Source organism: Pristiophorus japonicus, chromosome 11 (assembly GCF_044704955.1).
Source record: "Pristiophorus japonicus isolate sPriJap1 chromosome 11, sPriJap1.hap1, whole genome shotgun sequence".
In the NCBI taxonomy this organism is placed as follows: Eukaryota; Metazoa; Chordata; class Chondrichthyes; family Pristiophoridae; genus Pristiophorus; species Pristiophorus japonicus.
Genome location: NC_091987.1, coordinates 106,513,675 through 106,657,853, shown reverse-complemented (window position 1 = coordinate 106,657,853; position 144,179 = coordinate 106,513,675). Strand labels below are relative to the sequence as shown.

Below are 144,179 nucleotides of genomic sequence, written 5' to 3'. Positions count from 1 at the left end.
ATCACAGCTTGCATGTCATCGTGGAGCAGACGGAGGATGGTGAGAAACTTTTGGGTGCAGCCAAAACGGAGGAGGACGCTCCATAATCCCTCACGGTTGACAGTGTCAAAGGCCTGTGTGAGGTCAAAGAAGGCCATGTACAATGGTTGGTGCTGATCCCTGCATTTCTCTTGTAGTTGTCGCATGGTGAAGATCATGTCCTTAGTGGACGGGATCCACATTGTGACTCTGGGAGGAGCTCTTCAGCCACAGGGAGAAGACGATTGGAGAGGGTTCTTGCAATGATTTTCCCAGTGGGTGACAGCAGGGAGATTTCTCTGTAGTTACCGCAGTTGGACTTTTCCCCTTTTTTGAAGATGGTCTCAATTATGACATCCCTGAGATCTCCTGGCATGCTCTCCTCCTTCCAGATAAGATAAATTAGGTTATGTATTCACACCAAAAGTGCTTCTCCACCATGCTTTAATGCTTCAGCGGGAATTCCATCTGCTCCTGTTGTCTTGTTATTCTTCATCTGATGGATGGCCTTTGCTACCTCGTGCCAGGCTGGGGTTGTGCTGAGATGATGGCGGATAGCATGCTGTGGGATGGAGTCAAGGACACTCACATCGAAGACAGAGTCTCGATTAAGGAAATCTTCAAAATGCTCCTTCCAATGGGCACTGTCTGCCTCTCTGTCCTTGATGAGTACCTCACCATCTTGGCCAGCAGTGGGGTAGGGCCTTGGGTGCTTGGGCCGTAGGTGGTCTTGACTGCGCTGAAGAATCCTTGCACGTCGTGGTTGTCAGCTAACTGAGTGCAGGGTTGCCAACTCTCCAGGATTGCCCTGGAGTCTCCAGGAATTGAAGTAACCCGGGACAACAGTCACAGAGGCCTTAAAAAAAGTTTCATTTTAATTTTCTTTGAACACTTTTGTTTATTAATTATAAAAATATTGGAGGCAAGGGATGAAGGTTGCTTGACTGGCTGGGGCTTTTTGGAGGCAAGAGGTCATGCTTAAACCTCCAGGAATACATCCAACGAAAGTTGGCAACCCCAGAGGAGTGGCAGCATTGCAACTTTAAATTGTGGGGCATCTCAATTTATTTGTCAGTGCTTTTGCCTTATTGCAGTCACTTTTAAGAATATATTAGCAATAATTTTCCAAGGTCTTGGCTAGTAAAGGCAGTGTGCAACTCAACCATACAGATTGGAACGTCCCCAGTTTACGCTGTTAGTTAATCTCCGTTATGATAACAGTATAGACATCACATTTCACCTTAGCATACGTAGGCTAGGAAGCAGGAAAGCAGACAGGGTTACTACTCCTTAATGCTATCCATTGTGGATAGCGTGGACATGTAACTGTCAAGTGAGAATATGATTAAATTCAGCTGTGATGCTCCCCATGATTGAATATCCCATTAAGGTTCAGTATCAAGGGGTACACATGACCACCTGCACAAGGTACTGGAGGGTGACCAGCATTTGTGGAACTGTATCCCAGCAGCAGCCACTGCTTTCAGGGTAGAAGGAAGGGGTAAAATTTGGGAATCGGAAATACTTGTCCTGCTATCCTATTTCTTTTTAGAGTAAACCCACATATTTGAGCATATACGTGAGAAGTTTTCGCAACAATGTGCAAAAGACCTCTGCTACCTTCCATCTAGAAATGTTGGTGCATGGAGTTATTTTGAAACTGCAATTGTATTTCCTGTGTATAGGACATGTGTACGGACTAGGGAGCCTTGCATCTGATTTACACTGCACATCAATTTGAGATGCCTCCAATGTTCTGGTTCCTCTGTGAAGATAGCTTCACAGTTACATAGAATTACATAGGATATACAGCACAGAAACATTTGGCCCAAGCAGTCCATGCCAACGTTTAAGCTCCACTACTGCCTCCTCCTGTCTTTCCTCATCTAACTCTATCAGCATAACCCTCGGTTCCCTTCTCCCTTATATGTATGTCTAGCCTTCCCTTAAATGCATCGATGCTATTTGCCTCAAGTAGCGATTGCGAGTTTCACATTCTCACCACTCTCTGGGTGAAGAAGTTTCCTCTGAATTCCCGATTTGATTTCTTAGTTTTTATTTTGATGGCCTCTAGTTATAAGAACATAAGAATATAAGAAATAGGAACAAGAGTAGGCTATACGGCCCCTCGAGCCTGCTCTGCCATTCAATAAGATCATGGCTGATCTGATCATGGACTCTGCTCCACTTCCCCGTGTTGTGTATCTGTAAAGCATGCACTCCCATGTTCTGGCACCATGGAGCGCATCCGCTGACGTCCCAAGGGATCCCAGCATCCCTTGGGGGCACTGTATATAAGCCGGCCCCTAAGGCCTGCTCCTCACTCTGGAGTGTCTTAATAAAGACTGAGGTCACTGTTACTTTAAACTCCCTGTGTGCAGTCTCATCTGTGTTAGGAACACAATAACTAGCGACGACTATACGAATCCAACGCAAAGATGCAGCAAACTGTGGGCATCCTGGAGAAGTTCTCGGAGAGTGAGGACTGGGAAGCCTATGTCGAACGGCTAGACCAGTACTTTGTAGCCAACGAGCTGGACGGAGAAGGAAGCGCTGCAAAAAGGAGAGTGGTACGCCTCACGGTCTGCGGGGCACCGACCTGCAGCCACATGAAGAATCTTCTGGCTCCGGTGAAACCCACAGATAAGTCGTATGAGGAGCGGTGTACACTGGTTCGGAAGCATCTTAACCCGAGGGAGAGCGTGCTGATGGCGAGGTATCGGTTCTACACGTGCAAGCGATCTGAAGGTCAGGAAGTGGCGAGCTACGTCGCCGAGCTAAGGCTACTTGCAGGACAATGTGAGTTTGATGGCTACCTGGAGCAGATGCTCAGTAACTTTTTTGTACTGGGCATTGGCCACGAGACCATCCTACGAAAACTTTTGACTGTAGAGACACCGACCCTTAGTAAGGCCATTGCGATAGCACAGGCATTTATGTCCACCAGTTATAACACCAAACAAATCTCTCAGCACACAAGTGCTAGCAATGTTCATAAATTAACTGGAACTGTGTTTGTGAGCAGAAATGTACAGGGCAGAAACCACGAGTCTGCAACTGCCAGCAGTCCTCAGGTGACCCAGATGACTCAGAGTCCCCAACAAAGAATGAATGCAAGGCAACTCACACCTTGTTGGCGTTGTGGAGGCTTCCATTCAGCCTATTCATGCCGCTTCAAAGGGTATGCAAGAGCTGTCGAACAATGGGGCACCTCCAACGAGCTTGCAGATGAGCTGCAAGCTCTGCAAAACCTGCTAACCACCACGTGGCAGAGGAAGATTGGTCCATGGTGGATCAAAGCAATTTCGAGCCTCAGCGAGAGGAGGTAGATGCTGAAGTACACGGTGTGCACACATTTTCGACGAAATGTCCACCTATAATGCTAAATGTAAAATTGAATGGCTTACCCATAGCCATGGAACTGGACACTGGTGCTAGCCAATCATGAGTAAAAAGATGTTTGAGAGACTGTGGTGCAACAAGGCACTCAGACCAGCCCTGGGCCCCATCCACACGAAACTGAGAATGGACACCAAAGAGCTCATTACTGTCCTGGGCAGTGCCATGGTCAAGGTCACCTATGAAGGCATAGTGCATGAACTGCCACTCTGGATTGTCCCGGGCGATGGCCCCACACTGCTTGGAAGGAGCTGGCTGGGCAAAATCCGCTGGAACTGGGATGACATCCGAGCGCTATCACATGTCGATGAGGCCTCATGTACCCAGGTTCTTAACATTTGCTGGAACTGGGATGACATCCAAGTGCTATCACATGTCGATGAGGCCTCATGTACCCAGGTTCTTAACAAATTTCCTTCCCTTTTTGAGCCCGGCATTGGAAACTTTTCCGGGCCAAAGGTGCGGATCCACTTGGTCCCAGAGGCACGCCCCACTCACCACAAGGCGCGAGCGGTACCTCACATGATGAGGGAGAGAGTGGAAATCGAGCTGGTCAGGCTGCAACGCGAGGGCATCATCTCCCCAGTGGAATTCAGCGAGTTGGCCAACCCGATTGTTCCAGTACTCAAAAGTGATGGCACAGTCAGGATTTGCGGCAATTATAAAGTAACTATGAATCGTTTCTCTCGACAGGACCAATACCCGCTACCTAAGGCAGATGACCTATTTGCGACGCTGGCAGGAGGCAAGACGTTCACCAAGCTCGACCTGACTTCGGCCTACATGACACAGGAGCTGGAGTAGTCTTCGAAGGGCCTCACCTGCATCAACATGCATAAGGGACTGTTCATCTACAACAGATGCCCGTTTGGAATTCGGTCAGCTGCAGCGATCTTCCAGAGAAACATGGAGAGCCTACTCAAGTCGTTACCACGCACAGTGGTTTTTCAGGACGACATATTGGTCATGGGTCGGGACACCGTCGAGCACCTAGAGAACCTGGAGGAGGTCCTCCAGCGACTGGATCACGTAGGGCTGCGGCTGAAGAGGTCGAAATGTATCTTCATGGCAACAGAAGTGGAGTTTTTAGGGAGAAAGATTGCAGCGGACAGAATTCGGCCCACAGACGCCAAGACAGAGGCTATCAGGAACGTGCCCAGGCCACAGAACGCCACGGAGCTGCGGTCGTTCCTGGGACTCCTCAACTATTTTGGTAACTTCCTACCGGGGTTAAGCACCCTCTTAGAGTCCCTACATGTGTTATTGCATAAAGGTGAGAACTAGGTATGGGAAAAAATAACAAGTAATTGCTTTTGAGAAAGCCAGGAACATTTTATGCTCCAACAAGCTGTTTGTATTGTATAACCCGTGTAAAAGACTTGTGCTAGCATGTGATGTGTTGTCGTACGGAGTCGGGTGTGTATTACAACAAGCTAACATTGCGGGGAAGTTGCAACCTGTCGCTTATGCCTCCAGGAGCTTGTCGAATGCCGAGAGGGCCTACAGCATGATTGAGAAAGAGGCATTAGCGTGTGTGTTCGGGGTAAAGAAAATGCATCAGTACCTGTTTGGCCTCAAATTTGAGCTGGAAACCAATCACAAGCCCCTCATATCCCTGTTCGCTGAAAACAAGGGGATAAATACTAATGCCTCAGCCCGCAAACAAAGGTGGGCACTCATGCTATCAGCATATAACTATACCATCCGCCACAGGCCAGGCACCGAGAAATGTGCAGATGCTCTCAGTTGGCTACCATTGCCCACCATGGGGGTGGAAATGGCGCAGCCTGCAAACTTGTTGATGGTGGCGCAGCCCGCAGATGTGTTGATGGTCATGGAAGCGTTTGAAACTGATAAATCACCTGTCACAGCCCGCCAGATTTGGACTTGGACCAGCCAAGATCCTCTGCTGTCCCTAGTAAAAAACTGTGCACTGCATGGGAGCTGGGCCAGCATCCCCCTTGAATTGCAAGAGCTAATCAAGCCGTTCCAGCGGCGAAAGGACGAGCTGTCCATTCAGGCAGACTGCCTGTTGTCGGGTAACCGCGTAGTGCTACCCAAAAAGGGCAGGGAGACGTTCATCTTGGATCTTCACAGCACACACCCGGGTATAGTAATGATGAAAGCGATAGCCAGATCCCACGTGTGGTGGGCCGTTATCGAATCTGACTTCGAGTCCTGTGTACGGCAATGCAGCATGTGTGCTCAGCTGAGTAACGCGCCCAGAGAGGTACCACTAAGTTTGTGGTCCTGGCCCTCCAGACCATGGTCGAGGATCCATGTCGACTATGCGGGCCCGTTTCTCGGTAAAATGTTCCTGGTGGTGGTGGATGCCTTTTCAAAATGGATTGAATGTGAAATAATGTCGGGAAGCACCGCCACCGCCACATTGAAAGCCTGAGTGCCATGTTTGCCTCCCACGGCCTGCCTGACATATTGGTCAGTGACAACGGGCCATGTTTCACCAGTGCCGAATTTAAAGAATTCATGATCCGCAATGGGATCAAACATGTCACCTCGGCCCCTTTTAAAGCAGCCTCCAATGGGCAGGCAGAGCGGGCAGTACAATCGATCAAACAGGGCCTCAAACGAGTCACAAAAAACTCACTCCAAACCCGCCTGTCCCGAGTACTGCTCAGCTACCGCACGAGACCCCACTCGCTCACAGGGGTGCCCCCGGCTGAGCTATCCATGAAAAGGACACTTAAAACCAGACTCTCGCTGGTTCATCCCAACTTGCATGATCAGGTCGAGAGCAGGCGGCAGCAACAAAATGTAAACGATGGTCGAGCCACTGTGTCACGGGAAATTGATCTGAATGACCCTATGTATGTGCTAAACTATGGACATGGTCCCAAGTGGATCGCGGGCACGGTGATAGCTAAAGAAGGGAGTAGGGTATTTGTTGTAAAGCTAGACAATGGAGAAATTTGCAGAAAGCACCTGGACCAAACGAGGCTGCGGTTCACAGAGTGCCCTGAACAACCCACAGCAGACACCACCTTTTTCAAGCCCACAACACACACCCAAAGGATCAACGACACCACCCCGGACCAGGAAATCGAACCCATCATGCCCAACAGCCCAGCAAGGCCAGGCTCAGCTAGCAGCCCTGCAGGGCCAACAACAAGCCAGCCCAGCAAGGGCAGAATCAACACACCAGAACAGACATTTGTACCGAGGCAGTCCACCAGGGAAAGAAAGACTTCCGACTGCCTCACCTTGTAAATAGTTTTCACTTTGACTTTCCGGGGGAGTGATGTTGTGTATCTGTAAAGCATGCACTCCCATGTTCCATAACCAGGGAGCACATCCGCTGAAGTCCCAAGGGATCCCAGCATCCCTTGGGAGCACTGTATATAAGCCGGCCCCGAAGGCCTGTTCCTCACTCTGGAGTGTCTTAATAAAGACTGAGGTCACTGTTACTCCCTGTCTGCAGTCTCATCTGTGTTAGGAATTGTTTAAGAAAGGGGATAGCCATTACAGAGATGTGGTTACAAGGTGACCAGGTCTGGGAATTAAATATTATGGGGTACTTGATAATCTGGAAGGACAGACAGAAAGGAAAAGGAGGTGGGGTAGCTCTATTGATAAAGGATGGAATCACTGCAATAGTAAGAAACGATATTGGCTCAAATGATAAGGGTGTTGAAACAGTTTGGGTGGAGATAAGGAACAATAAGGGGAAAAAGTCACTGGTGGGCGTAATCTATAGGCCCCCTAACAGTAGCAACTCTGTTGGTTTGGAGCATAAACCAGGAAATAGTGGGGGCTTATAAAAAAGGAACAGCAATAATCATGGGTGATTTTAACCTCCATATTGATTGGACAAATCAAATTGGTCAGGGTAGCCTTGAGGAGGAGTTCATAGAATGCATAAGGGATGGGTTCCTTATGTAACGGAACCAACCACGGGGCAGGCTATCTTAGATTTGGTCCTGTGTAATGAGACAGGATTAATAAACAATCTCCTCGTAAAGGATCCCCTCAGAATGAATGATCATAGCGTAATTGAATTTCAAATTCAGATGGAGGCTGAGAAAGTTGGATCTCTAACCAGCGTATCAAGCTTAAATAAAGGAGACTATGAAGGTATGAGGGCAGAGTTGGGTAAAGTGTGCTGGGAAAATAGATTAAAGAGTAGGACGGTTGATGAACAGTGATGTACATTTAAGGAGATATTTCACAACTCTCAAGAAAAATATATTCCAGTGAGGAGAAAGGGGTGTAAGAGAAAAGGGAGCCATCAGGGGATAACTAAAGAAATAAAGGACGGTATTCAATTAGAAACAAGGGCATACAAAGTGGCCAAAACTAGTGGGAGGACAGAAGTCTGGGAAGCTTTTAAAAGCCAGCAAAGAATGACTAAAAAAATGATTAAGAAAGGGAAGATAGACTTTGAAAGTAAACTAGCACAAAATATAACAACAGATTGCAAGAGTTTCTATAAAGGAAAAGAGTGGCTAAAGTAAATGTTGGTCCCTTAGAGGACGAGACCGGGGAATTAGTAATGGGGAACATGGAGATGGCAGAAACTCTGAACAAATATTTTGTATCAGTCTTTACAGTAGAGACACTAACAATATTCCGACAGTGGTTAATCTAGAGGTTATAGTGGGGGAGGAACTTAACACAATCACAATCGCTAAGAAGATAGTACGCAATAAGATAATTGGACTAAAGGCAAATAAATCCCCTGGACCTGATGGCTTGCATCCTAGGGTCTTCAGAGAAGTAGCGGCAGGGATAGTGGATGCATTGGTTGTAATTTACCAAAATTCCCTGGATTCTGGGGAGGTCCCAGCAGATTGGAAAACTGCAAATAGAATGCCCCTATTTAAAAAAGGAGCCAGACAAAAAGCAGGAAACTATAGACCAGTTCGCCTAACATCTGTGGTTGGGAAAATGTTGGAGTCCATTATTAAAGAACCAGTAGCAGGACATTTGGAAAAGCAAAATTCAGTCAGATAGAGTCAGCATGGATTTATGAAGAGGAAGTCATGTTTGACAAATTTGCTGGAATTCTTTGAGGATGTAACGAATAGGGTGGATAAAGGGGAACCAGAGGATGTGGTGTATTTGGACTTCCAGAAGGCATTTGATAAGGTGCCACATAAAAAGTTACTGCACAAGATAAAAGTTCACGGGGTTAAGGGTAATATATTAGCATAGGTAGAGGATTCGCTAACTAACAGAGAACAGAGAGTCGGGATAAATGGTTCATTCTCTGGTTGGCAACCAGTAACTAGTGGGATGCGGCAGGGATCAGTGCTGGGACCCCAACTATTTGAAATCTATATTAATGACTTGGAAGAAGGGACTGAGTGTAACATAGCCAATTTGCTGATGATACAAAGATGGGAGGAAAAGCAATGTGTGAGGAGGACACAAAAATCTGCAAAAGTACACAGACAGGCTAAGTGAGTGGGCAAAAATTTGGCAAATGGAGTATAATGTTGGAAAGTGTGAGGTCATGCACTTTGGCAGAAAAAAATCAAAGAGCAAGTTATTATTTAAATGGAGAAAGATTGCAAAGTGCTGCAGTACAGCGGGATCTGGGAGTACTTGTGCAGCCCGTTATTCTAAGATCATGCCCTCTAGTTCTAGTCTCCCCCATCAGTGGAAATATTCTCTCTGCATCCGCCTTGTCAAGCCCCTCATAATCTTATCTGTTTCGATAAGATCACCTCTCATTCTTCTGAATTCCAATGAGTAGAGGCCCAACCTACTCAACCTCTCCACATAAGTCAACCACCACATCCCCGGAATCAACTTACTGAACCTTCTCTGAACTGTCTCCAAAGCAACTATATCCTTTTGCAAATATGGAAACAGTATTATTCCAGGTGTGACTCACCAATACCTTATATAGCTGTAGCAAGACTTCCCTGCTTTTATACTCCATCCGCTTTGCAATAAAGGCCAAGATACCATTGGCCTTCCTGATCACTTGCTGTACCTGCATGCTATCCTTTCGTGTTTCATGCACAAATACCACCAAGTATGCTCTTCCCCACAAGTGGAAACCTGCTCTCTGTGTCTACTCTAGACTCTAGCAAAACCTATCATGATTTTAAAGACATGTATTAGGTCACCCCTCAGCCTTCTCTTTTGAAGAGAAAAGAGACCCAGTCTGCTCATCCTTTCTTGACAGGTATAACCTCGCAGTTCTGATATCATCCTTGTAAATCTTTTTTGCACCCTCTCCAGTCTATATCTTTTTGATAATATGGTGACCAGAACTGTACACAGTGTAGTCTCACCAAGGTTCGATCCAAGTTTCGTATAACTTCTCTATTTTTCAATTCTATCTCTCTAGAAATTAACCCAAGTGCTTGGTTTGCTTTTGTTTTGGCCTTATTGACCTGCGTCACTACTTTTAGTGATTTGTGTATTTGTACTCCCAGATTCCTTTGCTCCTCTCCCCCATTTAGATTCCATAGAAAATAGGTACAAGAGTAGGCCATTCGGCCCTTCGAGCCTGCACCGCCATTCAATAAGATCATGGTTGATCATTCCCTCAGTACCCCTTTCCTGCTTTCTCTCCATACTCCTTGATCCTCATAGCTGTAAGGACCATATCTAACTCCCTCTTGAATATATCCAATGAACTGGCATCAACAACTCTCTGCGGCAGGGAATTCCACAGGTTAACAACTCTCTGAGTGAAGAAGTTGCTCCTCATCTCAGTCCTAAATGGCCTAGCCCTTATCCTCAGACTGTGTCCCCTGGTTCTGGACTTCCCCAACATCGGGAACATTCTACCCGCATCAAACCTGTCCCGTCCCATCAGAATCTTATATGTTTCTATGAGATCCCCTCTCATCCTTCTAAACTCCAATGTATAAAGGCCCTATTGATCCAATCTCTCCTCATATGTCAGTCCTGCCATCCCGGGAATCAGTCTGGTGAACCTTCGCTGCACTCCCTCAATCGCAAGAACATCCTTCCTCAGATTAGGAGACCAAAACTGAACACAATATTCCAGATGAGGCCTCACCAAGGCCCTGTATAACTGCAGAAGACCTCCCTGCTCCTATACTCAAATCCCCTAGTTATGAAGGCCAACATACCATTTGCCTTCTTCACCACTTGCTGGACCTGTATTCCAACTTTCAATGACTGATGAACCATGACACCCAGGTCTCGTTGCACCTCCACTTTTCCTAATCTGCCGCCATTCAGATAATATTCTGTCTTGCGTTTTTGCCCGCAAAGTGGATAACCTCACATATATCCACATTATACTGCATCTGTCATGCATTTGCCCACTCACCTAATGTGTCCAAGTCGCCCTGCAGCCTCCTAGCGTCCCCCTCACAGCTCACACCACCACCCAGTTTAGTGTCATCTGCAAACTTGGAGATATTACACTCAATTCCTTCATCCAAATAATTGATGTATATTGTAAAGAGCTGGGGTCCCAGCACTGAGCCCTGCGGCACTCCACTAGTCACTGCGTGCCATTCTGAAAAGGACCAGTTTATCCTGACTCTCTACTTCCTGTCTGTCAACCAGTTCTCTATCCACATCAATATATTACCCCCAATACCATGTGCTTTAATTTTTCACAACAATCTCTTGTGTGGGACCTTGTCAAAAGCCTTTTGAAAGTCCAAATACACCACATCCACTGGTTCTCCCTTGTCCACTCTACTTGTTACATCCTCAAAAAATTCCAGAAGATTTGTCAAGCATGATTTCCCTTTCACAAATCCATGCTGACTTGAACTGATCCTGTCACTGCTTTCCAAATGCGCTGCTATTTCATCCTTAATAATTGATTCCAACATTTTCCCCACTACTGATGTCAGGCTAACCGGTCTATAATTCCCTGTTTTCTCTCTCCCTCCCTTTTTAAATAGTGGTGTTACATTAGCTACCCTCCAGTCCATAGGAACTGATCCAGAGTCGATAGACTATTGGAAAATGATCACCAATGCATCCACTATTTCTAGAGCCACTTCCTTAAGTACTCCGGGATGCAGACTATCAGGCCCTGGGGATTTATCAGCCTTCAATCCCATCAATTTCCCGAACACAATTTCCCACCTAATAAGGATATCCTTCAGTTCCTCCTTCTCACTAGACCCTCGGTCCCCTAGTACTTTCGGAAGGTTATTTGTGTCTTCCTTCGTGAAGACAGAACCAAAGTATTTGTTCAATTGGTTTGCCATTTCTTTGTTCCCCATTATAAATTCACCTGAATCCAACTGCAAGGGACCTAAGTTTGTCTTCACTAATCTTTTGCTCTTCACATATCTATAGAAGCTTTTGCAGTCAGTTTTTATGTTCCCGGCAAGCTTCTTCTCGTACTCTATTTTCCCCCTCTTAATTAAACCCTTTGTCCTCCTCTGCTGAATTCTAATTTCTCCCAGCCCTCCGGTTTGTTGCTTTTTCTGGCCAATTTATATGCCTCTTCCTTGGATTCAACACTGTCCTTAATTTCCCTTGTTAGCCACGGTTGAGTCACCTTCTCCGTTTTATTTTTACTCCAGACTCCAATTCCTATTTTCCAAATAATATGAGACATCCTTATTTTTTTCACCAAAATGTAATACCTTACACTTATCCATGTTGTCATTCATTTGCCAATTATATGCCCATTCTGCAAGTTTATTAATGTCCTCCTGTCATTTGTTGCAGTCCCCCTCAGTAACTGACTAACACTCCCAATTTGGTGTCGTCCGCAACGTTAGAAATTGCGTTTTAGATTCCAAATTCTAAATCGTTAATATAAAATTGTGAACAACAGTGGTTCTAGCACTGATCCTTATGGGATCTCCACTTCCCATCTTCTGCCTCTCTGAATAGCTACCCTTTACCCCTATTCTCTGCTTTCTGTCTTGCAGCCAGCCAGCTATCCATTCTGCTACTTTGTCCCCTGACTCCGCATATTAGTTTATATATGCAGTGAACATTCAGCCTCTTAAAGAAGAATTATTCCTTAAATGTTAATTTTGGTGGAACACATTAAAAATTCGCTGGTTAAAAGTGTACAGCTGCTACAATTGGTCTCAGCGCCCCTGGGCTAGGGAGCAGGGGGAGGGGAAATCAGCCACACTTCAACTTCTGACTGTAGTTCGGTAACACCTGTTCGAAAGTGCGCATATGGATGTTGGGTGAGGACAGAAATGCCCTCAAGCTGAAACAGCTGCCAAGGTTGAATAGTCTGCTGATACTCACTGTCCAGCCTACTATATGAAGAATGACCACTCGGGTGAGGTACTGGAGGGCTGTCATTGTACTCAGCAGCACCGTCAGAAGAGATGGGGAGAAGATTGGCAAAAAAAAAGTATAGAACCATGTTATTTCGCAGTACTCAATTCTAGACTAAATTTCCAGTAATTCTACAGTGATTATTATGACATATTTCATCTATTAGTGAGGATGTCATCACATATCACTCAATGTACTACTGTCACTATTGATGCTGATCATGACCACCTACCACAGAGAGCAGCAGACAACAGCATCATCTCATATATATTGTTTTTGATTAGGTATTACCATTACAACTTGTGTGACAAAAACAAAATAACTGCGAGTGATTACAATGAAAATAATAAATCCTTGAGTTTAGATATGATAAGCCATTTGAGCAGTGTTCTTTGGGATTGTGATGTCATCTGAACTCCCTTGTGACAAATTCAACAGTATTGGCACTGTGTATAGACAGAGGCAGATCTAACTGTGTGTGGAAATATAAATCAATGCTTTATGCTCCATACAAGTGTAAAGTGAATGCTCAGGAAGCTTTAAGATGGTCGCCCAGCCTTGACATGTCCAGTTTTCAGAAAGTAGCTTTTGTCTTCAATTTCCATGCAGCATTAATGTGTTAATTTAACCAGAGGAATTAATCAGGCTGGTGTGAAAATATTCTTCTGGATCATTCAACCTGGAGACGGGACTAATGGAGGAAACATTGATATCCATTTTTCTTGTGACTACCTGGAATTTGAAATGCGGTTCAAAGGTGAATGGGGCATTTCGATCTCTGGCGTGAAGACAAAGAAAGAGAGCGTGAAGGAATGAACCACAAAAGAATGGGAACCAGGGTGGTCCTGGACGAAAGCAAGTGCTGACGCAAGTTATCAACTGTTGATAAAGCAAACCTCTACATTGATTGTTAGCGAAGCAGATGGTAGATTTGGTCATTTCTGCTGTCATTGTTCATTAGTTTGTCCTGTTATGTATGTGTTTCACTTGTCTAATTTCTGCACATAAATCGAGTTCGTTAAATTGGAGTCTGAGCTCCGCTCAAGTCTTGTATGTTGATAATATTATATTTCTCAGTGAGTTGGAGAAAAATAAATGTGCAACGGGCACTAACAATCCAGGATTGTATGAGCTCCAAAGATGTGAGATCTCTGCAGCTGCAGAAAACCACAAGGCTACTGCTTCCAGCAATGCAAGGTCCACTTATAAGAAGTGTGGATGGACCATTGCAAGAGGGAACAGCTCATTGAAATGCCTTTAATTTACACCACACTGTTGGTAGTGAGATGCAAAAGGTACCATCACATTTGGTAAAAGCCGTGGAATTTTTGTATATTTATTTTTGAGGCCTGAGCGATGCTAGCCGGGCTACATTTATTGCCCATCCCTAGTTGCCCTCAGAAGGTAATGGTGGCTGTGATGAGGTTTGAAGTCAAGTGGTTCTGGCCGAACCTGAAGGTGCTGTTGCATGACACTATTAATGACTCTTCCCATCACTTCACTGATGACTGGGAGGAGGCTTGTCGGACAGTAATTGGCCAGGTTGGATGTATCCTGTTTTTTTCTGGAGAGGTGATACCTGGGCAATTTCCGACATTGTTATGTAAATCTCAGGGTCATTGTTGCACTGGAACAGTTTGACTGGGGATGGGTGGGATAAGGTGGGGGGAGGTCTTTGGTACCACAGCCAGGAAGTATCCAAAGTACTCAGCTATTTCTTAATGTCAGATGGAATTAATTGAATTGGTTCGAACCACAGACCAACTTGAATGGAATGTTTAAAACTGTAATTCGGAGTAATTCATAGCTAAAGGCAATACGAGAAGCTCGGTGGCCAGGAAGAAAGATATGTTTGTCAGAAAGAGAGGAAAAAGCAATCCAACGGGATCTAGAAAAAGAGGGAACTCAAGATGTGGTTTGAGTTAGGCAAGTTAGAGTTAACACCTGATCTAACTGATGCTGATAAACAAGAGAAATAGCAGTAATACAAGATGACAGAAAAAGAAATGCAGCAATAATTTGTAATAGTTGAACAGGCAAGGCATGATTGGAATCTTCATGGAATCATAGAATCATAGAAATTTAGAGCGTAGAAGGAGGCCATTCGGCCTATATTGTCCTTGCCGGCTGACAAAGGACCATCAGCAGGTCGGGGCCTTCAAAGGAGCATACCACTTCAAGGTGCAGCGCGCGCTGGAGAGCGACGACTGGATTGGACGTCATCAAGGTCCAGGTCGCATATTGGAGCGTGGGCAAGTACAGCAGGAGTGACGAGGTTGGGGCGCAGGAGCGGCAAATGATCATGGAGTGACGTAATCGGGGCCCAGGAGAGGAGTGAGTTCGGGGCCCAGAAGAGGCGAGGGCCCAGGAACAGCATGGGCCAACTCACACTGCAAAATGTGTGCGCATTAGCTCCATGCAACGGAGCTGGTCTCCAGTCGTCTTGGTTAATCTTTGCCACTGGTCCACGACCTAGCTCTATTAAGCCCATGTAGTGGCTGGTGTGCAATGGTCACCACCTGTTAAAAAATCCACGCACATGCATCTTCCACCCTTCAGGATATATTTCGGAACCTGGAATATTCGGTTCTTCATTGAAACACCTGTGAACTCATCCCTTTTTGGCATGGAAGCAAGTCATCCTCGATACGAGGGACTGACTATGATGATCCAGCCTAATCCCATTTTTCAGCTCTTGGTTCACAGCCTTGTAGATTACGACACTTCAAATGCATATTGAAGAATTTGAGGGATTGCCTATGATGATGATGATATCCAAGTACTTTTTAAATGTGGCAAAGGTTTCTGCCTCTACCACCCTGTCAGGCAGTGAGTTCCAGACCTCCACCTGGCTGAAAAAATATCCCCCCAAATCCCTTCTAAACCTCCAACCAATTGCTTTAAATCTATGCCCCCTAGTTGATCCCTCTGTTAAGAGAAATAGGTCCTTCCTATCAACTGTATTTCGGCTCCTCATAATTTTATATACCTCAATACCGTCTCCACTCAGCTTCTGTTCAAAATAAAACACCCCCAGCCTATCCAATCTTTCCTCATAGCTAAAATTCTTCAGTCCAGGCAACATCATTATTTTCCTCTGTACCCTCATTAGTGCAATCACATCTTTCCTGTCATGTGACCAGATTTGCATGCAGTAATCTAGCTGTGACCGAACTAGCTAAAATTCTCCAGTCCAGACAAAATCCTCGTAAATCTCCTCTGTACCCTTTCTAGTGCAATCACATCTTTTCTATAATGTGGCGATCAGAACTGCCATAGTACTCGAGTTGTGACCTAACTAATGTTTTATATAGTTCAAGCATAAACTCCCTGCTCTTGTATTCTATGCCTCAACTAATAAAGGCAAGTATTCCGTATGCCTTCTTAACCACCTTATCTATCTGTCCTGCTTCCTTCAGGAATCTGTGGACATGCACTCCAAGGTCCCTCTGTTCCTCTATATTTCTCAGTGTCCTTCCATTTATTGTATATTCCCTTGCCTTGTTAGCCCTCCCCAAAAATGCATTACCTCACACCTCTCCAAATTGAATTCCATTTGCCACTGTTCTGCCCAGCTTTCTTCTTCATTATCAACCGCACAGCTATTTTTTGTATCAGCTGCAAACTTCTTAATTGTACCCACTACATTCTAGTCTAAATAATTGATACATGCCACAAAAAGCAAGGGACCTAGTACTGAGCCTTGCAGAACCCAACTGGAAACAGCCTTCCAGTCACAAAAACACCCATCAACCATTACCCTTTGCTTCTTGCCGCTCAGCTAATTTTGGATCCAACTTGGCACTTTGCCTTGGATCCCATGGGCTTTTACTTTCGTGACCACTCTGCCATGTGAGACCTTATCAAAAGCCTTGCTAAAATCCATATACACTACATCAAACGCACTACCCTCATCGATCCTCCTTGTTACCTCCTCAAAAAATTCAATCAAGTTAGTCAGACAGATACGACCTTCTCTTAACAATTCCATGCTGACTGTCCTTGATTAATCCATGTCTTTCTAAATGAAGATTTATCCTGTCCCTCAAAATCTTTTCCAATCATTAGCAGTCGTTAGCAGACATCCAGTCCTCTGGCACCATACCTGTAGCCAGAAAGGATTAGAAAATTATGCTCAGAGTTCTGCTATTTCCTCTATTGCTTCTCTTAACAGCCTAGGATACATTTCATCCAGGCCTGGGGTTTTATCCACTTTCAAAAATGCTAAACCCCTTAATACTTCCTATCTCACTATGTTTATTTCATCTAATATTTCACACTCCTCCTCCCTGTTTGCAATGTCTGCATCGCCCCTCTCTTTTGTGAAAACAGAAGCAAAGTATTCATTAAGCACCATACCCACGTCTTCCACCTCCACACACAGATTATCTTTATGGTCGCTAATAGGTTCTACTCTTTCTTTAGTTATCCTCTTGCTCTTAATGTATTTTTAAAACATCTTTGGGCTTTCCTTGATTTTACTTGCCAAAATGTTTTCATACCCTGTCTTTGCTTTCCTAATTTCCTTTTTAATTTCACCCCTGCACTTTCTACACTCCTCTAAGATTTCTACAACATTGAGCCCTTGGTACCTGTCACAAGCTTCCCTTTTCTTCTTTATCCGACCCTGTATGCCCCTTGACATCCAGGGGGCTCTAGATTTGTTAGTCCCACCCTTTTTCTTTAAGGGACCATACTTGCTCTGAGCCCTTAGGATTTCCTCCTTGAATGCCTCCCACTGCTCTGACACTAATTTACCTTTAAGTGGCTGTTTCCAGTCCACTTTGGCTAAAACACATCTCAGCTGAGTAAAATTGGCTTTTCCCCAATTGAGAACTGAATTGAGTCTTGAATTAGTGGCACTGGGTGTGCCAAGGTCAAAACTGGTGAATGGGAATACATGATTTCTCGAGCATAACACGGAGGTCATTAATCTAATTTGATCCCAAATTATAAGGATGGGAACGGCATGGAGAGTTTTATGCAGATGTTTGAATTATTAGTGGGTCAAAACAGGTGAGGCCAAGCGATATGAGCAGAAAAACTGTCACCCTTACTCAATGAAAAAGCATTAACAGCCTTTTCTCATGTAAAAGCATCTGCATGGGGTGACTATGATGTTCTAAAGCATGTAATTTGAGATTATTTTTATGCTGGGGAAGCAGAAAGGATGGCAAAAGAGATACGGATGGTAGAAAAGAAAAGATGAAACAGAAAGATGGATCAGGGGAAGATGTACTAAAATGAATATGACTGCCAAACAGATGGGGAGGTTTAAGTTGTATGTACGTCAATGCACAAATTATTGTGAACAAAATCAATGATCTCGTGGCACAAATTTCTCTGGAGAGTTTGATGAAATGGCATCAACAGAGCTATCTCTTGGGCTAGGGAAGGAATGGGCTCTGCACATCCTGGTCACAAAGTATTCAAGAGGGACAGAGTAGGGGGAAAGGGAGGAGGATTGCAGTGTTCATCAACAAGTCTATTGCTGCACTAGAATGTAGGGATGATCTTGGAGATAGTGAAAAAGCTGAATCTATAGGGTTGGAGGTAAGGAATAATAAATAAACTGGTAGTCTATTGGAAGTGTATTCTGGGCCACTGAACAGTAGATCGTGGAAGATGGTGGAAGACAAATTAGAGAAATATGCATGAACAATGGGGCTACACTAATGGATGACATGAATTATTCAAAGATAGTCTTAGGTAAGAGTACTGTAAGTGACAAAGAAGGGGAGCGTTTTTACAATGTATCTAGGACTGCTTTCTAGATTAAAATGTTTTTAGTCCAACAAAGAAAGAAGCAGTACTGGATCTAATTCCAGAAAATAAAGTAGGGCCAGTAGGCAATGTCAGGGTTGGGGAACATCTAGGAAATAGCAACCATAATAAAATTAGGCTCAATATAAAAATCAAAAAGGAGAGGGGACAGTCAAAAATAAAGGTTCATGGCTGGGAAAAAAAACAAAGGGGCTGATTTAACTTTCAGTGGTAGCAAGGGACAGGAAATGAGGGCAGGGTGTATAATGGACAGCTGATCCACTACTGTCCATGTTACACCACCACCAAAAGTTAGAATCAGCCCGACCATTTCAAAGAGATAAAAAGGGAACTAGCCCCGATGAACTGGGAAGATAAATTGACAAATAAAACCATGCACAAATAAAGGGAAACGTTCAAAGTGAGGTGATTATGAATATTAATAGATATATTCCAGTAAGAAATAAAGATGGCACAGGCTGGATTTCTTTTGAATGAGCAGAGAAATTAAAATTAAAATGAGATTTAAAAAGAGGCATAAGATAAACCTTGGGTGAATAACAGCAAAAAAACAAGCCAAATATAGGAAGTATAGAGGAGAAGGAAAAAAAATTAGAAAGACTAAGAAAGGGTCTGGAGAAAGATTAACAGGTAGTGTAAAAGGAATGGGATAATGAGTACTTTGCCTCAGTTTTCACAGAAGAGTGTGGTACTGGAAGGGTACAAAAAGAGGAGGTTGAGAAAATAGATAGGATAACCGTAGATAAGAATGTAGCACTGGAAAAAATGGTGGATCTCAAAGTGGAAAAGACATGAGGCCCTGATGACATCCATCCAAGAATACTGAAGGAAGTCATAGAGGAAATAGCAGAGGCTCAGACCATAATTTTTCAAATTACCTTAGATGTGGATTTTGTGCTAGAGGATTGGAGGATTGCTAATGTAACACTTCTGTTCAAAAGGGGAGGAATGCATAAACTAGGTAACCGTAGACCAGTCAGTCTAACATTGATAATGGATACGGTTCTAAAAGCACAATATGTGATAAAATTAATAAGTATGTATTGTAATATAGCTCCATCTAGTGGACAGCTGCTCCATTTAGTGGACCACTGTGGTAATGCAATGCTGATGTGAACACAATAAAAACATCAGGTAACAAGGTCACCTGACAAGTTTTCTGTAGAGCCATCGTAGTCTGTGTGTTTGTGATGTCGTAAGGAAAATATCACATTGGCGACGAGGATGGGATAATTGGATTCACTTGCTGAAATTTTTGTTGATAGATGTTCCAGGCAATGAACAGAGCAACTTTGAGAGGTTCTTTGTTTTACAGCACAGCTAAAAATCAAAGGTAAATTTCAAGCATACTGTTGACATTGCCAGAGTCCAGATGGCTGCGCCTATGGGAATAATAGGGCATATGGGTGAATTCCATCATGACCGAGAGACATTTGGAGCCTATGTGCAGTGGCTAGAAATGTTTTTCATTACAAATAGTATCGTCGAAGTCCCCGATGATGAAAACCATAACCGGGTGGCTTCAGAAAGAAAACAAGCTATTTTCCTGACTGAAGCAGGTCCCCAGGTGTATGAAACCCTGAAAATTTTACTTGTTCCCATGATGCCACTGACAGAGATTCTAACCAAGTTAGAACAGCCCCTGGAAATTGCTGAAAGTTATCATTTTGGAATACGAGATCAATTCATTGCGGAGGGTATCAGTGAGTACATTGTAGCTTTAAAACTGCTATCCATTCACTGTCATTTTGGAAACTTTCAGAACTGAGCATTGCATGACTGCTTTGTTTGTGGGAGGAAAAATGAAGCAATCAGAAGAAAGTTGTTGATAACCCCTAACTTGACTTTTGATTTAGCTTGTCAGACAGCTATATTAATGGATATGGCAGACCAATACTCCTGAGAATTTCGTGGCATTTCCAGTGGTCAGCCAACCAAGGTGACTCACCTGCAGGTTAGAAGAAAAAGGCAGTTGGGCCACAAGACCTCAGCAACTGGCCAAGGTAACAATACATTGAAGTTGTGCTATCGGTGCCTGGGACAACACATTGCTCAAAGCTGTCCATATGTGAAGGCAGAGTGTTTCTTCTGCAAGAAAACAGGGCATCTTGCAAAGGCATGCTAACTTGAAAGTAAGCCAATGTTCAATGCTAGAAGTAGAAATCACAAGAGACTACATAGCATTGAAGGGAAGCAACAGAATGAGGAGGTTCTGGAGATATACGTCATCAGGAGCACAAAGGTACCTAACTATGATTCGCGAAGTATCGTCATCCAAGTAGATGTTGCAAGAACCAGGATATCCATGGAAATTGACACTGGTACATCCATGAGCGCAGTACTGGAATTAGTATATCTTGACAAGTCGAGTGATTTTCCACGGGTAAAGTTGAAGATAGAGCTACGAGGCTACTCAGGAGAGCAAATCCCTGTGGGAGGACGTATCACTGTACCGGTGAAATACAAAGATCAGTTTCAGAGCTTGCCTCTCTTAGTAGTTTCAGGAGACAAGCTTGCCTTGATAGGTAGAAATTGGTTGGGATCACTGAAGCTGGATTGGAATGAGATTTTTTGTGTTGAAACAAAGTTTTCATCAAAGGATGATGTCATCAAACAGTATCCGAAGGTGTTCTGTAAAACAGACAGTCGAATCCAAGGCTTCAAGGCGAGTGTCAGAGTACAGAAGGATGCTAGACCAGTTTACTACAAGCACAAGTCCCGTACCACACGCACTCAAGGAGAAAGTTGAGCAAGAACTCAAAAGACTAGAAACTGAGAACATTATCTCTAAGATAGATCTAAGTAATTGGGCTACACCCATTATTGTTGTACCTAAGTCAGATGGTAAGGTAAGGTTGTGTGGTGATTATAAAGTAACCGTAAACCAGGTTCTAGAGGGTAATCTACCCAATATATTGCCAAATATAGAAGATTTGTTCACAATGCTGACAGGTGGCCAGATCTTCTCAAAGTTAGATCTTACAAATGCCTACTTACAACTTGAGCTAGATGAGGAGCCCAAGTCATACTTGACTATAAATACTCATCTAGGCCTATATCAACTTAATAGGCTACCATTTGGAATGTCTTCCGCCCCCGTCATATTCCAAGGGATGATGAACCAGATTTTGCAAGACATTGAAGGGGTAGTATGTTATTTAGATAGCATACTCATTTCAGCACCAAACAGGCAAATCCATAATAATTTGTTGAATTAAGTGCTCAAATGGCTAACGAAGCACAGAGTACAAGTGACGGTGAGTGTGAGTGGCTTCAAAACTCAGTGGAGTACTTAGGGCACAGAATAGACAAAGATGGTTTACATCCAACCAAGGGAAATGTGGATGTAATCAGAAATGCACCCCTTCCCAAGAATGCCACTGAACTTTGATTATTTTTGGTCTTTTGAACTATTATGGGAAATTCCTACCAAATTTGGCAACAGTGTTACATCCACTGAATGAGCTGTTGAAAAAACAGATCCATTGGAAGTGGTGAGAAGAATGTGATGCAGCATTCAAGGAGTGTAAAAGCCAGTTGGTAGAGAGTACCATGTTAGTTCACTATGACGTATCTAAGGAGATCAAGGAAGCAAGTGATGCCTCTCCGTAGGGAGTTGGGACCGTGATCTCTCATGTACTAGTTAGTGGGAAGGAGAGACCAATTGCTTTTGCTTCACGCACTCTCAGTGCTAGTGAGCGTAGTTATGCGTAGATCGAAAGAGAAGCTTTGGCATTGATTTTTGGGGTCAAGAAGTTCCACAAATACTCTCGTTGCTGACCATAAGCCCCTGATAGCAATCCTCCATCCAAATTCTCCAGTTCCAACCTTAACTGCATCCCGAATGCAAAGATGGGCTTTGATTTTGTCAGCATATACATATGACATTGAATACAGATGATCAGCTGATCACACTAATGCTAATGCCGATATCCAGGTTACCAACCCCATCACAAGTTACATCCAATAGGGAAGAAGTGTTCTATTTTTCATACATTGATGAATTGCAAGTCACAGCTGAAGAGATTGATAGAGCAACTAAACATGACCCAGTTATGTTAAAGGTGCATGAAAAAGTGCAACATCCCCACCGACACCTGGGAATCCCTGGCCCAAGGCCGCTCAAAGTGGAGGAGAAGCATCCAGGAAGGCGCCGAACACTTCGAGTTTCTTCGCTGGGAGCACGCGGAAGCCAAGCGCAAACTGCGGGAGGAGCACACGGCAGCCTAAGCACCCCACCCACCCGTCTCTTCAACCACCATCTGCTCTATCTGTGACAGAGACTGTAGATCCCGCATTGGTCTCATCAGTCACCTGAGAACTCATATTAGTCCAGAACTCATAGAAGTAAGTCATCCTCAACTCTGAGGGACTGCCTAAGAGAAGATGATTACATAGAAAATGGCTAGCTAAACCAGGTATCAGAGAAAGATACTCATCCATACTTTGTTCGTAGGAATGAATTATCAGTAGATAAAGATTGTATCATATGGGTTGCAAAAGCAGTTATCCCAAATAAGTTCAGGTCCAAATTATTGGGAGATTTTCATGACCAACATCTGGAAATTTACTTGACCAAGAGTTTTGCATGCAGTTACTTATGGTGGCCAGGTTTAGATAAAGATATAGAGTACATCGTTAGTCAGTGTACAACATGTCAATTGTTAAGCAAGAAACCACCTTCAGTACCATTACAACCATAGAGATGGCCTCCGAGGGTGTGGCAAAGGTTACATGTAGATTTTGCCGACAACAATTGTTCATTGTGATGATAGGCATTCGAAGTGAGTAGAGGTGTTTCCGATGCGGAAAATAACAACGAGTAAAACACGAGACAATTTGCGAAGATTGTTTTCTTCATATGGTCTCCCAGAAGAAATTGGGGGGGAAATTGTGGTTTTCTTTGTACGAACGCCTCTGACCCGAAAAAAATCTACGTAAGTACCTGGTGATCCCGGTCGAAGGCCGAGATTTGCTGCACAGAGCACGGGGGGGTGGCGGTGTCATTCATGTATGTACGTACAAGCTGCGGTCACGTGGGCCTGGACCACCAATCACTAGGCAGTATTCTCATTGATAAAAATGGGAGTTCTGTTTGTACGGACTCCCATTACTATCAATGAGAAATCCCCCTAAAATACCAAAACACAGCATAATAAATAAATAAAACACCTCACATATTTAAAATTAATTGAAATTAAATGTAATTAAATGTTTTAGAAAAAAAATTGGATTTTTTAAAATGTGTTTTAATAGTGTTAAAAATAAACTTGCCTTCATGGACAAGGTTTTTAATTTAAAAATGAGTGTTTAAATTTAATTTTTATATGTTTTAAAACTCTTAAGAGGGTAAAAGTAAGTTATGTACCTGCTTTTACCAGGTGTAAAAGTTTGAAGGACATTCACTGGGTATGAGTTGGGCAAATAGCCCAATCTCTCCCGCGTGAATGTCCTTCTCCCGGGGATGCGGAGGATCTGTCAAGACAAATCTTGACAGATGGGAAAAGCTGGTTTTCAGCACATGCACATTGTGCCCTGATAGTTGGCTTTTGAAAGGCCTTGCGCACTTTGTACGGGTCCGGCGAGGCCGGAAGTTTTGGCTCATTGTGTCTGATAATGGACCGCAATTTTGTTCAGAAGAATTTGCACAGCTCAAGCGTAGAAATGGTGTGAAACATATCAAGGTTCCACCGTAGCATCCTGCTTCAAATGGTGCAGCAGAGCGTAGAGTACAAATTGTAAAACATGCCCTCTTCAAGCAAATATTGGACCCAAATGCAAAGAAACAGCAGTTATCATTGGATCACAAATTGGCAAATTTTCTAATTACTTATCGTAATACTCCTCATACAACTACTAGTAGAACACCAGCAGAGTTGTTTCTCAAACGACAGCCATGAACCAGATTCTCGTTGTTAAAGCCAAACTTGGCACAGTCAGTAGAAGAGAAACGATTAAGACAGAAAGAGAATCATAATAGAGGTAGAATAAGAGAGAGAAGTGTGAAATTGAATCAGAAGGTTAGAGTGGAGAACCATCACCTTAAATGGTTAAAATGGTTACCAGGAAGAATAGTGAAGATATGTGGCACTCGCATATATTTGGTCAAGATTTTTGATCATGGAAAGGTTCAGTTTGTTCACAATGTTCATATTTTACCGACAGATGTGCAAGGAAACAAAGAAACATAGAAACATAGAAAATAGGTGCAGGAGAAGGCCGTTCGGCCTTTTGAGCCTGCACCACCATTCAATAAGATCATGGCTGATCATTCCCTCAGTACCCCTTTCCTGCTTTCTCTCCATACCCATTAATCCCCATAGCCGTAAGGGCCATATCTAACTCCCTCTTGAATATATCCAATGAACTGGCATCAACAACTCTCTGCGGCAGGGAATTCCACAGGTTAACAACTCTCTGAGTGAAGAAGTTTCTCCTCATCTCAGTCCTAAATGGCCTAGCCCTTATCCTAAGACTGTGTCCCCTGGTTCTGGACTTCCCCAACATCGGGAACATTTTACCCGCATCTAACCTGTCCCGTTCCGTCAGAATCTTATATGTTTCTATGAAATCCCCTCTCATCCTTCTAAACTGCAATGTATAGAGGCCCAGTTGATCCAGTCTCTCTTCATATGTCAGTCCTGCCATCCCGGGAATCAGTCCAGTGAACCTTCGCTGCACTCCCTCAATAGCAAGAACATCCTTCCTCAAATTAGGAGACCAAAACTGAACACAATATTCCAGGTGAGGCCTCACCAAGGTCCTGTACAACTGCAGTAAGAGCTCCCTGCTCCTATACTCAAATCCCCTAGTTATGAAGACCAACATATCATTTGCCTTCTTCACCGCCTGCTGTACCTGTATGCCAAATTTCAACGACTGATGAACCATGACACCAGGTCTCGTTGCACCTCCCCTTTTCCTAATCTGCCACCATTCAGATAATATTCTGTCTTCGCGTTTTTGCCCCCATTTATCGACATTATACTGCATCTGCCATGCATTTGCCCACTCACCTAACCTGTCCAAGTCACCCTGCAGCCTCCTAGCATCCCCCTCACAGCTCACACCACCACCCAGTTTAGTGTCATCTGCAAACTTGGAGATATTGCACTCAATTCTTTCATCCAAATCATTGATGTATATTGTAAAGAGCTGGGGTCCCAGCACTGAGCCCTGTGGCACTCCACTAGTTACTGCCTGCCATTCTGAAAAGGACCTATTTATCCTGACTCTCTGCTTCCTGTCTGCCAACGAGTTCTCTATCCACATCAGTATATTACCCCCAATACCATGTGCTTTGATTTTGCACACCAATCTCTTGCATGGGACTTTGTCAAAAGCCTTTTGAAAGTCCAAATACACCACATCCACTGGTTCTCCCTTGTCCACTCTACTAGTTACATCCTCAAAAAATTCCAGAAGATTTGTCAAGCATGGTTTCCCCTTTATAAATCCATGCTGACTTGGACCGATCCTATCACTGCTTTCCAAATGCGCTGCTATTTCATCCTTAATAATTGATTCCAACATTTTCCCCACTACTGATGTCAGGCTAACTGGTCTATAATTTCCCGCTTTCTCTCTCCCTCCCTTTTTAAAAAGTGGTGTTACATTAGCTACCCTCCAGTCCATAGGAACTGATCCAGAGTCGATAGACTGTTGGAAAATGATCACCAATGCATCCACTATTTCTAGGGCCACTTCCTTAAGTACTCTGGGATGCAGACTATCAGGCCCCGGGGATTTATCGGCCTTCAACCTCATCAATTTCCTTAACACAATTTCCCGCCTAATAAGGATATCCTTCAGTTCCTCCTTCTCACTAGACCCTCGGTCCCCTAGTACTTTCGGAAAGTTATTTGTGTCTTCCTTCGTGAGGACAGAACCAAAGTATTTGTTCAATTGGTCTGCCATTTCTTTGTTCCCCGTTATGACTTCCCTGATTCTGACTGCAGAGGACCTATGTTTGTCTTTACTAACCTTTTTCTCTTTACATATCTATAGAATCTTTTGCAGTCTGTCTTTATGTTCCCTGCAAGCTTTTTCTCGTACTTTATTTTCCCCTTCTTAATTAAACCCTTGGTCCTCCTCTACTGAATTCTAAATTTCTCCCAGTCCTTCGGTTTGTTGCTTTTTCTGGCCAATTTAAATGCCTCTTCCTTGGATTTAACACCATCCTTAATTTCCCTTGTTAGCCACGGTTGAGCCACCTTCCCCATTTTATTTTTACTCCAGACAATTGCTGAAGTTCATCCATGTGATCTTTAAATGTTTGCCATTGCCGATCCACCGTCAACCCTTTAAGTATCATTTGCCAGTCTATTCAAGCTAATTCATGCCTCAAACCAACAAAGTATCCTTTCCTTAAGTTCAGGACCCTAGTTTCTGAATTAACTGTATCACTCTCCATCTTAATAAAGAATTCTACAATGTTATGGTCACGCTTCCCCAAGGGGCCTCGCACAACAAGATGGCTAATTAGTCCTTTCACATTACACATCGCCCAGTCTAGGATGGTCAGCTCCCTAGTTGGTTCCTCAACATATTGGTCGAGAAAACCATCCCCAATACACTCCAGGAAATCCTCCTCCACTGCATTGCTACCATTTTGGTTAGCCCAATCAATGTGTAGATTAAAGTCACTCATGATAACTGCTGTACTTTTGTTGCATGTGTTGTGTATTTGTAAAGCATGCACTCCCATGTTCCGCCATCAAGGAGCGCATCCCCTGAAGTCCCAAGGGATCCCAGCATCCCTTGGGAGCACTGTATATAAGCCGGCCCCTAAGGCCTGTACCTCACTCTGGAGTGTCTTAATAAAGACTGAGGTCACTGTTACTATAACCTCCCTGTGTGCAGTCTCATCTGTGTTAGGAACACAATAACTGGCGATGAGTATGCAAATCCAACGCAAAGATGCAGCAAACTGTGGGCATCCTGGAGAAGTTCTCAGAGGGTGAGGACTGGGAAGCCTATGTCAAATGGCGAGACCAGTACTTTGTAGCCAATGAGCTGGACGGAGAAGGAAGCGCTGCAAAAAGGAGAGCGGTTTTCCTCACAGTCTGCGGGGCACCGACCTACAGGCTCATGAAGAATCTTTTGGCTCCAGTGAAACACATAGATAAGTCGTATGAGGAGCTGTGTACAGTGGTTCAGGATCATCTTCACCCGAGAGAGAGTGTGCTGATGGCGAGGTATTGGTTCTACACGTGCCAGCGATCTGAAGGTCAGGAAGTGGTGAGCTACGTCGCCGAGCTAAGGCTACTTGCAGGACAACGTGAGTTTGATGGCTACCTGGAGCAGATGCTCAGAGACTTTTTTGTACTTGGCATTGGCCACGAGACCATCCTACGAAAACATTTGACTGTAGAGACAGCGACCCTCAGTAAGGCCATTGCGATAGCACAGGCGTTTATGTCCACCAGTTATAACACCAAACAAATCTCTCAGCACACAAGTGCTAGCAATTTTCATAAATTAACTGGAACTGTGTTTGTGAGCAGAAATGTACAGGGCAGAAACCACGAGTCTGCAACTGCCAGCAGGCATCAGGTGACCCAGATGACTCAGAGTCCGCACCAAAGGATGAATGCAAGGCAATTCATACCTTGTTGGCATTGCGGAGGCTTCCATTCAGCCTATTCATGCCGCTTCAAAGGATATGTTTGCTAGCGTTGTGGAACAATGGGGCACCTCCAACGAGCTTGCAGATGAGCGGCAAGCTCTGCAAAACCTGCTAACCACCACGTGGCAGAGGAAGATCGGTCCATGGTGGATCAAAGCAATTTCGAACCTCAGCGAGAGGAGGCAGATGCTGAAGTACACGGGGTGCACACATTTTCGACGAAATGCCCACCTATAATGCTAAATGTAAATTTGAATGGCTAGCCAATCATGAGTAAAAAGATGTTTGAGAGACTGTGGTGCAACAAGGCACTCAGACCAGTCCTCAGCCCCATCCACACGAAACTGAGAATGTACACCAAAGAGCTCATCACTGTCCTGGGCAGTGCCATGGTCAAGGTCACCTACGAGGGCACGGTGCACGAACTGCCACTCTGGATTGTCCCGGGCGATGGCCCCACACTGCTTGGAAGGAGCTGGCTGGGCAAAATCCGCTGGAACTGCGATGACATCCGAGCGCTGTCACATGTCGATGAGGCCTCGAGTACCCAGGTTCTTAACAAATTTCCTTCCCTTTTTGAGCCAGGCATTGGAAACTTTTCCGGGGCGAAGGTGCGGATCCACTTGGTCCCAGAGGCAAGACCCATTCACCACAAGGCGCGAGCGGTATCTCACATGATGAGAGAGAGAGTGGAAATTGAGCTGGTCAGACTGCAACGCGAGGGCATTATCTCCCCAGTGGAATTCAGCGAGTGGGCCAGCCCGATTGTTCCAGTACTCAAAAATGATGGCACGGTCAGGGTTTGCGGCGATTATAAAGTAACTATTAATCGTTTCTCGCTACAGGATCAATACCTGCTACCGAAGGCAGATGACCTATTTGCGACGCTGGCAGGAGGCAAGACGTTCACCAAACTCCACCTGACTTCAGCCTACATGACACAGGAGCTGGAGTAGTCTTCGAAGGACCTTCCCTGCATCAACACGCACAAGGGCCTGTTCATCTACAACAGCTGCCCATTTGGAATTCGGTCGGCTGCAGCGATCTTCCAGAGAAACATAGAGAGCCTAATCAAGTCGGTACCACGCACGGTGGTTTTTCAGGACGACATATTGGTCACGGGTCTGGACACCTTCGAACACCTACAAAACCTGGAGGAGGTCCTCCAGCAATTGGATCGCGTAGGGCTGCGGCTGAAGAGGTCGAAATGCGTCTTCATGGCAACAGAATTGGAGTTTTTGGGGAGAAAGATCGCGGCGGACTGCATTCAGCCCACAGACGCCAAGACAGAGGCTATCAGAATGCGCCCAGTCCACAGAACATCACGGAGCTGTGGTCGTTCCTGGGACTCCTCAACTATTTTGGTAACTTCCTACCGGGGTTAAGCATCCTCTTAGAGCCCCTACATGTGTTATTGCGTAAAGGTGAGAACTGGGTATGGGGAAAAAAACAAGTAATTGCTTTTGAGAAAGCCAGAAACATTTTATGCTCCAACAAGCTGCTTGTATTGTATAACCCATGTAAAAGACTTGTGCTAGCATGTGATGCGTCGTTGTACAGAGTCGGGTGTGCATTACAACAAGCTAACGTTGTGGGGAAGTTTCAAACTGTCGCCTCTGCCTCCAGGAGCTTGTCTAAGACTCAGAGGGCCAACAGCATGATTGAGAAAGAGGCATTAGCGTGTGTGTTCGGGGTAAAGAAAATGCATCACGACATGTTTGGCCTCAAATCTGAGCTGGAAACCGATCACAAGCCCCTCATATCCCTGTCCACTGAAAACAAGGGGATAAATACTAATGCCTCAGCCTGCATACAAAGGTGGGCACTCGCGCTATCAACATATAACTAACTACACCATCTGCCACAGGCCAGGCACCGAGAACTGTGCGGATGCTCTCAGTCGGCTACCATTGCCCACCACGGGGGTAGAAATGGCGCAGCCTGCAAACTTGTTGATGGTGGCGCAGCCCGCAAACTTGTTGATGGTCATGGAAGCATTTGAAAATGATAAATCACCTATCACGGCCCGCCAGATTAGGACTTGGACCAGCCAAGATCCTCTGCTGTCCTTCGTAAAAAACTGTGTACTGCATGGGAGCTGGGCCAGCGACCTCGTTGAAATGCAAGAGCTAATCAAGCCGTTCCAGCAACGAAATGATGAGCTGTCCATTCAGGCAGACTGCCTGTTGTGGGGTAACCGCGCAGTGCTACCCAAAAAGGGCAGGGAGACGTTCATCTCGAATCTCCACAGCACACACCCGGGTATAGTAATGATGAAAGCGATAGACAGATTCCACATGTGCTGGCCCGGTATCGACTCTGAGTCCTGTGTACGGCAATGCAGCATGTGTGCTCAGTTGAGCAACGTGCCCAGAGAGGCACCACTATGTTTGTGGTCCTGGCCCTCCAGACTATGGTCGAGGATCCATGTCGACTATGCGGGCCCGTTTCTCGGTAAAATGTTCCTGGTGGTGGTGGATGCTTTTTCAAAATGGATTGAATGTGAAATAATGTCGGGAAGCACCGCCACCGCCACCATTGAAAGCCTGAGGGCCATGTTTGCCACCCACAGACTGCCTGACATACTGGTCAGTGACAACGGGCCATGTTGCACCAGTGCCGAATTTAAAGAATTCATGATCCGCAATGGGATCTAATATGTCACCTCGGCCCCGTTTAAACCAGCCTCTAATGGGCAGGCGTGCGGGCAGTACAAACAATCAAACAGAGCCTTAAACGAGTCACAGAAGACTCACTACAAACCCGCCTGTTCTGAGTACTGCTCAGCTACCGCACGAGACCCCACTCGCTCACAGGGGTGCCCCCGGCTGAGCTACTCATGAAAAGGATACTTAAAACCAGACTCTCGCTGGTTCACCCCAACCTGCATGATCAGGTAGAGAGCAGACGGCAGCCAAAAAATGTAAACGATGGTTGCGCCACCGTGTCACGGGAAATTGATCTGAATGACCCTGTGTATGTGCTAAACTATGGACATGGTCCCAAGTGGATCGCGGGCACGGTGATAGCTAAAGAAGGGAGTAGGGTGTTTGCAGTCAAACTAGACAAAGGACAAATTTGCAGAAAGCACCTGGACCAAACGAGGCTGCGGTTCACAGACTGCCCTGAACAACCCACAGCAGACACCACCTTTTTTGAGCCCACAACACACACCCAAAGGATCAACGACACCACCCCGGACCAGGAAATTGAACCCATCACGCTCAACAGCCCAGCAAGGCCAGGCTCACCCAGCAGCCCTGCAGGGCCAATAACATGCCAGCCCAGCGAGGGTACAGCCAACATACCCGAACAGACATTTGTACCGAGGCGGTCCAACAGGGAAAGAATGGTTCCCGACCGCCTCACCTTGTAAATAGTTTTCACTTTGACTTTGGGGGGTAGTGATGTTGTCTATCTATAAAGCATGCACTCCCATATTCCGCCACCAGGGAGCGCATCCCCTGAAGTCCCAAGGGATCCCAGCATCCCTTGGGAGCACTATATAAGCCGGCCCCTAAGGCCTGTTCCTCACTCTGGAGTGAAAACTAAAGACTGAGGTCATGTTACTTTAACCTCCCTGTGTGCAGTCTCATCTGTGTTAGGAACACAATAGCATGCATCCCTAATTTCTTGTTTGATGCTGTCCCCAACTTTACTACTACTGTTTGGTGGTCTGTACACAACTCCCACTTGCGTTTTCTGCCCCTTGGTATTCCGTAGCTCCACCCATACCGATTCCACATCATTCAAGCGAATGTCCTTTCTTACTATTGCATTAATTTCCTCTTTAACCAGCAATGCCACTCTGCCTTCTTTTCCTTTCTGTCTATCCTTCCTAAATGTTGAATACCCCTGGATGTTGAGTTCCCAACCTTGGTCACCCTGGTGTTGAAAGTTGGAATGATTCAATTATTTCTGATGAGTCATAAAGTCTTGTTACAAGTGGGGTGTTAGTAGCAAATCTTACATCAGATATAAGAACATAAGAACGTAAGAAATAGGAACAGAAGTAGGCCATATGGCCCCTCGAGCCTGCTCTGCCATTCAATAAGATCATGGCTGATCTGATCATGGACCCAGCTCGACTTCCCCGCCCACTCCCCATAACCTCTTTTCCCCTTATCGTTTAAGAAACTGTCTATTTCTGTCTTAAATTTATTCAATCTCCCAGCTCTCTAAGGTAGCGAATTCCACAGATTTACAACCCTCTGAGAGAAGAAATTTCTCCTCATCGCTGTTTTAAATGGGCAGCCCCTTATTCTAAGATCATGCCCTCTAGTTCTAGTCTCCCCCATCAGTGGAAACATCCTCTCTGCATCCACCTTGTCAAGCCTCCTCATAATCTTATATGTTTCGATAAGATCACCTCTCATTCTTCTGAATTCCAATGAGTAGAGGCCCAACCTACTCATCCTTTCCTCATAAGTCTGCCCTCTCATCCTCGGAATCAACCTAGTGAACCTTCTCTGAACTGCCTCCAAGGCAAGTATATCCTTTCGTAAATATGGAAACCAAAACTGCACGCAGTATTCCAGGTGTGGCCTCACCAATACCTTGTATAGCTGTAGCAAATATAGGCCAAGATCCTAATGGCCTTCCTGATCATTTGCTGTACCTGCATACTATACTTTTGTGTTTCATGCACAAGTACCCCTAGGTTCTGCTGTACTGCGGCACTTTGCAATCTTTCTCCATTTAAATAATAACTTGTTCTTTGATTTTTTTCTTCCGAAGTGCATGTCCTCACGCTTTCCAACATTATACTCCATCTACCAAATTTTTGCCCACTCACTTAGCCTGAATATGTCCTTTTGCAGATTTTTGTGTCCTCCTCACACATTGCTTTTCCTCCCACTTTTGTATCATCAGCAAACTTAGCTACGTCACACTCAGTCCCTTCTTTCAAGTCATTAATACAGATTGTAAATAGTTGGGGTCCCAGCACTGATCCCTGTGGCACCCCACTAATTACCGGTTGCCAACCAGAGAATGAATTATTTATCCCGACTCTCTGTTCTCTGTTAGTTAGCCAATCCTCTATCCATCCTAATATATTACCCCCAACCCCATGAACCTTTATCTTTTGCAGTAACCTTTTATGTGGCACCTTATCAAATGGCTTCTGAAATAAATCCAAGAGAAAGTCAGAATTAAAGTCTGAGTATGAGCCAGGCAGACAAACAGTCTGAAGTTGTAAAGAGTTCAAATGTAGATCAAGGGCATCCCTTGGAGAAAAACTCTCCTCAGGCTCAGCCTAGAATGAGTCTAAGTTTGACATGTTTGGAATGTTCTGTTGAAGAGCGAAGGTATCCTTTTCAAAACAGAAAACCAGTGGTTAAGTTTGATTTGTAAAGATGGCAAAATAAGTCCATGGACTAGAACCTCCACTATTTTGCATGCTCAACGTCCATTTAATGCCCATTTTACCACTGAAATGACGTATAACGCCCATATATCGCCCATTTAGCCACAAAATGGAAACTGATGGGCATTTTTTGGAAACTTATCGGCGAGTGTTACTTTCCCCATGTTGTTAACGTCGGGGAAAAATAATACCACCCGCCCACTTTTTTTGGACGGAATGATCAGAATGGGTGAAATCAATGCCCATAATATCGCCCAGCGTTAATTTCCGCTGAGATTCAATAATACCGCCCGCCCACTTTTTTTTTGTCGTAAAGAGCATACTTACCGTAACTAGTGGCCATGAGATCACCCAGTGTCACTTTCACCATCTCACACACATATTGCCCACAATATTGCTCACCCAAAAACTGCCCAGAAAAAGTGGATCTAACCGGAACTAATCACAGCATTATGGACGCCATGTTCGATATCACATGTCGCATCCTTTAAAAAGCTGCTGTGCTTCAACCTCGGGGAGCTCAGATGTACTCTGGAGGTCGTTGGAGTTGATGTGAACATCTGTACAAACATCTTGACCAGACTGTGACCGATTGGAATTGAATAGGTGTCTTCGTCGGGACATTCATTGTTTGTGACCAATCGGTGGAAAACAGAGAGCTACTGCAATGGGCCTGTCCTTTCTTACCCTCTCTTGATGACCAATTATATACAGCAGACTCGAGATCGCCGAAGGTACGTTCCACAGCGTTATGTGCCCAATGTAAGACATGCCAGACTGATGAGGTAGACCAGACGTTACACTCCCCGCAAGTACAGGGAGAAGCAGTCTTACCTCGGCTTGCCCGACACCACCTGCCTTCGGAGACTGCGCTTCCACAAAGAGGTTATCACTGAGGTATGCCAGCTGATAAGGAGAGATCTGCAGCCTGCCAGCACCATCAGTACTGCACTGTCTGTCAAGGTCAAAGTCACCGTAGCACCGTATGCCTCGGGTTCTTTTCAGGCCACAGCCGGCGACATTTGCGGACTTTCTCAGCATGCCACACATTGCTACATTAGACAGGTCACTGAAGCCCTGTACGCACGCAGGAGGGACTTGATCAGCTTCCCTATGACCAGGGAGGCACAGAGTGAATGGGCTCTAGGATTCTCCAGAATTGCAAACTTCCCTAAGGTGCAGGGAGCAATAGACTGTATGCACATCGCGATGCAGGCACCTTTTCAGGATGCAGAAGATTTCAGGAACCAAGGATGCAAAGGATTCCATTCCCTCAATTTCTGGGCAGCATCCATGATGCTCACATCCTGCGTGAGAGCACTGTATCTGACTTGTTTAACAATCAGCCACAAGGTCAATGCTGGATGCTTGGTGACAAAGGATATGGCCTCGCCACCTGGCTGATGAAACCCCTGCGTGACACCCACACCGAAGCCGAGAGGCGATACAACGAGAGCCACAGAGACACTTGCAATATCGTGGAGAAACCCATTGGAGTGCTTAAACAGTGCTTTAGATTTTTTTTTTTTTTTTTTTTTAAATTCGTGTCCAATCGTTCCAATCGTTACAATTCTTTGTCAAACGCCAGAGGTCACCCTGCACCAGTCAAGGATCACTCTGCGCCAATGCTCTTAGCCAAAAGGCCTAGAGCCACTGCACCGTTCCTGGAAGTACTGCAATACCAGGTTCGTGCCATGGAGGTGGATGGGTCAGGTCCCCCACACACCTCCGTGGAGGTGGATGGGTCAAGCCATCCCACCCACCTCCTGTTTACAAAAATGTAAGCATATACCTTCCTGACCAGGGAGAAACCACCCGGAGGTCATGGTGGCTGGTCAGGTTAGTTATGCAGATCTTAGCCAAAAGGCCGCTTTAGATGCCTGGACCACTCAGGAGGTGACCTCCAATACCACCCTGAGCAGGGAGCTCAATTCATGGTGGTGTGCTCCATGCTGCACAACTTGGCTATCAGGAGGGGACAAGAATTGCCTGATGAGTCTGACAGTCCACCTCACCAGAGAGAGGAAGAGGAGGACGAGGAGGCAGACACTGACATCGGCCCAGACAATCAGGCTGACATTGAAGCCATGCCTCCGCCCCCCTGTAGACCACATGAAAGGACCTGTGGTGGCATGATAGCTGCAAGAGCTAGGAGCTCATCAATGATCGCTTTGCCTGAAAGAATGTTGGTGTTATTTACAAGGCTGACACACTGCATCATCTTGGTGACAGTTAAAGTTTAAGTTGATTGAAGTTAAGTGTCATTATACCCTTTGATGTTAAGGAATCACCAACGTGTAACGGTGCAGCTATCTGAGCCAATGCGCAACAAGGTTTTGTTAAATAAAAAACAGTTAAACCGTACATTTGCCTGAAATCATCAAAATTTCTGTAAAAAACCAACCCTTGCCTGCCTCCACCTCCCACTTCTCCTCCCCACCTCTACCTCTTTCCCTCCTGACTCCAAGCCGCCTGGCCGAGCAGCTCCTCAGGCAATGCTTCATGGAGGGGGGGGGGGATGATGGCCGAAACATTGCTTGGACGGATACGGGAGAGGACGGTCCTGAGGTGGGAACGTACTCCGAGCCAGAAGCAAGATGTTGCTGCTGGCTCTCATGTGTGGTTGGCAATGCAGGTGCGACACCTTGGGGTGCAGTGTTGTGATCTGGGACCACTGTGAGCCCTCTGCCACCAGTGTTCCTGGCTACCAGCTCCAGAGCCTCCAATCATACCTTCCATGTTATATCTTATTTGTTGGACAAAAACTCGGTGTCAACTATGTTCTTGGTGCTTAGTAGGCTTTTTGCTGCTGGTGAATCTCCCTCGTGCCTCCCACAACAGCCAAACAAGCACACACCACAGCCACACACGCCTTCAGTCCCTCTCAGCTCCCTCTCGCTCTGTCTCCTCTTCTGCGCATGTCATGATGACCCTTGACCTACTGAATCGTGGGAATCGAACGTTGCCATGCCGTTGCCAAGGACGCCGACATTTTACGGCAGAAGGTCAGCGAGATTTAACGCTACTGCCCAATTCATATCGCTCGCGGTAACGCCCATTTTGAAAAATGGAGACTAGGTGCTTTGAGAATGGGCAAGAAGCCGGCGATCTGAAAACCCTTTTTTACTGCTCGCGCCAGAAACAATGCCCATTTTTGGGCGATAAGCACAAAAGTGGAAAATCTAGCCCCATATCTTTTGTTGTGTATAAACATGCAAGTTATGTATAATTATTATTTTGTTATAATTACTTCTTCACTAAGGAGGTAGAAGCATAATATAGCTCCAACTAGTGGATTACTGCTCCACCTAGTGGACTACTGTGGTAATGCAAGTGCTGATGCAAATACAATAAAAGCATCAGGTGACAAGTTTTCTGTAGAGCCATCTTGTAGTCTGTGTGTTTATGATGTCGTAAAGAAGATATCACATGTATAAAGACATAGGCTAATTAAGGACAGACACATTGGATGCTTAAAAGGCCAGTCATGTCTGACAAATTTAATAAAGTCCTTTGAGGAAATAATGTAGTGTATTGATAAAGAAAAAGAGGCTTGCATATATATAGTGCCTTTCACAATCTCAGGGTGTCCCAAAGTGTTTTACAGCCAATGAAATACTTTTGACGTGTAGTCACTGTTGTAATGCGGCAACCAATTTGCACACAGCAAGTTCCCACAAACAGCAATGTGATAGTGACCAGATAATCTGTATTTTTTGTGATATTGATTGAGGGCTAAATATTGGCAAGGACACTGGGGATAACTCCCCTGCTCCTCTTCAAAATAGTGCCATGGGATCTTTTATGTCCACCCGAGAGAGCAGACAGGGCCTCGGTTTAATGTCTTATCCAAAAGACGGCACCTCCGACAGTGCAACACTCCCTCAGTACTGCACTGGAGTATCAGCCTAGAGTTTTGTGCTGAAGTCTCTGAAGTGAACCCACAACCTCTGATGCAGAGGTGAGAGTGCTACCAACTGGGCCACAGCTGTCACAAAGGAAATGCAATGGGTGATGTGTATATTAATTTTCAAAGGCATTTCATAAGGTGCCACACCAGAGGCTTGTGGATAAAATTCTGGCACATTGTATGAAAAGAAATGTATCAGCATGGATAAGAAATTGGTTAAAGGACAGAAAACAGTGAGTTGTGATTAATAGATGTTTTTCAAAGTGGAAGGATGTAAACAATGGTGTATCCCAGGGGACAGTGTTGGGACCATTACTCTTCTCATTATAGTTCTGGACTCGGGTATAGCGGGTACAATATCAACATTTGCAGATGACACAAAAATAGGGGGCATGATTCTGTGAAGAAGATGGTAAGCGACTTTGAGAGAACATAGGTTAGCAATTTGGGTCGACAAATGTGAAGTGATACATTTTGAGAAGAAGAATAAGGATGTATATGCAATGGTAAAACATTAAAAAGAATAGAGGAGCAGAAAGGCAGAAGCACAATATTTTTAATGTGGGAGGACATGTCGATAAAACTGTTGAAAAAGCACATAGGATTCTAGGTTTTAGAATAGGTGTAAAAGCAAAAAGGTAACGCTAAACCTATACAAGTCCTTGATTAGACCACAGTTAGCATACTGTGTCCAGTTGTAATCCTTACGCAGAATCAATGAACCATTTAAAAGTTGGGGAAGATATCATAGATCTCAAACCGATTATGCGTAACACATGCAACAGGAATAAGAATGGACTATGAATCCAGGTATCTAAGTGCCTTTGGGCTCAAGACCATCGAGGCAGACTTTGCAGCTAGTGCACTGTTGAAAATGTTTTCACTGGTTGGGATTCCAGAGTAATGCCATTCTCAAGTAGCTTTGGACCACTCCGTATCAGCCATAGAAAATGGATTGATGGAAAGGTCTAGTGGCATGCTGGGCAGAACCTGGTGACTGAGATAAAAAGCCGTCGGAACTGCTGTTTGCATACATGGAGGTGCGATAAGAATAGTTAAAGCTCGATCTTTTTGAGTTGATGTGCAGGCACCAAGTTTGTGGCCCATTGACACAAATCAAAGAAATGTGGTATAGGAGGAAAGCCCCTGGCAGGGAACGTGCAGCACATGTGCTCGTACTCAGATAGGACTTGTCCCCTCAGGAGAATCTGGAGCCTACACAAAGATGCCAGTAACTCTGGTATGACCACAAGTCAGGATCTGAGAATATTGGGTCAGCGAGAGAGTGGCAGTGACGCAAAAGAAGCTCTAAGCTCACTGGGAAGGTCTGTACCATGCTGGAAAATGTCAGCATTCCCATAGTCAAGATACTATCCCAGTGGTGTTAACATTGATCGCATTATGTAAATATATTAAAACCATAGCCAAACCACAAGCAAGAGGCCTGCGTGGCTTTATATGTCCTGTCCACCCTAGAGGAGTACAAGGACAATGGCTTAATTCATTTGGTAGCCAGGAGCAAAGTCGGGTGTTCATTGGGAAAAGCCGAATGTAGCTTCTCGCTTATCACCTGAATGGCGAACTTGTTAAGAGTTTGCAGCCTCTGTTCTTGGGAAATCTGGTTATGGAACTGAGGTTGTACACAGAGTGAAAAAGCTAACAGGATGCCAATCCATGCACATCAGTTCCACATAGCACGCAGGAACACACACGAGACGAAAGTGCAGGAAATATTAGAAGTAAGGGCTATTGATTTTTCCACAATGCCACTGGGCTTTGTCAATGCTGCTCACTTCAAAGAAGGGTAAAATGACATGGTTTTGTGCAGATTATAGGAGATTAAGCAGCTGATACATATTTTATTTCATGCATGGAGGGTATCCTTGTGAAGCTAGGACCTGTACCTGACCAAGTTTTATTGGCAGGTCCTGCTAAGTGAGGAAGCCAAAGTGTGTTTTGCTTTTGCAACACCAACAGGATTGTATCAGTTTGTGGTTGTGCTTTCTGAGATGAAGAATATATCTACCATGTTCTAACAGCTGATAGATTCCATCCTTATATGAGCAGGTGTACAATGATAATATAGTGCTATAACATTAGAATTGTGATGAACACCTTCTCTACATTGAATATGAACTGCTTCAACTTGGGCACCTAGTGAAAGAAATAACCACTTGCATTTATATCGCGCCTTTCACAACTGCTGGATGACCCAACACACTTTTACAGCCAATTAAATACTCTTGAAGTGTAGGAGCTGTTGTAATGTAGGAAATGCAGCAGCCAATGTGCGCACAGCAAGCTCCCACAAACAGCAATGAGGCAAATGATCAGGTCATCTGTTTCAGTGATGTTGGTTGAAGGATAAACATTGGCCAGAACATCAGGATGAACTCTTATAGTGTCATGGGATCTCATACGTTCACCTGAGAGGGCAAACTGGGAGAGTTTCAGACTTCAGACAAGGTCCCGCACAAGAGATTGGTGTGCAAAATCAAAGCACATAGTACTGGGGTTAATGTACTGACATGGATAGAGAACTGGCAGACAGGAAGCAGAGAGTCGGGATAAATGGGTCCTTTTCAGAATGGCAGGCAGTGAGTGACTAATGGAGTGCCGCAGGGCTCAGTGCTTGGACCCCAGCTCTTTACAATATACATTAACGATTTAGATGAAGGAATTGAGTGTAATATCTCCAAGTTTGCAGATGACACTAAACTGGGTGGCTGTGTGAGATGTGAGAAGGACGCTAAGAGGCTGCAGGGTGACTTGGACAGGTTAGGTGAGTGGGCAAATGCATGGCAGATGCAGTATAATGTGGATAAATGTGAGGTTATCCATTTTGGGGACAAAAACACCAAGGCAGAATATTATCTGAATGGCGGCAGATTAGGAAAAGGGATTGTGCAACGAGACCTGGGTGTCATGGTTCATCAGTCATTGAAAGTTGGCATGCAGGTACAGCAGGCGGTGAGGAAGGCAAATGGTATGTTGGTCTTCATAGCTAGGGGATTTGAGTATAGAAGCAGGGAGGTCTTACTGCAGTTGTACAGGGCCTTGGTGAGGCCTCACCTGGAATATTGTGTTCAGTTTTGGTCTCCTAATCTTGCTATTGAGGGAGTACAGTGAAGGTTCACCAGACTGATTCCAGGAATGGCTGGACTGACGTATGAGGAGAGACTGGATCAACTGGGCCTTTATTCACTGGAGTTTAGAAGGATGAGAGGGGATCTCATAGAAACGTATAAGATTCTGACGGGACTGGACAGGTTAGATGTGGGAAGAATGTTCCCGATGTTGGGGAAGTCCAGAACCAGGGGACAGTCTTAGGATAAGGGATAAGCCATTTAGGACTGAGGTGAGGAGAAACTTCTTCACTCAGAGAGTTGTTAACCTGTGGAATTCCCTGCCGCAGAGTTGTTGATGCCAATTCATTGGATATATTCAAGAGGGAGTTAGATATGGCCCTTACGGCTAAAGAGATCAAGGGGTATGGAGAGAAAGCAGGAAAGGGGTACTGAGGGAATGATCAGCCATGATTTTATTGAATGGCGGTGCAGGCTCGAAGGGCCGAATGGCTTACTCCTGCACCTATTTTCTATGTTTCTATGTTAACAGGGCTAAAGTAGATGGCATGGCTTTTTGGCATCATCCAAGAACAAAATGTCAAAGCATTTCTGAGAACAGTAGATTGTAATAACACAGCTGCATCGTTAAGAGAGCTAAGCTGGGAACTACATTTAAGCCAGATGAGCTGGTCAGCAAGACGTGGGGTAACCTTTAACAAGCTGAAAGAAACGCTTTACAGAGACCCTGCCCTCGTCAATCCAAGATCCACCTGGTAGTTTGCAACTCTTTTCGTTAAAACTTAATTGATGTCAAATGCCATCACCAATTAGGAGGAAGCAACAACTAAGAAAACTGTAACTGCAACCAAAATTAACGGAAACTTTAACAAATTAAATCAAAATTTGATTTTGGAGGACGATAAAGAACTCCAATCCCTCCGGTGCCTCTGGGAGTTTGCAATCCACATGTTCAGGTCTGATAGGGATGTCGGAGCGGAGCTGAGCTAGATGGCTGGTCAAGGGAAGGGACATGTTGTTTTAAAAAAAACCCTGAGCTGCAAGTTGTTCCTCTGCGTATTGGCATAGTCAGTCAGTAAAAGAATGTATTAGCATAGTGTGGGCATTGCAGATAATGCAGTACATCTCTATGCATGCGTTTCACGGTGTGTTCCGATCACAATCCAGTGGTTTGCTGGAATTCAACCCGTGACAAAAACGCGGGTTTGCTGCGATGAGAGCAGTGTGCTGCAGGCGTCTGACATGCGCGCTGTTCATTGCAAGGTCAGCAGATGACAATGCATATGGCTTGCCTCACCAGGCGTACCCCCTGGGATCCTCTTCAAAAAGGGGGGCATTAATGTGACAACTTCCATGGTATTGTGACTGTATGTCGGTGGATAGAGGCGGAGCTCGTTTTGTACATAAATATAATATTGTGCTCTGTACAGACATTAAACTAAGGCGCAGGAAGGTCTAAGATACCTGCATATCTGTGACGTGTCTAGTTTCTGGAAGGTAGCATTCGTCTTCAGTTTCCCTTGTTGAAGTAGCCTCATGTGTAAGCATGGATAGCGAATGACAGTAACCTATCGAGCTAGAAGTATTCGGGCTGAGTCTGCCCCTGTCCCACCCTCAGGTATGGGTACTGAGAATCATTGCAATGACTTCTCTTGCTGTCCCCACTTAGACTGGCCAGCAATAGAATCTAGACATTGAACCTGGGACTGTGGTTGAACCTGTGATAGGTGGTGGCTAATGTGCAACGACCACCCCACGTTAAAAAAATTCCACGCACAGGCATCTTCTACCCTTCAACATGTAGTTCAGGATCTGGAATATTAGGTCCTTTATTGAAACACCTGGGAACTCATCCCTTTTTGGCGTGGAAGCAAGTCATTCGCTTCGAGGGACCGCCTATGAGTACAGGTATGCGTCATTCAGCACCGCACTCTCTGTGATTCGATTACCATTGGATGATTTACTTTACTCGCTATTAAAAAAATACTAATTTAAGGGAGTCATATGCCTTAATCAGAACTGCAGGTGATAAATAAATGTTAGCACGAACACATTAACTGTTGATACCTTGCCGGCTTCACTATGCAAAATGCAAGCAGGCTGTGTGCAGTCTGAAGCGTTGAATTCCTGCTCACCTCCAGCTCAAGCCCGCCCCACGCAGTGTGTGTGCGCCAGACACAATAACTCATTGGAACTGTGAATGTCAGGCCAGCTGATGCGAATGGAGCAAAGATTCCATCGCTTGCCTGTTACAGAACGACAATTTCATTGTATTGTACAATTAAAAATATTGTCGAGGAATTAAACTAGGCTCCACTACCTTTCCCAGCTAAAACATATACATAGGAAAGGCGGGAGGATAGCTTTTAAAACCAAGTACATGTGTATAGTGTAAGTATTCACTGCAGTTTGGGGTTGCTGTAAGCTGAGCTGCAGAAGTGGCATTTGAGTGTTTTAGCTTCAATCATGAAAAGACTCTCGGCCGTTTAAACAACCCTGGGGGGACAGTTCACCCTGCAGCACGACAACCGGACTCAATGGGAGGGAAGCCCATTCTGTCACGCCGTTTATATATTTCAGTGGGTTTGTAGGTCATCTTCCTTTGCATATTTTTTTCTGGAGATGTGCAAATAAAACAGATGCCTACCATTCCTTTTATTATTATTGATATCAATTTGTAGCGGTGAAGTTTTAAGATTTCAGTCCACACACACACAAAAAATGTACCTATCGCGGATGAAATGGAGGAATTCTGTTGCATTTTTATTGGGTGGGGGGAGAGCGTTGATTGCGAAAAGTTTTTGCATCGATCTATCTATGCATTGCAAAGCTGACTAATAAAATTGTTTCAAGGGGCAAAAAAATATAGATCCAGCTAGTGCAACCTTTGCAGAGACCAGCCGTGCAAAAAAAAAAAGAAAACCGCCCGGCAGTTTCGTCCCAGTGCCGACCACTCCCTTGCAAGCAGAGTTGTGTGAAAAGCCATATTTGATTGACAGTCTCCATGGCGACAGGTCCCACCCTGTCAATCAGTGCGTCATCCGGGGCATTGAGGGCCCGACTGACAACATCCTCGAGGCCCCTCCTCCCCACTCTCGTTGGCGTCAGCGCCTCATCCGGGGCCTGGCGCTTTGATTGACAGTCTCTATAGCAACACGCTCAGTCCGCCGCCATTTTGTTATTAGAGAGAGGAGAGAAGCGAGAGAGGAAAGAAAAAAAAAAATTTTTTTTTTCCCAGGGCTTTCCCGCCTCGCTCGGAATATATTTTTTCGGGGGAATTTTTTTCTCTTCATTTCACTCCCCGCCGCTACCCCTACCCCCCACCCCCCTCCCTCCCGACCCTACATCGCAAATTTCAAACGCGAGATCGGAGGGGGAGAAAAGGGCGAGAGGAGAAAGTTGAATTGTCAAAAAAAAGCGAGAGGAGGCGGAGGTCGGAGCGGCCGGAGAAGTCGGGCTGGCGAGGAGCGCCAGGAGGTGTAAAGTCGGGTTTGAAAAAAGGCGGCGCCGAGGAGGTGTTTGCTGTTGCGCAGGTTTGTAGTGCGCGCCATTTTGTGAAATAAAAAAAGAGGAAAAATATAGAGATAGAGAGAGAGAGAGATGGGGCGGTGAAGAGGCACAATTTAAATAATAACTCACACTGAGGGAGGATAAGACCAGTCTAAATCCCCCCGCACTGGAGATTGATTTATTATTTTCCTTAACCCCCCTCCCCAGTAAGGAGGGGACTGTAAACCCAAGCGGCGGCTTCTCAGCAACCAGAGCGGGCCGGGCGACAGAGGGAGGGAGAGAGGATAGAAGAGAAACGGGGAGAGGTTTGTGTGACTGCATTTTATTCTAATTCCTCACTCAGTTTATTCCTTTAAAAAATATATCTATTTTTTTAAACGGCCACCGGGCCTGACACTTATTTTAAGATGTTGTTATTTTGAAGGGAGGGAGGTGAGGGGGTGGATTCGAGTCCGAAAATGTTTTATTTATGTGTTAGTCCAGAGAGAGTGAGAGGAAAAAGATGGACTCTTCTTTTTTTGACATACTGTAAGTGCTACAGTATATGCTGCAAACCCGAGTGTTATTCACAGGGCACAGCAATCCAGCATGAATTAGAAATATATATCTCCATGACAGTTGTGTTATTTCATTTATTTGGAGGCGTTTTAATCCGGGAAATTCGGCTCGTGTTTTGTTTAGGGACTATTTGGCTGGTCTGTACAATGCGATGTACAGTTTAAGAACTCCGTATTGACATCCAGTCTATAGTTGTATATTGTGATTTTTTTTTCTTGCAATAGTCACATCGTTTGAAAGAAGATTTTTTTTGTGAAATCCCGATCGGGGTAATGTCTGTTTAAATTGGTCTTTAAATGTTAGGCTGTCATACACACAAGGCAAGCCATTTAACATACTGTGTATATATTGAAAACGTTTTTAAAAATATGTTTTAAATATGTAAACAATGTACAGGTAATACAAACTTTTAACTTGATGTGTACAGGTGCAAGGTCCTATGGCAAATTGTTCTACATTGAGAATTATGACTACTAATTTGTAGTATGTTAAGACCTGGTACATCTGCAAACAGCAAACTAAAACATCAGTAAACATAATTTAATTAACATTGTTTTAAAGAATAGATGTTTACTAGTTTCTCAACGTGGACTTGCTTTGGTTTTTACTTGACCAAAGAAACTTGGAAACATGTGTAAGTTTTGTTTAGATTGTTTTGCCAGTGGGATCTTTAATAAATCCAATGAAAACTGCTCACAATTACCTTTTGGGATTAACTTCTTGTCTCCTATGACAGGTTCAGGCCTAAATCAGACTTGGACGAATTTCAGTTGGTCTCAATAAAGTGGTACTTCCATAAATATAATTTTTAAGATTAGTCTGTTTTAGATACTCAGAATATCTTTTTCACGAGAGGTCCTTGCACTGATTACTGTTGGATGAAATTGTGTTTCTCTGGTTGAAGTGCTAAATGTTTATACAGTACTTTTAAATTTGAGCAAACTTTATATATTGATAAAATAGAGCTGATACTTTCACTTCAGCACCATAAAATATCAGTTTGTTGTGACATGGAATTAGATTGTCAGTCACATGACTTGATTTTAAAGCTTGTGGAGTTGGAATAGTGGGGAAAAGTTCAGTCTTTATGGCAAGATCTCTAGAAAGAAAGGCATTGTATATGGAACTCTTGCATCCTTCTATCCAGCATCAAAATAAGTTAAGCAAAGGTATGCCCTGGGCTCTGATTATATACTGCATGTTCACATACTATGGAGTTTGGATATGATTTTTATTTTTATATCTGATTGTACCAGCCGTTACTCAGTGGTAGCACTCTTGCCTCTAAGTGTCTTGCCTCTAAGTCAGAAGGTCATGGGTTCAAACCCCACTCCAGAGAATTAAGCACATAACCTGGGCTGACACTCCCGTGCAGCTGCACTGTTGGAGATGCCGTCCTTCGGATGAGACGTTAAATCAAGTCCCCATCCATCCTCTTGAATGGATGTAAAAGATCCCATGGCACTATTTGAAGAAGAGCAGGGAAGTTCTCCCTGGTGTCCAACCAACATCACAAATAGTTTAATTGGTCATTTATCGAAGCTGAATGTGGGACCATGTTGTGCGTAACTTTGCTTCTGAGTTTCCCTACGTGACAATGGTGACTTAATTTCAAAATGTTATTTATTGGTTGTGGGACATTGAGGTCATGAAAGGTGCTATATAAATGCAAGTTCTTTTATTTCTGCATACACAAATTTGACTTAATGCATTCTGAACATTACTATATTAATGTGTCCATAAATACACAAACTCTACTGCAACAAGTCTTTCAGCACGAAAGATGGAGTATGGATTACTAATTGACATAACAGTATAACTGAGTTTCAAAACTTAGACTGGCACAACGCTAATTTGCTAAATTATTCAATTGGTTGTCTGATGAAACAAGTACTGTAGAAAATGCTACAGGTGTGAATAGATGACTTAAAAACTTAAACTTTGCCTGGTTTTGAATATGATGGTTTCTGTTGATGAATGTGAAGCTGATGTGTTGCCTGTTGTACCCAGTTATTGGGTTTATCTGGAATTGTAACTCGTTTCGTACTTCCACCTGCGTTCTATGTCGCACTAAGCTCTGCTCTCTTATTAGTTCTGCTTGCCAACCTTCATTGGCTCTCTATTCATCTACGCATGAATTTCAAAAACCTAGTCCTCATCAAATCTTCATTCTGAAGTTCCTCCATGACCTTGCTCCTTCCGAGCCCGACAACTTCATTCAGCCCTAGTCCTCTACCTTGTTTCCTCCGCCTTGTATTACCCCCCATCTGTACTTTTGGATGAAATACTTACAGCTGTTTTGGCTCCACACTCTGTCACACTGTCACTACACCCTTCTGCCTTGCTACCTCTCTCCCCTTTTTCAAAAGCCTTGTCAAAACCTCTACCGCTTTCATCTTCACTCTTTATTACTTGGTATCTGGTTATTTTCACTTCTGTGAAGTACTTTAGAACATACTGTGTTCTGGTGGCTGCACGAATCTTACGGGTACAGTTTGGTGGACTATTGATGGCGATTAGTCCATAATCAGTATAAATAATTGAAACAGTATTGCTTTCAGTGATCTATGTTCAGGAAGTTTACTTTGTTTTATTACAACAGTGCTGTAGTGATTTGTTAATGAAATCTCCATGTGTAGAATATGCTGTTTTTAAAGTAAGCTTATTTTTACATAGGTTCACATTGTACCACAGAACTAGCTACCAGATTGCAAAAGTACTTGTGTACATACCTCATACAAGAAAAATATGCTTATTGTATGGAGATCTGCCAAATAATACTTTTAAAAACAAAATTGACTGAGATGCTGTGTTCAGAAGGGTGTCAGTATGTTAGTTTGTGTAAAATTGTGTTTGGTGGGGGGTGCTGTTTTATGTGGCTACTTGTAAGTTTTTGGTGGTGTAACCTTGAGTTCTGCAAAGAAAATAAAAGTTAATGTTACTGTTTTGTGTTCCTCTTTTCCTGTCAAAATTATTAAAATGAAATCCCGACTTGATTACAAATAGTCATTATCTGACCAAAGCACTTTTAGAACTATAAAAATATTATTCATCGTACTCCCAAGGAGTAACATTTTTCTTGTGACCTCTGGACAGATGGTGCATCTGTAAAGCAGTTACATGCAGTACTTGCTTTAAAGCAAAAAATATTACTGCATGTCATCTGGGGCAATCCAATCTTACTGAGATAAGTCCATGTTTAGTCCAAAAATTTGTATGTGTTATATCGTATTGTACAGAGGCATACCACATTAGAATGACATACCCCCATTGCATTAAAATGTCATGTCGTTCAAAACCTGAAGCCTACTGGATATTCTGGACCATCATGAATGTGTTCATGTAGTCATGTTTTCCTTAAGTGAGTCAGCAATGCTGATTATGTCACAAAGACAGGACGTGAGAGTGGGATATGATTGAGACACACTGCAGATACAGTATAGACACTTCACCAGTACATTTATCCTGATCATGGTTAAGATCTTTTTTGTTCTCCGTCCTTTTCTCCCTCTTACCGTAGAATCATAGAATCTTGCAGCACAGAATGAGGCTATTCGACGCGTCGTACCTGTGCTGGTTCTTGGAAAGAGCAGTTGTGCTTAGTCCCACAACGCCGCTTTTCGTCCCTAACCCTGCAAGTTCCTCACCCTCAACTACCTGTCTTAACTCCCTTTTAAAAAATTATTTATGGAATCAGCTTCCACCAGCTTTTCAGGTAGAGCGTTCCAGATCGCGACAGCTCTGAGTGAAAACTTTTCTCCTCATCTCTTCTAGATCTTTTACACCTCGACCTTCTCACCTCCCCTTCCCCTGCACTCCCATTCAGTAATATGGCAATGCCACATTGGTATTTTTTATTCCATCATCAGCACTGTGTTGCAGATTAGAAGATTGAATCTCTCACTCATCCCATTGGAGATGATTTAACTCGATTTCATTTTTTTTCCTGAGGGAATTCGTGCTATCTTAGTTTTTCTTTGTAGAATCTTGAGATTTTACACTAAAATATTTGCATGGGTATGGGGATGATATGCATGCAGTTGCGTTAGTATTTTCATTCGGGTTTCAGTAAGTGTAATGTGAGCATGTCACCAAGTTTCAGGACAGCTTTGGCCATCAGAATAGTTGTCATAAGTTCACATACTAGCTGATCACTTGCAAAATATGTTGTGAAACTACATGGCACGAAACAAAATTATGTACACAAGAGTTAAGCTAGTGCTATTTTTTAACACTGGCAGAAACAAGCCAACATTCAATTTTGGGACAGGTTTAGAATGTAACCAGTAGCAATACCACTTCCTAGCAGTTATCTGCCAATTGAATAACAACAAATCAGTGTGCTTCACTTTAGTAAGCTAATTAGACACCCATATTGGTAATGGGTTCCCTATATTAGCATCTTGCACCTTCTCATCCACTATCTTTTGGAGACTTAATTATTGCATGAATCATTGATTTCTGTAATGCATATGTAAATTAAGAATCTGGACATTTTTTTTCTCCTTTCAATTTGATGTGTAGAAAAAGTCTACAAAAACTGGCTAAAACATACCTGCCTGTTAGTGGCAGTAGTTGCCCTTTTTGATACGAGGATGAGAAAGGCAGAAAGCTAAACATAGAAAAATAGAAACTAGGTGCAGGAGTAGGCCATCCGGCCCTTCGAGCTTGCACCACCATTCAATAAGATCATGGCTGATCATTCCTTCAGTACCCCGTTCCTGCTTTCTCTCCATACCCCTTGATCCCTTTAACTGTAAGGGCCATATCTAACTCCCTCTTGAATATATCCAATGAACTGACATCAACAACTCTCGACGGTAGGGAATTCCACAGGTTAACAACTCTGAGTGAAGAAGTTTCTCCTCATCTCAGTCCTAAATGGCTTACCCCTTATCCTTAGACTGTCCACTGGTTCTGGACTTCCCCAACATCGGGAACATTCTTCCTGCATCTAACCTGTCCAATCCCGTCAGAATTTTATATGATTCTATGAGATCCCCCCTCATTCTTCTAAACTCCAGTGAATACTGGTCCAGTCGATCCTGTCTCTCCTCATATGTCAGTCCTGCCATCCCAGGAATTGGTCTGGTGAACCTTCGTTGCACTCCCTCAATAGCAAGAACATCCTTCCTCAGATTAGGATAGCAAGAACGTCCTTCCTCAGATTAGAAATAACAATGTCCACTCATGAAAGTAGGGTTTATGTAACACTCTAAGCAATAAGGTTGTTGCTATCGTAACAGGTGATCGGAAATAAGTCTTCTGTATGACTATATTTGATGTACAACTTTCTTGAAATGACCTGATGTTTATTTCACTGAAAACTTGTGGCACTTGCATCACAGATGCCTTCAATATCTCTCTGTAAATTACACGCTCTTAAAACTTGCCAAATTTGAAGGAACTTGAAAGGGGAAAAATCTCTCATGGTTATAATTTAAGGAAAAAAAATGAAATGCTGCTTGTGCTGACCAGTGCTTTACTAATCCTAAGTTTTTGATCAAGAGAAGCATAATGTGCTTTTTTAAAAAAAAAAATTGCATCAAACTTGTGCACAACTTCTTTGCCTCACTAAGCTGCATGTACAGATACAACCAAAAAGGTCCGGACTGTATTAGGGAAGACTTCAAAATTTACATTTAATCTGAAGTTCAATGCCGTTTATAAATTTGTTGGTAATTGGACACAATCCTTAACCCCTTTGTTACATGACTTTCTTGTGCTGTGTTCCTGCCAGCCATTTATTCTGTAGTGGTTATCTGTCTTTCAAATTTCACTACATGTTTCTTGAAGGACAACCGACTTAACAGTTGATGTTGATCTGTCGTAGATAATGGTCTCAATACTGGGAGAACTTATACATTAATAGACATTTTCTTATTTTTAATATATCTTTTTAATCCTATTTATTAACTTGCATGTCAAAAGTATTTGTGACCAAATATAAACCTATCTGTGCATTGTTTATTCATATCCAGTCAATTTTAAATCTTATTGCATAAAACTAGGATGAAAGCCATATTTTGACGTAAGTTTTGAGAATGTTGAATACAATACAGATTAATGGAGGTGAGGGTTGTAGCAGTTGTATAAAACAACTAGGCTGGTTTGGATTATTGGGTTACTCCAGCAAATTGCTTTTTGGTACAAGGTAAATAATTCATCTTTAACCTTTACCTTATGATGTAAGGATTATTGATACAAAGATTTCAGTAAAGTATAATTATGGACAATTTTTATTTCGTGAAAAACTTGCAGGTTTGCAATGATAGATTTTGATATTCCAAACTTGTATTTTATCCAGAGAGAGCATTTTGAACTGTGTAAGACTGTTGGTTATAGCTTTGTCAATAGTCGTCCGAGCAGTTTAAATTGTTTTTAAAAAAAGTATATTGCACAAGTGCATTGACTCGTGATTTTTGTTTCTCTTGCCCCCCATATCCAGCATCCACTAAAGATGTGTATTTATGTAGCACCTTATTGTATCCTAAGGATGTTCACAATTACCAAATAATCTGTTTTTTGGTTGTATTGATTGAGAGGGAATGTTGGCCAGGACATTGGGAGATCTCCTTTTTCTTCTTTGTTAAAAATCTCATGGCACTACTCAATATCTTGAAGCATCACGACAGGAAAACAAGGCTTCAGTTTAACATCTCACCTGAAAGATGGCAGCTTTCAGTATTGCACTGTAGTGTCAATCTAGATTAGGTACTCGGCTCCTTGAGAGGGGCTTCAATTTGGTTACCTATAAACAAATAACTTACATTTATATAGTGCCTTTAATGACCCTAGGATGTCCCAAAGTGTTTTACGGTCAGTGAAGTACTTTGAAGTGTAGTCACGAATGTATGTCAGATGCGGCAGCAAATTTGCGCATAGCAAGGTTCCACAAACAGCAATGACCTAATGACCAGAAAATCTTTTTAATGATGTTGGTTGAGGGATAAGTATTCACCAGGACTCACCTGGTTGTCTTCGAATGATGCCAAGGGATCGTTTGCATCCACCCGAGAGGGCAGATGGGACCTCGGTTTAATGTCTCACCCGAAAGATGGCACCTCCAGTAGTGCAGTACTCCCTCAGTACTGCACTGAAGTGTCAGCCTAAATTTTGTGCTCCAATCTCCGGAGTGGGGAATGAGCCCATGACCATCTGACTTGTGGGGAGAGTGCCACCAACTGAGCCACTACATTTGTAGTGATACAATAACATTCATATCTTTAACTGAGGAAAGAAATCATAATTTATGTTATCACCTGGGGAGCTTCCATGCTGCAGTCATGATAAAATATGTTTATTGTCCTAATAAGACAAAAGATTTATTTATAAAAGTGATAATTTTTCAAATTTAAGTCTTCCAAGGGTTTAAGCTTCTTCATTAATTCATTACAATCTGCTAATTGGGCACACAATGTTATCCCAGTCTTCAGAGGCTCCTCTTGGATCTATGCAAAAAAAATACAGAATCCAAGCACTTTTAAAGTGACTTACATCTGGCAGAGCAGGTAATATTTTGACTTGAGGGCACGATAAACAGTTGGTGATGGATGTATTGACTCGTATTGAATATAGGTAGCTGATAATTGTGCAGCTTTCAGTTCTTTCCTTAAGGAGTCAGGACAGATAAAATGGTTTCTATGCTTTTAAGTAGGGTTTCAAAGGTTCGACTCTTGTTAAAAAGGCTAGCTATTGTCTCATTTTCATTCTTGTACAATAATTGTACAAATACATAATACAGAGTACCTGAGGTTCGCACTGTGCCCTACTCTGATGATGACCATTAACCTTCCAAAGCAATATTTCCATTCCCAGAACTTCACCTGAACTTAGAAATATAGAAATTTACAGCGCAGAAGGAGGCCATTCCAGCTTATGTGGTGTCTTTCTTCAAATATTGCTGGGTCATCAGCACTATAATAAGGTGGCGTTCAAATCATTAAACCCGCAATGTAAGACTTGAATCTGGCAAGTTACACTTAACTTGAGCTTGGTCTGGATCTTGCAGGACCACCTTGCATCCTCAAGCATGTGCAGCCCAACTGGGATGAAACCAGAGCACTGTGTATGACTTGCTTCTCCTTTTCCGTGTCCATATTAGCATTGCTGATGCCAGTTTGATGGTCCTCAGGAGGCATTTGGACTTGTACTAGGAACAAGGTTGACCCAATTCACTTCATGTATAATGGCTTGAGCTATTTACACTAGAGTTGATAGAACATGACAGTGCACGCAAGCCTGTTTTTTGGAGTCTGAGAGAACAAGTAAAAAGGCGAGGACGATGCCTCTGCTCTGGAGAAACTGGTGAACTTTTATACCTGCTACTATTTAGCACTAGATTTATACTGAAATTTGGATGAAATTGATTTGAAGTTACAAGTGTGCCAACAGCATAAGATCACTCCCCAGGTGTGTAAAATAGAACTATAAATTGAGTATAATCCTTTAATTTAATACTATCTTTAACTTCTCTTGTTGGGTTGGATCATTTTTCCCATGGGGTTTTTATTCCTTCACGGAATGTATATTCGTTGCGAATTATGAATTCATTGTTTGAATATTTACCATTACTTATTTACCATCCTGTCTTTTTAATCCAGTTTCCCAAACTACTGTGGCCATCTCGCCCCTCATACAGACTCTAGTTTTGGACTTGACGACTAAAGTACTTAGAATTTTATATTGATTTTTTAAAATCATATTATCACTCTGCCTAAGAAGGATAAATGTCAAGAATTAGCTCTTTTCAACAAAAACTTAATTTCATTTCGGAACTTAGTTTTATTATAATCCAGTGGTTTAATTCTGTTGGCATATCAGTTTGGTACACCTTAGATTGGTAGGATGTTAATATAATTAACTAGTTTGATAACTAATTTGATAACAAACAGCCAGTTGTGGACCGAATACAGTATTGAGCACTCATTGTCTTCTGATTTGGCAAAATAGTGAACTCTAAATAAGCTAATGGTTGTTTAATATGTTACTGTGACACTAAGATACTGGGTTTGTTGGCACTATTACAGAGATGGGGAGCAGTTACTATGTGGAACACTGCATTTATAACCTTTTACATTTTGAAAGCAGCAGTGTATGAGATGACTGGCGTGACCTTGTGATGGCTGATGTTCTGCTATTAGTTGTCCTAATTTTACATAGAATTACATCGAATGTATAGTACAGAAACTGACCATTCAGCCTAACTGGTCTGCTGGCTTTTATGCTCCCCACGAACTCTTCATCTAATCCTATCAACATAACCACCTATTCATTTCTCCTTCTCGTGTTTATCTAGCTTCTCCTTAACTGCATCTATGCTATTCGCCTCAAGTACTCCTTGTGGTAGCGAGTTCCACATTCTAACCACTCTCTCTCCGGGTAAAGATGTTTCTCCTGAAGTACCTATTGGATTTATTAGCGACGATCTTATATTTATGGCCCCAAGCTTTGGTCTCGCCCACAAGTGGAAACATGATCTCTATGTCTGCCCTATCAAGCGCTTTCATAATCTTAAAAACCTCTATCAGGTCATACCTTAGCTTTCTCTTTTCTACAGAAAAGAGCCCCAGCCTATTCAGTTTTTACTGATGGGGTTATTATCTCTCAGATCTGGTATTACCATTGTAAATCTATTTTGTACCTTCTGCAGTGCCTCTATCCTTTTTATAACATAGAGAGGGGACCTCAGAAACGTTTAAAATTCTGACGGGTTTAGACAGGTTAGATGCAGGAAGAATGTTCCCAATGTTGGGGAAGTCCAGAACCAGGGGTCATAGTCTAAGGATAAGGGGTAAGCCATTTAGGACCGAGATGAGGAGAAAGTTCTTCACCCAGAGAGTGGTGAACCTGTGGAATTCTCTACCACAGAAAGTAGTTGAGGCCAATTCACTAAATATATTCAAAAGGGAGTTAGATGAAGTCCTTACTACTAGGGGGATCAAGGGGTATGGCGAGAAAGCAGGAAGGGGGTACTGAAGTTGCATGTTCAGCCATGAACTCATTGAATGGCGGTGCAGGCTAGAAGGGCTGAATGGCCTACTCCTGCACCTATTTTCTATGTTTCTATGAGACCAGAACTCCGAATAGTAAGTACTCTGTGTGGTCTAACTAAGGTTGTATGCAAGTTTAACATAACTTCTCTGCTTTTTAATTCTATCCCTCTAGAAATGAACCCCAGTGCTTCACTTTCCTACCTTGCTACTTTTAGTTATTTGTGCATTTGTACCCCTAGATCCCTTTGCTCCTCTTCTGAAATTTTACAAGCAGTATGCACTGCCTCAGTTACCTATATTGAAATTAATTTGCCATTTACACACCCATTCTGCAAGTTTATTAATGTCTAGTATTTTAAGAGCAGTCGTGCACTATTTCCTGGTTTACATTGAGTCACAGACAAATCTAACAAATTTAATATTTTCACACTTTTATAAAAGTGTGATCATACATAAAAAATATATAAAGTAAATGGTAGATTCATTCCAGATTATATGTAATTGGGAAAGAGAGTGCAGTATCTGCTTTTATGAATCTTTTTTTCACGTGTTGCTCCAATAATCCATTGAATATGAACTTGTTGAAGGGCTTGATCAAGTTACTCTAAATTTGTCAATCCAGGTTAAATTGTTAAAAAGATTGCTCGTGTCGCTCTAAACTGCCGCACAGACTTTGTCTTTATGTAACCTAGTTTCCGTTTTGATTCAAGAAATGGGACAGTCAGTTGGACTCAGTAATAGAAAAATATTTGTCATGGACTATTCTATAAACCATTAAAAAAAAACTTGCAATGTTTTGATGATTAGATCAATAGAAACAATGTCCCGGTAAAGCTAGTCTTAACAGTCTGTCATATCCCTGCCTTCATTTTCCAATTTACTGCTTGCTTTTTGCTCCTGATAGCTCATCCTATCTTGCCATCAGTGGCACCTCCTCATCTCATTGATTTAATGGTAAACTGCTTAAAATACACAATTGATTTAAAATACAGTACACTAATTAACCATTGCAATATTTTACATAACAGCCATTATATTATTGCATTTTTATTTGACAGTTTCACATATTGAGAACAAGAATATTCCTGTGTGCAGTAAGGAAATGCATCCAAAGATAACTGAAAACCAGTAGACTAATTGAGTTTGGAGGAAAAGTGATAGTACTTTTCAACAAGTTAGTGGTTTCGTATGTGCACAGAGTACATTCCATGTAAAATTTAATGGCAAGATTTTATTTTGTGGTACAAATTTAATAATCTGTCTTGTCACTTGCACTTGGAAAAACCTTATAATTTGTGTGTAATTCATCCCATTTTAAGCATGTGTTTTTTTAGATTTGGAGTAAAAATGGTATTGGATTTATATTTGTAGAATACTTGTGTGAACTTTACTTTCTTCAGAATTGCATGTACTTCTCAGCTGTTAGTTTGATAGTGTCCTGTATGAATCTGAAAAAAACAACACACCTGAATGAGCTGTTAACATTGTAAAAAAAGGAAATAGGTGTAGGAGTAGGCCATTCGGCTCTTCGAGCCTGCACCACCATTCAATAAGATCATGGCTGATCATGACCTGTCCTGATTTGTTTTAATCTCCTTTTGAGTATATGATGACTGTGTGGAGATACATTAGTGAGCTGCTATCTTTCCTGAATGCAGGTACAAACTGTATTCTAAATAGCAATCATGTAAATATAACATTGAATTTCTTATCTAACATTTAGAATAAAATGCCACTGTAGATAAACAGACCTTGCCCATAAATCAGTAGAATGGTTGCTTCCTATTTACTATACTATTGGCTTGTATCATCCTTTCCCTCGCATCATAGTTAGAAATTAATATTGCTCTATTGACTTGCATCTCTTTCTGTAATATGAAATATATATCAATATAATGGCTGTTGTATAGTATTACATTTTCATGGAAAATTGTCCAGTTTGTATTTTGGTTATTTTAAAGTTTATTCTCATTATTGGTGTAATGTATGCATTGGTGTGTTATTAAGGCTCGTCACTTCACCTTTTTTAGAGGGAGATGAGATGTAGCTATTTTAAGTATATAAAGTACCCTATTTAAATTTATGAAAGGTTTTTAATTGAACATTAGTTGGTGATTTAAAACAATATCCTACAGGCAACAGGTTCATGGGTATACGATTATTGGAAGGCAAAGAGAAACCAAATGGTTTCAGTGGACAGGCTTGTCTGAATTGAGCTTATCTTGCCTAAACACATTTGCGAATAGCCTGTAAAAGCTAGGGAATATATGTTGAAAAACTAGTTAATTTAAACATATTTTATTTGTGACTGATAAGTGATCCAACTAGCAATCAATATATGGTACAAAATGTCACTTGCTCTTTGTCTATGGTTATGGTGATCAGATTTTCATGTGGTGGCATTGGCCTGCTCTAGCAGTATGTGTATGTTATTCTTAGACATGAGGAATCAGTACAGATGTTCCATGTGCTTAAATATCAACTGAAGTCGGATTTATTTTCTCTCCAATAGTTTTGTTCCTTTGCCGCCTTTTCTCCTGAAAGTGATTACTCCTTTTGGGGTACTGTTCTACAGGCATGTGATGACTTGCCTAAATCACCGTTTTTCAAGTGTGCCTTGTGGCAACTGTTGGGGGCCATCACAGTCGAGCCTGATCCTGGCTGGTCTGTCATGTCCACACATGACAGTACAAGGATTAAGCTTGGGACCTTTGGCTCTGTATGGCTTAATGCCAGAAATAGGAAATATTAACTTGAGATTTCTATGTGCATCTGTTTGTTTTAGCACCTTTGTAGTATAGTGCCAGCTGTAAAATGTTAGCTACATTAACAATAGACTGTGCCATCCCATAACTACCCTATACATGATCTTAAATTTCATACTGAAATGCATGACCTAATCATGCAATAATCTAATTTCTATTAAAGAGCACTCACATTTGCTGCTGGAGTAAAAACCTGTGGTTGGTTAACTTTGTGCTGATACTTTTTTCTGAGAAGTAGCCCAGTATTTATTGCCTCCTAGTTGTAGAAAGGAAGAAAAAATCACTGAACCAAACGTCGTTATTTTAGATTGGCTACATGTGGTGAAAAATATTTTAGCTTGATTAATTGAGGAAACCAGTATGGATTTAGCATTGTTATGTGGGTTTGTCTTGAAAAAAGCCAGTGCACTTTGATTAGTCATTTAAAAAAATGAGTGAACAAAGGCTTTTCTTTGGTCAGTTGTGTTTCAAAAGATTTTAATCAAATAAATTGTTAATTATACCCAGATAGTTTTTCCTAGACCAATAAAAAGCCATCCTGCCTCATTGAGTGTTCTTCTGGTTGTATGGAAACAAAAGTGTCTTTTCCAGTTCTTGAGAGAACGAATTAAGAGCATTATTCTCCTGAATTTACTTTTACAACTGGTGGCAAAGGCTAACCATGCCATAATTGTTTTAGCAAGCGTGCATATGCAGAATATTGACATCCTGTCAATATGCCGATAGTGGATATCTCTGTGCTCAATTACTTCATGACCATCATTAAAACCTGCATTCTTTTTATTAGCTCTTATTAGACCAGTAGCAACTAGGAAGACCCACTGAAAAGTATGTATTCCTTGCCATTGGCTTCAAAATATCTGGCAAGTTTTTTTTTATGTGGCCACTAGCCGTGTACAGTTATGCTACAGAAGCTAGTGGCCAAAGATCAAAGTAGCAATAGAAACATCTAAACATATTCGGGTGTGAAATATTTGCTGCAATGCTAAGTTATTTATTAGCCAAGAAGCTTGCAGTGAATGAGACATTCTACATTGTCAAATATACATTAGTTTATATGGTGAAGCTTTATAATTAAAAAGTTCAGTAACATTTTTTCAGCAACACCTCTTGCCAAATTAAAAGTTCTGCAAGCTCATATTTTTAAACTTGTCAGGGAACAGAGTCAAGGTGAGTCAATCTCATGACCCATGCTATCAGGATCACTATTTGATCGTATTTTAGTATTGAAGTACTGCAATCATAAAGCATTAGTCACTATTTATCCTAACTACAGAAAGTTGCTGGCTGAATGATGTATAATAATATCTATATGATACCTCAGTTTAAATTGTGATGGTGTGGTTGAACATAACACTTGTGCATATGCTCTAATCACCATTTTAATTTAATTTCAGTGGTTTTGATGGCAGCTGTGAAGTTCAATAAGAGACCTTTTGTTAATAACAGTAACAAATTCATGTGTAACCCCGGTTGAGATGGGAGTAAATAAACATAAAACAGTAGGAGCTAATAAGGACTATTTTATTAGTCTTTCCCCTCTCTCATTCTTGTCACAGTTATGCAGTCTACTAAACCTGCTGGCATGGGTTGCCAGATAAAAATAACTGGGAAGAATATTTGCGTGAACTATGTTGGATTTAAAGTGTAATTCTGACATGTCACAGTTGAAAGCAAGATCCTCCTTGACTTGGGACATGTGTGTTGCTTTGTTGTTTCTCTTGCTAGACTCATGCAAACCAAATTTCCACAACGCTCTTTACATTTTGTGACCGATAGGATTCCACTTCGTTGTGAACCCCTCACATCATCATAGAAGTTCAACCCTCTGGGAATGGAATTCCTATTCGTTTAAAGTATGTGTAGTTTCACAGATGCAGATTTTTGGAACTATTTCTTAAAACAAATTTCTCAACTGTGATACAGTTACATAATTTTTGTATCACGGTCACAGCAGCAAAGTTGAGATTTATTTTCAAAACATTCCAGTGAACCGGAGCATTTCCACTTGGAGAGAAGGTACACAATTTAGGAAAGCAACTTCTTTCCTACAAGGAGATAAGAAAATGAGGAATTGGAACGATTACGGATTGCATTTTAAATTTTTATTTGAGTATTTGAATAGCTCCGTAATTGTTTTTAGTAAAAATATGCTAGCAGGATACTACTATAATGCTTTGTTCAGCTAGGCATGCACCGGCTTTGACTCTGAAGGATAATTTAAATTACACGAACAAACCACGCAAAAGTAAATGCTGCAGAAATTAAGGCAAATTCTAAATGACACAGTAACATGGTCTGGTAAAGCTACTTGAAGATTTGATGCACCTAGCAAACCAAATATTCATTCTTGTATATGAGATGAACCTACATGTTTGCAGGTCATTAAAAATTTGAGAGTTGTGCTCTATACACCAGACGTTGTATCTTGTAATTTTTTTCAATAATAAAACAATGATTTTAACAAGTGTTTTTTCAAAATCCTAAAAATACTGGCATCTTGATACCTAGTGTTCTCTTGTCCATGTAATTGAAAGCTACTTGTAACAGTACATGCCACACTGCAAATTTAAATAGTGCTTGGAAAGCTGTCTGATATCTAAATTATTTTAACAAAGAGGGACCTGTATTCAAGCATAAAGTATGCCTGAGACTGCACTTGAAGTCTTGTTTTACAGCATCCTTTTTTTGTGAGTTACCAGAGCATGTTATCTTTTTCTTAAGTCTGTCTGTCTTAGAATATTTTTCCATGATGTAAATATGAATGACTGTCTGGTTTGATGTGACCTGGATTGTTTGACCTAAACATAACCCTGGTTTGAGGTCTGTTATCTTGTTGCACCCGCTATCAGTTTCTCAAATAGGAAATATGCCATTGCTTTTCAAGTGTGAAACTATCCAGCACTTGAATGTTTACTATCCATTTTTAAGAATGTTACTACTTTAGTGTCATCTTCAGTATGATAAATTTTTGAATGTTTTTTAATGCTTTTTATACTTAACATTAAGCGCTGATGACCTTGTTGGGGGAGGGGTGGCAGGTAGCCAGTGAATTTGGGGAACTGAACTAACTAGTATGTCATTTAACCCAATGTCATCTTTAGTACCTTACACAATGTAGTTGGATTTTCAGAGCCAGCTCCCCAACTGATGTCATTGACACTCTGGTTAAATGTGAAGAATCAACCAGAAATGCAGGGGAAATGCTTGTCACTCACTATTAATTCCATTTTTTAATGTAAAGAAATATTGATGTTCATTGAGTTTTCATACTGAACCTTAGATTGTTGAGGAATAATAACGTTAAAATGAGTAATTTTTTTCACCTTTTGTGTTGTCTAAATTTAACAAGCGCACAAGCTGCTAATGTTCAATCAAGAACAGGATTCATGTCACTAATTCCATCTCTTACTGTTGTATTTTTGTTTTAATTTTAAATTTACATTTTCTTTAAATTGGAATTTTTAGAGAAATAAGGTATTCTCTTTTCTATTTTACCTTATTTCCCAAAAAACGAATCCTTGCATTCACTATCCATTTTTGGGATGGGAGCAACTTTTATAGATTAAAAAAACGACTGAAAACTGGCTCTAAAAAAATGTTTTTTTGACCAATGACTGCATGGTGCCACAGGAGGAGTGATCAGGCTTATCTGATGTATTGGTTTGTTGGTACCAAAAAAACAGGCCCATTTTGGCTCATCTGTTCTTAGAAAACCTTCCCTTCTGCAAGTTATACTTGGTACTTGTATACAACAACTCAATTTCTATCAAATGCTGTAAACAGTTGTTCAAGATCTCATAATGGCTCAATGTGTATTATGGTGCTGAGCCTGATGGGTTCCAGATTCGATGATCTGGTCACTGCTGAATTATCTGGTCTACGCTAGAAATGCAAGCCTGAAGCTTGATCTAAACATCCTTGCATGAAGGAGAGAAATAGACATAATTTCCATTTCTGATTGGTGTCCAGTGATTCCCGGCAGATATGTAAGAAAGGAAGACTTGGATTGATATAGCAGCTTTCTCGACCACCAGACATCTCACAAAGCGCTTTACAGCCTATTAAGTACTTTTGGAGTGTAGTCGCTGTTGTAATGTAGGAAACACGTAGTGAATTTGCACACAGCAAGCGTCCACAAACAGCAATGTGATAATGACCAGGTAACCTGCTTTTGTTATGTTGTTTGAGGGATAAATTTTGACCAGAACACCGGGAATAACTCCCCTACTCTTCTTCGAAATAGTGTCATAGGATCTTTTATATTGAGAAAGCAGATGGGGCCTTGATTTAACGTCTCATCTGAAAGATGGCACATCTGACAATGCAGCACTCCCTCAGTGTCCTAGATTTTTGTGCTCCAGTCTCTGGAGTTGTAGATATGTACATGTATTGGATGAGGTTGGAGTTGGCATTGATAAACCTTCCTTTCTCCCCATCATGAGTAAGACCTTCAGAAGAGGACAGTTGTGTTCCTGGAGTGATTGATGAGGCTCACTCCAGAATATAACTAACATAAGTCTGAACACTTCCATTACTTTCACTACGGCAACATTATAATTCATTTACACTTGCTGGATAAATGCAATTTCACTTTAGCTATCTTTATATTGTATTTAGTGGGGTGCTTAGGCCACTGGCTTCTGATGCACAGGTTTCACTCAACCAGCATCAGTGGTGAAGTTTTTACCGGGTCTTCCAAGCAGCAGCCCTAAGAGAATTTGGCCGATTTACTCTGGAGTTGCTGACAGCTGTGTGCGAATCATGTATTGGAAGTTTTCTGCCCTAGCACACTTCTAAGCACAATATAGAAGCAGCTATTCTCTCAGTCGCCACATTAATACCTAGGTTCTCAGAGCCACAAAATGCAGACTCGAAGTGTACTTTCTTTTGTACATCACCCCTGTCACAAAATTCATTATGTTGCCATTGATGCTTTCAGAATTCTCGCTCTACCTGGACCCCTTCCTCTGGCCTCTTACACGTTCTAGACCTCTCCATTGCAAATTGCTGACGGGATGTCGGCCATCTTAAATTCTCTGCTCCCCTCACTCACTCCAACCTACCTCCCTCTGAACTTGCAGCGCTCCGATCCAATCCCAACCTAGTCATTAAACCTGCTGACAAGGATGGCGCTGTTGTTTGGCAAACCGACCTCGACCTTGCAGAGGCTGATCGCCAACTCTAGCACCTCCTCCTACCTCCCCCTGGACGATGACCCCACCACTGAACATCAAGCCATCATTTCCCAGACCGTCACTGAGCAAATCTCCCCTGGAGATTTTCCCTCCACAGACATCAACCTCATAGTTCCCCAACCCCGCACAGCCCACTCTACCTCCTTCCCAAGATCCACAAACAGGACTGCCCCGGTAGACCCGTCGTTTCAGCCTGTTCTTGCCCCACAGAACTTATTTCTTCCTATCTCGACTTTTTTTTCTCCCGTTGTCCACTCTCTTTCCCACCTACATCCGCGATTCCTCCGATGCCCTCCATCACTTTAAAAGTTTCCAGTTTCCCAGCCCCAACCATCTCCTTTTCACCATGAGTGTCCAATCCCTCTACACTTCCACCCCCACCAGGATGGCTTGACGGCGTTCCGCTTCTTCCTCTGGCAGAAGCCCAACCAGTCCCCATCCACCACCACCCTCTTCCGCCTGGCTGAACTTGTTCTTTCATTGAACAACTTCTCTTTTAACTCCACTCACTTTCTCCAAACTAAAGGTGTTGCTATGGGAACCCGCACGGGTCCTAGAAATGCCTGCCTTTTCGTAGGATATGTGGAACATTCTTTATTCTAGTCCTACTTGGGTCCCCTCCCTCACCTCTTTTTTTTCTGGTACATTGATGACTGTATCGGTGCAGTTTCTTGTTCTTGCCCTGAACGTGAAAATTTCATTCACTTTGCATCAAATTTCCACCCTTCCCTCCCCTTCACATGGTCTATCTCCGACTCTTCCCTTCCCTTCCTCAACTTCTCCGTCTCCATCTCTGGGGATCGGCTTTCGACCAGTATCCACTATAAGCACACTGACTCCCACAGCTACCTGGACTATACTTTCTCCCATCCCGCATCCTGTAAGGGCTCCATTTCATTCTCTTAGTTTCTCAGTCTCTGTCGCATCTGCTCTCACGACGCCACCTTTCACACTAGTGCCTCTGACATTTTTTCCTCAACCGATGATTCCCCTCCGCAGTGGCTATGTCCGCTCTATTTCCTGCACCCCTCTCACCCCTTCCCCTCCCTCTCAAAACCACGACAGGGTTCTCCTTGTCCTCGCCTTTCACCCCACCAGCCTCCATGTTCAACGGATCATCCTCTGCCATTTCCGCCACCTCCAGCGTGATCCCACCACCAATCACATCTTCTCCTCCCCTCCGTGACACCCTGGTCCATTCCACAGTCACCCCCTCCCCTTCCCACGGCACTTCCCCATGCAAGCGCAGGAGATGCAACACCTGCCCTTTTACTTCCTCCCTTCCCACTATCCAGGGCCCCAAATACTCCTTCCAGGTGAAACAGCGATTTACTTGTATTATTTTCATTTCAGTATACTGTATTCGCTGCTCATGATGTGGCCTCCTCTACATTGGGTCGACCAAGCGTAGATTGGGTGACCGACTTGCTGAACACCGCCGTTCAGTCCGTAAATGTGACCCTGAGTTTCTGGTCGCCTGTCATTTTAATTTTCCACTCCACTCCCACTCTGATATCTCTGTCCTTTGACTCCTGCACTGTTCCAATGAAGCTCAAGGAACAGCACTTCATCTTTCGTTTAGACACTTTACAGTCTTTTGGATTCAATATCGATTGCAACAATTTCAGAGCATAATCTCTGGCCATCTTTGGCTCCCTTTCTCTCTTCTTCCACCGTCCCCCCACAATCTTATATTTTTTTCCCCTCCTCTCTGTCTCTAATGGCAGCTGGTCATTACTCCGCCATTCACACCCTATCCAGTTTAACCTTTTACTAACTTCTGTCATTACCATTTCAATTCGGACCATCATCCCTTTTGCCTCTCTAATCTCTCCTGCCTTCCACCCTATTACAGATTTTCCCTTTTGTTCTTTCTTCCCCCTCCCTCTTTCAGTGCTTAAGAATGCATTCTTTTCGAACACTCGGCAGTTCTGACGAAGGGTTGTCGACCTGAAATGTTAACTTTGTTTTTCTCTCCACAGAGATGCTGCCTGACCCGCTGAGATTTCCAGCATTCTCTGCTTTTATTTCGGATCCCAGCATCCGCAGTATTTTGCGTTTGCCCTATATTCCTTTCTGAATGTTCCATTTCTCTGACTCTGGTTTTCTTTGCATCACCCCATTCACCCCTCTATTGATGACCACCTTTAGCTCTCCATAAACCTCTCAATCTCTTCACCTTTTTCAAAACCTCCTGAAGATCCTTCTGTGGCTTTTGCTCACCCGTCTAATTGTTCCTTACCTAGCTTGGTGTCTGCTTTCCTTTTGCCAATTTGTGAACCACTTGGGATTTTTACGCCGTTGTTTGCAGACACGAATGTAAACTATTAGAGATGATGGACCATGCTGCTACACAGCAGATGTGAGATCTTTAATGCTGCATTTAAATGACCACTTTTGCATCAGTGCAAGTGGTTTTGCGTGGACATCAATACAGAAGTGGTAGTTTAACTTGCAAGACGAACAAGCACTCGAAAACCCTGAAATGTGAGACCCTCGCGAGGAAATGTCTCAAATTTTGAGTTCCCAAAGATTGCAGTATATATATCTGGCCTTGCAGTACAAGTTTTTTTCTGTAGCTGAATCCACGCTGACTTCATACCAGGGAACCAAATTTTCTAAATTAGGATTTTAGGTATTGTCTTTTATGTCTGTTTCTAAAAAAATATTCAAACCTAGCGACATGACTTTCGGGCTAATGCATCGAATATAAATTGTTTTTAGTCGTAGCTCCTGATGCTTCAGTGATGTGAAAGGAAATTGGGTTGACTAGGCTAACTAACTGACATTACATTGTTGCAATGCTTTGAAATCTGAAATGGCTTTTTTGCTGATCGTTTCTCAGCACTAACTAGCTTTTCCACAGACATGTGGTTCCATTGGTTTTGCCGCACATGTTCTTTCTCCAGACAACTCATATTTGGTTTTGCTTTTGCTACTACTTGAGCACTAGTGAAAACTGTTGCAGTGCTTGAAATAAATAATTTTTTTAGGTGAGAGAAGACTTACTTTCCATAGAATTGGTGCAGATTTCAAAATGATTGCACTGAGTTGAGTATTTTGTGCATTGATGTCCATAATTGTGACTTTAAAGGCTCAGTGCCAGTAAGATGATCGCAACACCAAAAAGGGCATAAATTGACCTGGAAGATTCTATGAATTAACTCGAAGTTTTGCCGATTTTGGGGAGGGTGTGATGAAGGTAGAAGTAATGTGGTTAAACAACTCTTTTACCTGATTTTAAAAAAACAACCTGTACTGCAAAATGCTAGAAATTTGAAACAAAAACCGGGAAGCATCAATTTTTATCAGTACTGCACATAGATGCAGGCTGACCTGTGTTTCTAGTCTTGTCAGGTTTTTGCTTAGGTTGGTAAAATAATGTGGAATCTTGTAGGTGGGAGGCATTTAAAAAAAAAGGATCCTTTTTATGCTAGCAATGATAATTGTATTCTGAACAAAAGCTTCAATTCCAGACACTAACTGTTTTGGCTGTTTGCATAACAATGTCAACGATCTGGATGAAAACCATAATCTTCCATAGTTTTATTGTACATTAAGTTTTTTTCTCCCCCCCCCCCCCCCCCCTAAATTCGAGAGGATTATCTGTGGCTATAAGTGGCGATGTTCTCGTGTCAGTTTACACTGCATCTGTAAGGCTCACTTTTAATCTTTGTTTACCCTGTACCATAATGCCTTGCTGGCTGCTGTATACCATCCTGAGAGCTAAAGCTATGGAGAGCAAAGCTCAGCTAACAAAGTGTATGCACTGATCTTTTAACGGCGATAAGACTGCACGCGGGAGAGTCTGCTACCTCATAAGATGACGATGCAATAACTTTATAAATTGCGCTAGAGGTCCAATGAACAACCTGAGAATTTATTGAATCTTGTTTCACACTGCAGTAGAGTTATATTGCACAGAATACCAAGTTCAATTAGTGAGAGATTTGCCTCCGTGCATTCTGGAGTCAGATCAGGATCTGATTGGAGTTATACTGTCGCGTTCACATTGATATGCACCCAGAATCACTTTGCATCTTACCCTATCGGTCTGTCTATATGTGTACATATTAAAATAGCATCACTAAATTACCATTTGAAGATTGGCCACATCTATATACCTATTGTAAACATATGGTAAGCAGATTTATTTGTAAGTATTGATGCATAGAGAATGCTTCAACTTAACTACTCAGCATTTTTCAGAGCACTGTTGTATTTTCAGTCAAAATTGGTGACCAGTAGAGAAAGAACAAAAATGGCAAGTTAAACCCAAATGAAACCTAACCACACTACCAAGATGAAAGAAAACAATACAATTAAACACTGTTTCCAGAATGTTAGAAGCATTTGGGATAAGATGTTTGAGTTAAAGATGTATCTAATGGTAAGCAATTATGATTGCAATCCCAAACACATGGCTTTCCTCCCTCAGGTGGGAGTAGATTCAATTTGATGGGATACAGGTTGTTTAAAGGAAAAAAAAGTTGGGAGAATAGGAATAGTAGCTTTAGATCTTTAGCAAATGTTGAAGTGGGGTCTGCTGAACCCATATTCTAGGAGAAAATGCAAAGCAAAATAGTTTGGTTCAAATTAACAAACAAGTGGAAGACCAGGTTAACAATAATGTTCTGCTGTAGAACCCTTCAGGCAGGCAAAGGAAAATGACTACATATAGTTTGATTCTTGAGGCATTGGGACCGTTTCTGGGGGAGGTGGGACCTGTACAAGCCAGACTGGTTGCCGGGACCAATATCTTTGCGGGGGAGAGGGGGTTGCCAGTGCTGTTAGGGAGGGTTTAAACTAGCTTGGCAGGGGGATGGGTACACAAGAGTAAATTCAGAAGGGAGAGAAGAAAAGCTGGAAATGCAAGGCAGAAAATTAGTAAGCAAGTTTGGAAGGCAGAGGAAACAAAGGCTAAAAATAGACAACAAGGGAGTTTGGCAGTGCTAAGTGGTATATATTTCAATACAAGGAGTCTAGGGAATAAGGCAGATGAGCTGAGAGCGCAGATATCATACTCCCACGTGTCTATTATAGCTATTACTGAGACATGGCTGAAAGAAGGGCAGGAATGGCAGCTCAACATTCCTGGTTAGAGTTTTCAGACGAGATAGAAAGGGGGTTAAAAAAGGAGGAGGTTTGCAATATTGATTCAAGAAACAATCACAGCTGTGAGGAGGGATGATGTGGTAGAAGGAGCATCAAATGAGGCCATATGGGTTGAATTGAAGAACAAAAAAGGGGTGATCACACTGCTGGGAGTGTACTACAGACCCCCAAACAGTGAGAGGGAGATAGAAGAGCAAATATGTCGGCAAATTTCTGAGAATTGCAAAAACAATAGAGCTGTAATTAAGAGCACGAGGATAACGAAAGAAAGAGTAGGGCCTATCAGAGACCATAAGGGTAACCTGTGTGTGAGGTGGAAGACGTGGGTATGGTTCTCAATGAATACTTTGCATCTGTTTTCACAGAGAGGGATGATGCAGACATTGCAATCAGGGAGGAGGTGTGTGAAATATTAAATGAAATAAACAGAGTGCGAGAGGAAGTATCTTTGAAAGTGGATAAACCCCTAAGCCCTAGTGAAATATATCCCAGGCTGTTAAGAGAAGCAAGAGAGGAAATAGCCGAGTCTGACCATCATTTTGTAGTACTGGAGGACTGCAAATGTTGTACCATTGTTTAAAAAGGGAGGGAGGGATAGACCGAGTAATTACAGGCCAGTCAGCCTAACCTCAGAGGTGGGAAAATTAACTGGAAAAAATTCTGAGGGACAGGATAAATCTTCATTTAGAAAGACACAAATTAATCAAGGACAATTAACATGAATTTGTTAAAGGAAGGTCGTGTCTGACTAACTTGATCGAATATTTTGAGGAGTTAATAAACAGGATCGATGAGGGTGGTGCATTTGATGTAGTTTATATGGATTACGAAGTTTGCAGATGGTACAAAAATTGGTCATGTGGTTCATAATGAAGAAAGCTGTGGACTGCAGGAAGATATTAATGGACAGGTCAGGTGGACAGAACGGTGGCAAATGGAATTCAATCTGGAGAAATGTGAGGTAATGCATTTGGGGAGGGCTAATGAGGCAAGGACATACACAATAAATGGTAGGACACTGAAGTGTAAGAGGAACTGCGGGACCTTGGAGTGCATGTCCACAGATCCCTGAAGGTAGCAGGGCAGGTAGATGAGATGGTTAAGAAGGCATATGGAATAATTGCCTTTATTAGTCGAGGCATAGAATACAAGAACAGGGAGGTTATGCTTGAACTGTATAAATCACTAGTTAGGCCACAGCTAGATTACTGCATGCAGTTCTGGTGACCACATGACAGGAAAGATGCGATTGCATTAGAGAGGGTACAGAGGAAAATAATGAGAGTGATACCTGGACTGGAGAATTTTAGCTGCGAGGAAAGATTGGATAGGCTGGGGAGTGTTTTCTTTGGAACAGAGGTGGCTGAGAGGAGACTTGATTGAGGTATATACAATTATGAGGGGCCTCGATAGAGTGGATAGGAAGGACCTATTTCCCTTAGCAGAGGGGTCAATAACCAGGGGGCATAGATTTGAAGTAAGTGGTAGGAGGTTTAAAGGGGATTTGAGGAGAATATTTTCAATCAGAGGGTGGTGGGGGTCTGTAACTCACTGAAAGGGTGATAGATAGCATCTGAAAAGCTTACAGACTAAGAGCTGGAAAGTGGGATTAGACTGGGATAGCTCTTTGTTGGCTGGCACGGACACGATGGGCAGGGATGGCCTCCTTCTGAGCTGTAAGTTTCTATGATTCTATGAGGTCCTCATGGGGGTACTTGGCCTTAAAACATGGGACTGGCTCGGTTAGCAGCTAAAAATTACAACCATGCTGCATGCACCAGACCAGCTGTGAATAATGTCACAGACAAACTGCTAGTAAGCTCACAAGCATATGTACAGACAATACATTGTAATAATGAATGACTTCAATTAACCCAATTAAAGAATGGAAGTGAGGCAGAATCTGTATTAGCGAGTGTTGTCAGGAAGCAGTTATGCACCGTGTGTGTTATGGAACCTAGTAGGAGTATTTTGTATCGAGATTTACTTGTAAGTGACCAGAACAACTACACAATAAAGAAGTAGTGGAGCCTCTGGGGATGGTCACTTATGATTGAATTTCAGCTTATATGGCAATCAGTACCAGAAAGGTGTATATAATTTTCAAATTTCAAAGGAATGAAATGTGAGCAGAGAAATTAGCTGGAAACATAAGGGTAATGGAGAAAGGGAAATTTTCAACTAAAATTCAAGATAAATATATATCCACGAAAAAGAAATGAAAGTCAAATAAGCATCAAAAAGTAATAAACTATACATAGTATGCAAGGTAGGAAGGGGGTGAGTTTTTGAAGGCTATAGGAAATCTGAATCAGGATGATGGATGCAAAAGAGACCCAAGGTGATTTTATAACAGCCTCAGAATCCACTTGTGGTAAAGTATTCCCGTTTGTTGTTCTGTGGAGGGAGGGACGGGGCAGGGCATTATTTTAACTCCTCTTTCTCCCCCCCCCCCCCCCCCCACCCCGGCCGATTTCTTTTTAGTGATCATTCTCAGCCATTGTATCCTTGTTACCAATTTGTCAACCAATGGAAATTATCTTTCATTGTTTGCAGTCAAAACTTTTCATAATTTTGAAAACCCCTATTGGTTTCCTTTTACTTTCTCCTCCAGTGAGGAAAATACACAATTGTTCAAGCCTTTTTTCACAACTATAACCTTTAATTCCTGGTGTTCTAGACAGTCTTTACATTTACCATCGCTTTACTATGCTTATTGTAATTGGGTACAAGAACTAAATTGTGGCAAAACCATATCTTGTACCATTTTTCGCTTTTATATAAAATCCAGATTACCATTTTCTACTTTCATTTCTGCCTTTGTGAATCAATGTATTTGTACCCTTGGATCTCTCTTGTTTCTTCTCTGTTAAGAATCTTACCATTTCTTTTCACTTCTTCCAAATGTTTACTACTTCAAATTTCTCTGCATTGAACTGCATCTGCCATCTATCTGTCCACACTGCTAATATATCTGTTAATAGTCTTCCTCAGAATTTGCTGCACCTCTAATTTGACATCATTGGTAAACTTTGATATTTATTTGTTACAATGTCAAATCAGTTGAAATAAACTAAACAAAAGAGCTATGTGAATCTTACTTCAAAATACATCAGGAAAGGAGAAGCAGTGGATATGAATGGGTTAAATTATGGGGACAGGTTGCATAAACTTGGCTTGCATTCCTTTGAGTTTAGGAGGTGGACGGGTGATCTAATTGAGGTGTTTGAAATGATAAGGGTTTCAGTAGAATAGATACGATTTCCTCTGGTGGTGAATCCATAATAAGGGGATCCAATTTTAAAATTAGAGCTAGGAAATTCCCCCCCCCCCCCCCCCCCTCCAAAACAAGGCTGTGGATGCTGAATTAATTGACATTTTCAATACTGGTAAATAGACTTTTGTTGGGAACGGTGCCAAGGCTTCGACAGCACCTCCCAAACCCGTGACCTCTATCACCTAGCAGGCGCATGGGAATACCACCACCTCCAAGTCACACACAATCCTGACGTGGACATATATCGCCGTTCCTTCATTTCTGCTTGGTCAATATCCTGGAACTCCCTACCTAATAGCACTGTGGGAGTACCTTCACACACGGACTGCAGCGGTTCAAGAAGGCGGCTCACCACATTCTTGAGGGCACCTAGGGATGGGTAATAAATGCTGGTCTTTCCATCCATGTCCACATCCCGTGGGTGAGTTTTAAAAAAAAAGGTACAGACCACCTGTGATCTGATTAAATGGTGAAACAAGCTTGAGGGGCTGGAGGGCCTACTTCTGTTCCTACTGTCCCATAAATTAGTGAAAAATTATTTTAAAACTGAAATTAGGAAGAGCATCTTTACGAAGAGCGAAATATTTTTGGCACCAACTTCCAGGCAGGTTAGTAGAAGCAGAAAAATTTCAACAACCAGATGCTGAAATGGGAAAATTGTAGGACCCAAAATTGAATGGCTTTTTCGAATCCTTTTTTTGTGTTTTGTTTTTATGTTCTGAGGTTGAAACCCTCTATTACATAATGTTGAGCACAAATGTACAACTATCTCTCGGGCCAGCTTTAGGGGAAGAAAACAATTCAAATGTGTATCAATCTGTGCCATTACTGGGTGGCTTGGGAATTTTTCCATTTTGGTCCATGGGGTGATAATAGGCCCTTGTCACTTAAAATTGGCATGTTTTTTTTTCTTAGCTCCCAGAGAAGGTCTGTGATATTATTTACATCATTGCACAGATTGCCTGACCAGCTTGCAATCACACATCTGCCAATAATGCTGTGGTTTCCTCTGACACGAGACTACATCATGCTTGCACAGCTTCAAGTACATTGCAGCCAACTTCAGACTTTGCTCAATCACCTGAACTTGAAATTCCTATTGGTTATGTGCTTACAAATAACAAGTCCTGTAAAACTAACATTGGAATGACATTCCTGAAACTAAAACTGGACTTTTGTATATAGATGTGTTTTGGAGGCAGTTGGTAAAAAGATCAAATAACATAAGTTTCCTGTATATGAAAATGCAGTGTCCATACATCAGGCATTAGGATGCTTTTACTTACTGTAACAGTTACATTCCAACATCATTGACCTCTGATTTAGCTGGTTGATAATTTCAAATGTGTTGTCAAAAGTAGAATAGAAGTTAGAGTAAATTTAATATAACACATTTGCATTAAGCTATTTGAATGCAAAGGTTTAAAAATGTGAACACTTAGGAAAGCATAACAGAAAATAATGGAGTGAATATATTCACAAAGGAACGACTGTGGAAACAGTCTTTGAATTGAGAGCTATATTTATGTATTCTTCATTGTTGCTAAACATGCAGACCTTCCAGATTGTTTCATTCACAAAGCGTTATCTGAAAAGTCTGCTTATTTTCCAGTGTTGTTGATTAGTAGGTTAAAACATTTTGGTGTGCTCCAGGCGGTCTTGTAAAGATGGATACATATTTTTAACATTGTGGACATGAAAGGCTTTATAAAATTGTAGTTCACTGAAGTTGTTTTTTTTTATGTCAGCATAATGTGGCGATCGTAATTAATTACCGTTTAGTCACTATCTTTGTCAGATTCAGACATTTAAAAATAATTTTGACATTTCCCCTCCCCCACATATTTATTATTTTTTTTCTTTTTGTAGAGCGCCCTGGTTTTGCTGCTGGATCCTCCACAGAGAATGATATGAGACTCGACAGAAGAAGACAATGCACACAGGTATTGTCACCTTTACATTACTCTGGGTTTTGTTGCTACGGCAAGTACCAGGAAGCAACTTGAATCAGCAAAATCTTGTCTTGTTTCTATACATGTATTTCTTTTTTACATCAGATGAAATTTTACCTGGTTAAATAGTTGATTATACCTACTAATAGTTTTGCGCTTGATGGAAAAGTGTGGATTCATTTTATAATGAAGAATAAAAGAGTATGGAGAGGGTGCAGAGGAGATTTATTAGAGTGATACAAGGGACTCAGTTATGTGGAGAGACTAGACAAGCTGGTATTGTTTTCCTTCGAGCAGAGAAGGTTAAGGGGAGGTTTAATGGAGGTGTTCAAATTTTGAAGGGTTTTGGTAGAGTAGATAGTGAAAGACTCTTTCCAATGGTAGGAGGGTCGTTAACCGAGGACATGGATTTAAGATAATTGACAAAGGAACAAAGGGGGAAGATGAGAATTTTTCTATGCAGCGAGTTATGATCTGGAATGCACAGCCTGAAAGAATGGTGGAAGCAGATTCAATCGTAACCTTCAAAAGGGAATGGGGAAAGACTGGGGGAGTGTGACTAATTGGATAGCTCTTTCAAAGAGCCGGCACAGGCACAACGGCCAGAATGGCCGCCTCCTGTGCTGTATGATTGTATGATTCATTCTTGGCTTAGGAAGTTTCTGGATGTCTAAGCCAGTACTTTCTCCTTGCCATATTTATAGTACTCTATATAAATGCAAGTTGTTGTTGTTTTGTCGCACAATAGAATCATTGTGTAACGGAGCAAACCAAAGCTTAATTGAGATTGTGTTCCTCTTTAACAAATCTGGCAACCCCTCAAAACAGTTTCAAGAGAAAACTAGCTGAAGCATAATAGGTTGCAATGGTATATGCATTTAAAGCTGCAACTGAACTTAATGCCATATTCAAGTAACATGATTTAGTTCTACTGCTTGCAATCAGGAATAGAACATTGATTTTCTGCTGTCTGTACTTTTGTGTTCAAATACAAATGCAGCAAAACATGACTTTTGCTGATGTAGCAGTATAAGTGCAATTCCAGAAAGAGTTTCTATTGGGGAAACTGGAACACTGAGAGACTAGGTAGTTGTTATGAGGTGTCTGGTCTAACAGAGTTGCTGATCCTGCCAGACTCCAATGGAACCACTGTTGTCAGAGACTGTTTGAAGGAAGCAGCAGCTGTGAGGGAGATGTGAGTGTAGTTGCACAAAACTGTTGTGTAAGAGAGGAGGACATGGCCCCTCCTTGGTAGCTGGACCATGGAAGATGCTGCAGAAAAGGATTGGCTGCAATGGGCATGGAGCTTTGATTTTTTTTTTAGGTTTATTTGTTGGTCTATCGTTTTCATTTTTCATGACAGGGTATGCATATGGGCTGGTTAAGCATTTGGCGGATAGTAAATGATGTCCTAATTGTAAAAATGGCCTGGCCTGAAGGGGTGAAGAGAATTTGATTTGTGGCATACAATATATTACTAACAATTCCCATATTGCACCTCTGAATATCTTGCTGTAAATTATCCTGACAAAGATGTTAATAGGATTAGTGGTATCACCAACCCGGGCCCATTAGTAGCACTCTTAATTACATGGGGCTTATTTTACCTGTTGCAGAAGAATCAAGAATATTTTTTTTAACATTTAAAGTTTTTCTGAACACTTTTTCAGTCCAACAAAAATTGTTTCAACTGCAATGTAACACAGTTGCTCATTTTGAGTTGCGAACTGTGGGTTCAATATGCAGACATATCGAGCAGTAAGAGTACTTTAACATTAAATACAAAAAAAGTTCATTTATAAAAGCAAATATAACAGTTGCTTTATTTTCAGAATGCTTTAAATGCATTAATTTTGACTGGTAATTTTAAAAAGGAAATATCCACAAAGTTGTACCATCTGCTTTTCTCCGACCATATTAATTATGATGCATCTGTAGAAAACAGTTTAAAGAGCCATGTCCAGGATTTTTTTTAAACAAATGAATCCAATTGTATTTACATAATATTATACATATTTAATAATCTTGTTCATGGCAATTATTGGGATCCTGCTTTGTTGTCTTGAGTTGTGCCAAAAGCTACAAAGGGTGGTGGGTTTTGAAACAGTGCACATATTCATTTGCATCATATTGGTATCCATTTAATCTCGAATGTTTCTCAAGTTTGTGACTCTTGCTTATATATTCCAAGTATAACTTGAAACTTTCAGTTGAATAATAGGAAATAATTTGTCATTTTTTTATCCAGTAGAAATTAATGCTACAGGTTGTTAGGTTCTGTTATACACACATATTTGTGCAGTTTGAAAAAGGTAGAACCCACCTCTTGTAAGCTGTACATTTATCATGGTTGTTAAATGTTCAAGTCTGGCTATTGTTTCTGAAAGCTTGTGTTACTCTTTTTGTTCTCTGGATGTAGATGACACTGACATAACTAAATTTATTGTCCATACCTAGTTGTCCCCGAGAGAGATGCTCGTGATGGGGCTCTTGCAATGGTGTGTGTTAGGTCAATATTCTGGAATTCCCTATCGACAATGAAACAAGGGTGATCTATGTTCAAGTTAGAAGGTGTTTGACTTGGAGGGCACGGTCTCTTGGTAGTAGAGGCTACATGGGAGGGCTATTGCAGTAATCTTAGCGATTTGCTGCAGTACATTCAGCAGATTATACGTACTGCAGCCACAGTGCATGGGTGGATATTGAGATTAGTAATGGGTGCTAATCAAATGAACTGCTCTGTTTTGTATGGTGTTGAGCTACATCCATCCAGGGGAGTGGCAATACTCCCATCAGACATCTGGACCGTGGTAGATGATGAATAGGCTTTGACGGATCAGGATATGAGCCATGTATCCAGCCTCTCCTCCAGTCACAGAGTTGATACGGCTGATCCAGTTAAGCTTCTGGTCACTGGTGGCCCTCAGTATGTTGATGGTCAAGGTGATGGCTGGGCTTTCTATTTGAGATTGTCATTACCCAGCGCTTATGTGGTACAAATGTTACCTGCCACTTCACAGTCCTAGCCTGCATGTTATCCATGTCCTGCTGTAGGCTGACATGGGCTGCTTCATTATTGGAGAAGTTATGAATGGGAAAAGAATTCCAGATTATGCTGGGAATCTATTAGTGACATAAAATTAATAGCCCCAGTGTCAGAAGTTGCATAATCTCAATAGAGCCGGAAAATTGTGTGACTATTTGCTGCTGAAAACAATGTGAACTGTCTACTTACTCTGTGGTTGAATTCATCCATTGTCAGACTTTGGAGAATGCCCAACAGTAGGCAGTGATTTTCATATTATAATTGAAGAAGGCTGCAGAATAACTGCAAAAGGAATAAACACAATCCTACTGTTAGCTCTCCTCCCCTGCCAAAGTGTTTTTATGCCATACAAAATATACATGTTTTGTAGTGTTAAAATGTTGCTTTAGCAAACCCTGAAGGTGATTTGCAGCTTCCTCATGTCACATTTTTTTTCGATAGCTATCTAATTATGTATAATTATGATTTGTCAATTTATGTAATGTCGAGATCAGGTCTTGCTGTCTGTACCACTTGTTACCACTGGTAAATATTTTGGATGGGAGTCAGTATTGTTACCAGCCCAGTTGGTGTCTGCTAAAATATTTATGTAGTGAAGCTGCCTGAATTTATGAATATTGAGGAAGAAGTTAAAGTTAATAGGCATGATCTGCTAGATAGGAAAACACATTTTTAAATACAATGTTTGTAAATTAATTTTTCCCAAAATGAAACCAATGCAAATTGGGAAATAAATCCCCATGCAAAGATTGCATGTATGTCATGAAGAGACACAGATACAGAAGGCTCAAATATGAATGGCTACTGGAGGCCTGCTGATAGCTGTACAGAAGTCGCCAGCTTTAGACAGAGAACATTTGGGGATTTAAAAATAACGATGTTTTTTTTTTAAAAGCTGCACTAACATTAATATCCAGTGGAGTTGATCAATTACACAAACATCAAAGCTGTGACTTTTTGCAGTGGCCAGATCCATTGGGAGACAAAGAGCTGCCCTTGTTTATTCAGACTAAAAATTAAATTGATCCTGCTGAATCCGTATGCTACTAGCTTTGAGAACAAATTACTGATTTAAAATGATTAGTTACTCCATTTTAGGAATTTTTCTTCTTGATTTCCTTTACAATTTTTGAAGGCAGCAATGGTTGAATGAGCGGTGGTAGCTTTTCAATACTTAAGAATAAACATTTGGGCACACATGAATAAATGTTGAAGGGTTTTTATTGTGTTTGGGTAAATCACAGGTGGAACTTGTAAGTTTAAACATCCGCATATGTGCGCAGTGGATAGCAATCAGCGGAAGCAACTCCAGCCATTTCTCCCCTCCTTAATCCAGGAGTGCTAAGGAGTGCATATCTCCTGAATGCTGTTGGAGACAGACCAACTCCGTGCAGATCAGACACTATAGTCCCTACAGCTGAGTACAAGACAAGACTTTGTGAGCTGTGTTACTGCTATGCCATCAGGGACCTATATTTCAAGAATATTGGAAAGGAAACCAAGAACTTGCATTTATATGGCACATTATCACACCTTCAAGATATAGTTGCCAGTCTTAGCTCAGTGATAACACACTTATCTCTGAATGTGGGTTCAAGCCCTAGTCTAGAGACTTCAGCACATAATGCAGCATTAAGGGAGTGCTGTATTGTTTGGAGGTGCCATCTTTTGGATGAGATGTTAAACGGAAGTCCCATATACTTTCCCATGGGCGTAAAAGATCTTGTGGCAATATACCAAGATCGGGGAAATTCTCCGTTTCCTGCCTAAAAATTATCAACCACTGATTTGTTTTTGAACTGCAGTAAATGTTGCATCGGCAAATGTGGTAACCAATTTGCACGCAGCAAGATCTAAAACAGTAAATGAGTTGAATGATCAAGTAATCATATTTTGGATGGTATTTATTAACCAAACCTTACAATTTCTCTCCTCTTCGAATAATGCCATTAGAAATCTTTCATGGCCATCTGAATAGCAACAAGGGGTCTTGGTTTAACATTTCATGCAAAACGCTGACCTTTTAGCAGTTCTTCAGTATTGTACTGAGGATTATGTGCTGAAGTACTGGAGTAGGGCTTAAACGTACAACATTCTGACCGAGTGCTACCATCTTAACTAGTTGATTAGGTTTATGAATTTGGCTCTTGGGACTATGTTAGTCCAATTCATTTTCTTCACTAAGGGTGTTTCCTCTGTTCTTTCCTAACAGCTGGATGGGGTGTGATCTTGGAAAAGAAGAAATAATTGCAATCTCCCATTTGGGCTTCCCCTACTGCTTGCTATTTGCAGGTTAAGTGGCATCTCGTGACTGGGGGAGGGTGGGTGGAGATGGGAGAGAAAGAGGCAAGATGATGAATACATTGTTGTTATCTCATTATTTTGGTTCCTGTTTTATCAAGTGAGCCCCTAACCAAGCTGATTCTGCCTACCTCCAGGTCAGTCGGAATGATGGGCAGGATAGTGAGTCTATTGCTGCGTGATACTGAGTATATTTATTGTATTTGCTGCTTTTCCATGAGCTGCTTTGATATTTGCAGTGAGTCTGCACGTTGGTGGGAATGCACTGCTGCAAACTGCCCACCAACAGGAATGTGCAGCAGTGTGCTTGTAAATTTAATATATTACATTTGTTTGCAGATTGGATGATATGTAGTACTGTCAAAAGCTTCAGTTAAGGCATACTGCTTCTACTTGGTGTATAATGATTTAAAAAGATGCTGTACCATTTAATGCCAAATGTAAAATCGCATGCCTGTACTGCTTTAGAATGAGAGATTATTGTCATAAACCTGTAGTAGTAGTTCAGCTTCTACAAAATCATTTTGCAATCTAGTTTCTATACTTTGATACGAGTGTGTTCTGCTGTCATTGCAGATGATCAGATACAATACTGGTTAATTTTGTTGTTAAGACTCTTTGGATCAATGGGTTCTATTTGGCATCAGGAAACGTTTTATTTATTAAGTGCTTTCCCTTGGAGGGAGGGCATAGCACCAAATGCAATAAATATTAAAGTATCTAAGATGAAAATGTCAGCATGTTGGCTTCAGCCTCTGCATGTGTGACCCTGGTCAGGAAAATGTGTACGAATGCTGTTCAAGCTCTTGATTAACCGTGCTGTAATAAGTGCAAGGAGCATGATTCCAAACAGATATATTTTGATTTGCATGTCTCTGTTTTCACCACATGATATTATGGTGAATTAACATTTTGCTAGAGGTTCGTAGGTCTGTAATTTATGGAATTCCATATTTGTATTGTGTATGTAGTTTATTCTGGTAAAAATTGTAAATATTCTCCTTTTGTATTTTTGCTGGCTCCCTGCTGCTACTTTAGGGGTTAAAAAGCAACTTGGAATTATGACAAAGCAGAATTTTCATTTCTTGTTTACTTCTTGTTTTCCTATTGGGCACCAGCAGGCAACTGTACCCTAGCAACAGAAGTATGTTATTAACATATCTCGCTGTGATTTGACCAGCAAGTTTGAAAGGCAGCCAATCGTCTGGTACCGTTGCTGTGGTAGGCTATGCTAATTAGATGCTGTTGCTGGGATCAGGGTGGTTACTTTGTGCAGTTCTGCTGCATTGTGTTGCCTGGCAGAAAGACGTTGATAAATGAGTAGTTAATGATCTGCAGCGTTCCTGCTTACTGCAGGCAGGCAGAGATTTAAAAGTAGGATTGAGAAGATCTAACTGCAGGGCAAATATTTTCAGAAGCTCTGATTGTAGACCACAGCCAGGCTTCCGAATAGTATCATTGGAAGTTTAGACAAACATTTTTTTCCGTAGAAAATATATATATAAAACTGAGGGGAGGAAAGTTTATTTTTTTTAAAGGCTAAATTTAACTGATACATTTATGCGTTGGCTTTAGCCAACCTTTCACCTCATTTTAAAAACATTTTACAGAATAATAGTGCTCTGATGAAATTTTGTCTTTCTCTTTGCTCGCCCCCCCCCCCCCGCCATGATCTTTTTAAAAAGATTACTATCTGCAGATTCTTAATAAATTATATTACAAACTTTGTTAGCCATTAGTCTTTGTGCTTGATTTTTGTTAATGGTATGTTCTGAGCTGGGAAGCTTGTGTGCTTCTGTACATTTGAGTAAAGCAAGAAAGTGAGCTTGCATTTCTATAGCGCCTTTCACAACTTCAGACGCCCAAAGCACTTCAACAGCCAATTATGTCCTTTTTGAAGTGTAGTCACCGTTGTAATGTCAGTAAATTAAGTTTGGAAACCCACTTAATGAGTAACTAGAATTCCAAAACTCTTGGGTTTCACAGAAAATGTCCTACATGGCTTAAAGTGGTGGGAATTCTAGGTAAAACTTGGAAATACAGAATAAATTGGTTGAAGGCATGGAAGAGCGGGTACTTACTAGGGTAGGGATATCTGGGGTGGGGCATAGAGTATGAGTAAGCTAGATAAAATCTTAAATGAATGGAATAATGGCATTCTGCTTTGTCATAATTCCAAGTTGCTTTTTAACCCCTAAAGTAGCAGCAAGGAGCCAGCAAAAATACAAAAGGAGAATATTTACAATTTTTACCAGAATAAACTACATACACAATACAAATATGGAATTCCATAAATTACAGACCTACGAACCTCTAGCAAAATGAAAGTAAAAGGTACTGCATGTTGGCAGAAAAAATGGGTTGCATGTACTCTACGGTGTTGAATTAGCGAGAGTGACATTGAAAGTGTTAGTAGACTGGGTACTGAATATGTCGAGTCATTGTGGAGCAGCGATCAATAAAGCGCATGGAATGCTCAACACTACTGCTAAGTCAGTACATTACAGTACAAGGAAAAAATACTCAGCCCTAGATCTGAATACACACAATCTTTCTTGTTTAACCAAAGGAGGGCAAGGGTATCAGCAGATGATGGGTGAATGGAACTTCCATGTTCTTAACTCCCAAAGTAATTGACTTCTCTGCTGAACCTCTTACTCCGTCAAAGTCTCAAACCCCTTTGGTTGAAAAGTGGTATAATCAGCTACTCGTGTTCTCACACCTAATTGAGCTTGTGATCTCCCTCATGCACCTGTTAATTCTAATTGACCCAGTCTATCTACTAGATACACTTGTTTTGTATTTAAATACTCCATAAACTATAATAAATAGTCACTTCCCCAATAAGTAGTCAGAGGGTTATATGCTGAAACTTTACAGTGCTCTGGTGAGATCACACCAAGTATTCTGTCCCTTTTTGTTCATGAGGACAGGGGAAACATTCATGCTCTGGAGGCAATACTGAGGAGAGCTGCAAGGCAAGAGGCAAGACTAGAGAAATGTATATACTTGAGCCTTGAAAAAGTCTGGCCACAAGGAAACCTTGAGTATAAGAGTACAGAAAAGGTAAATTGGCGCACAATTTAAAGATAAACTATGACAGCAAGGCTAAAGGCCAGAAGTTTAAAGTAGTAAAAGGATTGATGTCAGAAGTTCTTCCATGCAAACTGGGATCAGTATTGGAAATGGACTTCTTGGTTGTGGTGGAGGCAAAAACCTTCTCGTAATTTAAGAGAGAACAGTTAGATGCTCTGTTTAGCGTAAAGGGTCAGTAAACCGTTCTGGATTGGTGGATTCAGATGATTTTCTTCAATATTTGTCTGCTGCCAGAAGCTTTTCACAAAGAAGAAAATGGGATGATGCGATGCAAGTAAAATTAGTGATTCGTGTGCTTTGCAGTGGTTTTGTTGTTTCCATCAAGCTTTGTTTTTGATTAGATAGCTGAAAAAATCATTTTCATAATATCCACTTCTGATACATGCACTTAAATGCTTTAATGATGAGCTATTAATTTTAAATTGTGTTTATTTTATTTCAGTTTGGCCCATTTTGTGATTTTTGCTAAATGAACAGTAGTAAATCTATCCAAAATTGGCAATGAAACTAATCTATTAAACACATCGTGTGTTGTTAATAGAATATATGGAGAGGGCTGGTAGTTTATTCAAAATACACCTTTTGTGGGTAGCAGATTCACGCATTGAGTTATGCAGTTAGAGCCAGGCAATTTATTTTGCATAAACTCATTAACATATATTCTCTAATATAAAGGCTATTTTAAATTCAGTAATGTCCTCAAGTACAATTTTAAATTATACTTGTTGCTCATACACATTTTTCAGACTTGTTATTTAAAAGCCCTTGTGCTTCTAGTACACTCAAGACAAACTGTCAACAATGAATAATTCTCGGTACCTGTATATATCCCAAGTGTACACCGAAGACTAGTTCTAGATTTTAAACTGCTATTAAGCAGGCTAAAGAGGGAATCCACCATTGCATCCTGTGAATAGAATCCAAATCATTCAAGTAGCCATCCCTAACTAAACTGTTCTCCAACAGGGCAGACAACTGGGCAGCATTGTCAATAGATGATGTCACCCCCATTGACAGAATCAATGACACATGCCTCTGAAAGGGAGCTGTTGTTGAGTAACTTGCTCTTTGGACACCTCCAGACCAGAAGTGAAGCCCAGTTTAGTGCTGTTTTGAATTAGTTGAACTGTAATAAATGCTGTGCTGTATGGCATATCATCTTGACTTCAGTCAGGAAACCGATAACTACTGACTGCTAGCCCAAAGAATCAAATGGATGTGTCAAGAGTTTGTTGGGAAAAGTTTGGCTAGAATTACATCTATCTGTCTCATCAACATTGACAATTCTTTCTTGAAATTCTTCACAGTGAAGACATAGTGATTCTAAAAATATTTCAACCAAGTAATAAGTCTTTTTGAAAAGTTTTATATCTGATATTTTGAAGATTATTTGAGATTTTGAATTATTTTAATTTCTAAAATAAAGGAACAATATTATTTGTCTCATTCGTAACTGGTTTTAAACTATTGGTTCGTGCCACGATATACAAGTGCTCCTTGTATTCTTTTAAAGCCAAAAATAGCGTGCAACTGTTCAAATACTCCACGGTCTAATCTGCTTCTAGTTGTGGTTTGGAGTTCTACAGCAGCTCGGCAACTGAGAATTATATGAAACTCTTAATTGCTTGTGTTGTAATTATAATTAAAATTAAGGGTATTGCTTCTTCTAACAGTATATTTGGGGAAATCATACAGGTTCTATCTCCAGCCTGAATAATTAAGTGTATGCATGTTTGCAACATTTTTTTTTCGTTCTTTGTATATGATCATGATACAGATTTAAGATTTTAAAAGTGGGCACAGTGGGTGTGTGTCAACTCAAAATTTCACTCTTGGTGTATCAAACTGGAGTACAATCTACTACTGCTAATTTAGTCTTTTTTTTTAAGAAAAATTAAGCATCTTCGAATAAAGACTGGACTATAACAATATGGCAACTGTTTGTATTCATAGTTGATTACAACTTGCTATTTTTGTCTTGCTCATTTAATAGCTTTAACACTAATCCTGTGTATTTTACCCATGTCCACACAAAACCTATGTATTAAATATGTTGGTCCTTGCACAGTTCCTTTACTCAGCCTCCAAAGGTTCATTTTCGGTCTTGGGTCACAAGTGTACTGATTTAGATTTTGCATTAACTAATTGGAACTGGCAGGATTTATTAAAACCAACTGGTTACATTTTCCCTCTTTTGACCGATGCCACCAGCGCTCTCCATAAAGCCAAGGGAAGAAAAATGATCACTCCCAAAAGATGATGAAAGAAGGGGATTACAGGTCCAAAAGGATAAATGACTATTTGACCAAGATGGGAAACTAGTAAGAAAAGGAAAGCAACAAAAAGCAAATGATCAAAATAGAATTGAAAGACAAACTACAGCAGAAAATGTATGGAAAGGTTGTTTTCCAATCATGCGGGCAGGGAGGTGGGTATTTTTTTCAATTTTTTAAAAGTTAGTCAGTCATTTTTTCAATGAAATCTGGGATATATTGACAAGTTTCTTCTAGTATTTTAGTTGATCTCATCACAAGGTATATTTTCAACCTGCTTAAATCGATGCATCAAAGCAGCATTTGAATCAAAATCTTTCTCACAATGCTCCAAATGTTATTTTACATAAATATAATAAATGGAAAATCTGAGAGGGGTAAGGCCATCCTCTATTTACAATTTTTATCTGAGTAATCTCATCTCTGCACCATTGGTAATGGGTATATTTTTTTCCTTTAGCCTGCCCTTGGGTTAAATACCAATTATGCTGAGGCCAATGTTAGTGTCTGAAGTGAGTGAACATCACAAATTAGGGACTGAATCCAGGCCTTTGTTGATTTGCACAACTCCGTACCACGTTGACATTAGATACATCCACTGAGCCATCTATGCAGCTTGTATAACAACTAGAAAAAAATTGTTACTGACTATAAAACATTTTTCGACAGCATTTTCTTTTATTAATTCTCGGGCTGTGAGCGTCGCAGCAGTTATTGCCCATCCCTGGTTGCCCTTGAGAAGGTGGTAATGGGCCTTCTTTCTGAACCACAGTATTGTAGCGGTTTGATACAACTGGGTAGCTTGCTTGGCCACATTAGAAGACAATTAAGAATCAACCATGTTGGGAGTTATTTATAGGCCAGAGCATGCAACAATTGTGGGTTTATTTCCCTAAAGGGCATTAGTGAAAATCCGACAGCTTCATAATCACCTATTGGTACAAGCATTTCTAATTCTTAAACTGCCATGGTGGGATTTGAGCTTACACTCTCTGGGTTATAAGTCCAGCCTCTAAATTACTAGTCCAGTAACATAGCCACTATGCTACGGTACTTCCAACCATTCATGCTAGCTTACCCCTAATAGTACTTTCTTAACCAACTATCTTTGTGTGAGGGTACTCAGAAAAATATGGTTGTCCAAGAGTTCGGTGAAAGTAATGTATGAATGAATGCATGTTTAAAAATCCTGTGCTTGAATTCCCTCCCTGGAAGTATAAAAGTTGATGAGGATATTTATTCCCAAAATAAGCTGTCATTAAAAAAAAATGTAAACTCAACGAATGAGTTGAAATATTGTACAATGATTAAAAAAAAAACTCCCACACACTTTTGTACTTTGATTTCAGATTTTAAAGTGAAATAAAAAATATTGGTACTAGCATATACGAACATAAGAAATGGAAGCACAAGTAGGCCATTTGGCCCCTCGAGCCTGCTCCGCCATTCACTATCATGGCTGATCTGATCCTGGCCTCAATTCCACTTCCCCGCCAGCTCCCCATAACCCTTGATTCCCTTATCTTTCAAAAATATGTGTCTCTCCACCTTAAATATATTCAAAGATCCAGCCTCCACAGCTCTCTGGAGTAGAGAATTTACAAAGTACTTGGTTTAGTCAGAAAATCCATAGGGATTTGTATAAATGATACCTAAGGATACAAGAAAAAATATTGGTGTGTAACAGGAGTCATTGATACCTATGAAGTATTAGAACACGCAAAAATAAACATTTTTTATTGTTGGCATTTAAATGGTTAATTTCTTTTTTTTACCTTGATGAAAATCTGGAAATCTAAAGTGTTTTCCATTTTCTCTCCCTCCTCTCCTGAAAGTGCTAATTATTGCTGAGTTATCTTTCTCGGGGACCTGCACTACTGCACCAAAATGGCCATTCTTTGACAGTTAATCGGCTATTTTATCACTGGGGATGTCACAACAAAGTCTGATGCTATCCAATTGCATCTGCAGCTTGGCTGTCATGCTTGACCAGGATTCTCCAACTCTCACTTTTCTTTGACTTCCTTTCCACCAGCCCTGACTCTTCTACATCTTTTTTCCAGTACCATGAGGCTCTGCATCTTTTCCCCCAGTCAACAGCACTGCCCAGCCAACCTTTACTCCTGCTGCAAGTTCCAGACTGCAGAACCACTTAGAATCATGTAATGGTGACAGCACATGCCAGCTCTCTGCAAGAGCATCTCAGCTAGTCCCACTTCCCCGCCCTTTCCCCATAGCCCTGCAATTTTTTTTCTTGCAGATACTTATCCAACTCCCCTTTGAAAGCTGCGATTGAGTCTGCCTCCACCACCCTTTCAGGCAATTCATTCCAGATCCTAACCACGCACTGTGTTTTTAAAAAAAAACATTTTTCTTGTGTCGCCTTTGGTTCTTTTGCCAATCACCTTAAATCTGTATCCTCTGGTTCTTGACCTTTCTACCAGTGGGAATAGTTTCTCTACTCTGTCCAGACCCCTCATGATTTTGAACACCTCTATCAAATCTCCTCTCAATATTCTCTGCTCTGAGAACAACCCCAGCTTCTCCAGTCTGTCCACTTAACTGAAGTCCCTCATCCCTGGAATCATTCTTGTAAATCTTTTCTGAACTCTCTCTAAAGGCCTTCACATCCTTCCTAAAGTGTAGTGCCCAGAATTGGACACACTACTCCAGTTGAGGCCGAACCAGTGTTTTAAAAAGGTTTATCATAATTTCCATGCTTTTGTACTCTACCCCTCTATTCATGAAACCCAGGATCTTGTAAACTTTTTTAACTTTCTCAACCTGCCCTGCCACCTTTAACGATTTGTGCACATATACCCCGAGGTCTCTCTGTTCAATGCGCCCCCTTTAGGATTGTACCCTTTAGTTTATATTTCCTCTCATTCTTCCTACCAAAATGTGTCAATTCACACCTTTCTGCCGTAAATTTCATCTGCCATCTGTCTGGCCTTTTGAAGTCTATCACTATCCTCCTCACTGTTCACTATGCTTCCAAGTTTTGTCACCTGCACATTTTGAAATTGTGCCCTGTACACCCACATCCAAGTCATTAATATGTATCAAGAAAAGCAATGGTCGCAGTACTGACGCCTGGAGAACAGTCTGAAAAACAACCATTCACCACTACTGTCACTTGACTGACTTTACGGCCTCCCTCTGCTTTTCCTTTGGTATTCTCCAACCTATTGCGAGAATGCAAATTGTCTCGTGTTCTGTTCCCATTGAACATCTCATTCAGTTTATAGGCTGTTCCAAGATCCTCCCCATCTCATCTTTTCCATTTCTCACCCTCGAATCATCATCTACTGTCCTTTGCTTCACCATTGCTATTCAAGGCCTTATTGTTGATGACCATATAACCCTGATCGACTTCTCTGTCAACAAAGATTCTGCATCTGCCTGCACATTGCATTACTTCATCCAACCTATGGTGGTGGTGCTATTATTGTCAAGTCCTGACTCGAACTACTTTTCAGACAATTTCTCAGCACCTTGTAACTCTCATTTTTATTCGTTTACCACCTCCCTCCTTTACACCAATTAACTCCGCATTCTCAGTGATTTGGATCTAAACACCTAAACTCCCATATCCCCTCTTTTCTGACTACTCTCCTATCCTTACAATCTCAACTTCTCATAAATTCTCAAACCTACAGCCACTTGATTGAACATAAGAACATAAATAGGAGCAGGCATAGGCCATTTGGCCCTTCGAGCCTGCTCCGCCATTCAGTAAGATCATGACTGATGGGCGACCCCTTATTCTAAAACTATGCCCCCTAGTTCTAGATTCCCCCTCATTATCTTTTATGTCACAATAAGATCACCCCTCATTCTTAACTCCAGTGAGTACAGGCCCAACCTGATCAACCTTTTTTCATAAGTCAACCCCTTCATCTCAGCAATCAACTGAGTGAACCTTCTCTGAACTGCCTCCAATGCAAGTATATCCCTCCTTAAATAAGGAGACCAAAGCTGTAAGCAGTACTCCAGGTATGACCTCACCAATACCATTGGGTGGGTCACATCGTCCGCATACCCGACAGAGACTCCCAAAGCAAGCGCTCTACTCGGAACTCCTACACAGCAAGTGAGCCCCAGGTGGGCAGAGGAAACATTTCAAGGACGCCCTCAAAGCCTGATAAAGTGCAATATCTCCACTGACACCTGGTAATCCCTGGCCCAAGACCGCCCTAAGTGAAGGAAGAGCATCCGGGAGGGGGCTGAGCACCTCGAGTCTCCTCGCCGAGTGTATGCAGAAACCAAGCACAGACAGCGGAAGGCGCGTATAGCGAACCAGACTCCCCAACCTTTCCTTCAATGACTGTCCCACCTGTGACAGAGACTGTAATTCCCGTATTGGATTTACAGTCACCTGAGAACTCTCTTTTAGAGTGGAAGCAAGTCTTCCTCGATTTCGAGAGACTGCCTATGATGATGATGATGATGACTCTGAACAGTAGCAGCAGGACTGCTCTGCTTTTATACTCTATCCCCCTTGCAATAAAGGCCAACATTCCATTTGCTTTCCTGATTACTTGATGTACCTGCATATTAACTTTTTGTGTTTCATGCACAAGGAACCACAGGACCCTCTGGACTGCAGCATTTTGTAATTTTTCTCCATTTAAATTATAATTTGCTTTTTTATTTTTTCTGCCAAAGTGGATAACCTCACACTTTCCCACATTATACTCCATCTGCCAAATTTTTGCCCACTCACTTAGCCCGTCTTGCAGGTTTTTTGTGTCCACCTCACACATTGCTTTTCCTCCCATCTCTGTTTCATTAGCAAACTTGGCTACATTACACTCTGTCCCTTCATTCAAATCATTAATATAGATTGTAAATAGTTGAGGCCCCAGCATGATCCCTGTGTCACCCCACTAGTTACTGTTTGCCAACTGGAAAATGACCCATTTATCCCGACTCACTGTTTTCTGTTAGTTAGCCAATCCTCTATCCATGCTAATATATTACCCCCAACCCCGTGTACTTTTATCGTGTGCAGTGACCTTTTATGTGGCACCTTATCGAATGCCTTCTGGAAATCGAAATACACCACATCCACTGGTTCCCCCTTATCCATCATGCTCGTTACACCCTCAAAGAACTCCAGCAAATTTGTCAGACATGATTTCCCTTTTATAAAACCATGCTGACTCTACTTGACTGTATTATGCTTTTCCAAATGTCCTGCTACTGCTTTCTTAATAATGGACTCCAACAGATGTTAGGCTAACTGGTCTATAGTTTCTTGCTTTCTGTCTGCCTCCTTTTTTTAAATAGGGGCGTTACATTTGCAGTTTTCCAACTCGCTGGGACCTCTCCAGAATCCAGGGAATTTTGGTAGATTACAACCAATGCATCCATTACCTCTGCAGGCAATTTTTTTAGACCCTTGGATACAAGCCATCAGTTCCACGAGACTTGTCCACCTTTAGTCCCATTATTTTACTGAGTACTTATTCTTTAGTGACGGGTATTAGTACAGCCCTGTAGACCACTCGTTACCACAGTATCACTGACTGTGTCTTCTATTCCTGTTGTTCCCCCTTGTACAGTGCTACCTTTGCTCCCTTAAATCTGTCAGTACATTGTTCTTTTTCTTGTTCTGCCTCTTCAAGCCTGTTCCTCACCTCCAAACGAGGTGTGAAGTCATAAAGAAAGTGTTTAGGGCATTTTCTTTTGAGAAAGGTGTCAAATGTGATTGTTGTGATTATGGTTGTAAAAAATTGTCTAATCGTAAAGCATATTACTTGGGACATCAGTTTTGTTGACAAAATTTCGGCTTCCAAACTTAAGTTCTTAGCATTGTTGTAGCTGATTCGATGCTGATCACAATCTCAGCTGGTTCTTCAAGACTTAAGAAAGCATTAAATGGAAAACCTAGTTCAATTTCAATACTGAGACATGGCTGCAAGACGGTCAGGTATGGGAACTAAATATGGTCTTCATGGCAGTAGTGATACACACCCTCCTATATGGCTCAGAGACATGGACATGGTAGACACCTCAAAGCGTTGGACATGTATGACCAGAGCTGCCTCCGTAAGATCCTGCAAATCCACACGGAGTTTGACGTACCAATGATAGTGTTCTCGCTTGGGCCAGCATTGAAGCACTAACCACACTTGGCCAGCTCCGTCGGGCGGGCCACATCGTCCACATGCCCAACGCGAGACTCACAAAGCAAGCACTCGACTCTGAATTCCACGGCATGCGAGCCCCAGGTGGGTAGAGGAAACGTTTCAAGGACACTCTCAAAGCCTCCTTGCAACATCCTAATCGGTACCTGGGATTTCCTGGCCCAAGACTGCCCTAAGTGGAGGAAGAGCATCTGGGAGGGCGTTGAGCACCTCGAGGCTCGTTGCCGAGAGCATGCAGAAACCAAGCACAGGCAGCGGAAGGAGCGTGCGGCAAACAGACTCCCCACCCACCCTTTCCTTCAACCGCTGTCTGTCCCACCTGCAACAGAGACTGTAATTCTCGTATTGGACTGTACAGTCTTCCTCGATTTCGAGGGACTACCTATGATGAAGGTCTACAGGAAAGATTAGAAAAATGGTAGATGAGAGGAGTAGCCTTGCTGTTGGGTAAGGATGAAATCACTTCAATCGTAAGGGAGGATATAATCAGAGGTAAGCCAGCAGTGGAGACTTAATGGATAGAATTAAGAAATCGAAAAGGCTGTTGTGGGAGTTGTGGTAGGGCCTCTGCTAGCAGTTGTGCAGTGGTGGAATGTATAAATGCAGAGATTAGACATGCAGGAAGCAAAGGAAGAGGAATGGGGGATTTTAACTTCCATATAGATTGGGATAAGCAGACTAGCTCATGTCAGAAAGGTAATGAATTTCTTAAGTGTGTTTAGAGTAGTTTTTTGCAACAATATGTCCAAGAACCAACAAGGGAGCACCCCATATTACATTTACTAATGAGTAATGAGCCAGATTTAGTTAACAGCCTAATGATGCATGAACATTTATCTAATAGCTATCATAGAGTTCAACGTAGTGTTTGAAAAGTAGCAATGCAAAATGGCTACTAAAATTCTAGATTTGCGTAAGGCTGACTTCAGTGTGATGAACAGTAAACTTGGTAAATCTGTTAATGGGTAAAATGGCAGAAGATCAGTAGGAAATGTTCAAAGAACATAATAGGAGCAGGAGTAGGCCATACGGCCCCTCAAACCTGCTCTGCCATTCTATAAGATCATGGCTGATCATCGACCTCCACTCCATTTTCACACCCAATCTCCATATCCCTTGATTTCCCCCGAGAGTCCAAAAATGTAGCTATCTCAGCCTTGAATATACTCAGAGACTTAGCATTCACAGCCCTCTGGGGCAGAGAATCCCAAAGATTCACAACCCTCTGAGTGAAGAAATTCCTCCTCATCTCTGTCTTAAATGGCCAACCCCTTTATCCTGAGACTGTGCCGCTTAGTTCTGGGCACTTCGGCATCTACCCTGTCAATCCCCTTCAGAATCTTGTATGTTTCAATGAGATCAGCTCTCATTCTTCTAAACTCCAGAGAGTGTCGCCAACTTGTGACACTGAACAAGTTTATACCCCGAAGGGGCAAGCACTCTACTTGCCAAAAATAAAAACCATGGATGACATAAAACTATAGGAGATAATGGACAACATAAAACTAAAAGAAAAAGCATACAAAAATGCAAAAAATAGCACAGATCCTGGTGAATGGGTGATATGCAAAGAACAAAAAGTGACAGAACAGCTCGTAAGAGTTACAAAACGGGAGTATGAAATAAACGTGCAAGGTCTATCAAAATCAACACCGAAACTTTTTACAATTTGGAGAAAAAGGATGGTCGGGAGCTTTGAAAACTGATGATGGTGATATTGTAAATGAAAATAAAGAAATGGCGGATGTATTGAATAATTACTTTGCGTCAGTATTTACAGTAGAGGGCATCCCAAGGAAACTAATATTAAATCGGGGACGGGGCTTACCAAAATTAACATAAGCAAAATAACAGTAATGAAGAAAATAATGGCACTAAAGAGTGACAAATCTCCAGGACCAGATGGTTTCCATCCCAAGTTTTTAAAACGAGTGAGAACATTGCAGATACCCTAACTCTAATCTTCCGAAGTTCTCTCAATTTGGGAACCATTCCTTTTAGATTGGAAAGTTGTGCATGTCACTCCGCTATTTATTTAAGAAAGGTGAGAGATGGAAACCAGGGAATTATAAACCAGCTAGCTTAACATCTGTTGTTAGGAGTCTACAATTAAGAATAGGGTGACTGAACACCTTGAAAATGTTCAGCTTATCAGAGAGAGCAAGCAGAGCAAGTAAAGGGTAGGTCATGCCTGACCAATACGATTGAATGTTTTGAAGAGGTGACTTGAGTAATGGACAGGGGAATGTCTATAGATGTTATTTATATGGACTTCCAGAAGACATTTGATCAAGTCCCTCATGTGTTAACTAAAGCTGAAGCTTACGGAATTGAAGGCAGGCTAAAAGTGATCGACCTGAAATGTTAACTCTGTTTCTCTCTCCACAGAAGCTGCCTGACCTGAGTATTTTCAGTTTTTTTTGCAAATTGTTGACTTGGTTAGGAAATTGGCTGAGTGGCAGGAGACGGAGAGTAGGGATAATGGGCAGGTAATCTGATAGACAGGATGTGACTAGTGATGTCTTGCAAGGATCTGTATTGGCCCTGCAACTATTCACTGTATTTATTAACGACGTAGATGATGTGATAGCCACATATCTAAGTTTGTCGATGATTCAAAGATAAGAGGCATTGTAAGTCATGTAGATGGAAGCATAAAATTACAAAGATATTAATAGATTAAATGAGTGAAACTGTGCAAATGGATTTCAGTGTAGGCAAATGTGAGGTCATCCACGTTGGACCTAAAAAGGATAGAACAGAGTACTTTTTAAATTGTGAAAAGCTAGAAACAGTGGAGCTACCACCTAGAAGGACAAGGGCAGTAGGCGCAAGGGACCATCACCACCTCCAAGTTCCCCTCCAAGTCTCACACCGTGGAAATATATTGCCAATCCATCATCGTCGCTGGTTAAAATCCTGGAACTCCCTCCCTACAGCACCGTGGGAGCACCTTCACCACACTGACTGCTGCAATTCAAGAAGGTGTGTTGGGGCCTCAACTAGAATATTTATTAACGACTTAGATGATGGCATAGAAAGTCATATATCCAAATTTGCTGCTGACAGAAAGATAGGCGGCATTGTAGGCAGTATAGATGAAAGCACAAAATTACAAAGTAAATGGGCATAACTGGCAAATGGATTTCAATGTAAGCAAATGTGTGGACCTAAAAAGGATAGAAAAGGATACTTTCTAAATGGTAAAAAGCTAAAAACAGTGAATGTTCAAAGAGACTTGGGGGTTCAGGTACATAGATCATTAAAATGTCATGAACAGGTACAGAAAATAATCAAAAAGGCTAATGGAATGCTGGCCTTTATATCGAGAGGAATAGAATACAAGGGGGTAGAAGTTATGCTACCGCTATACAAAGCCCTGGTTAGACTACACCTGGAGTACTGTGAGCGGTTCTAGGCACGACAGTTTAGGAAGGACATATTGGCATTGGAGGGAGTGCAGCGTAGCTTTACCAGAATGATACCCAGACTCCAAGGGTTAAATTATGAGGAGCAATTACACAAACTAGCGTTGTATTCCCTGGAATTTAGAAGATTAAGGGGTGATTTGATCAAAGTTTTCAAGATATTAAGGGGAACTGTTTTGGTAGATAGAGGGAAACTATTTCCACTGGTTGGGGAGTCTGGGACTCCCAGGGGGCATATCCTACAAATTAGAGCCAGGCCTTGCAGGAGTGAAGTTGGGAAACTCTTTTACACACAAAGGGTGGCAGCTGTAAACTGCAATTGATGCTGAATCGATTGTTAATTTTAAAACTGAAATTGATAGATTTTTGTTAACTAAAGGTATTGAGGAAAATGGGGCAAAGGCGGGTATATGGAGTTAGTTCACAGATCAGCCATGATCTCATTGAATGACAGAACAGGCTCGAGGGGCTGAATGGCCCACTCCTGTTACCATGTTCAGATCATGACTTGAGATTTTGGTGTTGGGTAGTAAATATGGTTCAGAACATTGTGGGAAAGAATTAAATGACTGAAGCTTGTTAACTGATAAATAATGGGCAACAAAGCTGAGATGATCTGAACCTTTGTAATAGAACCAGCCAAGTTAATATTGATGTATTACTGTCTTTAAATAAACACCTTTGTTTAACAAAGCAATTTCATTAGTGCACAGATCTTTGCCTCTTAAATTAGGCTTGGTGTTTGCAGACAGCATGGAGGAATGTACCAAAATTATATTTTTCAAGTACAAGGTAATTACTTTTTATTAATGACCTACTGGGTCATCTTGGATCTCAACATTGTAAAACAGAAACTAGTTTGTCCAGTAATCTATATTCCACATACAATATAACCTATTTGTCGTTGAGCTTCAGTATACGGATGTCGCCTTCGTCTGCGCACATTCAGAGGCAGAACTCCAGGATATAGTCAATGTATTCACTTGAGGCATATGAAAGCATGGGCCTTATGCTTAACATCCAGAAGACAGAGGTCCTCCACCAGCCTGTCACCGCCACACAGCACTGCCCTCCAATCATCAAGATCCATGGCACGACCCTCGACAACGTGCACCACTTCCCACAGCAAAGGCAGACATTGATGCGGAGATTCAACATCGCCTCCAGTGGGCCAGTGCAGCCTTCGGCCATTTGAGGAAAAGTGTTTGAAGACCAGGCCCTCAGAAATCTACCACCAAGCTCATGGTCAACAGGGCTGTAGTAATACCCGCCTCCTGTATGGATCAGAGGCATGGGCAATGTATAGAAGGCACCTCAAGTCGCTGGAGATATATCACCAACGATGTCTCCGCAAGATCCTGCAAATTCCCTGGGAGGACAGGCGCACCAACATCAGTGTCCAGGACCAGGCTAACATCCCCAGTATTGAAGCACTGACCACACTCGATCAGCTTCGCTGGGCAGGCCACATAGTTCGCATGCCAGATACGAATCTCCCTACGCAAATGCTTTATGCGGAGCTCCTTCGTGGTAAACGAGCCAAAGGAGGACCGCGGAAACGTGAGAAGGACACCCTCAAAGCCCCCCTGGTAAAGTGCAGCATCACCACTGACACCTGGGGAAGACCCTGGCCGAAGACCGCCCAAGGTGGAGAAAGTGCATCCGGGAGGGCGTTGAGCTCTTCGAGTCGCGGCAAACCAGCCCCACCAACCCCTTCCCTCGACGAATGTCTGCCCCACCTGTAACAGGGTCTGTGGCTCTCGTATCGGACTGTTCAGCCATCAAAGAACTCACTTTGGGAGTGGAAGCAAGTCTTCCTCGATTCCGAGGGACTGCCTATGATGATGATTTGTAGATTTCTGCAATTGACCAAGATTTTATCAAGACTACTCATACTTATTTATGCAAAAAATATGAGCAGTAAATTTTCATTGAGCCTATCAAGTACCAATGGGAGTGTGCTTAAATCAGTCCTCAAGTTTAATTGTACTTTTATAATGTATTCATTCTGTGTTGGCTGTAAAAAGCAATCGGCCTTACTTTGCAAAATGAAATTGTAATCCATCAGATCACTTTCATATCTTCCTTACTAACTGAAGAAAAAAAGTCAAGTACATATTCTGAATAGGTCTTTAATTTAATACCATAGTTTCTAATTGAGCTATTTGTTGTAGTTGAGTTTATTCCTTTGTTTCATCAAAGGTCAGTAAAACTTAAATCACCTGGTAACATCATTTGTAGCAAAATTACTTCATCCGTCAACTATCTACGCAGCTGAAAACCACCAATAATTCTACAATGAAAGGAGCAGAAGGGTGACTCCTAAAACATTTAGCACCATGGAATAATAGGGTGCACTGTATTATTTTGGCACATTAATTTCATGATCTTAACCATGTCATTACAGTGAAACCTGTATAAACAGACTTATTAATGAGAGACCCAAGTAACTTGCATGGTAAATTATACAAGAGGCACTCTGAAACCACAGATACTCGCAAAATATGAACTATGGGTAACCTTCAATGCACCAAGGCATTATACAACTTAAAACATGGGGCAGAGACTGTTGCAAAGTTGTTGTATCTGGAATTTTCACTGAATCGGGATCACTGGCATTTCCCCTTGCAGCTTGCTTCCTTTCTGCCCCCAAATTCTCTTCGGCACTCTTGAGGTTAGTGTGTGCAGCAAGGTGGCAGCAGGTTTTATGAAAGAAATGGCTTTTGTAGAATGGGGTGCTCTTTACCCAACCTCCATAGCAGCAGAGAAACCACTCTGTCTCTGCGATTGAATTCTTGCACAGCTCTATCCCAGGGATAGAGCGGTTTCTCTGTTGCTATGGATGCTGGGATAAGAACTCCACTTTCAACAAAAGCTGTTTATTTAAAAAAAAAACCTGCTGCAGCCTCGCGCTGACCTGCATGCACTGACTTTACCAGCCTCCTGAATCGAGGCAAATGTGCACAAACAGTGAGGGGAGCTGTCCTTTCCTGCTCCAGCACCGCGTCCATGCACTTTCAGCGGCTGCTGGCAGCTTGTCTCTTACCCCCCCCCGCCCCCCCGGCCATCGTCTTTCCTTCGGCTGCTGATTGTGGATCCACATCTTTGAGGAGCTTTGTGTTTGGAGAGTGAAGGTAAACGGCTGTCCTGGCTCTATAGAGTGATGTACAGGCCTCTGGGTCCCAGCGATCAACAACAACATCTTGGATTTATAAAGCACCTTTAATGTCGTAAAATGTCTCAAGGTGCTTCAGAGGAGTGATTATCAAACAAAATTTGACACTAAGCCACATGAGATATTAAAGCAGATGGTTTTAAGAAGGAAAGAGAGGTTTGGAGAGGGAATTTCAGAGCTTGGGGCCTGGGCAACTGAAGACATGACCACCAAAGTTGGAGTGATAAACATCGGGGATGCGCAATAGGCCAGAATTGAAGCAGCGCAGAGATCATGGAGGGTTGTGGTGCCAGAAATAGGGAGGGGTGAGGCCGTGGGGGGGATTTTAAAACAAAGATGAGAATTTTAAAATGTTAATCTTCCTGCAGACTCGCTGCTCAACCAGAAAATAGCAGTGTGACCTGTTGTTTTCCCTCCAATGTTCTCAATCCGTTCCATGACTTGCCTTTGGAATCTTCAATATACCAGCACAACCTGTCATCACATTTCCTTTTTGTTTGTCCTGTAATTGCCCTAATGCTGGTGAGTAAAACCAGTTCATTACTAACGTTACACTCTACTCCAAGTGAGAGCAGTTTCAAATGAACTGGAATTTAGGCCGACAAAACTGTTTAGTGAACAGAGCTGAATGCAGGTCTGTGGGAGGGGAATTCTTAGCATTGTTGTAGCTGATTAGATGCTGATCATAATTTCAGCTGGTTCTTAAAGATTATTGGAAAAAAAATTCCAGTACATTCAATCACCATTTTGAAAAGATGTTGGATGAAAACTGGATGAGGCTCAGTATTCATGTCTCCCAGAGTTGAATACTTGCTTTCCAGGCCTAAACATGGAAAATGGACTGCTTTAATGAGGCACAGGTTGAACCTCCCTTATCCGGAACCCTCGGGATCTGGCCTGTTCTGGATAAGGGACGAGGGGTGATCATGTTAAATTGGATGGTACAGGTACTGAGCAAGGGGATATCGGGGCTGGGTGTGCGGCAGAGAGATCGTGGTGAGGGGTGGGTGGATCGCGGGGGAAGGCCAGCAATTGCGGGAGTCGGCAGCAAGGAAGGACTTCAATTTGTTCATGTCGGAGTTCTGCGCATGCGCCACTCGGTGGCCGGGAATAGTTCTAGACGATGGGTGGTTCTGGATAAGGGAGGTTCAACCTGTACTGGAGTGCTCCAATGCAACTAAGAGTCAATGGCTACAGGAGAGGTAACTTGGCTATTAAAAGCTTAGATGAATAACCAAGAAACAAAACAACTTTATGATTAATACCCTTATAGCTTTTCATTTCTTTCCTTCCTCAGGCGGAGAGACCTCAGCATGCAAACCTTCAACCGTTCGGCTTGCACCTTCATTTTCATTTCATGCTGCTGGCCTTCAAATGGCTACGCAGGTGCCTCACTCTCACCAGCAGTACAGTGACCGTCACCAACAGACTATAAATGACCAGCAGGTGCCCGCATTATCCTACACTGACCAGCTTCAGCCAACTGTAACTCATCAGGTATGGATCCCAATTTGAGACCATGCATGGCAGATCTGCTTCTGCAATCTTCCGCTTGCTTGTTTCAGAACCCATCAGATTTACTAATGAACTTAATATATTTTTGAGATCTTTGAGAATCAGGCAGAAAAATGAAAAATGTACCAAAGGGAACCTGTTTTATGATTGGTAAAGTTATAGCCATGAGTTTCCACAGGCTATCAAAAGATCGCAGAAGTTGTTGTTGTCGATTTGTCATCATTTAAAAACCATTGTGAAGATGTGACTTGTGCAATTTTACTTGGAAATTTGTACCTGCGTTCTTCAATATTTAGCATTATACTTATAAATGTATGTTAACAGTCAAGATTTGGTGAATTATACTATGCTATTAAGCTGATGAGGACTATAGTAACAAACATGAGTTATATGAACTTGATCATTACAGCATGTAAATTCCCAGCAAGATTTTCAGTAAAAAGTCTGTGCAACAGCATACTGTATACAGAATGACCAGAGTCAAGTTTACACTCTTCTCAACTTCTCACTCTCATCTAGGTTTTTGCAAGGCATTTTAAAATCATGGGGAGAAATGTTCATGTCTAAAAACAGGAGTCTAAAATGTGTTACATTGGAAAGAAAACTTTATTTCAGAGGTTGAAGACAGACTTGTCCCCATGCCTAAGGGATCTATTGCTATATCATTGCATGTCAGTAATCCCTATAAGTATTGAAACAGCTCAATTACATAGTGACAATCTGAAATTACTGCAAAACTGAATATCAATCTTCAAAAGACTGCTTCAGCAGTACTGTAAAGCAGAAGTCCCCACCTGTTGACTGTTGGGCCACCCACACACACGTGTGTGTGTGTGTGTGATTAGAATAACTGTTTTGAGTTGCTCAGTCAGTTATACATAGTTAAGAATTAAAATTTGGTCAGTCTCTCCTTTTACATAAGCTTGCTGCTTTTTGGTGCTTTCTGTATATCTGTCAAATGTATGAAGTTGGAGGCGGCAGCTGAGGCAAGAGAAAATATGGAGGTGGGTCCTTAACTGCCGAGTGGCACTTAGAAACATAGAAAATAGGTGCAGGAGTAGGCCATTCAGCCCTTCGAGCCTGCACCGCCATTCAATGAGTTTATGGCTGAACATGCAACTTCAGTACCCCATTCCTGCTTTCTCGCCATACCCCTTGATCCCCCTAGCATTAACGACTACATCTAACTCCTTTTTGAATATATATAGTGAATTTGCCTCAACAACTTTCTGTGGTAGAGAATTCCACACGTTCACCACTCTCTGGGTGAAGATGTTTCTCCTCATCTCGGTCCTAAATGGCTTACCCCTGATCCTTAGACTGTGACCCCTGGTTCTGGACTTCCCCAACATTGGGAACATTCTTCCTGCATCTAACCTGTCAAACCCGTCAGAATTTTAAACGTTTCTATGAGATCCCCTCTCATTCTTCTGAACTCCAGTCAATACAAGCCCAGTTGATCCAGTCTTTCTTGATATGTCAGTCCTGCCGTCCCGGGAATCAGTCTGGTGAACCTTCGCTGCACTCCCTCAATAGCAAGAATGTCCTTCCTCAAGTTAGGAGACCGAAACTGGACACAATACTCCAGGTGTGGCCTCACCAAGGCCCTGTACAACTGTAGCAACACCTCCCTGCCCCTGTACTCTAATCCCCTTGCTATGAAGGCCAACATGCCATTTGCTTTCTTAACCGCCTGCTGTACCTGCATGCCAACCTTCAATGACTGATGTACCATGACACCCAGGTCTTGTTGCACCTCCCCTTTTCCTAGTCTGTCTCTCTGTTTTTACCACCAAAGTGGATAACCTCACATTTATCCACATTATATACTTCATCTGCCATGCATTTGCCCACTCACCTAACCTATCCAAATCGCTCTGCAGCCTCATAGCATCCTCCTCGCAGCTCACACTGCCACCCAACTTGGTGTCATCCGCAAATTTGGAGATACTACATTTAATCCCCTCGTCTAAATCATTAATGTACAATGTAAATAGCTGGGGCCCTAGCACATAACCTTGTGGTACCCCACGAGTCACTGCCTGCCATTCTGAAAAGTCCCCATTTACTCCTACTCTTTGCTTCCTGTCTGCCAACCAGTTCTCAATCCATGTCAGCACACTACCCCCAATCCCACGTGCTTTAACTTTGCACATTAATCTCTTGTGTGGGACCTTGTTGAAAGCCTTCTGAAAGTCCAAATACACCACATCAACTGGTTCTCCCTTGTCCACTCTACTGGAAACACCCTCAAAAAATTCCAGAAGATTTGTCAAGCATGATTTTCCTTTCACAAATCCATGCTGACTTGGACCTATCATGTCACCTCTTTCCAAATGCGCTGCTATGACATCCTTTATAATTGATTCCATCATTTTACCCACTACCGATGTCAGACTGACCGGCCTATAATTCCGTGTTTTCTCTCTCCCTCCTTTTTTTAAAAGTGGGGTTACATTGGCTACCCTCCACTCCATAGGAACTGATCCAGAGTCAATGGAATGTTGGAAAATGACTGTCAATGCTATTTCCAAGGCCACCTCCTTAAGTACTCTGGGATGCAGTCCATCAGGCCCTGGGGATTTATCGGCCTTCAATCCCATCAATTTCCCCAACACAATTTCCCGACTAATAAGAATTTCCCTCAGTTCCTCCTTCTTACTAGACCCTCTGACCCCTTTTATATCCGGAAGGTTGTTTGTGTCCTCCTTGGTGAATACCGAACCAAAGTACTTGTTCAATTGGTCTGCCATTTCTTTGTTCTGACTTCCCTTGATTCTGACTGCAGAGGACACAGAAACATAGAAAATAGGTGCAGGAGTAGGCCATTCGGCCCTGCTAGCCTGCACCGCCATTCAATGAGTTCATGGCTGAACATGCAACTTCAGTACCCCATTCCTGCTTTCTCGCCATAACCCTTGATCCCCCGAGTAGTAAGGACTACATCTAACTCCTTTTTGAATATGTTTGTCTTTACTAACCTTTTTCTCTTTACATATCTATAGAAACTTTTGTTCCCTGCAAGCTTCCTCTCGTACGCTATTTTCCCTGCCCTAATCAAACCCTTTGTCCTCCTCTGCTGAGTTCTAAATTTCTCCCAGTACCCGGGTTCACTGCTATTTCTGGCCAATTTGTATGCCACTTCCTTGGCTTTAATACTATCCCTGATTTCCCTTGATAGCCACGGTTGAGCCACCTTCCCTTTTTTATTTTTACGCCAGACAGGGATGTACAATTGTTGTAGTTCATCCATGCGGTCTCTAAATGTCTGCCATTTCCCATCCACAGTCAACCCCTTAAGTATCATTCGCCAATCTATCCTAGCCAATTCACGCCTCATACCTTCAATGTTATCCTTCTTTAAGTTCTGGATTATGGTCTCTGAATTAACTGTTTCATTCTCCATCCTAATGTAGAATTCCACCATATTATGGTCACTCTTTCCCAAGGGGCCTCGCACAACGAGATTGCGAATGAATCCTCTCTCATTTCACAACACCCAGTCTAAGATGGCCTCCCCCCTAGTTGGTTCCTCGACATATTGGTCTGGAAAACCATTCCTTATGCACTCCAGGAAATCCTCCTCCACCGTATTGCTTCCAGTTTGGTTAGCCCAATCTATATGCATATTAAAGTCACCCATGATAACTGCTGCACCTTTATTGCATGCACCCCTAATTTCCTGTTTGATGCCCTCCCCAACATTACTACTACTGTTTGGAGGTCTGTGCACAACTCCCACTAACGTTTTTTGCCCTTTGGTGTTCTGCAGCTCTACCCATATAGATTCCACATCATCCAAGCTAATGTCCTTCATAACTATTGCATTAATCTCCTCTTTAACCAGCAATGCTACCCCACCTCCCTTTCCTTTTATTCTATCCTTTCCTAATGTTGAATACCCATGGATGTTGAAACATAGAAAATAGGTGCAGGAGCAGGTCATTCAGCCCTTCTTGCCTGCACTGCCATTCAATGAGTTCATGGCTGAACATGAAACTTCAGTACCCCCTTCCTGCTTTCACGCCATACCTCTTGATCCCCCGAGTAGTAAGGACTTCATCTAACTCCCTTTTGAATATATTTAGTGAATTGGCCTCAACTACTTCCTGTGGTAGAGAATTCCACAGGTTCACCACTCTCTGGGTGAAGAAGTTTCTCCTTATCTCGGTCCTAAATGGCTTACCCCTTATCCTTAGACTGTGACCCCTGGTTCTGGACTTCCCCAACATTGGGAACATTCTTCCTGCATCCAATCTGTCCAAACCCGTCAGAATTTTAAACGTTTCTATGAGATCCCCTCTCACTCTTCTGAACTCCAGTGAATACAAGCCCAGTTGATCCAGTCTTTCTTGATAGGTCAGTCCCACCATCCCGGGAATCAGTCTGGTGAATCTTCGCTGCACTCTCTCAATAGCAAGAATGTCCTTCCTCAAGTTAGGAGACCAAAACTGTACACACTACTCCAGGTGTGGCCTCACCAAGGCCCTGTACAACTGTAGCAACACCTCCCTGCCCCTGTACTCGAATCCCCTCGCTATGAAGGCCAACATGCCATTTACTTTCTTAACCGCCTGCTGTACCTGCATGCCAACCTTCAATGACTGATGTACCATGACACCCAGGTCTCGTTGCACCTTCCCTTTTCCTAATCTGTCACCATTCAGATAATAGTCTGTCTCTCTGTTTTTACCACCAAAGTGGATAACCTCACATTTATCCACATTATACTTCATCTGCCACACATTTGCCCACTCACCTAACCTATCCAAGTCACTCTGTAGCCTCATAGCATCCTCCTCGCAGCTCACACTGCCACCCAACTTAGTGTCATCCGCAAATTTGGAGATACTACATTTAATCCCCTCGTCTAAATCATTAATGTACAATGTAAACAGCTGGAGCCCCAGCACAGAACTTGAGTTCCCAGCCCTGATCATCCTGGAGCCACATCTCTGTAATCCCAATCACATCATATCTGTTAACATCTACTTGGACCAGGAGTGCACGGATTGATCATTGATCATGAATTAACTGCCATGTAGTTTGAACTGACCACCAACCAATCAAATCTGCAGGACAGATTTGGCAAAATCTTATGGATGGATACTGAATAAATGAATTATCCACTTTTATAAATTAATATAAATTCAGTCATGGCCGGTTGTGCCTAACAGAAGGTCAAATAAGGGCAAAGATTGGCAAGGAATAAAAGTGAATCTGCAAAGGCAAATGCTAATGCCCACCATGGGCCTGGATTTGAGAATACTTGAGGTGGATGTGTGATCTGGAAGAGCGGGGGTTGTGTAGAATTTTGAAAATTAGCATATTATTTTTATGTCTGTGCAAGAAAAATGAATCAATTAAGAATAGCAAGATCCTTGTACACATGTGCTCTCTTGTAAGCATTACTGAAATCAAGCCTTATCTCAGCAGGGTTGTGTAGGATTTTGGTGGAATGTGATGGGGAGACTGGTTATTTTCTTATTTTATTACTCATCAATGAGGAAAGAGAAAATACTTTTAACCAGTGCTGAACAAGAAAAGACACTTCACCCATAAGGAAGAAGAACTTCTTCAATAGTAAGGAGGGAGAAGGAACCAATGAGGAAGAAGGAAATTGGCAAACTAAATATTGCAATGTATACAGAGACGAGTAATTTCATGATAAAGATACGATATACTATATATTTCTCAGTTGCCTTTTTGCTGTATCAAATGTTTTGAAATATTCAAGTACCTCCCAAATAAATTCTTGTTTTCAATTCGGATTCCTGAAATTTATGACCTGATTGAATGCACTTTATGGGAGTACACTTTTGCTGAAAGAATGTTTCCCATTTCTCAGTTCTTGGGACCTCAGATTCTTGACACTGAAGACTTCTTTTAGTAACTTATGTTTCACCCGGACATATCAGAGATTTATAGGCACTGCCTGTCAAACTGTTCTATAATGACTAAGTGTTCGTCTTGGCCTCGCACTAAATTTCTGTGATTCCACAGTAACATTTCAAACAGGAATTTGTAATTTCCTCTTACCTAAATTTTTACATAAATCGTAGCAAATTATTTTATAAGAATCACAGGTTTTTTAATTATTAAGGAAGCAGTAGCAGGACATTTAGAAAATCATAATCCAATCAAGCAGAGTCAACATGGTTTTATGAAAGGGAAATAGTGTTTGACAAATTTCTAAGAGTTCTTTAAGGATATAATGAGCAGGGTGGATCAAGGGTGACCAGTAGATGTAGTGTATTTGGATTGCCAAAAGGCATTTGATAAGGTGCCACATAAAAGGTTACTGCACAAGATAAGAGCTCACGGGGTTGGAGGTAATATGGTAGCATGGGGATAGAGAATTGGCTAACTAACCGAGAACAGAGAGTCAGGATAAATGGGTCATTTTCAGGTTGGCAAACAGTAACCAGTGAGGAAGAAGGAAATTGGGGTGCCACAGGGATCAGTGCTAGGGCCTCATCTATTTACAATCTATATTAATGACACGGATGAGGGGACCGAGTATAATGTAGCCAAATTTGCTGATAATATAAAGATAAATGGGAAATCAGGTTGTGAGAAGGACACCGAGTTAAGTGAGTGGGCAAAGATTTGGCAGATGGAGTATAATGTGGGAAAATGTGAGGTTATCCACTTTGGTAGGTATAATAGAAAAGCAGAATATTATTTAAATGGAGAGAGACTACCGAATGCTTCAGTACAGAAGGATCTGGATGCCCCGATACATGAAACACAAAAAGTTAGCCTGCAGGTACAGCAAGTAATTGTGAAGGCAAATGGAATGTTTGCCTTTACTGCAAGGGGGATGGAGTATAAAAGCAGGGAAGTCTTGCTACAACTGTAAATGGCATTGATGAGATCACACCTCGAGTATTGTGTTCAGTTTTTGTCTTATTTAAGGAGAGATATACTTGCATTGGAGGCAGTTCAGAGAAGGTTCACTAGGTTGATTCCTGAGATGAAAGGGTTGACTTATGAGGAAAGATTGAGCAGGTTGGGCCTATACTCATTGGAGTTTAGAAGAATGCGAGGTGATCTTATTGAAGCACACAAGATTCTGAGGGGGCTCGACAGGGTAGATGCTGTAGGATGTTTTCTCGTGGGGGAATCTAGAACGAGGGGGCATAGTTTCAGAATAAGGAGTCCCCAATTTAAGACTGAGATGGGGAGGAATTTCTTCTCTCAGAATCTTTGGAATCGTAAATCTTTGGAATTCTCTACCCCAGAGAGCTGTGGCGGCTGAGTCATTCAATATATTCAAGGCGGAGATAGATAGATTTTTGAACTACAGGGGTGTCTAGGGTTATGGAGAACATGCAGGAAAGTGAGATTGAGGCCAAGATCAGATCAGCAATGATCTTATTGAATGGCAGAGCAGGCTTGAGGGGCTAAATGGGCTACTCTTCCTATTTCCTATGTTATGTTCTTATGTTTGTGGACTGTGACCTACGCCCTGAGGATAGGTCATGTCTTAATGGTTAAATGGGCAGTAAACTGCATTCCTCACTGTTGTATTCTGGCTACTGGATTAGAGTTTTTAGCTGTGATTGAGCCAAACCGTGAAGCGGTTTCAGTTGGGAGTATTTGTGGAGCAGCTAATTTAGTGTTGGAGTTAGTGACTTGGAGTTTATTAGATCTGTCTAGACCATGGGTGTTCTTTCCAACACGAGACCCTCCCTTTTCCTGAACCTCAGTTGGGCCAGGCTTTTGTGGTATGTGAAGGATGAAAAAGAAAAAAGTACCTACCAAGTAAGATGTTCATTCTTTAAATCAAAAACACCTATGTTCTAAGATTCGATAAAAGCAATCTTATTTGTTGGCCATCTTTCTTGTTAAAACAGACTGGAGGCTACTCTTTGGTTTAGCTTTTAAATAGCACAGGGAAGATTATGTGCACAAGGGCAAAGATGTCCCATGTCTTTCAGCTTGACCTAGCCAACGTAATCAGGTTTAATCCTGCAGTAAATGGAATATGCTTCAATTAAAAGAATGAAGAAAACTGTACTAGATAGTTCATGCATCTTTTTGCATTTGGCCCTTATTATCTCTGATCCAGGAAAACTTGAAGTTGGTTCTGGGTGTGCTGGGTATTCCAATCTCCAACATCGACTGCCCTCATCTCTATCAACACAAATCTTTTTTTTAACTCTAAGCTTTCAGTAGGGATTTCTAATTCATAAAATAGTTTAGATTTTCAGTGCCTTTCCTTGAATAATTGTTCAAATGTATACACAGCATATACTGCCCTGAAATACATTTAAGGAATTCCCTACTGGCATAATTCAGGATTTTATAACCGCCTGATCAGAATCAATTTATTAAGCCATTTATAGATTAACAATGAGTCATCGGGCAGTGATGCTGGCCTTTTGGAATCTACCATAACACCAAGGACTAATTGCTTTCGTATTCCCATGTATGAGCATATTTTTGGGGGGTAGGGGGGAAAGCAGCATCTGATTGACTGACTTTCCCATAAAGTAGAAGAATGCATTGTGTTAGAAGGTGCATTTATTTGGTTTTCTAATTTTCTATTTTCTATCGATGCAGTTTGGGAATGTGTATTTTGTTTTTTAGTTTGCCTCTCTACATTTAATGACTCCAAGTTTCCACATGATTTGCTCCTGATTTTTAGGAGCAACTGGTGTAGAACGGAGTATCTTAGAAATCGGAATTCTCGTCAGTTAGAACAGTTTCACTTTAGAACAGTTTCACTTTGGAACAGAATTTTTTTTTTCAAAAGGGGGCGGTGTCCGGCCACTTATGCCTGATTTCAAAGTTTCGTGAGTGAAAACTTACTCCAAAATAACTTAGAATGGAGTAAGTGAAGATTTTTGTAAGCTCGAAAAAACCTTGTCTACACTTTAGAAAATCAGGCGTAGGTTACAAATCAGGCGTAGGGGAGGGTGGGGGGGGGGGTTTAAAGGGAAGTTTACAAACATTAAACACTTCAGTTTTACAAAAAAAGAGCCATCATCAATAATAAATGATAAATACATCAATAAATCAACCAATAAATCAATCAAAAAAAATTAATAAGATAATTTTTTTTAAATCAATAAAATAGGAGGAGCCTTATTCACGCAGCCCCAGTGAGGCCATTCGGCCAGGGCTAGGGGCTGCGTGCTTCAGCCCCTCCCACACAGTTTCGGGCGCCTGGAGCTACTGCACTTGCGCGCGCATGTGTAGAGGTCCCGGCACTGTTTTCAGCGCAGGGACCTGGCTCCGCCCCCTACAGCTCCTGCTGCGCTGCGCCGAGGGCCAGAGGACCTGCAGGGAGGTGGAGAATATGGAGGTTTTTTGTGGCGCGAAAAACGGGCGTCCAGGTCGGGACTGCGCCGTTCTAGGCGCGGCTCGAAATTTGGGCCCATAGAGACTATTACCTATTAAGAGGTCCAGTTTGTACTATTTTTTTTCCCTGATTTTCATAAACTTTCAGCATAATACTGTGCCTTTGAAAGTATAGTGAGAACTTTTCCATTCCATGTTAGGAGTGTTCTAGTAAATTTAGTGAGGATTTTCAATTTCATTTATTGACTGAAAAAATGTTGGTTTATGAATATCTTGAATGCACTGTCTCAAAGGATAGTGGAAGCCGATTCAGTAGTAACTTTCAAAAGGGAACTGGATACATATTTGAAACGGAAAAAATTGCAAGGTTATGGGGAAAGAACAGGGGAGTGGGATTAATTGGATAGCTCTTTTAAGAGCACGATGGACAAATGGTGGCCTCCCGTGATGCAAGATTCTATGATTACAAAAAAGTTAGTTTATTAATAAGTATGGTACAGCCAATCTCTCTTATTTCATGATTATGATGCACAAACTGTCTAACATGGTTTTGTTGTCATTGTATACAGTTTCTTTAGAAGGAATGCTCCTTGAAATAATATTGCCCTATTTATTTCAGGTGATGCCTGATGTTGTTATGTTGCAGCGGCGAATGCCCCAAACTTTCCGCGACCCTATCACTGCTCCGCTGAGGAAACTCTCTGTAGATTTGATCAAAACATATAAACACATTAATGAGGTAAAGCTCAAAAATTTGAATGTGTTCAATTTTTGAACTATATTGATAAATTTCCTGTATGTGATGGAAGATTTTGAAATGTTTAGTTACTTGTCTGAGGTAATTTTATTTGTGATTTTAAATTCATCCTAAAATAACAATTTTCAGAGAATTTCTAATCACATTGGAAGGTGTTTACTGGTTTATTTTCTCAAGTGTGTCTATTTTAGACAATTGATTAGTTATTTTAAATTAGCAGTGCAGTATTACACCACCTAGGTTGTTCATCTCCTACTCATCTGCAAATCCAGCTGGTGGGTCTGCTACACTGACAGTATTTACCTCTGAACTGCTGGGTGTAGTAAGTTTTCCTGGAGCAGTTCAGATATTGGAAACAGGTGCTGGAAATAATCCTGCTTCTCACCAGCCTTTTGAAATTTTAAGAACTGTCCAGCCAGGGGATTTTGAAGGTGGGATGGGGATATGTCAAGCATTGTGATGGGAGGATGTCCTAGTCCACAATTTGACTGAATTGTTTCTCTGGTGGTTGGATTATTCCAATGGGAGTTTCAGATATTCTAGAGCAGAGCTGTTGCTTTCTACTCTGAAATAAACCAGATCATTTGGCATTTTTTAATTAGTGATTAGTGTTTGTGTTTTGGTGTTGGCTAAACAGTTAAATAACCTTAAAGCTATAAAGAATCTATAAATAAGTTTTATCTCTAAATAAATACAGACTAAGTTATGGCAGAGCAGGTTGTGTGTCAGGACTGCAGTTTAAGAATATTAGAAATGGGAGCAGGAGTCGGCCATATGGCTCTTGAGCCTGCTCCTTCATTCAATAAGATCATGGCTGATCTTCAACCTCAACTCCACTTTCCTGCCCGATCCCCATTTCCCTTGATTTCCTTAGTCCAAAAATCTATTTATCTTGGCCTTGGATATACTCAACAACTGAGCATCCACAGCTCTCTGGGTTAGAGAATTCCAAAGATTCACAACCCTCTGAGTGAAGAAATGTCTCCTCATCTGAGTTCTAAATGGCCAACCTCTTAACCTGAGACTGTTGCCCCTAGTTCTAGACTCTCCAGACAGAGGAAACAACCTCTCAGCATCTACCCTGTCAAGCCCCCTCAGAATCTTGCATGTCTCATTCTTCTAAACTCCAGAGAGTCTAGGCACATTCTACTCTGTCTCTCCTCATGGGATAACCCCCTCATCCCAGGAATCAATCTAGTGAACTTAATGTTACACCCTCTATAAGGCAAGTATATCCTTCCTTGGGTATGGTTGGTTATGGAGAGATTATAATTAAAATCAAATTCAATTTCTATATAGTTTCCTGTCAACTAGTCACAAACCAGTGTTAGCATTCTCGGAAGCATAAGAATAAACAAAAAATGCTATTCCTCCTTCAGAAGAAAACCATTATGGCTTTATTGTTTTACTTGATCTTTACTGCTATGAGCTACATACGGTTTTTAATGTGGCTTTGGTCATTTCTAAGTGCACAGGAGTAGTAGTTCATCTCTGGTTCTGTGGAAAAATAACATACATTTAAAATTTGTTTTAATAAAAAATGATTAAGTTGACTGCACCAGTGAATAGAAGCAACCTCAATGTTACAATGGCGGTACAAAGTTTCATGAAAGTATTGTGGTCTAATGTAAACAAAGAGGTTGAGAATGTAATTTTTAGATTACACGGAGGTAAAATGTACTTTTATGTTGGAACTACTTAACTACTGCATGATATTGATCGTGACAGATGAGAGTTGGGGTTATTAAAAATGTACCATGGAAATACTGTTCATATTGGCCTGTTGATTTTGAGACAATGGGATATTTACTGATGGGGCAGCCTTGCGTCTTGTCTCCTTCTCATAGTGGCAAGCTTGCATACATTGTCGAAGGAGTCCAACTAATTTTGTCTTGACGTGGGTTTATCAGCATATAGGCAGAGTGCATCTTCTTTTGCAACTGGCACCTGTACTTCAGACCATGTCTGTATATTTATTCAGACAGTGTCTGTATATTTATCTACACGTGCACAAACACTAGGAGACAATAGAAAACCCTTCAGAAAGCAGTTAACAGAAACCAGCTTAAATTTTCCATCAATATGTAATGCCTTCAGAGTTGTATATTCATGCTTCCTAAAGGGTCTGGAGCTAAAAGGACAAAAGACTAAACAGAAATGCCAGTCAAGATTTACATTTGAAAAATCCCTGCTCTTGCTACAATTTAATTTGAAAATTGTAGCAAATATTTCATAAATCATATCAAAAGGTTCAGATAGCATCACCAACTGAGATTTCTCTTAGTTTATAATTTAATTTGAACCCCTTGAACCCAATATTTTCTTGAACTCACTCCCACCATTCATTGTTTCCTCCAGTGGTTAGACGCAAATAAATTATGTTGCCATACACTTTCTTCAAAAAAAAATTGCCTGTGTATCAGATGTGAAAGCAAACTACCCAACATGGTATGGGAATAAACAAAGCACCTAGCCTTTTAACAAACCTAGTCATTGTTGGCTCTTCCTCTTCAACAAATGTATGCTTCGAGCTCGAATATAAACAGTATAAAGGCTATTTTATAAAGTGATTTTATTTTATGTATTTCAGGTGTACTATGCAAAAAAGAAAAGGCGGCACCAACAAGGTCAAGGGGATGATTCAAGTCATAAGAAGGAAAGAAAAGTCTATAATGATGGCTATGATGATGACAACTATGACTACATTGTGAAAAATGGGGAGAAGTGGATGGACCGTTATGAAATTGACTCCTTAATTGGGAAAGGGTCCTTTGGACAGGTGAACATTGATTTTATTGGTGAACTAATTGCCCTTTAGATTGAGTTTTCCATGGTGAGAAAATAAATTCAACCTGTGCCTGTTCAATTGATTAGGTTACAAATTGTATCCACTAGACATAGCTTGGCTCTTTTTCTCCTCGGTAATCATCCTGTTCCTGCTAGTTGTAATATTTTGTGCTGATCTTTGACATGACAATGAACAAGAGAATCCTTTTCCTTTTCAACCCTCAGCCTCTTATTTAAGCTGAACTGGTGATTAGGTTCTGTTCTGTTCTGATAACGGTGTGCTTCTTGTCGCTCATGTGACATCCGTGCCTTAAAAATATAAATATTTGTTGAAATGTTAACCAGCTGCTTTCTCCGATTCCAAACTTTCTAACTATTCCTACATTGAAGAACTATTTTATTGCATCAGGCTGCTACAATCCTTCTCTGGATAGAAATACCCAAGATAAATAAGTAACTAAAAACCAGGAAAACATTTTCATCTTCTGTGATCCTAACAGGATCCCCTCATGTCAATGGTTTGTGGTCCTTTCAGTCTCTAAATGATTCCAGTTTAAAACTTTGATGATCCTCCATTCCCCTCATAGTATTGTAAATGTAAATTGCCGTCATAGCATTCTCTGTCGACATTTAACGTCTGAGCCAGTTCCAGCTGCTCATGGTGTAGATTTAAAAACCGAAAATGCTGGAAATCTCAGCAGGTCAGGCAGCATCTGTGGAGAGAAACCGAGTTAACGTTTCGGGTCGATGACCCTTCGGCAGAACTGGCGAATGTTCGAAACGAACAAATTCTTACGGCGCACTGAAAGGGGGAGGGAGGAAAGAACAAAAGGGAAGGTCTGTAATAGGATAGAAGATGGGAGAGATTTGAGAGACAAAAGGGATGATGGGCTAATTTGAGATGGTAATAGCAAAAGTTAGAAAAAGATTACTTTAGGGTGTGAATGGCAGGATAATTATCAGCTGCCATGGGAAACGGAGAGAAAAAAATTACATCAGAGCAAAATGTGGACAGAGGTTATGGTCTGAAATTGTTGAACTCGATGTTGAGTCCAGAAGGCTGTAAAGTGCCTAAACGAAAGATGAGCTTCATTGGAGCAGTGCAGGAGTCTGAGGATGGAGATATCGGAGTGGAGTGGAGTGGAGTGACCTGGAAGTAGTATTTGGGACCCTGGACAGTGGGAAAGGAGGAGCTAAAAGGGCAGCTGTTGCATCTCCTGTGCTTACATGGGAAGGTGCCAAGGGGAGGGGGTGCTGGGAGTGACTGTGGAATGGACCAGGGTGTCGTGGAGGGAGGTTAGATGCTGCCTGACCCGCTGAGATTTCCAGCATTTTCTGTTTTTATTTCAGATTCCAGCATCTGCAGTATTTTGCTTTTGTATGATGTAGATTTAGTTACTCTTCTGTGCTTTTAACTGCCTAGATTTTGAAACACTTGGCAGATGCTGCCTTAGATATGGGGCATGAACCACAGAAGAAAATGGGGGTGTACGTTAGCGGAACGTCGCCCGAGCCTGCTCCACCAGTTAATAAGATCATGGCTGATCTGATCATGGACTCGGCTCCACTTCCTTGTCCGCTCCCGCCTGAGCACCACCTCCGTGGCGGGGGCCCGCCCGAGCACCACCCTTTCTAACATTCCGAAATCTGGAAATACCCAAACCTGGGCTCGTGTTTCTGGATTCATCACGTCAGAAAGACGATCGAAAGTTTGAAAGCCCGGAATCTGTTAACGGCCTCAGTCCCGAGGGTTCCGAATTCTCGGCGCTGCACCTGTATTAGAAAGGGTGGTGGAATCAGATTTCATAGAAACTTTTAAAAGGCAATTGGATATTCACTTGAAGAGGACTAATTTGCAGCATTATGGGGGAAAAAGCTGTGGTGTGGGACTAAATTGGACAAATCTTTCAGAGAGTCAGCACAGGCATGACTGGCTGAATGGCTGCCTGCTGTGATGTAAAATTCTATAATTTAAACCCGATTCTCTTCACTAGAGATTATATTACTGCAGAACATACATTGAAACTGCTAACTTCCAGTTTTCAGTGGGGACTTACTACAATAACTACGTAGGATGCCCAGATCTGTTGGGTCATTTGATCCAATGCATTTTTCAAGCTCCTTACCTGATGGCTGCAGTTTCCCTCTTTACCCAGTGTACACTGTCTGGTGATACATTACAAATCATATCACTAGCAATCCTCCTCCAGGTTTAGCCTCAACTTCCCACAGTAGCATTTCGAAAATGAAACCTTTTTTATACTTGGTCCAAAGTCCTCTGAAGCGCAATGTTTTGACAGGTGAAAGTTATGTGGATTTTGCATATTCATTATCTGCTCTATTCTCTGTTTCACTTCAGAATGTGAGACTGAGATATTAGAAACCATTTCAAACGGCTATATTGCCTATTTAAAAGTAATTTCATGATTTGAGTTATAAGTTCAGAAGCTTCATCTCTATTGAACAAAGGTGTCTGCTTTGTGCCCATCAGAAGCTTTTGATTATGTATTTTGTTGAACTAAGAGGAGCTCCTTTTTCCACTACTTTTCAGTGCTATAATAACTTCTGTGGGACTGCTAGCTCTTACTCGAACAGATGTGTTTGAAGTGACAAGTCAATAATACTCGTTTATATATTCTCGAGATAGGTATTTGGTTGATATCCACAAATCTCCAGAATTAATATTTGCTTACCTGTTCCATTTGAAAAAACAAGATGATTATTCTTTTTTCTAGTCACAAAGAGGCTTGTGGCAAAAAGCATGTTTCAGAAATAATCCACAAGCTATCATTATTCAGCCTTGCATGTACAATATAAAATCGAATGAGTCTTGTCAGGAAAAAAGTATTGATACCAGATTGAGTTTTGTTTCATTTGGAATTGTCTTGTGTTCAGTCAGATCATTATTGTGAAGTATAACATTTTCTGCAAACAAATTTCTCCAGGCAGTTTGTTAACCCTTCACTCTTGCTTTACTTGTAGGTTGTCAAAGCATATGACCGTGTGGAACAGGAGTGGGTAGCAATCAAGATCATAAAGAACAAGAAGGCATTCCTAAATCAGGCACAGATTGAGGTTCGGCTGCTTGAGCTGATGAACAAACATGACACTGAGATGAAGTACTATATAGGTAATGACAAACTATTTAGCTTTAAATTTACAGGCAGTTAGTCTGTTATGCATATTGTATACAGTATGGATAAATGCAATTCTAACATTTAGGTCCCTCTGCTTGATGTGTTACTCAATACAGCGTTTGTAGTTAATTCCAATACCAATTATAAATGCTAAGGTCATTTGAAAATTACTATTGAATTAAATTTTGTAATGACTTCACTCAACTTAGTTTCTTGTACTAATAATCTCGCACTACATAATGACATATTTTTACTTGTATCCATTCCATTTAATAATTTTACGTAGTCAATTTTAAAATTAGTGGCTTTTACTTGGCTCACCTTAAAAGATATTTACTTTCCAGTTAATATAAAGAAATTTTGTATGTACAAAGAATTGAGAACAGTAAAAACTGATTCATTTAATGCACATTAAAATGGTTCAAGTTGTGATTTCCAGCAAGTAGCTGGTAGGGTTTTCCAAAAGAAAGTAATGTAGTTTTCTGGAAGGTTGTGCGGCAGATCTCTTCATTCCAACTTCACATAGTCAGATATCAAATCCATTCTAAAGACATTTTTGAACAAATTGCTCCATTTAACAGATGTTCCTCTAAAACAACAATCCTTTTAGATTCTGGGTTACTTTTGCAAAGCTGGTATTCTAGAAACTATCCATCATACTTCCTTTTAATCCTATGAATGAGTTATTTAAATATCGATATGGTTGGACTTTGGAAGTGACTGAAGATGCAGTTAATCCAGAGCAGCCATTCTTTACGTAGTCACGTCAATCTTTTCACTTTCTGCATTTGACTGCCTGGAAACAGCTTCAAAGATTTTTTTTCTGCCAATCAAAAACAACTTTTTGGATGCATGGTCGGAGCCAGATGGAAGAAGGAAATTTGCCCCTTTTTGCTGAATTTGGTAGATTTGATTAGATTGAATAAGATGAAAGTGAAGTTAAAGTAATCAAGATAAGTAAAAAAGAGAATTAAAGAAATAATGGAACAAGCAGAAGTGTTCAATTTTTTGAACTTTATGGCAGTATAATAAAGCATTTGAGTAGTTTTATGACAATATTGTTTACTTCAGTCTCATAGTCCAACAGTGTAGGACTAAAACTGAATTGATACTTAAATACCTTTTTGACATGCAGCTCTGGCTGCCTGTTAGATAAAAGTCTTTATTAAATCTATGCTTTCATAAATAAATGTGCCAGAACTTTTAGTTTTCTACCAAATTTAATAGGTGACCGTGTCTCATTAAACTATGGTATCCCGTTGAAAAGAGGCATGCTGGACAACCTTTGCTTAAAAAATCATATCTCCATGCTGCTATGAAAGTAAAATACATTGTAATGCAGTATATTGCAAAGAACACCTGATTTTTATGAGATGAATGTGTGGGGAAACATTTCCATATGTATTGTAGAACTCAGTTTTTGAAGCAGTTTGTCAAAGCTGATCTCTAGCCGTATTATGTACTTTTGAAGGCTGGCAGACGTTAGGTTTCAGTGAACTTCAGCAAACAATTGTTCAGGTTCACAGCACGAGTCAGGTTTTTGTTTTGTGACGTGTTTCTTTTCAGTTTTAGTGAAATGTCATTAACAGTCCAATCCATTTGTAATTGTTTTAAATGCTTTTCGAAGCTATCTGAGTTGTGCACATTTATCGGAATATTTTGTGATGGTTCCTTTTCTAACTTGCATTGTTTTTGAACTTCATAATTAACATGCTGTCTGGATGTTTCTGAATATAGGAGCAAATTGGAGGAAAAAAATTCCATCACTATTATCACATTTAAAGTATTTGATCAACACAATAACTCAGTGTATTAATCTGAATGTGGAAATGTCTACCGTGGAAACATGGAGAAATAGTAAAATAAAAAGAAAGTGCTGGAAGTCCTCTGGTCAGGCAGTATCTGAGGACAGAGAAACAATTGACATTTCAGGTCGACGACCTTTCATCAGGAGAAATAGTGCACTTGTTAACTTTAATAAGCCATATCTTGTCCAAATTGTACAAGTGTATGCAGCATGCGTGTAGTAGCTACTGACTGGCAATGATTGGATACATCGTTATTTTGTTTTGTAATAGTTGCATGAGCAAAATGCTTAAATATACATTTTATTCCCTCCTCTACAGTTCATCTGAAGCGACACTTTATGTTTCGAAACCACCTCTGCCTTGTCTTTGAGATGCTGTCCTACAACCTGTATGACCTGCTGCGCAACACCAATTTCCGTGGCGTTTCCTTGAATCTTACACGGAAATTTGCGCAGCAGATGTGCACTGCTCTGCTCTTCCTTGCTACACCAGAGCTCAGCATTATCCATTGCGACCTAAAACCTGAAAACATCTTGTTGTGTAATCCCAAACGGAGTGCTATCAAAATCGTTGACTTTGGTAGCTCCTGTCAACTTGGTCAGAGGGTGTGTATTACTACTTTATAGCTTTTGTATGACTTTGCTGCTCCTGAGATTAGTTTGAATTTGGGGCACACTTGCGTTTTAATGAAATGGGCCATTGCTGGATTTTGAAAAGTAAATATTGATGCCATGGTACCCAGAAGAAACTGATTTATTTATTTTGACCTAATCGCGAATTGGTCTTTTTATAGGTGAAACTGCTATTTTATTTTAAAAAAACGCATGCTTGGAAAATACAGCAAGAAAGAATATGTTTTTTGAAAGTAGTTGCATATCTGCGAAGAGTTGCGTGCCACTCCTTTTGTGTTCTTACATAGGTTGTGTAAAATAATACTTCAATCTCCCTCTTGCCCAAAGAACATGGCATCAATTTTTCTGCCTTTTAGCTTGTGTATAAGCATATGGTTTTTGTAAACAAACCATACAAGGGGAGGAGTTTGAATTATTTGCCTCCCATCCAGATGTCACTTTACACAAGAACGGTTTCTTCAACATCACTGCTAGATACACAAGTGATTCTAGTAATGTTATTGTTTTTACAATTCTCAGTCAAAAACTTGCATTTATATGGTGCCCATTATGCATCAAGTCTCAAGCCACTTTACAATAGGAGTTGGAGGAAAGGGCTATGGTGGTCACCAAGCAGAGTGATAGCGAGATTACGATTGGAAACCAAGGGCACAGTAAAAGTGCAGTTTTGAGGAAGTTTTTAAAAAGTTAGAAGGAAGTATTTTGGCGGGCAAGAAAATAGTAATTGCCATTGATGGAGCAGAGGAGGCGAGGGGAAGTCTGGTGTTGGAGGATTGAAGAGTGTACACAAGTATGTAAGGCAGGTGGAATCACTAAGAAAGGGAGAATAGTTTTGAAAATGAAGGTGAAAATTATTAAGTTAATATGCTGAAAGGGAGTCCATGAACCTGGAGAGGATAGATATGGTAATGTGGCGCTTAGTTTGGGTCAGTATGCTAGCTCTAGTGTTTTGGATGAGTTAAAACTTGTGGAAAAAGGACATAGAAGTTGAACCTTGGGGTTCTAATGGCTTTAATAGAACAGGAGAGATGGGGCACAGGTGAAAATGGTTTTGGTTGCACTGGAGATGTAGGTGAGAAAGTTGAGGTAGAGCAGGATGCCATGGTGTACTGTACTTCCTAACTCAGTTTGCGATGGCAGCTGGGGGTGGTTGATGGCTCATGTCAGTATCTCAGCTCCTCTGGCCCAAAGAACATGGCTTCAATTTTGCTGCCTTTTTAGTTAGGGGAATTTGTGGCTCATTCAGGTTTTGATATCAGGCAATTTGTGTGGCAACAATCTTTGGGTCAGTGGAGGAGGGAGATAAGTAGAATTAGAAGTCAAACACAACAACTTGTATTTAAATAGCACCTTTAATGTAATAAAACGTCCTGGGTGCTTCACAGGAGTATTGACAAAAAATCATAAATGTGGAAGCTGACTTTGCTTCCAGATAATACTGCCACGGGGAAATTATGTAGAGAACTAAGAGTAGGGGGCCAAGGATGGACTAGTGGTGTACAGCAGAGTTACCTGTGTAATCAGAGGAGGAGAAACTATTGACCTCAATAACGTCCGAGTTCAGTTAAAAGCAGGACCAGGGGAGGGCAGCGCTCTGGAGGTAGACTGGAGAGGATCGACATTAGAGGAGGGTGGAGGGGGAAACTATTGAATGTGGCCAGAGATCAAGGAGGATCCAAAAAGATAGGGAATGAGGGTTCCAGTCACACAAGATGTTGTTTGTGATTTTAGCCAGTGCAATCTTAATACTGTGGGTGAGACAAGCCAAATTGGAAGGATTTGAATCCAGAGTGGAGGAAGAGGTGTGAGCACAATTGCAAGCCACAACATATACAACCGGAGCAGAAGGGAATGTTTGAGATAAACCAGTGATTGGAAGGGTTTAAGATTGGTTTCGAGAGAAGCGATGACCGTGGTTTTGAAGAAGGTGGAAGCCTGTCATTGGGTATGGGGAATCGACTGAGCAGGCTTTGTGGATGAGCCAAGTAAGCTCAGTGGAAGATGGGGAAAAACTGCAAATAATGGAGAGGCGAGAGCATGGTTAGCTTGGAGTGCAGATGAGGGAGCTGAAAGTTTAGGATAGTTGGGGGCATTGGCGTAATCAGATGACAGCAGCTACAGTGTGGTTGGTCTTGATTCTGGACTATTTTAAATTATATCTTTTGCTAGAAATGTAAACTTTGATTTTTGTGCTAATTTTTTATCTTTTTAATCAAGAAAAACAATTCTAAAGATATTTAGAATATATTTGTATTTTATTCAGTGAGAGAATTCCCATTATTAAAATCTGCAAGTTAGAGAATAAAATACTTTTTCCTAGTCACCCTGGTGCTATAGCATTGTCTTAAATATTGTTCACAAATATTAGATTTTTGAGGTCGTTATGATTACCTCAGTGTAAATACAAAGTCTGAGGACAATTTTGTGTGTAGAAAAAGGTTGAAATGCTGTCAGCTTAAATGCTTCTACGAACCTTATGTACTAGGTTGAAGTTTACTGGATTAAAAATGGACTTTTACTGAGTTTTGAAGTTATGATTATAAAGTGACACAGATCAGTGACAAAAAATAGACACTGCAAATTATGAATTTACCTCGAGTAGATGTGAAAATTTGTTCCTATGATCCATTTTAAAAGAGGGAACTTGATTTAAACGATGCTCAATTTTGAGATTGTACTATAAATATTGAATAAGAAGTTGTATGTAGTTTTGACAGTGTATTCTTAAGTGCTAGGTGTCAAGTAATGAATTGTAATAATACTTTCAGCAGTTCCAGTATTAACCATTGTATCTTTATATTGTAGATATACCAATATATTCAGAGCCGTTTTTATCGTTCACCGGAGGTGCTGCTGGGAATGCCCTATGACCTAGCTATTGACATGTGGTCATTAGGTTGTATTCTGGTGGAGATGCACACCGGAGAGCCACTCTTCAGTGGAGCTAATGAGGTAGGAACATGGTTTAAAACAAAATTGTAGCACGGAACCGAAACAGTTAGTCATACTACTGGAAAGGCATGTTCTGTGGTGTGAAAGGTTGAGAAAATCCAGATGCACTATCTTTAAATCTGTAAAATACAGTGGATTTTTCTTGAAAGTGTCATTCTTTGATAGATGTACAAAGTGCTATTGCTTCCTTGCTGCTAATCAACTGTGCAGTGACCTTGCAGTATATCATAAACTTGCATGACTGTTCAGATTTAATGAGCAGAAGTGATAAAATAATTACTAAAATAAAAGATCCACTTACAAGTACTTTTCACTTCAGCATATTTCAAAGGTACTCGTTGAAGGCTAGAACCTTGCACTTAAGCAGAAATGTTGGGTATTTGCTGTTTAGCTGTTGAATGTGTTTTGAAAAATTTTAACTTGACTTTCCATTATAAATGAGTCCGATAACTGTGACTGAAAGGGCAGAAAATTAAAATACACAATTTTGTGCAAATAAAACTTAAAATGTTATATTTGTATTGATTTGTGAGCTGACAAGAAATGGACATTTTTATTCTGTAATGAGACTGATAGTAAATGGGACAACTCTGCAAAGTTGGACATTGCACGGGTGTTGAAATTGGGCTTTGTGTTTCGGTGTACTTGGATGTTGTTGCTAGTATGCAAAATAGATCTTTTTTTGCTTAGTTTTTGTAGAATTTCAGTTTTTTTCACTCAACACGTAACCAGTTTAAGTTGAAAGGCTTGCCCACGTATTCATGTGCAACTAAAATTGTGAGAATGTTATATATTTGGTTAGAAGTTTGTAAAAATGTGCTCACTTTTGGGACATTAACCTGTATTTAATTTTGTTTGGCAAAATGTTGACTGAATAAAACTATGCAGAGCATTAGTTATGCTAAGCGTTAACTGTGTGCAATTCCACTTCAGCTTAATATTTAGAAATGAAGACAAGGCTCCAAAGATTAATTTAGCATTGACACTGGTGTGTGCTCAGACTATTATGCACTTTCTACTGAAGTTCATAATTGAGCTTATTTTTTCCCTGTCAAGCGAAGACACATTGCCTTAACTAAATCCACTAAATGTAAGCTATGACTTTTTATTATGAGAGGATCTCTGTAGCTTGCTCAACTGTGACCTGATTTGTTTCTTGACATTACCATTTCTATTCTCTACATCTCTCCTTAGGTGGACCAGATGAATAAAATTGTAGAAGTTCTGGGAGTCCCCCCATCTCACATTTTGGATCAGGCTCCCAAAGCACGGAAATTCTTTGAGAAGTTGCCTGATGCCTCGTGGACAGTGAAGAAGACCAAAGATGGCAAGAGGGTGAATATCAAGAGTAACATAAAAAAAATTGGAAACACAGTAAGGATTTGAACTTATTTGAAATATAATTAATTATATGTGGTGGGTGTGGTTACTGTCGTTTAGAATGTTTCTACATGTAGCCTGCATCCTTTAAATTGAAGGGTGCAGTGATCTGAATTGTTAACTTCATGACCACCTTTAATGACACTCCCAGAATTGGTTAACATAAGGTCTAGAAAGTTTGGTTAATGCTCGTGTTTAAACTTGTATATTTATAAATTTGTCATAGTAAAGTGAACATGATTTTGTATCCATTGCAGATGGATAGTGGACCTGATTAGTTAGCAACAAAGATATTTTATATAATATTTTGACAGCTATTAATTCTTAGCTTCAGACATAACCACAAATTTTATTAACTTGGATGTTAAACCATATGCTAAAGATTATAATCCTGGCAGCAGACTAAAATGCACACTTCAATAAAATTTAGAGACCTATTGAGAATTGTAAGGAAGATTTTCCTCTCTACTTCAGCGATGGCAATGTGACAGACTTACCACTGGGTGCCTGCCCATTTTATTGCCCAATGTGAGATGCCTTTCTGTGTAAGTGCCCACCCAAGTATTTAAATTAGGCGATAATAGCGGCGTGATGTTGTATGTCACTTTTTTTGCCACTGTCGCCTTAGCAACGCTAATGTTAGTAATGCTGGCATACAGGAGGTGTCTGGTGTTGGTAGAGGAGGTAATGCATGCAACAAATGTAAATGGTAATAGTGTTTATAGTGAGTGCATGCGCAACTGATGGTATGAGATCTGAAATTGGAAATCTAGTTTGAAAAATGGTACTGGTCTTTGTCACTGCTGGAGATGTTTAACTCCAGCAGCAGGGGCAATTTTGTGTTGTCCTTCCTCCTTACCCATGGCGAGCTCTCGAACACTGGCACGGGTATTACTAGCAACCTGTTGAAAATATAGAAATGAGGCTGACCCTGGGAACATGTCAGAATTAGAAGCAGGAGTAAGCCATACAGCCTCTCAAGCCTGCTCCATCATTCAGTAAGATCATGGCTGATCTTCGACCTCAACTCCACTTTCCCACCCGATCTCCATATCGCTTGATTGCCCTAGGCTCCAAAAATCTATCTTGGCCTTGAATGTGCTCTGACTCCGCATCTACAGTCATTTGGGGTAGAGAATGCCAAAGATTCACAACCCTCTGAGTGAAGAAATTCCTCCTCATCTCAACTTTAAATGGGCCGTCCCTTTATCCTGAGACTATGCTCCCCCCCCCAGTTGTAGACTCTCCAGCCACGGGAAACAACCTCTCAGCATCTGCCCTGTCAATCCCTCTCAAAGTCATATATGTTTCAATTAGATCACCTCTAATTCTTTTAAATTCCAGCAAGTGTAGGCCCAATCTACTCAATCACTCTTCGCAGGACAGCCCTCTTATCCCAGGAATTAATCTAGTGAATCTTTGTTGCACTGCCATATCCTTCCTCATAAGGAGACCAAAACTGCGGTCAGCGGCAGATCAGCTTAACTTAATGCCAGTGATCTTGGCTTATGTGTAAAATTGTGACACCTGAATGTGGCTATGGCTGCAGCAGGGAACTTCACACTATCATTAATTCTAGTTCAGCTGTACTTTTACATTTACTTTTCAGAAGTATGAATGCTAAGACTGTTTGTGAATACTTTTTATGTAAATACTTCAAGAAGAACATGACTGGAAGAAGTTTTGTCCCTCTATGTAGTGTTTGTTTTCTATGGGGAGGGGGCGAGGTGATCATTAAAGATCCCATCTGCCGATTGGGAACAATCTAGTTATTCCCTTGCTGGCAGCCGACTGGAGATTTCACTTCATTGACTGCAAACCAGCAAAAACTACTCTGCTCACTTATGTAGTTGAACCATGAGTGGCTTTCATAGTATTTATTTTGGCTTAGCTGCTGCTTCAGAGGCAACAGCAATGCAAAAACTGATGTTTTAGTGCAGCTGAGTTCATCCAAAAAGCTATTTCCTAGCTTTTTAATTTTCCTCTACACAGGGAGAAGTGAAATACTTTTACTGTTTCCCTCCCAGAGCTCGGTTCCCCATTAAATTGTTTTAACTCACTTGAGTTTTTTTTCAAAATGCTTTTATTTATATATAGATAGAAAACTGATAAATTTGTAGAAACGCACAAAAACAAACATCAGAAAGTTGAAATTTATTACATTTCCTTAATTGATGGGATTTTTGAAATTGACTTCAAAATTTTATACCTTGGTTCTCATTTTTTCTGTCCGTACACGTGGCTAAGATCTTAGCCTGTGAATACTGCTCTACAATCAGCTGTTGAAGGTACAAGAGTGGTCCAGTGTGATGAGCAGATTCTAAGTTTCCTTCCTCTGTTTTGGGAAGTATGTCCTTTGCTTGTCGTCTCCCTGCGAGCTGCATGGCACAAATCTGGAACTTGCCACATGCATAATTGCAGGTATAAATCCATGCCATATCACTTGGTGGTGCAGCATGTTGGAGCACCATTATTAAGTTTAATTCTGACTGAGGTGCTGATGTCTTGCTGAAGCCCTTAATATTCAACTTCCATTGATTGTACAGGTGTGTATGATACATTTTTTGTCCCAGAGCATCGTTTCAATTAGTGAAGTAGAATCTTATCACGATCAGTACATTTTTATTATAGGAATATAAACCACCCGGATCCCGAAAACTTCACAATATCCTTGGAGTAGAAACTGGTGGTCCTGGTGGGCGCCGAGCTGGAGAGTCGGGCCACGCCGTAGCGGATTATCTGAAGTTTAAGGACCTGATTCTGAGGATGCTGGACTATGACCCCAAGACCCGGATAGCCCCCTATTATGCACTGCAACACAGCTTTTTCAAAAAGACAGCAGATGAAGGGACAAACACAAGTAATAGTGTGTCAACAAGTCCTGCCATGGAACAGTCACAATCTACAGGCACCTCTTCGAGCACATCCTCGAGCTCAGGTACACATCTACAAAAGATATTATAGATTGTAAACTACTTCAATGGTTCCTTCACAGACTTTAAAAAAAAATTGCTTGAACGAATAATCGTTATAGGGTGAATTTTTGTTGTCCTTAAGATGAGGACCAATAATGCTGGAGAATGGAATATTTTGTGTCTCTTGGGATCCATTATCTGCCTTGGATGTGGAAGAGGTCAGATGCAAAGTGTATGTTGCTCAGTTCAGAAGAGCACGCCTATGATAATTGTGCGAATGTTTTTATATCTGGACAGGGTGCAACATGCTCTTTTGAGATTAAGTTTGGGTGCAATTCCTAGAACCATCTTTTGATTGAGAATCAGTTTATGTCAAATTCTGAGCAGTTATCCAAACTCATTTTGTGCTTTTGAACCGTTAAACTTGACAACGAGAGCAGAAACTTTAAAATTTGTGTAGCATTGTACCCTGTTCCCAAAAATGAAAGGATAGTCTTCTAATCCAAGAAATGGAGATTGTAAAGTTTTTTTTCACATTTTATAAAGGACGATGAGAACAAATGCATGCAACCTGGAGAGAGAAGAAATCCAAGATTAAGCTACAGATTCCAGCCGAATAATTGTTAAGGATGTCACTAAGATAAATGCATACATATAATTATTGCAATTTCCCCACTCCCAGGTCATGGTAAATGTGATGCCTCATTTCAACAGAGGTGGGTAAATAGTCACACAAATGAGATTAATAGCATTCCCAAATATCAGGATTGCCTTTTTTTTAATATATATGAAAGTGAAATGTATACAAGGCAATATCGTGAAATCAGTGTTATCAGAAAATGTTCTTTTTCCAAAGGGCATAAACAAATCCATGAGAGGTATGAAAGAAAAATGTGCTTAGTTACATGATTTGCTAATTATTAAAGTGACCGTCACACTGTTTGAAGTTGCTGAGATGTATATGTCAATACTGAGCACTGGCAGAGCCCGAGCTTCTAACAGGAATTGTATATAAGCATATCTTAATGTATTTCTGTTCCAGTATGTTCAAGCTACAATATCCCCCAGTATCATTATTAAATTTGAAGTTCCAATATTTCTTCTTTAATCCCTGTTTGTCACTGTCTGCCATACCACACCCAGATGGAAGGAGGCAAAAATCCTCAAAGAGAATGCAAATCTGAGAAGAGGAGTGCTGGTTTGTTTGGTGTCCCTTTTCTTTGCACTGGATCAAAAACACACACAACATTTTAGTTTCGACTTTTGTTTTCTAAACATCAATTTTCTTACCTGTGGGGAACCATATAGACCTGGTCTCCAATCTTGCTTGGCCACTGGGACACATGTTTTGCATATAAAATGGGGGGATATTTGGAACAGCTGAACTTCCACATCGACTTGCATTCTTCTTTAAGTTTGTTTGTTTATATTTTTTTTAAACCTGCATATGCACACACTTGAGTCTATTCCAAAGCAGTGACACATCTTGATGTAGAGATAAGAATTGACAAATTGAGCATCATTCTTGTGGTTAATGATGTCACGTCAGTTCTTTTTTGTGTTACTGCTTTGTAACTCATTGCAAATTGTGCATTGTCCAGTGTTTAATCTGTGAACACGTGACATGCTAAAACAGTAAATGCTTTTGCTTACTGTGGAGTATTTTGTCCAGTACTTTTCACTTATGGATGCAAAACCAAAGCTAATATATTAACCGTATTTTAATGGAAAGCTTGCAGTGTTTTGTATAATGTTGCTGTACATTTAAAGGGTATGAACGCAATTTCAGTTGATTTGACATGATACCAATATGCACATGATTTCCCTCTTTTCTCTCTCTCTCTTTCCACCTCTCCCACCCAGCCCTCCAACTCCTATCCCACACCACACAAGTAATACGTTGTTTGTGTGTTCTAATTTTTATGAAGCATATACTAATGCTCATCTTTAACAGGTGGCTCTTCTGGGACAAGTAATAGTGGAAGGGCAAGGTCAGACCCAACGCATCAGCATCGGCATAGTGGTGGGCATTACAGCGGAGCTGTCCAGGCCATGGACTGCGAGACACACAGCCCACAGGTGAGCTCTGTGTTTGAAAAAAGTCTCCAGTGCTCCCTTCACATCCCTGTGGTTGCAGGTTTGAGTCCAGCGATGTCTGGCACTTAATTCTGTCAACTGCACGTGTGATTGGTTTAGTCAGTTCTGTCTGGTTGCTTGATGGGAATTCTCCAGGCAAGCAATGTGCCGTATCTTGGGTGAGAAATAGAACTGACATCTGCATTATTTCATTGTAAACGTGCCTCCCATTGACTGGCATTAGCAAAAGTGGCCATTGAAAAACTAGCAGCCACACCTTCTTAGCTGAAGAAGGATTTGTGGAGGCAAGCAATCTTAAAGTGAGGGAAGGGGGTGCCGTGGAAGGGAACACCTTGGGCGGGGGGGAAATTGTCTGCAATATCTCATTTCATTTCTAGTGTGTAAACGGATGTGATTCAGAGTTTTGTTTATTTTGTCCTTAAACATTTCAACGGCATTTTTTGTTACTCCGGATAATAAAATATTATTTTGCCCATTCACTCACAATTTATGTACAACTACATTTATTATCCTAAGTTCTCCTCAGCCATTCTGTGATCCATCACTACATGAAATACCTTTTTATTTTGCTATTAACAGCAACCTGTCCATGTTGTGTGTATTTTTGTGTCTGATAAATACTTTGTTTTAAAAAAAATGATATTGTCAAATCCATTTTGTGATTTACAGTATTACAGGTATGTATTATACTTGTATCACCTGGGTGTTAACTGAAGCATTAGCTTAGGGATGAAACGCCAATTTATTTAAAACTTGTTTATGCTTGACGTATGCACTAGTTATTATGGTTCGACTGATATTACTTAACGATAGTTAATCAACTTAAGGTTTTAAAATAAAATCTATGTTTTGTTTCAAAGTTGGTTTGTAAGTTTTGATATGATGTGAAATAATTAACTTTTTTGCTGTGCATTCTTAAAATGTAGGTTCGACAGCAGTACCCTGTGGCATTGGGATGGACACCTGGTGATGCCACTACACAGGTCACGGTTGAAACTCATCCAGTTCAAGAGACAACGTTCCACATTGTTCCCCAACAGCAGAGTGCATTACACCACCACCACTCTAACAGCTCCCATCACCACCTCCACCATCATCACCACCATCACCATGGACAGGCCATGAGCACCCGGAACAGGCCACGAGCTTATAACTCCCCAACAAATGGCTCCGCTGCCCAGGACTCGATGGAAGTGGGACATAGCCACCACTCCATGACGTCCTTGTCTTCCTCAAACTCCTCTTCGTCCACCTCCTCTTCATCTGTTTCTGGCTCTCAAGCTTATCACAACCGGCCTGTTGTTGCCAATACTTTGGACTTTGCTCAGAATGGCACTGTGGACGTTAATTTGGGTACATACACCAATCCCCGCCAAGAGACGGGAGTGTCTGGCCCACAAGTGTACCAATTCTCAGCAACGACAGGTCCTGCCCATTACATGACAGAAGGGCATTTGTCAACGCGGCAAGGAATGGATAGGGAGGAATCTCCGATGGTAGGTGTTTGTGTTCAGCAGAGTCCCGTCGCAAGCTCGTGACTACACTGAGATGGGGTTTGTTTTTGTTTGTGTGTCTTCAAGGTGGGGGTTTTAACAAAAAAAGTGCATTGAGAACAGTGCTGCTTTGGAACAAAGGAAACAGGATGGACAGGTCAAGAGCGCAGAGCTGATTATATTTTTAAATTGAAAAGGAATTTGCTAATGGACTGTGGAGTGAAAGTGCTTAAGACTGGATTCATGCCCAGAAATCACCTTACACTTCATGTTATGGGTCACCCTGAGGTGTAGCCTCACCTTAAGCTACAATTTTCTTACACAGCATCCCCGCCACCTGTGTTAGCACAACTTGGCATGGGTGAAGTAGCAGCATTAGTTTAAAAGCCACCTGGAAAAAAAAGAAATGGAACTGCAGATTCAACACTCTTCAGTCTTTCCTGACCTATTTTGTGTCAACTTAAAAAAAAAAGTCCCCACATACTGGAACATCCTAACACGGTCCTGTGATGTGCTGCAGCAGAGGAGGGCTTGATAAAGTGGAGCTTGCTGCCATCAGAGCAGTATATGAACTGAGAGGACACTGTAAATGGAATTTTAAAAGCACATCTGGCATGTTGAGTGGTGGTTAGTAAAACATCCTTGTTCTAATCGTACAGAAACTTTGAGTGGAGATTTTTTTTTGGCCCTCATCGGTTGAATCATTCAAAGGCTCTGAGTAGCGATTGAACATTCATTTTGGTCCGGTCATTAAGATGCAGTGAGTGGCAATCATCTGGTCATTCTTAACCTGTTGCTTACATTTTTCTGAGTGGCAGTCGGATATCCTTCGCCTTTCGATTTTGGACATTGACAGAAAAATCGTTTTGAGAGGCTGGGCTTATCATTTAACATGCCATTGTGCAGAGGTCATTGAACTTTCAGATAGTCCTTAATTTTTAAAAAAGCAAGCATGGGTAATTAATGAGGCCTTTGTTGGAGAAAAAAAAAATGGACCCTATCTCACCTTTTCTCACACCTATCCCCCCCCCCCCCCCCCACCACCAGTTGCAGGGATTGAAGAGGTCATGTGTGTCATAAAGGTTATATCCTCTGTTATAGGTCACATAAGTAGCAATCTCAATTTGCTGGAATAGCTGTAACTGTCCTTTCTTGGACTCTCTTCTCTCCCCCTCCCGTCCCACCCTAAATTTTGTTTCTTGCTTTTCCTTCAGCACGTGATTTCCCCACAACTACTTCTGCGCAAAGACAACTCCTGTTCATTGTGAACATTTTTAAAATGCAGAATTTTATGTGACTGCTCTCGCCTCACGATTATGCTGTGAATTTTACAAGAATTTATTTTCCTTTTTTTGATAATTTATTGTACCAAAGCTGTTTTTATAGCACATAGATGTCTGTAACCAATAATGTAGCAGTTCTGCACTTTTGACAAGGTATATTTAGATCATTTTTTCTTTTTAAATGTTAATTATAATTATGGCTATACCTATTGCTTAACAAAACTGGAACTGATAGCTTTATGCAGTACTTTCATAGCCTAAATATGTTGTAGTCTCATTTTACTGTCTTTTTCACCCCAAAAGGGATTCCTTTAAAACCTGAGGAATAGTTTCTCATTTTATGCAAGTCCAGTTATTAGATGTTTGTTTGGCAGGTCAGGGGACCTCGAGTATTCATTGATACAGACCAGTTCATTAGATGAGGTCTTGTTCACATAAGTAGGTGGGGAGGACCAACCATTCACAATGGAGTTGGTGCTGAACAATCAATCTGGTTTTGTGCTAATACCCATATATTTTAATGGACCATTCTGTGTATTGCGCATGCTAAATAAGAGACTCATCTGTAAAAACGTTTAGATGGTACAAACTCACCTGAGCCAAAATAAGCCATTTTTTTTTAATTTAAAAGGGCACATAAATCTGTGGGCAGAAATTGCAGTATGACCACTGCAACTGTATGATAGCTGCAACCTCTTAATAAAACTTGAAGACAAGATGTCATTAAAAAGGCTAACCTAACTTGGGGTTCGTTTTAATGTATATAAGCAGTGATTATAAGACCTGCCACCATAATTTACTGACAGATTGGTTATTGGCCTTTGCAACTGGTCCTTGTAAACTAATAATTTTCCTGTTGGTCTGTAATCTGAAATAGATCTTTGTAATTAATAAATGGATCAATGGCCATACTTTCTGATGCAACTGGATCAATACCAGGGAGGGGAAAAGCAGTCCACTTTCAGTCTACAGAGGTGTTGGTGGCCTATGTAATTTGAATTCATTTTCACCTATTGCCACACAATAATAGCTGGCCTGTGCCCAGTGATCCAATCAAATATTTGGTGGCTTTGACTTCAGTGTCAATTGGTCACTGACTGTAGATGTTTTTCTACAGGCTGGACAACTATATAAGGTATGATTTCACTGAAATCAACTATAATGGTGCAGCGTTTTATTCCAAATATTATAAAACAGAAGCATGGAATAAGCATCTAAGTGATGTAGTACAACTCTTATTCACTCACTGCTGTGGTCGTAGATCTGTCCTTGAATGTTGGGAAGTGGATTCCAGAGTGATAGGACATTGGATAATAGCCCTGTTGAGGGCTGAATTCAATTTTTTGAGGGAGTGTTGATGGTTAATACTTGCTGCTGGCCTGTTAAGATGCTTGGGTCTCAATTGGCACAAGCCCAGAGATCAAAACCTCGCTAATTTTGAACACCAAGGTCAGAGAAGCGCAGCGAACTGTGTCATGGTGCAGTGTATTGGATCTTAAAGTTAGAATTTTGGATGTTAAATAGCAATGATCAATACTGACTCACTCTATACCTAAGTTGGGAGGAGTGTTTAATGCAGTATCATCAGCTGTCAATCTAATAAATGCCAAATACAAATAGCTACTATGTGAGATCAGTTTCTAAATCAAAACTAGTCAGATTTGTATCTGATTTATAACCGTTAACATCTGTATTACAACCAGTCACTTAATATGCACACTTTTTTTCCTCGCGTGTGTCTCTTGTCTTGTGTCTGCGTGTGTCTCATTCGTGTCTTGGCACTGCCTTGCTCTAGGCACTCTCATCTTGGCATGCGCTCTTGCTCGCGTCTCTCCCTTTCTCTCCTGTCTTGCCTCAATTTACAGTCCAGTTTTGTTTGCTTGACTACACAGTTTGGTTACAGGACTTCTGACTGTGCATTGTAAACATAAACAGCATGGAAAAAGGTTAAGTACCTGTGTCCAGAGATTGTAAGACCTAGTCAAGACTTGCTGTGTATATTGTAATATGTTAAATGACAAAAGACAAGCCCTTTGTATTATAGTCATGCAGTCTTATGTATGATAAATAATTGAACAATTGGTCCTCATACTGTCCTTTTGTGTGTGTGATTTATTTCTAAGTTTCAAAAACTCTGGAGAGCTTTCAAAACAAGTTTGATAGTTTATTTGATTAAAGCACTACCCAAATGTGCATAGTACAGTAACATTGTAAAGGTACATTAAGTTGTTGGGACAATGTATGCTTGCATAAGTTGAAATAGTATACCGTATGCACATGAACAATTAATTTGACCTGCAATTCTTACATTTTCTTGATTCTACTTTTTTTTTTCCTCCCAACTAATATCTTTGACTAAATGCCATTTTCCCCCTCTTGTTCAAGAGTGGTGCTTTATAGCCAGCTGTTAATGGTGGTATGGATTGAACACTCTGATTTTCTTTCTTTCCTCCAGCTAGTGAGCTGCACATAATTTCTGCCAGATGGCCCAGCTGAGGTTAAGAAACTTAACTTGCTTATTGGGTTCATATTTCCTGTTACGCTATAACATAATGTATGGTAAACTATCTAACTTTTGGGGGGAGGAAGAGGAAAACAAGTGGGAATGTAATTTACTTTGTCCACCTTTTGTAAAAGTGGTGCATCATAATGAATACATGTAACAAGCAATCTGCAGTGTTGACAAAAAAGAAACGTGGAGATTCTCACGAGTGGGTCAACCACTTGGTCTGTGGATGGAGGAAATTCTGAAACAATACATTTTCTCAAGTAAAAAAAGCAATGTTTTTATTTTACTCTAGTGTAAGTTACAAATATGAATTACACTGGAGACAAAGGGCTTCTTGCACCCCTTTCATATATCACAAAATGAAAATGCAAATTATTCACCAAATGTTAAGTCGCCAGTTGCTCCATTGTTAATTAAATTAGTTGCACTATTTTTATCAATGGCCCGCCAAAAAAAGAGGGTTGTTCTCTTGTGTATAGATGAGTTATTATTTATAAGTTTTATGACCACTGCAGAAGTTTTCCTTGAGGATGAGTATATCTTAGAATGCCTCCATTTGGATTCCAGCTGATAACCCATTCAAAGCTCAAGTAAACCTCATTGTGGATTGGGATTTAAACTCGAATTTGGTGTTGTTTGGCCAGTAGTCTTAACACAAGCATTCAGTAATTATGTGAAAATACTAAATGTATCTAGGCTAGCTGGCTTACTTACAACCATGAACTCAAAGCCATTGCTGGTATGTATGGAGGGGAGGAGGTGGTGGAAAATATGGTTTTTATCCATTCTAAGCACAGATTAGGTTATCGTCACATGAAAAATGGCAGCCAAGCACCTATCTTTCATGGATACTCATCTCGGTGACATTGAAACATTTTTTGCATTTTCATAGAAGTTGAGTTTTTTTTTAAGCAAATCCCAGCTGAACTGGAAATGGTCCCACAAATCCTGACTTGGGGCCTCGAGTTTAAAACCTTTCTGGATTTCTACAACCTTTTCTCATGTGCTATTCACTTATTAAAATATGGAATATTTCGTATTTTTGCTTCTGTGATTACTATAAGATTTAACTGCCAAAAAATGTTTTAACATTAATTCTAAACCTATATTTTATAAAACAACTGCCTTGTACTTGCTGTGCTACTCCCGATTCCCTTGTTCAGCCCTATTCCAATCCTCTGCCAGTGCTGTTTAATAAACTGAGGCGGGAGCGAGCTTTTTACTCATCCACCGAGAGAGCATTCATTCATCATACCTTGTCATTACCTTATTTTATTCAATGCATCGTCCAACCCCGGGGCAAATATCAATACAGACCTCCCCGTTTTAATGTTTTTTTTTCTGCAAAGTTAAACCAAAATCTTTTACATGTTAAGAACCTGAGTATCGTGCTGTGGAGGAAGGTCTGGTTTGGAAGAGGAAATGCGTCATGGGGTGGAGTAAGATTAGATCAGTCTATCACAATTTCAGTAAATTCGCTGAACTCGCTGTGGGATTTTACTTCCCCTTTGCACGATGTGCATTAGTGAGTGGGTGAATGGATCACTGGACTGATTTGCAGCGGGAGTTTTCCGTGGATTGACGACGTACTCAAGCCGACACAATTGAACTCCGGGCCAGATGACTCAGCACTTTTGGTTGAGTTCAATATGGAAATTAACCTGATCCCTTTCTGCCTACCCGTCTCTGCTCACATGCTTTAAAAAATCCAGCCGCGTTATCTAAAGCCATTGTTAGCAATTCGCATTAGGATTCGCTCCTCTACACCCCGGCCACTGACTAGCCCACCCCTAATAATTGTAAAAGTATACTATCGCGTTGTTCGCCAGTCCTGCCACAAAGAAGAAACGAGCTTGTTAAATAAGCGCAGCGCAGCACTCACTCAAAGTTCCCGACTGCTACCAATTCGGTTGGGGGTCGGGGAGAGAGATTTCTGCCGGCCGCTACTTGTAGCGAAATCAAACCCCGTTCTTCAGACGCAGTTTCATGATTTCACTGCAAGTACGCGACAGCGGAAATCTCCCAGTCTTTCATACAGTGCAGGCTGAAACGCTTCTCGGTATTGCGGTAAAAGGGGGGGGGGGGGGGGTGGGAACTCTTCACTCCCTGAAAAGGTATTGCACGCTAGTCTTCATGCGCTCACCTGCAGCAATTTTGGCTGCTGTCTGCAATGTTAATTCCAGAGAGAATGCCTGGCTCTCCTGGGTCGCGTTCAATAATCCTGCAGGCTGGAAAAAATCCCGCCCACCGTACTATTAGGCAACCTCACTGCCCTGCTTTTACGGTGCACGAGCAAAAATCCAGCCACCCCTCCAAACCCAGCTGTCACCCACCAATACCCCAGCACATTTCCTCACCCAACATCCACAGACTCCCCACCCCCCAAGGTGGCTCTGTTCAGGATGTAGATGGCACCAAGACAACTAAGTTTGCTACTGCCTTTTCCAATACAGGGCTACGCCTCAGCACTACCATGACATGGCACGTGGCAAGATAAGTTGATCAGGCTGTTAAAGCCAACGATTTTGTGCACTTATCATCATAGGCGGTCCATCGAAATGAGGATGACTTGCTTCCACACCAAAAAGGGATCAGCTCACAGCTCGTGGTGACCGTTGCACACCAGCCACTACACAGGCTTGACAGAGCTAGGTCTTGGTCCAGTGGCAAGGATTAACCAAGACGACTGGGGACCAGCTCTGTTGCACAGACCTAGTGCGTGCACACAGCGCAGTGTGGGCTGGCCCATGCTGCCCTATGTGGTTGGCTTTACAGAAAGCAAAGAAGTAATGCTAAACCTTTTATAAATAATTGGTTCGGCCTCAGTTGGAGTATTGGGTCCAATTCTGGGCATCATGCTGGGGATGAAGGCCTTGGAGATGGTGCAGAAGAGATTTACTCGAATGGTACCAGGGATGTGGGACTTCAGTTATGTGGTGAGACTAGTGAAACTGAGGCGGTTCTCCGAGCAGAGATGGTTATGGGGAGATTCAGTAGAGGATTTCAAAATTCTGAGTTTTGATAAGTGGATGGGGAGAAACTTTCCACAGCTAAGAAGGGTCTATAACCAGGGAACACACAGTTAAGATAATTGGCAAAAGAAACAGAAAAAGTTCAGATTTTTTTAAAATTATGGAATGCATTACCTGACCGGGTTATGGACGCAGATTCAATAGCAAGCTTTCAAAAGGGAATTGAATACATACTTGAAAGGAAAAAAATCTGCAGGTCTTTGGGGAAAGACCAACTACATTGGGACTAATTGAATAACTTTCAAAGAGCTGATACAGTCCGATGGGCTGAATGGCCTCCTTCTGTCCTGAAAGATTCTGTGCTTGTGTTTCGCTGATGCTTCCAGAGCCTCTCCAAGATGGTCAATGTTGTAATTATCCTGCACTTCAACCGAGCTAATCTTTTTCTCCACCTCAACAGTAGTACTACAACCCTGTTCATCTTGGGATCCCAGAGTTTCTCTCCTTTCTACAGACACCACTCTCCTGCTGAGAACCAGAGGCTGCACAATACTATTGGAGATCAATGTCCTTGTGGGTGATGCCATTATCTTTGGCTCTGGGAAGAGTTGTATAAATTGGCAAAACCAGAGACCTGGAATGAAAGATAAGATTTGGAAACCGAACACAGAAACCATCAAACTAAGAGCACTAAAAGGGCCCTGGTACCAACCAGTGGTGAAGCACGTTCTCAATGTGCAGAAAAGCACCTTTAGCAAACCAGTGGCAAATATAATGAACAGGGTGATCAGGCAGGAAGCCTGTTGTACTGCTGCAAATGCAAAAGAATTGTTGCATTAATTATGAAAACTGACTGTAACCCCACCTCCAACATCTCAGATCAACAGAACATTTTTAAATGGTACACCCCACAAGACCTCCAAGCCCCAGGCTCCATTCAGCACTCCCAATTTGGCAGTGCACTGCTCTCAGGTATTTTTTTCAATTTTTATCCCAATATTTTATCCTGATTCTCAAGGTATTTTGCTTATTTGAAGTTTCATGTGAGCCTTGTCAAAAGCTTCCTTAAAGTTGAAGTAAATTAGTACTTTGCAATTTTGTGGCTGGAAATTGCTGCAGAATTCCAGCCCCCTCCAACTAATCATGAATTTCTCCCCCACTATGGAAGTCGCAAAATCGGGAATGGAAGAACCAGTAAGAAAGGCAGGAGAGATACAGGTGGCTTTTGCAGTAAATTTCTTATAGGGAGCAAATTACATAGAATATACAGCACAGGAACAGGCAATTCAGCCCAACCAGTCCATGCCAACATTTATGCTCCACTCTAGCCTCCTCCCGTCTTTTCTCATCTAACTCCATCAGCATAACCCTCTATTCCTTTCTCCCTCATATCCTTATCTAACTGCCCCTTAAATGCATCTAGACTGTTCGCTTCAACTAATCCCTTTGGTAGCACGTTCCACATTCTCACCACTTTCTGGTAAGAAGTTCCTTCTGAAATCCATATTTGATTTCTTGGTGCCTATCTTATATTGATGGCTAGTAGTTTTCTTCCCCACAAGTGGAAACGTTTTGTATCCACTCTATCAAAACCTTTCATAATTTTAAAAACAGCACGTTTCTAGAGGCGGTCACCCTGCAGCTTAAGCGTGTGCAGGCAGATAGGGAGTGGGTGACCACCAGACAGAAGAGGAGGACTAGGCAGGTAGTGCAGGAGTCCTCTGAACCCATCCTGCTCTCCAACCGGTACTCTGTTCTGAGTACCGGTGGGGGCGATGGTGGCTCCGGGGAATGCAGCCAGAGCCAAGTCCATGGCACCACGGGTGGCTCAGCTGCACAGGGGGGGAGGAAGAGGAATGGAAGAGCTATAGTGGTAGGGGATTTGATAGTCGGGAGCAGACAGGCGTTTCTGCGGCAGCAAACATGACTCCAGGATGTATGTTGCCTCCCTGATGCCAGGGTCAAGGATGTCACTGAGCGGCTGCAAGGCATTCTGGGGGGAGAGGGTGAACAGCCAGACGTCGTCGTCCACATCGGTACCAATGATATAGGTAGGAAGAGGGATGAGGTCCTGCAGGCAGAGTTTAGGAAGCTCGGAGAGAGGTTAAAAAGCAGGACCTCAAAGATAATAATCTCCGGATTACTCCCAGTGCCATGAGCTAGTGAGTACAGAAATAGGAGGATAGAGCAGATGAATATGTGGCTGGAGAGATGGTGCAGGCCTCGGGAGGGCTTTAGTTTCCTGAGGCATTGGGACCGCTTCTGGGGGAGGTGGGACTGGTACAAGCCAGACGGGTTGCACCTCAACAGAGAGCCGGGACCAATATCCTCGTTGGGGGGTTTGCTAGTGCTGTTGGGGAGGGTTTAAACTAGTTTGGCAGGGGGATGGGAACCTGAAAATAGATTCAGTAGGGAGGGGAGTAAAGCTGGAATTAGAAAGCAAAAATAAAGAAAGTGAGTTTGAAGGAGAGAGGAAACAAGCAGGAAAAAAGGGTTTAAAAAAAAAACAAATTTAAAGGCACTTTGTCTAAATGCACGTAGCATTTGTAACAAAATAGATGAGTTGACGGCACAAATTGAGACAAATGGGTATGATTTGATAGCCATCACAGAGACGTGGTTGCAAGGTGACCAGGACTAGGAATTAAATATTATAGGATATTTGACAATCCGGAAGGACAAAGGAAAAGGAGGTGGGGTAGCTCTATTGATAAAGGATGGATTCACTGCAGTAGTGAAAAATGATATTGGCTCAAATGGCTCAGGATGTTGAAACAGTTTGGGTGGAGATGAGGAATAATAAGGGGAAAAAGTCACTGGTGGGTGTAGTCTATAGGCCCACTAACAGCAGCAACTCTGTTCGTTGGAGCATAAACCATGAAATAGTGGGGGCTTGTAAAAAGGGACAGCAATAATCATGGGTGATTTTAATCTCCATATTGATTAGACAAATCCAATTGGTCTAGGTAGCCTTGAGGAGGAGTTCATAGAGTGCATAACGGATGGGTTCTTGAGCAGTATGTAACGGAACCAACCAGGGGGCAGGCTATCTTAGATCTTGTCCTGTGTAATGAGACAGGATTAATAAACAATCACCTAGTAAAGGATCCCCTTGGAATGAGTGATCATAGCATGGTTGAATTTCAAATTCAGAGGAAGGGTGAGGAACCAGTCTACTAAGCTTAAATAAAGGAGACTATGAAGGTATGAGGGCAGAGTTGGGTAAAGTGGACTGGGAAAATAGATTAAAGTGTAGGACGGTTGATGAACACTGCTGTACATTTAAGGAGATATTTCACAACTCTCAAGAAAAATATATTCCAGTGAGGAGAAAGGGGTGTAAGAGAAAAGGGAGCCATCAGGGGATAACTAAAGAAATAAAGGACGGTATCCAATTAAAAACAAGGGCATACAAAGTGGCCAAAACTAGTGGGAGGACAGAATACTGGGAAGCTTTGAAAGGCCAGCAAAGAATGATTAAAAAAATGTTTAAGAAAGGGAAGATAGACCATGAAAGTAAACTAGCACAAAATATAAAAACAGATAGCAAGAGTTTCTATAGGGATATAAAAAGGAAAAGAGTGGCTAAAGTAAATGTTGGTCCCTTAGAGGATGAGACCGGGGAATTAGTAATGGGGAACATGGAAATGGCAGAAACTCTGAACAAATATTTTGTATCAGTCTTTGCGGTAGAGGACACTAAAAATATCCCAACAGTGGATCGTCAAGGGGCTATTGGGGGTGGGGGGGGAGGAACTTAACACAATCACTAAGGAGGTGGTACTCAGTAAGATAATGGGATTAAAGGCAGATAAATCCCCTGGACCTGATGACTTGCATCCTAGGGTCTTAAGAGAAGTAATGGCAGGGATTGTGGATGCATTGGTTGTAATTTACAAAATTCCCTTGGATTCTGGAGAGATCCCAGCAGATTGGAAAACTGCAAATGTAATGCCCCTATTTAAAAAAGGAGGCAGACAAAAAGCAGGAAACTATAGACCAGTTAGCCTAACATCTGTTGGGAAAATGTTGGAGTCCATTATTAAAGAAGCAGTAGCAGGACATTTGGAAAATAAAAATTCGGTCAGGCAGAGTCAGCATGGATTTATGAAGGGGAAGTCATGTTTGACAAATTTGCTGGAATTCTTTGAGGATGTAATGAACAGGGTGGAAAAAGGGGAACCAGTGGATGTGTCTTTGGACTTCCAGAAGGCATTTGACAAGGTGCCAAATAAAAGGTTACTGCACAAGATAAAAGTTCACGGGGTTGGGGATAATATATTAGTATGGATAGAGGATTGGCTAACGAACAGAAAACAGAGAGTTGGAATAAATGGTTCATTCTCTGGTTGGCAACCAGTAATTAGTGGGGTGCCGCGGGGATTAGTGCTGGGACCCCAACTATTTACAATCTTTATTAACGACTTGGAAGAAGGGACAGTAATGTAGCCAAGTTTGCTGACTATACAAAGATGGGAGGAAAAGCAATGTGAGAGGAGGGGGCACACAATCTGCAAAAGGACATAGACAGGCTAAGTGAGTGGGCAAAAGTTTGGCAGATGGAGTATAATGTTGGAACGTGTGAGGTCATGTACTTGGCAGAAAAAAATCAAAGAGCAAGTTATTATTTAAATGGAGAAAGATTGCAAAGTGCTGCAGTACAGCGAGACCTGGGGGTACTTGTGCATGAAACAGAAAAGGATAGAATGCAGGTACTGGCCTTTATTGCAAAGGGGATGGAGTATAAAAGCAGGGAAGTCTTGCTACAGCTATACAGGGTATTGGTGAGGCCACACCTGGAATACTGCGTGCAGTTTTGGTTTCCATATTTACGAAAGGATATACTTGCTTTGGAGGCACGTCAGAGAAGGTTCACTAGATTAATTCTGGAGATGAGGGGGTTGACTTATGAGGAAAGGTTGAGTAGGTTGGGCCTCCACTCATTGGAATTCAGAAGAATGAGAGGTGATCTTATTGAAACATATAAGGTTATGAGGGGGCTTGATAAGGTGGATGCAGAGAGGATGTTTCCACTGATGGGGGAGACGGGAACTAGGGGGCATGATCTTAGAATAAGGGGCCGCCCATTTAAAACTGAGATGAGAAATTTCTTCTCTGAGGGTTGTAAATCTGGAATTCGCTGCCTCAGAGAGCTGTGGAGGCTGGGACATTGAATAAATTTAAGACAGGAATAGACAGTTTCTTAAACGATAAGGGGTTACGGGGCGCGGGTGGGGAAGTGGAGCTGAGTCCATGATCACATCAGCCATGATCGTATTAAATGGCGGAGCAGGCTCGAGGGGCTGTATGGCCTACTCCTGTTCCTATTTCTTATGTTCTTATATTCTTAAGTCACCCCTCAGCTTTTGTAAGAGAAAAGAGACCCTGCCTGTTCATCCTTTCCTGACAGGTATATCCTCGCATTTCTGGTATCATCCTTGTAAATCTTTTTTGCACCCTCACCAATGCCTCTATATCCTTTTTATAATATGTACGCAGTTCTGTAATTGTAAGCATTTAACAACAGAGGAGTCGTGACCCAGGAGCAGCGCAGCATTTAACAGCAGCGGGGTCGGGGCCCAGGGGAGGCACAACAGAGCTTTGGTCTGCAGCAGTCTTGGTCAATCCTCGCCACTGGACCAAGACCATGTGGTAGCTGGTGTGCAACAGTCACCACATGTTTTAAAAAAAAAATCCACGCAGAGGCATCTTCCACCACTTTAAGTAACTCATTGTAACACCTATGAGCCCATCTTTTTTGGTGTGAAGACACTCATCCTCATCATGAAGGACTGCCTAGTAGTAGTAACCTTTTGATAATATGGTGATCAGAATTGTACGCAGTACTCTGTGTCGTCTAACCAAGGTTCGAGACAAGTTTAGCATAACTTCTTTACTTCTCAATTCAATCCCTCTAGAAATAAACTCCAAGTTAACAGGGCTTTTTTTTATGGCCCTGTTAACTTGTGTCACTACTTTGTGATTTGTGTTTTGTACTCTGAGACCACTTTGCTCTTTTACCCCACTTCGATTCATATTTTCCAAGTAATAACTGACCTCGATATTTTTCTTAACAAAATGTAATACCTCACATTTATCTGTGTTGAATTTCATTTGCCAATTATATGCCTATTCTTCAAGTTTATTCATTTCTTCTTGTAATTTGTTGCAGTCCTCCTCAATATTGACAGTCGCCCCCCCAATTTGGTGTAATCTGCAAATTTTAGAAATTGTGTTTTCAATTCCAAAGTCTAAATCATTAACATAAATTGTGAACAATAGTGGTCCCAGCACTGATCCTTGTGGAATAAAAACAGAAAATGCTTGAATCTTGTGGAACACCACTTCCCACCTTCTGCCACTATGAATAGTTACCCTTTACCCCTACTCTCTGTTTTCCGTCTTGAAGCCAGCTAGTTATCCATTCGGCTACATGTACCCTGACTCCACATGCTCTGACTTTAATCATTAGTCTATTATGTGGTACCTTATCAAAGGTCTTTTGAAAATCTAGATAAATTACATCTACTGCATTACCCCTGTATTTGGATTTCCAGAAGGCATTCGATAAGGTGCCACATAAAAGGTTACTGCACAAGATAAGAGCTCATTGGGTTGGGGGTAATATATTAGCATGGATAGAGGATTGGCTAACTAATAGAAAGCAGAGAATCGGGATAAATGGATTATTTTCAGGTTGGCAAACTGGACCTAGTGGGGTGCCACAGGGATCAGTACTGGGGTCGCAACTATTTACAAACTATATTAATGACTTGGATGAAGGGACCGAGTGTAATGTAGCCAAATTTGCTGATGATTACAAAGATGTGTGGGGAAAGCAAGTTGTGAGGAGGATGCAAGGAATCTGCAAAGGGATATAGATAGTCTAACTGAGTGGGCAAAAATTTGGCAGATGGAATATAATGTGGGAAAGTGTTATCCACTTTGGTAGGAAAAATAAAAATGCACATTAGGAGTGATTACAAAATGCTGAGGTACAGAGGGATCCGGGGGCCCTTGTACATGAAACACAAAGTTAGCATGCAGGGTACAGCAAGTAATTAGAAAGGCAAATGGAATGTTGGCCTTTATTGCAAGGGGGATAGAGTATAAAAGTAGGGAAGTCCTGCTACAACCATACCGGTGAGACCGCACCTGTAGTACTGCATACAGTTTTGGTCTTATTTAAGAAGGGATATGCTTGCATTGGAGGCAGTTCAAGAAGGTTCACGGGGTTGATTCCTGAGATGAAGGGGTTGTCTTATGAAGAAAGGTTGAGCAGGTTGAACCTAGACTCACTGGAGTTTAGAAGAATGAGAGGTGATCTTATTGAAATGTATAAGATTCTGAGGGGGCTTGACAGGGTAATTGCAGAAAGTATGTTTCCTTTCATGGGGAATCTCGAACTTAGGGGCCATGGTTTCAGAATAAGGGGTCGTCCATTTAAAACGGAAAAGAGGAGCAATTACTTCTGAGGGTCATGAATCTTTGGAATTCTCTACCCCAGAGAGCTTGTGGAGCTGGGTCATTGAATATATTTAAGGTGGAGATAGACAGATTTTTGAATGATAAGGGAGTCAAGGGTTATGAGGAGCGGGCAGGAAAGTGGAGTTGAGGCCAAGATCAGATCAGCCATGATCTTATTGAATGGCGGAGCAGGCTCGAGGGGCCAAATGGCCTACTCCTGCTCCTATTTCTTATGTTCTGATGTTCTTACCTCTTCAGAAAATTCAATGAGGTTGCTCAAGCAAGACTTTCCCTTTTGAAATCCATACTGACTATTCATTATTGTATTTTTTGTTTCTAGATGCAGAAATACCCAGGTTATATATGCTACACAGATTGACAAGCCAGTTACATATTCTACAGAGAATGACGTCCTGTTTTATATACTGTAAAGAGTGACAGGCCAGTGATGTATAATACAGTGTGACAGCCTGCTAATGTATACTACACGGACAGCCCGGTGTGTACATATATTATATATATATATGTATATATACACATACTCACACACACATTATATATTCGACGTCCAAAATCCGGAGTTCCGGAATCCAGAATGTTCCAAAATCCGGACACTGAGCCGATCTGTGGTGGGGTCGTCCAGAAACCGTAAAATGTTCCGTTATCCGGACTCCCGACTCCCCCTGCCTCGGTGAACTGTCTTCGCCCCGCCCTGACTTAGCCCGCCCTGACTTCGCACAGCCCGACTTCTCCCTCCCCTTTACCTCGGCTGCCCAATCCCAACTACCTCGGGCCAGACAAGGAACTCCTCCACGGCAGTGGGGCCCCACCCGAACATTTCCTCGGCGGTGGGGCCCGCCCGATCATGTTCTCGGCGGCGAGACCCGCCCGAATATTTGACGGCTTGGCCCCGCCCGACGACCTCATTGACGGGGTCGGCGACCCGAACAGCTCCTCAGCGAGCCCCCAATCTCGCCTTTCTGACGTTCTGAAATCTGGAAATACTTGGGCTCGGGTGTTTCCAGATTCGTGACGTCAGAAAGATGTTCCGAAGTCCGGAAAAACACGAAAACCGGCTCAGCCTCGGTCCCGAGTTTGCCGGATTCGAGAGGTCAAACATATATACCCCACTATATATGCTACACAGTGATATACCCATTATATATATTATAAAGCAAGTCTCATGTCTGGCATGCAGACAAGGTGGCCTTCCCCAATGGAGCTGATCAAGTGCGCTCTACTCGGAACTCCTTCACCGCAAATGAGCCAAATGTGGGCAGAGGAAACGTTACATGGACACCCTCAAAGCCTCCTTGATAAAGTGCAACATCCCCACCAACCCCTGGGAGTCCCTGGCCAAAGACTGCCCTAAGTGGAGGAATTGCATCCGGGAGGGCGCTGAGCACCTCGAGTCTCATCGCTGTGAGCATGCAGAAATCAAGCCCAGGCAGCGGAAAGAATGTGCGGCAATCCTGTCCCACCCTCCCTTGCCTTCAACGACTATCTGTCCCACCTGTGACGGGCTGTGGCTTTCGTATTGGACTGTTCAGTCACCCAGGACTCATTTTAAGAGTGGAAGCAAGTCTCGATTCCGAGGGACTGCCTATGATGATGATATATACTATACAGAGTAACAGGCCGGTTATATGTAATAGAGTCACAGCTCAGATACATTTTATCTACAATGAACTGATAGGTTGGTTATATATGCTAGACAGAGTGAAAGACCCGTTATATATCTATCTATATCTCTATATCTCCTATCTATCCCGCTATCTATACTATACAGCATGACAGTCCAGTGATAGAAATTAGTGACAGGCCAGGTATATATATATTAGAGTCACAGCCCAAATATAATAAGATCTAAAGGGATAAAAGTAAAATTAACCAAGTAGAGGATACCAACATTAAAGGGGTCCAGATGGCATTAAATAAAAATCTGGTATACATAAGTAATTAAATAATAAATAGGAATAAAGGGATACGAAACTTAAAAACATACATATGTAATATAAGTAGATAGACTTTTAAGTAAAATGATGGGACAGCTGAGACCCATTGCCTGCAATTCCTGTGCCATGGGGTAACTCCAAACCATGTGTGCAGGAAGAACGTCCAGTTGCTCAAATTCGAGCTCAGGGTTTCTGAGCCTGAGGAGCGGCGGGAGTCACCGCAGGGCAAACGGAAGGATGAGAATTTCTTGAAGTGCATGTACCAGGAGATGGTCATCCTGCAGCTACAGAGAGTTCAGGAAAATAGTATGTAGATGGCAATCCAGCTGGGTAGGAAGAGGCAGGCAGTGCAGGAATCCTCCTGGAGTGTAACACACTCTAACCGGTTTTCAGTGCTGGGTGAGGGTGACGACACCTCAGGGAAGTGCAATCTAGAGCACATGGGGCCACAGCAAAGTGTAGAAATGCAGTGGACATAGGGGATTTGATAGTTGGGGATAGATGGCGAGTCCCACAGGGTGTTGCCTCCTGCCATCACTGAGAGGGTGCAGAACATTTTGAGTGGGGGGGGGGGGGCGGGGGGAAGGGGACCAGAAGTCGTGGTCCATGTGAGAACCAATGACACAGGTCCTGTAATCAGTGATTCAAGAGGTTGGGTGGAAATTAAAGAGCAGGATGTCAAAGATAGTGATCTCTGGATTACTCCCAGTGTATGACTAGTGAGTATATGACAAGTGGATAAGTGCAAAGTGATACCCTTTGGTAAGAAGAATGAAGAGAGGCAATATGAACTAAATTTTAAAAGGAGTGTAGGAACAGAGAGGTGTATGTGCACAAATCTTTGTAGGTGGCAGGAAAAGGTGAGAAGGCTGTTTTAAAACATGGTATCTTTAGCTTTGTTAATAGAGGAATAGAGTGCATTAAGGAATTTATGCTAAACCTTTATAAATCCTTTCGG

General features: G+C 41.7%; 1 protein-coding gene across 4 annotated transcripts; it reads left to right on the top strand.

Annotated features, from left to right (window-relative positions):
* Nucleotides 1–43,593: 43,593 nt before the first annotated feature.
* LOC139276216 (dual specificity tyrosine-phosphorylation-regulated kinase 1A) lies at nt 43,594–130,399 on the top strand. 4 transcript variants are annotated; one of them, XM_070893860.1, is made up of 12 exons: nt 43,594–43,945; nt 72,700–72,773; nt 97,551–97,750; nt 107,697–107,816; nt 110,425–110,613; nt 113,604–113,751; nt 115,885–116,171; nt 119,004–119,150; nt 120,345–120,485; nt 123,162–123,468; nt 125,400–125,524; nt 126,469–130,399. In XM_070893860.1, the coding sequence occupies exons 2-12, from the start codon at nt 72,764–72,766 to the stop codon at nt 127,078–127,080; spliced, it is 2,286 nt and encodes a 761-aa protein (XP_070749961.1). In that variant the 5' UTR covers nt 43,594–43,945; nt 72,700–72,763; the 3' UTR covers nt 127,081–130,399. The 4 variants fall into 4 exon arrangements, with proteins under 4 accessions (XP_070749961.1, XP_070749959.1, XP_070749960.1 ...); XM_070893858.1 differs by having other exon boundaries at nt 120,345–120,524; XM_070893859.1 differs by lacking the exon at nt 43,594–43,945 and adding an exon at nt 43,985–44,227 and having other exon boundaries at nt 120,345–120,524.
* Nucleotides 130,400–144,179: the final 13,780 nt, after the last annotated feature.

Bases quoted from the DNA above. Each gene is read 5' to 3' on its own strand.
- LOC139276216 (XM_070893858.1), top strand. The intron at 113,752-115,884 runs GTAATGACAAAC...CCTCCTCTACAG, and splicing joins TGAGATGAAGTACTATATAG to TTCATCTGAAGCGACACTTT. The intron at 125,525-126,468 runs GTGAGCTCTGTG...CTTAAAATGTAG, and splicing joins GCGAGACACACAGCCCACAG to GTTCGACAGCAGTACCCTGT.